Consider the following 123,192-nt stretch of genomic DNA (forward strand, 5'->3'; position numbering starts at 1 on the left):
ATTTGGCATGAGATAAGCTGATAAAATAAAGTGCAATCAGGAGTGTGTTAAAAGGGAGGGCTGCTACACAGCATGGAGCTTTATGCCATTATGTAGTCTTAGGCTAGATCTGACTTATTTTCTTACCTCTAGAAAAAGTTTCACAAATTGAATCTTATTTTTTTACTTCACTGTTTTTTAGGGTTTTTTTTAAACACTGTGGTACTTCTAGGGAATTCCTTGAATTATGTCACAGTTCTCTTACAGGGTAAAAAAAAAAACATTTCACATATAAGCACAAATCTTTTTGTGTTTATGTGAAAATCATGTGATGTAGATGTTTTTTATCATGTTGTACCCTGAAATCATACGTGAGATCAAGTGCACACAGTGTGTGAAACCACACGAAGAATACTTTTTATGAGCTAAGAGCCTTTGATACCAAGCATTGTACTTTTAGACCACAACAGAATTGTTCAAATGGTATATAATTAAACGTTTCATAAGGACTTTTGTCCCATTAGTAGAACCTTGCCCTATTATTCTTCTTTACATTGTGTGTTAGTGTGTATTTCTAGAACAAGGGCTTTTGAAGTGTGAGTGTGTGGCCACATGAAGCAAACAAATAAACAAGGTTCATTTTTATAGGGTGAGACTTCACACAATTTCCCAATGTGCTGTTGAAACCTCCTGCTGGCAAACATACTAGTCTTTTTTGACGACAATGAAGTTATGGGCTTGTTCTTTTCTAAAGTCGTTTCTTGCAATCTGATTTCGGAGCTTTGGTGAACACTAATCTTGTTCCTGGTGCGCTGTCTTCCTATCCAGTAAATCGGTCTACTCAATTCCAAAGCAGTGGTCCTGCAGAACTATCTCTTACCCTTGGTGTTTCTTTGCTTCCTTTTCTCTCTTCACACTGACTGTCACTGACACTAATGTGTGATAATGGTGTAGAATTAAATAGGGACTGCACACCGGCTGATTTTTCAATGCATACTGCTTCTACTGAAGGCTGCTGCAGATTTAAAAGAACCTGGGCCAAATACAGAGGCAAAGCTACATGCCAGGCAGGACAGGAACATGTCCCTGGAGGATGATGACTTAAATCCACATCGATCCACATGTGTCAAAATGCTGGAATAAATCTAATATTAATGAACACCTGAACAATATCTGAGAGAGGTCAATAAATGTTCATGTCACATTTAAGACTATAAAAAAAAAACAAAAGCAAAAACAAGAATCAGTGACCAGTAGCAAGTAGTTGAAAGGATGGCAAGAAGACCAGGAGTAATGTAAGATTTGCTCAGGTTAATTTTAGCCAGCAATGTGCAGCTGCTATTATTAATTTATTTTTTCTTTGGTAGAGATTTGCATTTTGCCACTGGTTTATTTAAGCTGTCTTGTTTTAGAGTTTATACAGCACGAGATGAAAGTTTTGCATGTTTACAAAAGTACTGTTTTACTAAGTAAAGCACAAAGCTGAGGGCTGTTACAAAGGTTTCCTCTAAAAACATGTCTTTTAATAAAAAAATAATAATACATTTTATAAATTTATAAATACATCGACCTAGCATAACTTTATGATGGGTGAAGTAAATAACAGATTCTCTTAATTATGGCACCTACTGGGTTAGTGGGTGGGATATATTAGGAGACAAGTGAACATTTTGTCCTCAAAGTTGATTTGCTAGAAGCAGGAAAAATGGGCAAGCGTAAGTATTGAGTGAGTTTGACGAGGGCCAAATTGTGATGTCTAGATGACGGTCAGAGCATCTCCAAAACTGCAGCTCTTTTGGGGTGTTACTGGTCTGTCATGGTCAGTATCTTTTAAAAATGGTCCAAGGAAGGAACGGTGGTGAGCTGGCAGCAGGGTCATTTACTGGCCAAGGCTCGTTGATGCAAGTGGGGGGTAAAGGCTGGTCCGTGTGGTCTGATCCAACAGACCAGCTGCTGTAGCTCAAATTGTTGAAGAAGTTAATGCTGTTAATGCTCAATGGGTCAGAACTGTTTTGTTATATATATATATATATATATATATATATATATATATATATATATATATACACACACATAAAAGTACTCAATGGGTCACTGTTTTGTTATATATATATATATATATATATATATATATATATATATATATATATATATATATATATATATATACACACGAAAAAGTACAATCTTTAGTATACTGCAAAGCAAAACACTTCCATCCTGGTCAGTAAGCTAAAAGTCCAAGCTTTACCTTTGACTGTGATACAGCACTGTGACTGGAGACTCCTTTGCACAATGAATGCACACATTTTATTTTAAGTCAGCCTTTGGAGTATATTCCTCTCTATTACCTTAGAAACCATAATGTATTCGTACAAGCTAATATGTAACCTTCTCAACACTCCGTCTGTGTAAACATCATGCATGAAAGGGTTTTGACTGACAAAAAGCCCAGAGGCTAAAATTGCTTGAGTGTTAGTTCTTTGTCTCATGCTGTCAGTCTTCAGGTTCTTCTGTTCTGGACTGAAAGGATACATTTGGCACAAAACCAGCTGCTGAAATAGAGCACATTTGGATGGGTTTAGGAGATGGGAGTGTCACTACATGGCAGTTGGCACTTTATGCCCTGTCACAGTGCCCAGTGGTAGCCCTGTTCCAGCTGATCGATTAGTTGGATAGGTGTATTAGAGCAGGGAAGCAACATAATTTGGAAAACAGTGGCAACATGGACAGGGCTGGCAATACCTGGTCTAGCCAGCCTCTTGCATTTATTTAAAAAGCCTTCAGCCATTGACAGCTTACAGTGAGAGCGCTAAAAAGGTATGGTGTGCAGTCACAGTGGGTCTGGTAATACTGTAACTTCTTCATAGAAATCTTCCATCAAGCTGATAGAACATGTGTTTTGACATAAGGTTTTATTTAGAAGACACTTCCTGACTGGCATAAATTCTAACATCACAATACCAATGATGTCAAAATGATTAAATGAATTTGAATATTTTATGACTTACCAACAATAATTGAGAAATGCCAATAAATGTTTGTGTCACTTTTCAGAATATAAATTAAAACATTCCAGGTTTTTGAGTTTCCTGAAAACATGCCTGTTAGGAGCTGTGAATATAAAATCCACTGGGTGTCAAAGTGTATGTGAAGTGCTGCTGTCCCCTTTTAGGGTGTGTGTGTGTGTGTGTGTGTGTGTTCCTGGGAAAGGCCCTTGAATCTAAACAAATGAAAGAAAGATAATGTTGGAAAGATTATGTTGGATGAAAAGCAAAAAAAAAAAGAAAAATAAATAAAAACCTGAATATAAAATGTCATAACTTTTTCAATATTTACAAGAGTTGTTTACATATGCAAGTGGTTTATACAGGTAGGTAAGAAGGTTCCCTTACTGTTGCATTTAGAGGAGTTAAGAGCATTTTCTACATTGCTTCTACTTTATTCCCTTTACAATGGAAAGTGACAAGTGGGAAGAGGGACAAGTGAAGAACTCTTAGATTTACCTGCTGTCTAAGAGGCTAGCTTTAAGAACTGCTTTTCAGAAAAGTCTTACTGTGGTTTCTTTAGCTTGCTGTATTTGAATACAAACTCGAAAAACCCACAAATACTTCATTAAACATTCACTAAAGCGCTGAATTGATGGTTTTATAACTGCCTAACCAGAGTGATAGCTCCGTTTGACCCATTACGACACGGAGACCTCGGGGTGATGAAATGACGTCAGTGCCTGAGTTCTGAGGTGATTGCGTGTGTGTGTGTGTGTGTGTGTGTGTTTGCGTGTGTGTGTGTGTGTGTGTGTGTGTGTGTGTGTGTGTGGGAGGGGGAAGAGACATGTTTGTATATCATGGTGGGATAGGAATGGTTAAAAAACATTTATTGGTAATTTAGCTTTAACATTTGTATTTTATTTGCGTTATGAATTATGCGAATGAAAAGTCCTCAAAAGGATAGTAATGTGTGTGTGTGTGTGTGTGTGTGTGTGTGTGTGTGTGTGTGTGTGTGTGTGTGTGTGTGTGTGAATGAACGGGAACGGGGAACTCGGACAGCACTGCGCCCGCACTGGGTTTTTTTTAGCTCTGGACCGCTGGAACACTGTGGGGATCTGCTCTCTGTCTCGTTTTTTTTTTTTTTTTTTACTTGGAAACGCTTTTTCTAAAACGATCATAATACACATTTAGATTCTCCAGACTGACATTCATTGTTCTAACACCGAACAAAGGCGTCTATCAGTACCAGGACATCCACTCCCCTGTGAGCCCATTTCCAAAGCTGTCTGGTAAGGCGAGCTCGGATAGCCGGTGGAACAGGCACCACTGCCATTACTGTGTTTTTGAGGGGTGTTTTTTGGACGCGTAACTGAGACCAGTCCGGGATCTAAATCCGTGCAGTCCAGGGGAGATGAGTTTCAGGACCACGGAGAGTTGGCGCTGCGTTAACAGCACTTGCGCAGAGAAAGTTGAGCCCTTCCCGCCGCCGCTCTCCTCCACCTTCGCCCTTATTCTCCTCGGCGCGGCGATCGTCGGCGTCGTGGCGCTCTCTCTCGCCACGCACCACTGCCACAAAGGCAAGATGAAGAGACGGAAGATCCAACGAGCCCAGGAGGAATACGAGAGGGATCAGCTCAGCCCTGTGCCGCCAGCGAGAAAAGCGGATCGCTGCGTGATCGTGCGTCCTGCCGCCGGACCCACCGAACCTCCGCATGTCCGTCAGCATAATGCCGCCGCTTTTTCCGCGCACACCGGAGCTGTGGAGGCCGGAGTCCTCGAGGCTGTAGCTGTATCACTATAACGTGTCAGATATCAAACTATATATGGGACTTGGGTATGTCCTGGATGCATTGTGAAACCCCCATGCCGCTCCGTATTACTCATAACATACGTGGGACATGTCCGCATTTTTGTTTCCCGTTTTCTTCTCCTCTATAGGAAAACAACTCATTTTCTCTGCTTTCAATATATTTAATATCCAAATATATAAAACTGCACTGTGTAGAGCATCATGCCAGCTGTGGACTGTAATGAAGCTCATCAACCTTGAGCTGCAGTTTACCGATTGCTGCTGTCCAAGGTGCTGATCATTTGATACTCCACACAGATTTGCCTCCTGCTCCATAACGTACCAGATGGAAAAATAAAGGTTTTTTTCTTTTTTTTTTTTATGTAATACGAATTGTAACAAACTCCTTTTGAATTCACTGAAGGGCTTAAAGGTCTATACTGTATGATGAAGCAGTTTTTTGTTTTGTTGCTTTTTTGCATAAAGAGAAAAAGCAGTTGATGGTTACACTAATGTAAATTGACTCATTTATGTGTTTACTTTTTAATTTGTCACGTGATTTTGTTAAACAGTTTACTCAGAGTCAGACAACAATTATACCAAACTTATATAATAAGAAATCATTTGTACTACATCATGTTTACTAATGTATAACCTGCCTTGATAGCACACTTAACAAGTTGAATAAAATGAACATTAAAGGAAATATAAAAGGAGATTAGTCTTGAAAGAAATATAAAGTTTTATTGGTGTTTTTGAATTTGATTTTTAAATATTTTATAGTGTATCAATGAAAGCTAGCTATTGTAGTTGCTAATTATTCATGCTAAATAGTTATTAAAATAAGTTATTAAACTATGCATGTGGCAAATTACTTATTATGAATTTATGCCACAGAAATCTCACAGTCTTTTTTCTTCTTCTTCTTCTTCTTCTTCTTCTTCTTCTTCTTCTTCTTTTTATCTTTGTCTTCTTTTTGTTTTAGCAAAAAAAAAAAAAAAAAAAAAGACAGTGAGGTGAAATTTGCCAGATACATATGCATACCTGAAAAGGTAAATCTCGAACCATTAAGCATTTACAGGTTGTACATCGGGGGGAACCCATAAGTTTCTATATAGAATCCTACAACCAGAAAATGTTATTTTAAAAAGTTTCCAAACGCTGCCTTTTTTTGGTAACAGTTCACTAATAATCCTTCACCCCGGATTGATCTTATATTTTTGTTTGTTTGTTTGTTTGTTTGTTTGTTTGTTTTTGTTTTTTTGTTATAATTAGGTTTAAGTTTTAGGATTAAAGTGCTTTTAAAATGGAAATCACTTTGTGCTTTAATTCTTGATTTAAACAGTGGGCAAAACTAAACATGGCACAGCACTTAATAATTGCTTTATCTCCAAAAGATGCTTTATATGTCTATTACAACTGTTTGAACTCTTTAACTAAATATACTATAATACAAATGTGCTGTGTGCATTTGTCATTGTAGCAGACTGTGCATGTAAATATTGTAGTTTATCAATGGATTCAATCATCTGTTGGAGTCCAAAATAAACATGTAATTGCATAATTTCATAATTTGTATAAATGATAATTAACATGTGACTCGTAAGGTTGAGGTTGAAGTCTGCTGGTTTTTTTTTTTTAATTTAAGGGCAGGTACCGGCAAAACAGACATCTGCAGCTTCCAAGAATCACTTGTTAATAAATGTAAAAACCATACCCCATGGGCCTTTGCCAAAATTACTTTTCATTTTTTAGGAAGTGGCAAGAGGCTATCAAGATAAAATCCCCTGCTACTCAGAATGTCAAGGTTTTTTAGAAGATATTTAGTATTATACCAGTGCATGAGCTGGAATTACCCAAACATTTTGTCAACCCTTGCAGTTGCATAACAAGTTAAAGCAGGGAATATATGGCTTCATGATCCAATATTGCCAGCAGAGTTTCTTTCTGTTATAACATGCCACATACCATTTATCTATGCTTCAGAATTGATTCTCTTTCCTTTAGGAAAAAAAAACTGTATTGGAATAAAGCTTTCACCTGCCTCTCACTTTTAATTATGAGAGCAGGTATCTTTCATGGCAAATGACATTCTTAATGTTTCTTTTAGTATTATACAACCCAAGGTGAGATTTGCAGAGTCTGTCAATCAATCAGTTTTGGGATTTAGACAGCATAATGCAGTGCTTGCCGCATCAGTAAAAAAAAAAGTTTAAACAGAAATAGCTCAACTTTTTTCAGGTTGTAGGTTGTTGAGCCACTCCAAACATGTCTGAGGCAGATCAGTGCCTGTAGGGAGGACGCTGGCCTGCCAGTCAGCTAAGCTTGAACATGTGACTTTCACTGGCACAGAGCTACAGCAAATCAGCAGCAGCCAACATGAGCAGCCCTGCAAAAGCTGCTGTATTTAAAGGCCTGAAACAGGTGTGGGACTACCTGACTGAGCACCAGGACATCTCTGCAAAGACCTGGACCCCAGCTCTAAGACAATATGGCTGACAGAAATGTTAGAATTAGTGGGGGGGCAGTCAGATTTGGCGCCACGTATGGAGGCAACCGTCTGTTTTCAGGAGCCAGAGGAGGTGGAGGGTCTAGTGCAGTTCTGTCCCGTTCACTTGGCCTTTCAAGGGGAGCAGGAGCTGCCGGTGGAGGTTATGGTTTGGGACTTGGACTTGGAGGTCTAGGTCTTGGTCTTGGTCTTGGTCTGGGTGCTGGTGCTGGTGCAGGTGCCGGTGCCGGTGCTGGTGGTGCCGGTTTCGGGCTAGGTGGAGGTGCACTTGCCTTAGGTGGTTTGGGTATGGGAGGTGCAGGTGCCAGAATTGCAGGATTTAGGGCTGGTGTGGCTCCTCTAAGAGCTCGCCTGGGTGGCCGGGTCTTCAAGATTGGAGGTTATGGCTTCAACCCATCCTTCTTAAGCTCCACTATCACAGTGGATTCAGGTGTCAGTCCAGTGCCCACAATTGACCCCACTCTCCCATCCATGGACACTGTGCAGGTCACACGCTTAAAAGAGAAAGAAGAGTTGCAAGTTCTTAATGACAAATTTGCATCCTTCATCGATAAGGTAATGTCACTCTCCTAAAATAGTGCAAATTCTTTGTTCTTAAGAATTAACTGCTTGTTTCTGCAATGGTACCACCCATTGCATATATTTTGTACTATAGAGAAACATAGTTGATTCAATTGAACCACAGTTCAAACCTTTTTTGGCAGTTTGCAACTTAATGTAAATGTATATCACTCGGATTTGTAAGTTTGACAGCAATCATCTTTTTCTTAGGATCCATTTAATCTCATTGTCCTTAAGACGTTTTAAATATCTTATTGCAAAAAAAACCAACAACTCAATATTACTGGATTAGAAAGTAAAACAAGTTGAGTCATGTTCATGAAATTCATGAAAAGAAATCTGTTCCATGCTCATATATCTGCCCCAAGGAGAAGTATTATGCTCATTGCAGCTGGCACGCAATTTGGGATCTTTACTTTGAAACATCTACAAAGGCCTAATCCTGAAGTTCTGTATGACTGTTGTGATTCAGGCGCGGTCACTGGAACAGCACAATGCAATATTGAAAGCCAAGATTACCATGTTCACCAATCCAGAGCAGGGTGGTCCTGTTAGCACCTCAATCTTGCTCACATCAGCTATTGGAAGCTACAAATCTCAGATTGATGGTCTTACTGCCAATAAAGAAGCTATCATCGCTGAGATTGAACACTACAAAGGCATCATCGCTGACGTCCAGGCCAGGTACGAAATGTGTCCTAGACATTTAATGAGGTCTTTATATGGTTATATATACAGTTGGTTATGGACATCAGGACAAAATTTAGAACAGTAAAACATTTCTGACTTTAAAATCTAAGATATGATGAGGAGGTGGGTCAGACCAAATCTTTGGAGATGGACTGGACCAACTTAAAAGAGGTAGGAAATTCTTTCTTGAAATTGATACATTTGTAGTGTGCGACACTGTATTATAAATATTTACCCTCTTGAACTTTTCCACATTTTGTATTTTTTCAATCTGAAAATTGAATATTTCAATTCAATGTCATAATTCTACACAAACTAGCCCATGATACTGACACAACCAAGAAGCCAATGGTCATGCTACCTTCACCATGGGATGTTTTAATGCTTTTTTATTAATGATATTTAAATTTCAGATTGGAATGCTGCAAAAATGTGAATGGTGAATATTTATATATTCACACTGCATATTTAACTTTTTTATGTACACTTTTTACAGGAGGTAGACAATCTATATCTCACTATTTTTGAGCTGCAAGCTGGCATTACTGGTCTGGAAGACCAGATTGCTCTGTCCAAGCAGGTGTACGATGCTGTGAGTACCCCCACCCCGCTAACACACACACACACACACACACACACACACACACACACACACACACACACAAACCAACAGTTCTATTTTTGTAATACACATTGTTTAATTCTCCTCTAACTTTGTGAGTATGTGTGGTATTTGTACTTTTCAGAAAGTTAAAGAGGTTAGAAACATTGTGACTGGCAGCATGAAGTCAGCCGTCTCCATCTCTGTGGATAACACAGCTCAGGCGCAAGACCTGACCTCTGCCCTTGCCGAGGTTAAATCGCACTATGAGGTTCTGGCTCAGCGCAGCAAACAGGATGCACTTCTCTCCGTGCAGGACAGTGTATGGGACCTCACTCTTCATGATCAAACTGCAGTAACAGTCAGGGTGTCTGCTCAAATTCAAGTCCAAAGTCTAAAACGTAGGCTTAGGATATATAATTGTATGTTTGTTTCCCCCTAGTGGACGTTCAATAATTCAACCTATAAATTAAAAGAAACATTTATTTTTTGTAAATAGTTTGAAATATATAATAGAAATAGAATAGAAAATACTATTGTTATAATTTTATATTACATTACATGCTGATAAAATAATTGTAACAATATAATTACAGATTACAATGTAATTTAAAGAAACTATTGGAATATTTTATTCTGAATCCCATTTATTTTTTCTTTAAAACTTGATGTAATTAATCATTTAGTTAAATCAACCTGCAGAATTGAATTAATTATGATTATAACAGTTTGTGATGAATTTCTACAATATAGTCGATATGATTCAAGCAGCCCATGAGCAAAGGTAACTCTCATTGTGATGCTCCTCCCACCATGCATCAGAGTATTTACATTTATGAGAAATTAGTTCCAGGTTGTGAGATTACCAAATGACAAAAGTTCAATGCTAATAGAAATATTTGACACAGACATTCTTATAATATCCCTTCTCTTTCTGTGATTGCAGCTCTCCATGATGGCCATTTCATCTCAGCCCAGTGTTCATTCACTCACTACGGCCAAAGAGGAACTGAGAGTGTACAAACTTCAGATTGACTCTGTGCAGAGAGAAATCGACAGACTCAAATCATTGGTGTGTACTTACTCATATTTTTCTTGGGGATATTTTAAGCAATTTTAGATCATTTTCAACCAAATAATAATTTTTTAATTTTTTTACACATTTTCCTAAGCAATGAGAAAATGTGTGCTTTGTATAAATAAAATGATGGATTTAAGGAGCTGGATTTTAAAGTTCTTTATTGTAAAACTTTGGAGTAAATCGATTCCGTAAACCCTTGTGTCATCACAGGAAATTGTGTAAAAAAGCAAGTTTTGGTAATCAACAACAGATCTGTGATACAGATACATTGCATGCTTTTATTGTAAAAGAATCTGAATATGAGATTTTGTTACCACAATTTTCTATTGTTTCGATGGAACAACAGATCATACTTAATTTTCCCTCGGTTTATAATCAAAAATAATGTTGAAGAGTGGCCATGAAACAAGTTAGAACATCAGAAGAGGAAGAGCACACAAGAAGAGTGAGAATAAAATAAGAGCCAGTAGTGGAGAGGTGTGAAGGTAATGAATAAATTAAGGATGATTCTAAGCCAGACATGCATTTTTTTTTTTTATTTGGTCAGAAGTAAACAGCTTGGGAAGTAGCACCTACTTTCACACATGTATAAGCTTTGGTAGAAATCTGTATTTTGTAATCAGTTGCCCACACTTTCATTTTACAGCAAAAAGTCTCAATACTCAATACCCAAGGGGGCAACAAAAGACCCAAGAGGATGTACTAACATACTGTACATACAGTATACACTGACCAGGCATAACTTCATGGTCACTGATCAGGCATAACATTATGAGCATCTGCCTAATATTGTGTTGGTCCCCTTTTGCTGCACAATTTTAATAAACTGATATGAGGCAGATGGCCTTTAGCATTAAGATTGATTATTGTTCTACAGTATAATAGCATATCTCAATGTGTTAGCCAATATTTGCAGGTTTTATTTATTATGGCATGTCAAACTTTTAATTTTTATGCTAACACCCTTACAAAGGTAATCACCATATCAACAATTACAATCAAGTTACCATGGTAATGGTAACTATTGAAAGATAACCTATTAGAATGACAATACAGTACAGTATAATGTAAATATGTTATTTTAATTAAATATTACTGACATTACTGTCAGAGGTTTTGTTACTAAAAAATTAAGAATAATAATAATACACTCCTTTTGGCCAGACAGAATGTAGAATTCCGTGCATATTTTTTAAGTTTATTTTTTAAGTTGAAACATTATTAGAAGTCTCTTTTTTGTAAGTAGCAATATATCTCGACTGTGTTTAAATGTAAATGTGCTTGTGAGTGCTGTGTGTATTTTTATGTGGTTGTTTTTTTTTTTTTTCTCTTCCAGAACATCCAGCTAGAATCTCAGATAGACGAAGCTGAATCTCACACCAGCACACACACCGAGACCTATCAGGAGCAAGTGCAAATTCTCAAGTCCCAGCTAGATGACCTCCGAAAGGTTCCCAACTTCATCTAAAGTTAAACACAGCACTATAATCTAGTTTAGTTTGTTTCTAGTTATTCTTAACCACTTTAATTATGTTTTATAGCAAATTACACATTACAGCCAAGAATACCAGGAGCTTCTGGCCAGCAAAATGTCTCTGGATGTTGAAATCACAGCGTACAAAAAACTTCTGGACAGTGAGGAGAACAGGTACAGGGATTATCCTACATAGTTTTAAACTTATGTTTTCATTTTGACACAAGACACTAATGTCTTAATGTCTAACCTACGTATGTCATAATTTTTTTTATTTATAGCACTAACATTGCTTCTGTATAATGACATTTCAGGTTTATCATTTTTCCTGACCTTTTAAAGACCTTTATTATTCCAATATTGTAACCTAGATAATATTTAAATAGGTCTGTCACATGCGTGCACTCTGCCCACATGGAAAATGGTTATACTGTCAAACAGCTGTAAACAACCAGAGATGTTTTATTCCAGCTGTTGAATTCTCATTTGATTAATAAAAAAAAAATTCTAAGAGCAACTCTGGCAACAATTCCTGCTGTAATTCAAATTAAAGGATTACATTAATGTGCTCATTATTGTTTCTACTGTGACATCAAATGATCTAAAATTCTTTCTTTTTGTATATCTCTCTCTCTCTTGTAATCTGTATTGATGGAAGGAGTCTCATAATGTCAGTATATCGCAATGCCAATACATTTTCTGTAGCAGGAATGTTTTTAGTACAAAGGATTTATGTGTTACATGACGAGAGAGAGAGAGAGATACTAAAAAAGAGAATTTTAGATCATGGATACTTTTTGCATATGAAGGAGAATACGATATCAATTATTGCTGTCATTGAAAAATAACTAGAATGTATGTATTTATTTATTGTAGTATTTACAGTATGTCAAATAACTAATTTTCAGGTCTGCTCCAGACTATAAATAGAATGATTTTTGTAATTTATGACATCACTAAATCACTAAATATTTAATAATAAACATTCCTTAATGTGCATATATCTGCTCGTTATTTATATTAGAACAGAGTATTGAAATTCAATGAATTGAAAAACTCATGCTAAAATCTAGTGTTTAAAAATATTCCAGTGCCAGTGAAAGCATTTACGGCATTTAGTAAATGCCCTTATCCAAAATGACTTACAGTTATATCATTTTTTATATAAATAAACAGTTGAGGGGTAAGGGCCTTGCTCAAAAACCCAGCTGTGGCAGCTTAGTGATGTTATAATTTTAACTCCTGACCTCACAAAGTCCAACATCTTAACCTCTGAGCTGCCACTTCCTCATTTTCCTTTAGCGACGTGTTTCTAATTATCAGTTCATGATTACGCAGTGAATGTCATTTTGACAAGTGTGTGTGTGTGTGTGTGTGTGTGTGTGTGTGTGTTGTGGCTTAGGCTGAAGTCTGGGGGCGGTATTACTGTGCACATGTCTAAGTCAGCAGTAGGAGGAGCAGCAGGAGGAGGAGCAGGAGGTGCGCTAAGTCTTGCTGCAGGAGGAGGTGGAGGAGGAGGACTGGGCGGAGGTGCTGGCCTTGGTTTTGGTCTTGGAAGTGGATATGGATATGGTCTAGGCCTGGGTGTAGGAAGTGGTGTTGGAGGTGGTCTCGGAGGAGGTCTCGGAGGAAGTTTCGGAGGAGGTTTTGGAGGAGGTCTTGGAGCAGGTCTTGGAATGGGTATGGGAGGAAGTGGGGCACTAAGTGCAGGTGGCAGCAGCTACATGTCCTCTAGCATGAACAGCAGCTCTCGTAAGTATTTATTCCCACCTACAAAATGAATTATTTTTGTGTGATATATTAAAGTCAACTTAAAGTATATGAAAATTATATTTCCTGATTATATATTTGCAATGTTTTAGTAATGTACTTACAACAAGTATAAGGGCTACTGAATTACCAAATATAATGTATATAAGGGTATATAAAGTATGTAAATTAAAATAAAATAAATTAAATAAATTAAGCAGATTTATAATGAATACTATTTAGAAGTCTTTGAGTTAATTACTTACTTATGTTTTTTTCCTTTATCTAGTCTCAACTAGTGTTTACTGAAGAAACAAAATCCTCCAGCCTCTTCAAAACACAGAACAGCAAAAAGAACTAAGTTGGCCTGAATATTGCTTCAGTCATTTACGCAAACCCTTTACAAATGCCTCAAGATTTCAACAACTCTATATGATATCGGCTTGTTTTATATTTTCATATTCAATAAAGCATTCCTACTTTTTAAATTCTAATTGTGGTAAGACCCAAATAAATAAAAGCAGTGTTCATTCAATGATTTGGTGTATTTCTCTTTTAAATAGATATAATATAAGCTTAAAGGTGGATATAAACTTGAATATGGTTTTTTGGCAGACTTTTAATAAAGATTACTTATAATTGAGACAGAATTTAAACCCAGGTCAGACTTATGGGTAAAAAAAAATTCCTGAAGCCTTAACCATTCATCAGTTTCAAGTTGAAGCTGTAGATTTTAAATAATGTTTTAAAAAATTCACAATAATGTGACATGCAGAGCAGTTGAAGGTCTAGGGGGTTATCAAGGCCCCAAATAAACTTACCATATAATTTAATCTTATATCATTTACATTTTTGCATGCAAATGATCAGGCATTTAGTCTCGTGTCAATACTAACATAACTTCAAAAGCAGAACTTACATTAACACATTTTCTTACGTGTGATAGATGAATGAGTGTGTATTTTCCACCTGCAGAAATTTCTCAGAAAAACTTAACGTAATGTAAATGTTATTAGGATTGTAACAACTCAGCACAATGGAAACATATTGCTCAACAATTCTAGAAGTATCTTTTTGTGTCTTAATTTGTGACCTTTTTATCATGTTCGTATTCATCATTCATTACGGCCACAGTAGATTTAACATTTGTGCGAATCATTTTCACATTCAAGTGTGACATGCAGGTGTTTGTGGTGCTGATTGAAAAGATATGTGTATACTATATATTGTATAGCTTACATATATTACCAGCTAGGTATAAATACACCATACACAAAATGGAAGAAAATATTTCACATGTGCAACATACAGTAAGTATATATATGACTCATTTTAAAGTAAGGCATCTTTCAATGTAAAATACTCTGTATGGACAAACATGGGACACTTCAAAATGTGGCCAACATTTTCCCAGAAGAGTGGCGGTAAATGGGGACTAAATGTGAAATAGGATGTTTATAAAGCACATACTAATTTCCTGGTCAGATGTACACAAACTTTTGCCCATATAGTACATATCTCCGGTTATGGAATGGCTTAAAAAGTATTGTAGAATAAATTAATTATTACTAGTCAATTAAAACAAAACAAAACCAAAAATGTTGTACTGGCATGTCAGTAAAATGTTTTTATTTTATTTTAAATAAATTTTAAGAGTACTCTAAATCTCTTTAAATATCTAAATGTCAAAGAGATTATAAGATCTTTCTTTGTTATTTCTTTTTATTTAATGTAAGAGAAACAGTTAAACAGTATTATAGCATGCTTTGTCAAGCTTATAAATGCAGCAAACAAACAAAAAACAAATACATTTAAGATGGTATTGATCTCCTAAACTCAGTTTCAATGCAGAACCTTACAACACTTAATACCTACAATGTCATTGAGGATTCAAAGTGAAACCCTTTATGCAAAGAAAACAACGTTGAGGCACCTGAATGAAGACTTTACAGCAGTCTAAGCAGGCTTTCTTACCAAATCCAGTACACTATATCATTTGTAATAAAGTAATTCCAGTAATATAAAATGTGTTCAATTCATTTAAAACTTACAAAGAAAAAACAGTATACAGTATAACAACAGATGTGTAGGTGCACAGAAGCTTTGTGGTGGTCTTCTAACCTGTGTCCGGCGTATGAGAGCACGCGGATGTGGTAAGATTCAGTTTGAAACAGGAAACAGCATTTTTCACCCGATGCTTTTATATCAGACCTTCAGCTGAGGCTGGAAGCGAGTGCAACAGAATGGATGCACACTGACACGCTGTTTAAGGTAACTTTTGTTTTTTTCCCATGAAATTCAAGTAACTTTGAAATACTAAAAGCTTTAAAAAGATATTGAACGTTTTGGTAAGAAGCAGTGAGATAACAAAATCTTTTTTCGGCATCTGCAAAAAGTTTCTCAGAATTATGCTGAAGTTTAAGACTGTTATAAAACTCATACAGCAATTAAAATACTATTTATAATACTAATAATCAGATTAAATAAATTATACCGCATTGTATCAGTTACAGGTATGTATTAACATTAGCAGCAATAGCAGTTACTTATATCATATGAAACCAAAAGTAATGATCTTTTGTGATTCCTATAATATAAAAAGCAGAACTTACAACTTATATATATTAATTCCATTTGTATGATCAGAGGATTAATGGACTTTACAGGAAACCCAAACTAAATCAGAGCAGAAGAGGAATTGGAATGAACATGGATATTGTGTCATACGTTCATGTCCAAATGTTGAATATTTCTCTGTTGATTACATTTCCCCAGCTGAAGATAAAGTTGAAAAAAAAATGCATTGTAAGTGTGTAACTGTTTTATATTAAAAATAGCTCAATACATCCTATTCTTTAAAAAGGTATGTCAAACCTACCACATACAGGATATCTCAGATCTCTTATTTATAGGTTCGAACGGTTTGAGTGCAATATCCTTTATTAAAGCACTACATTCACCAATCAGACTCCAAACTACTTTTCTAGAACTGCAACTCTGACAACCGTCATATGACAGGTTTATATTAACATCTTAATTCCTGTTTCTTATACTAGTGACATTTGAACACTTTCGTTCTAATTGCTGTTTAAAAAAGTTATTACATATAGCTGTTGCCATGGTGATACCAAAAGATGAGGTTAACCTTTACAGAAGGAGTCTCCAGTGTCAGCACTTTTTAACAGTCTGTGAGTTTCTTTATGGGAAAGAAGTAAACACATATGGTATTGTGCTTACTGGCTGCTTTGTAACATGACAAGTTGCGGTCTCTTTGTCTTTAACTTCTTGAGAAGAAAAAAAGGAGAGGCTAGTGAGTAAACAGTGGCTGAGATATGTGTATAGCTCTGATAACATAAATGATAACAAGAAATAACTTGATTAAGCAGATATTTTTGCATCACCCTGCTCTTGACTGTTGTCTTAAAACAGCATTTCCTGTCATGTTGTATTTCTTTCATTATTACATTAGGTATTCTGTTCTTATTTTATTTAATATGTTTAATAGTTTAAACATCAATGCTATACTTTTAGTGTTTATATGTACTGAGCAGACTTGAGCATTTTTGTGGCTGGTGCTGTAAAAAAAAAAGCTACACAAATGTAATACATTTCTTAGCCGTATCATGTGAAATAATCACTGAGTTATTTTTATTTTTTTTTACTTCGAAGTTATGATCGAGATAACAAGCCAGCAAGGCGTTGTCCTTGCCCTCCTGTCCGTCTCGGCCGTGGGCTTCATCTGTGCTCTGTGCATACGCTGTCGAAAGAAATCGAGTGAGTGCCATACCACACACACTTTTCACGTGTCCATTAACATGCATCATTATTCATATCGAAATATAAAAATATATATATATTTATATATATATATATATATATATATGTATATATGTATTTTTTTTGCAGTGATTGTACAGGAAAATAACCAACTCTATGTTCCACAAGTTTTGTAAGTTGTCAAAGATGACTTTTCAGACACTTTAAATATTATAGATTTCAATAAGTAGTTTATACATTTTAAATGGTTCAGTTATTTCTTGTTTTTGTGTAAATGATGGAGAGGTTTAATTCAGGTTGATTTATTGCTTTATTCTGGCTTCATCCAGTCAACGAGAGGGGAGCAGGTTTGCCGTGACGAGGTCAAAAACAGGTGAAAAGCAGTATAAAAAGAATTCTTGGCTCTGTATTGTCACTGTTTATTGGTTATTGGGGATATTTCTCAGTTTTATATTTAATGTCACTTTTGTGACCAGATTAAAGCCTGGTACTAATGCCAGTGTTACAGAGTTTGCTTTTTTAAAAGTGTGAAACATAAAACAAACAAACAAACAAATAAATATGTTGTATTTAGCGGAATTTTAGTATGACAAAGTAAAATTTATGTCCAATCAATGTCTCTGAGTTTTAAGGTGTCTTGATATTTAAGTAACTAACGTTTAGTTCACTGAAACGAAAATGTAAATAATTAGGAAGCATATAAATATAATGAATTGTCATATTTATATTAATGAAATTGCAGTATCTACTCAATTTATTCCTTATCTTTGGAAAAAACGTTTATGGAAGCAAGTTAAAGTGTAAAGTGGATTAAATGTGGATTTAATGTGCATCTTACCTGACCGTTTTTTTTTTCTGCTACAGTGATGAAAACTAACCAGATAAACCCAAATCAGTGTGCGAGTTCAGGGTAATGCACTGCAAACACTGTCACTATATTCACTGTATTTATACCATTATAATTCAATATTATTTAACAAATAAATCACTGAAGTGCAATGTTTTATTTTTACAGGGATTTTGCACATGCATCCAACAGCCGGCTTACGTGTAAGTGTTACAAGTTGAAATAAGTTTTAGTTCTGTTAGAAATGATTAACAGTAACACTGTGTGATTCTCCAGCAGCTATTCAGGAAGCAGGGGACAGTTACCAGAACATTCCAAAGTGTACGTAACCGTTAGCTTTCTGAATATTTACTCAAGTTCTAAGTAGTTTTCTAGTAAATTGTTCTTTTATTTATATCCCCTTTAACAGCAATCAGTGGCAGCATGGAACCCACTTATGTGTAAGTGTTGAACTTCATTTGTTATAGGAGGAAACTGGGGGCAGATTCATGTCAGTAGTTAAAGCAGTGGGTTGGTGCATGGAAGGTTGTGAAGGATGTGAAGCTATTATGTGTCTTGTTTTGGGCAAAGGTTAAAACACGAAATATGTACATGTAAACAGGTTGTCACTTATCGAAAATAGGGGGGCAGAATGACCCCAGAGCCTTGCATTGTTTGCAATGTTACATCATAAAAAATGTAACATGCAAAAAATATTGTAACAATTAAAAAAAAGTCTTAAATATCTAACATCACTAATTACTGAAGAAGAAATTAGAACATAAGAGGAAATACATTAAATATATTAAATTTGAAGATAATTCAGTCTGTTCATAGACTTTATTTTTCTCCAAATTTCCTGTTTGAAACTGCATTTATTTCTTGACAGAAATCCAATAAATGGTAATTCATACAATTACTGCTGCTGCTACTACTACTGCTAGTAATATTGTTTATATTAAATATGCATATAAATAATATTTATATTATTATTTATTTTTCTATATATTAAATGAGCACTTACATTCAAAATCTCTCTCTCTCTCTCTCTCTCTCTCTCTCTCTCTCTAGGGTACATATTTATATTAATAAATAAGCTAAAATTTTTATCCATTTGTATTTATTTAAAATTATTTAGTAACAGATAAGCTTTAGTGATACAGACATCAAATTAACGTCGCTATATGAATTACCAAATGTCTGTATTTGGGTTTCTGCCATATTGCAGAATGAAAGCTGGAGCTTTATTTAATTTACTTTTCTACATTATTTTTATATACATTTTGGGTGACTGTCAACGTGAAAAGACAGGAACAGTGTTAAATGCATTTGCATGTAAATTTGACTGAAAGGTGGCCTAATGACTGTGTTGGATACCTAATATATTTCTGCATGCTATGATGCATACTACTGTAGGCATATACTATATATGCTATACAGGTAACAAGTATTATATTTTTTGGCTTAATGAAGGCCACAACGTGTGTTTTAGTTACAGAATTTCATTTGAGTAACGTCAATTAGTTAGTTAGTGTTTTAAAGTGAATAGTGTCAAAAACCATTGAGGTTAAGGTAAATGTGTGATTTTTTTTTATGGGGCTTGCTGAATGCTAAACTGCTTGCTTAGCTGCTAAGTACAAGTGAAGTGTTAGCCTCATAGCTTAAGGTAAAACAAATAGGCAACTTGATTGATCTAATTTCATTTTGTAAAAAAGGAGTAATTTTATGTGTATTATATAGCTAAACTATCCTTTATTCCAACTAACACTATTTCTATCCTGATCGGCTTTTAGAAACCCAATAGCCACACCGCCTCACAAAAACTCCGCTTTGGATGACGGTAAGAAAGAAACACTAGATGAACAGTTCTTTTATTCTCTCTTTTACCACTCTTGTGCGCCGATTGTATTTAAATGAGAGAAGAAAGGAAGTGTTCAGGTTTGCCCCTGTACTGTCGACTGAAATGTCACAAGAAACCACGGGGTCTGAAAGCCAGATCAAAATCAGCATGCAGATTCTGCTGTAACTGCAAACTAAAGTAAAAATGTTAGGGTCATCTGAGAAGCAAGACAAAATGTCACAGGTGTCAGTAAATACGAGGACGATTAAGAAACGAGCAATTCTGTGATTTGGGTGGGGATTATCTCGACTAACGGTGGTGTATATATGTATTTTATATAGATGACGGTGACTATGCGAATATATTTCGAACACAAGATGTTGAACACGACTCAGGTGAGAACGATAAAGTTTGTACACATGGTTCTTCTTTTTCAAAGACTACACCCCACACATATATGTTTATGTGTATTTTTTGTGATTTTCAAAAATGTCAAAACGTTTTTTCTTTCTACATGGCAACAGACAGTTATGACTATGAAAACACAGATTTCCTGCAAAACAGCAAAAATGATGACGATGGTAATAAGCAGTACTGTTTAACCTTCACGTTTTCTAATAATCCTGAATAATCCTGATGAGACGTGAACACTTATATTGACCTTTTTCTTTCTGACAGATGAGCCAGATTATGTCAACGCAGACGCACCTAACACAAATTAATGCAAACTTCTGCACTGATGTTCAACATATTTCAATTATTATTGATTATACAGATATTATACATATACATCAACTTATAGAACACAACCAAAACATTGAAAACTAATGCAATGTTTCATAGTTTGTATGTTGGACTTATTTAAACTTTTTAGTGAAATTGTCAATGTGATAATGAGATGTGTCAGAGTGAAGAGTAAAGAATTAATATAAATAGTCATTTTTCATTTTATGTAATTAAAACTTGTAAAATGTCAGTTTTAAGTGTCACTACATTGAAAATAAAATCTTACTGAGCTGATCTGTAGTACTGTTGATTAAAAAAAATTGTTTAAACATTTCTCTTTGCAGTACCTTTTAATAATTATATATATTGCATATACATATAATTAATATATTCTACTTCTCTACTTTATGAGATTATAATACTTTGGAGAGAGTTTTTTTTTTTTTAAAAAAAAGGTCATTTTTATACAAAAAGATTTATGGGGCTTGATTTTACAATAAAAAAAAATTCTGATCACCAATGCAACTAAAATAAAGTTTTTTTTTAATATATATAAATGTTAAACCACTGCTTTGAACACTAGATACTGGTAGATGAGTTTATTAAACAATGTTACACACTTAGACCTATTTAATAAAATATGCATATACATGTTGACTCATCCTGCAAAATGTTATGTTAATTTCATTTGTAAATGTAAAGACTATGCAAAAAAAAAAAAAAAAATATATATATATATATATATATATATATATATATATATATATATATATATATATATATACTTAAGAGTAAATACAGAATGAAATTAGCATTACATGGCCTTCAGTTAAATGAGATCTCAGTCCAGATCATGCAGGAGCACAAGAACCTGAGAAATTGAAGGAGGTAGAAGACTGATTTATGTTTATGGATTGAACTCAAAAACGGAAAAATGTAGAGATTGAAATAAGAAACGTTTTTGTTTATAAGTTATATATTTTGTATATTTAGAAGAATATACAGTAGTATATTTAGAAAAGTAAGAAAACGTGTAAATAAACTGGAAAAGCTCAAACTGTGGGATGAAAATGAATTATGAGGTGAAATGAACTAAATCATTATTAAAGCGCTTGAACAAGCAAACTAAACACAAATTAGGTAGCTACACTGCTGTGATCTTCAATTGTCAATAAACTCAGCACATTTACTTATAGTATATATGTAAACTTGTTAACCAATTTTTGACTCACTTCTGCTTAATTATCACCATCTACTTGTTCTTGCTAAACTAATCCACACCTGAATTCAATCCTGTTTGCAATTTTCACAATTAGTCCATTTTGTTTTTTAAATGTAATGTGTGCAACAGTGAGCCCTGCTCAGCTTACTTGTTTCATTAAAAAGCATCTTACAGGCATATAGTACCTGTGGCAGATACAGTGGATCATTTGTTGGGTATGAATACACAGTCTTTTTTTTCTTTTTCTTTTAACAGAATGTATGATTTCTGTGAGGTAAAATAAAAAAAAGTTATCAATAAAAAAGAGCAGCGTTGAATGTTTTTGGCATGAATGACTCATGGTTTATGATAAATATTAATATAAAATTATCCATTTTAAACATGTTTAAGATGAACAAAGTTTAACTCATTTTGTTTAGGGCTGTATGTTCCGGTGCGTGTGTGAGAGACTGCGTAGACTCGTAGAATCAATGTAAAACCACAGTTGAAAAGTTATATTTTCAAAAGCAACAAGAAGTGAAAAAAAACCTTATGTTTTATTGAGGATTTCTCAAACTATTTACAGTGACAGGTTTAAATCTCTACAAGTTTGAAGCATTCGGCTTTAGCTGGCCTCGGGTAGTGCAGTCTTACTGCAGAGACGTCCCAACAGCCCAGCAAGCTGGAGGAGAGAATTTACTCCTTCTGCTATCCTCATGTGGGTGTAGCCAATCTCCTGAGAAAGACACCTCATGTTAGCAAGCATGCGGTATAGCTAAATAGGCATACAAACATCGGGATTGTATCCACTGCACTTTAAGTGGAAAATAATTCAATCATTTATTACAACAGAAATAAACACAGACAAATTTAGATATACAATACTGCTGCATGTATAATGTTCCATAAAAAGCTTTACATGTTTACGTGCTTGGTTGGGAACTGGTGATGTTTATGAGTCTAGTGTAGCATTTTAAAACCAAGTCAGCAAAGAGCATTTTAAAAGTTTCGAAATATCACATCATAAATTATATATCTGATATTGAAGATTTCTTGGTTTAAGGCTGTGCAGAAGAACCCGAAGAATTGATCTAAAGTCCTGAGAGATCAACAGTACATTTATGCACCAAAGCAACAAAAAAAAGAAAAAAGAAAGTACAATTACTACCTTGATAAACTCCAGCTTCAGGTACTCAGGCATCTGGAAGGTCTTACACACTCTAAAGATGTTCCCTATTATATCTTCAGGAGAGTAGCCAAGTGACCAAAGCTGTGATATTATCTAATGAATGAGAATATAGAACTGATCAATTAGCTGCATGATATTGTTTACGTCAAGCGCATGTTCCTACTTATTTGTGTGCAGAAACATGAGTCGTTAGTACCTTGTAAGCCTCGTCGATGTTTGCGTTTACGCAGTGCTCAAGCATGCTTTTAACCAGCAGGGGGTGTGGCTCATCACATACCTGATCAGAAGAAACCAAATCCACTCCGTTATTGAGCGCCTCATGCTCACTGCTCAAGTTGATTATTTACCCCAGTTATCAAGGGGGGAAAACAGAAAACCCACCTTGAACACATTTTCACTGTTGATAAAACCAAATCCAGAATGGGTGGACTGCAGGTTGTTGAGTGCCTGGATACACAAGCCGAATTGTAACAAGAGGCGTATATTTCTTGATTCTATCATTGTTAAATATTTACTAGATAGAAATAAAAAAATTTTTTTTAACTGTGTTGCTGAGGGATTTAATTTAGACAGCAAAGACGATAAAATACATCTATTACCTGTTAGCTATATTAGCTATGGAATGGTACAAAAGTAAAGAGACAAACATTACATAAACATGTCTTGTCTTATTTAAATAAACAAATCTGCTACATTTTGTTTTGAAGTAAACTACTTCTTCAACTAAGAAATGTTCACTAACCTGTCTCATGTCTCCTTGGGCTGTGAAAATAATGGCCTCCAGTCCATCATTGGTGGTGTGCAAATTCTCCTTCTCTACTACCTCCATTAGCCGCATCATAATCTGTTCATCCCGCAGTTTACTGTAGCGCAGCACGGCACAGCGTGACTGAATCGGTTCTAAAAGAACACACCACAGTTGTAAAGTCAAATCCATCAACAGCCATTACAGATATCTAACACTTTATATACCTGCTTTGGGAATTTTTAGGACCCTTTTTAGGGACTTGCATTGTCGATGCTCCAAATGCCTACAGACAGGTCACTCACCTATAATTTTATCTGATGCATTGCAGGCCAAAGCAAATCGGGTGGTCTTCGAATAGATCTCCATTGTTCTTCTCAGAGCTTGCTGTGCTCCATCAGTCATGCTTAATTCAGAAACAGCAAATTTAACAGAAATCTTCCACTAACTCAAATTTCAATAACTTAATAGCTAGAAAATTAATACACAATACATTTTTTCATTTAATTTTTTTAATTACCTGTCAGCTTCATCCAGAATGATGATTTTGTGACGTCCTTTGGGAAGAGTAACTTTTTGCTGGGCAAACATCTTGATCTTGTTTCGAACAACATCAATACCTCTGAAACAACAAAAACATGAGCATCTGGGGGTCCATGCAAAAGACAGCTTTATGTTTTTCTTTAGTCAAATCTGTAACCAATTTTGTTTTGGGAGCCACCTGCATAATATTGTGTACTCCAAAATATTGCTGAAAAACTCCTCCAAGTTGTGAGGTGGGGCCTTATTGATCAGACTGGTTTGTTCAGCGTGTTAAACAGATGCGTAATTGAATTAAGGTCTGGCACACCCAAAATTCAACACCTTGAACACATGACCCTGTAGTTGGTTAACCACTTGTCCTGACTGTTTTTGGTACGCAGTAACAACTGCATATCTGCAGATGCTACAACCCAGTCGTTCAGTCATTACAATTTTGCCACTTTCTAAGTCAGTTACATTCTTACGTTTGACTGTTATTCCTGCATCCTATCAGTGGTTTTAATATTATTGCTAATCAGTGTATAATGTAAAAACAAAATAAATAATTATAGTATACATGCAGTTTGACTCATTTGTTTCTGGAGGTTTCATACACCAGGTAAAGCAAGTAAAACTAATACTTATGAATTCAAGATAAAACATTTTTTTTTTTACCCAATTTATACCACAGCAAAAATGTATTTGCTAGGATTTTCATTTCATTGCACTGTGCACATCAACCAAGACTGAATATTGCACATGCAACCTTGATAAGACAAATATCGATAATAAAAGAATCAGCTGTATACTACACACTAACATATATGCTATAAAATTAAAAACCCAGACTCTCTAACAGGTTTTAGGCTGATCGCTCTCTCAGATCATGAACTACATGCTGCAGGAAATATTTTTAGGTCCCTATGGATATCAGTATCTGCATAATACTGTAAATTTACATTTACATGACTTCATAAAGGATTCTCAGAAAATACAGAGTTCATATCTTTATATCATAGATCAGAGTTTTAATAACATGAGCTCAGGGTCAGTTACCGATCATTTGAGGCATTCAACTCAAGCACCGCGTCCTTCATTGCAGGGCCCAGAAGAGCTCGAGCCAAACACAAAATGCTTGTTGTTTTTCCAGTGCCAGGAGGACCCTGAAAGCACAACAATCTGTCATTAGATATCCTACTATGATGTTATTGACTGTTAAGTGACAAAAAATATGAATGACTACTTACAGCAATAATGATATTGGGTACGTTTCCCTCTCTGGCAAACACCTGTTTAAAACATCCCAGAAATAAATAGTGCTGACTCAGTGATTAAACATAAATGGCTTTTATTAAGGTTTAATGTAACTGTCAATACATTTAATAAAATGAACCAATAAAACACGACAATTGCACGTTCAGCACTATTTAAACAAAGGTATTGGGACACCTGACTTTTCCAGCCATACTCTTCCTCAAACTATTACCAGAAAGTTGGAGGCACACAATTATAAAGGATGTTTGAATGTGGTAGCATTTCATTTACCCTTGAACTAGTACACCCAAACATGTTTCAGATTGGAAATGTCCCTGTGCACAAAACCAGCTTCATGAAGATATGGTTTACATGGGTTGAAGTGGAAGATCTTGAGGGCCTGCTATAGAGCTCTGACCTCAACCCTGTTGAACACCTTTGGGATGAATTGGAACAATGACTGCACCTCAGGCCTTCTTACTACATCAGTAACTGACTTTACTAACACCTTTGTGGCTGACAGCACAAATCTTCACAAGCACACCCCAAAATCTAATGAAATATCTTCCAGGAAGTGTGGGGAACGGGGACTATATGTGGAATGAGATGTTTGAAAGAATCTTATGGTCAGTTGCCCACAATGCATTAACCTTCAACTAACCCCTTCCTCTAGGAGAGTAAAAGTCTGGTGTAAAAACATAAAAACAAACAAACTTACTTTAGCCTTCTTTTAAGTAAGCAACAATGAATGAATGAAAGTGCCACGAACAAAGCTTTTTATTTTATTTTTGATTAAATGTTATATAAACAAGGGTTCGGGGACCAAAGTTGGCCTGTGGTGACACTTGATTTGTCCCACCATGCCATACATGAGAAGAGGGGGGAAAAGCCAATTATACAGATAATCAATTATAATTTAATACTTAAAATTACAAACAATTACAATTAGGGGACTCTAGCTGCATTAGAAATTAAACTCTATTGCACTATAATAGGGATGATTTCATTGTTTAAATTGTACTATTTATAACTTTCATTGAACTGAAAAACTTTGAAAGTAAAACTGATGTAGATACACAGGTTTGTAATCTGGATAATTTTCATGCTGCAATTTTCATTGCGAGTGACGAGGATCTACAGGATTAAAAATGAGTTTATGCTTCAGGCTGCTTTAAACAACCTCACCATGGATTAATTTCCTATACCTGCATGACTCCCAGAGTGTTGTTCCTAACCTAATAAACTCCTGATGGAGGATTTAACAGGGATGTTGTATGACTGCGCATGTAGGACATTTTGGAGACAAGGTGAGGGAGGCATGAATGAGATGGTTTGGACATGTTCAGAGGAGGGACATGGGGTATATCGGTAGGAGAACGCTGAGAATGGAGCCTTTAGGAAGGAGGAAAAGAGGAAGACCAAGGAGGAGGTTTATGGATGTGGTGAGGGAAGACATGCAGGTAGATGGTTTGAAAGAGGCAGATGTAGAGGACAGGTGGGTATGGAGACGGATGATCCGCGGTGGCGCCCCCTAATGGGAGAAGCTGAAAGAAGAAGTTGTACAGATGCAGATGGGGATATGGGGATGAACTATGAAGGACGGGGATAGTGTTGGCTACATTACACTTCCTGTCTCACCTCCAGTCTGCTGACAGTTTCTTCATTTCCAACGATTTCATTCAGCTTCAGTGGTCTGTATTTTTCAACCCTACAAGCAAAAAAACACCGGAAATACAAAAGGAATAAATATCCTGTTAACAGTACGCCATGCTGTTCACTGTAAAACTAATCTTTCTCTTTATGAGGGAGGTCTGACATTTGTATTCTCTAACCGTACACGACTGATCTAAACCAGGATTATAAAAACACAACTAAACCCGTATCTGCTACAAGCTAACAGAATACCGCTTTACTCCTCCTAGCATTAGGTGCACTTATTGATAATATGTTTGAACCGGAAGCTGACTTTACCAGGGGAGTTCATAAGTGCTCGTCGAAGACCTCGGAGCCTCTTCTTTTTTATTACTCTGTGCATCTGTTTGACTTTGTTCACCATCAGCTTCTTTCATCTCCACGTCCATGACGACTCTCGCAGCGTCAGATCTTCCCGCGCCACCGAACACAGGAAGTTACGTCGAGGTGACGTCACTTCCCGCAGCACGACAGAATAGGGACAATAGAACCGATCTGAGGACAGATTTTAGTGCTGTGTTTCTCGTGTAATGGGTTTAAGTTGTTTTATAAACCAGACACACACACACACACAAACTGGGGCTCAGGAACTAAATTTGGCCCCTTTGACTTGACCCTTCATGATAGAACACACAAAAAAAAGTCAAAACAGCATTTGGAAAAACTTGAAAAAATCAGGACCAACTTCCTGTCTCTTATTAGAGGTCACTGAGTATATTATGGGGAAATACTTTATTGTACAATACATGGGATTGTTTCTCCTTGTACTAGAGGTTTATCTAAACCTGAACTTTGAAAATAGAACTGCATTTGAAAAGTAGATTACAGAGTCATGCCTTTCAATGAATGAATTAATGAATGAATTATTTATAAATCCTGAATGAGAATAAACATGGCTACTTTAGTGTAAAATATTGTTAAGTATAATAAAAATGTTTATTTTCAGCCCCTGGCCCTCAATCAAGTTTGATTTTTGGCCCTTCAAGAAAAATGTGTGTTCGTCTGTTTTATTTGATTTATATATAAATGTAATTTAGAAAAGGTATTTATACTGAATGATCGATACAAGCTTAATTGTGGTTCTGTTTTGGTTTAAATGTACTGACATTACTGTATTGTATAATTTGCCAATGTAATATATCAATAAAATAAAAATCGATCTTAGCAAGAAAACATATCTTGAATGAAGAAAGAGCTATTCGTAAACCAATTTGTCGACATACTACCGTTAAGTTAAAAGTGTTGTTGTTGTTGTTGTTGTTGTTGGTGGTGGTGGTGGTGGTAGCAGTAGTAGTATATTGATAAATATGAATAAATAGTTTAACAAACATGAGATATGTATTATTATTTTTTTAAGACAATACTACATTATTATTATTATTATTATTATTATTATTATTATTATTATTATTATTATTAATAAGAAGTAGAAGAGGAAGAAGAAGAAGACTACCACTACTACTACTACTACTGGTATTACTGGTACTACTACTACTACTAATAATAATAATCATATAATTTGTTCATTTATTTATCTTCCATCAGTATTGTAGATGTGTATTTTTACTTATGGGTGCACAGCATATATTAAAATGATATAAAATGTTTGTAAAATGTTTAAGAAATTATTTAATAATCTCTATTGTATAAAGTATGACAGTGAATAATGTAATGGGAAGAGGAGAGACTGATAAGACTGACCCTGCAAAACAGGGTAAAAATTAGCTAAAAGGCAATTAAGGTCCAGATATCTTACCTTCACAAAGTTAAAAATAGAGACACAGTGTACATTATCAACAAAGCTGAATTAGTATGACTTCTGATAATCTCATTTTGCCCTCACTATCCACATCGAACAGCTGCGAAATTTCAGATCGTTGTAACAGGTGTCAATGTAGAGGTCACTTTCTTGCTATAAACTTGCATGAAAATACATGGCAGTAAAAGTTTAGCTATATTAAGATATCTTTCACTTGTTAAGATATTATTTTGTAATCCTATTATTAATAAAAAAAATTATTGTAATTATAATAATTATTATTATTATCCTAAAAAGTTGCTTATTAACCCTTCTAGATTGCACTTTAGGCAGGACTACACGCTGGATCGGACACCAGTTAATCTAAGAACATTATGGTGAAGAATTTAATGATGATGATGATGATGATGATGATGATACTAATACTATTACTACTATTACTACTATTACTACTATTACTACTACTAATAATAATATTAATAATAATGATAATAATAATAATTATTATCATTATTATTACACCAACCCTGAGCAAAATCACACAAACTTTTCCACCAAACGGATAACATATGAAAAATTATGTTCAGCACTCAGTCTACTCATTCTATAAAAGTACTAGTTAATTTAATAAATATATAAGAGATACTGGGAAAATGGCCTAAATACAAAATTAGTGCACAAAAGTATTTATTTAGTAGTTTAAAAATATATAACTGATTCAGTTCATCTTATTAGGATAAGACACTCTATAAACAACATGTTGAAATTCCCATAAATGTCCTCCATCCCATCTGTTAAACTTCACACACTAACCAGAGGTCAATGTATATATAAGCCTGGATTAAACCGCTCACAGCTCTAACACCTGAAACCATGAAGGTTGTTTCTGCTCTGCTTCTCTGCGCTCTCTGTTTCCTGGGCCTGGATGCCCAGTGCCCAGAACCAAACACCCTGAAAGATGCCGAGGGCAAGAAGATCTGCGCTCGCATGTTCGAAGATAGCAACTACTACTACGAACAAAGCTGTGGGGGAGAGTACATTGATGCCTACCCCAATGATGACGTCCCAATCATTCCGTGGCGCTGGAACAATCGCATTTCTTCTCTGGTGGTGAACAAGATGTGCTCCCTGACGGTGTGGTCTCGCGTCAAGAAGAATGGAAGCAAGAGAAAGTTTTCCTCTGGCATCGTCTACCGCCTCAAAGACGTGCAGCAGGGCCTGCTCGGAAGCTGGGAAAACGACATCTCTGCATACTACTGCGTGTGCTAGATGTTGCTGAAACAAGCAGAGAAGGAGAGACTGAAAATCTGGTGATCTGAATGAATCAGATAAATTAATTGCACAATCTATCAAATGTAAATGTGCAGACTTAAATGTTTTTAACATTGAATAAAACATCAAATTCATCTGCAATCTGAAAGGATGTCTGGATGCTTCACTAGTAGTCTTGATGACAGCTTCAAAAGGAACACTAACTAGAAATCTTACAAAAACCTTGAAAAAATTACATCTTTTTTTTTTTTTTATAATATGAGGTATAAAAAAATAGAGAGGTTTTTGTTGAAGGCCCGTGGCTCTCTAGGCTCGTCTAAGGGATCCAGCTGAGTTGTGTGAATCCCTGTAGCACTTCTGCGCTCCTTGCTGTGTGTAGACCAATAAATGAATGAAAACAGCAGCTAATGAGGCAGTTGACATTAAAGTCCGGAGGTGGAATCCAGACCCCTATGGTGAGATCCACAACTCTACTGCCACTGCTGATGGGCTAGGTGACAAGTGACAAAAAGATCTGACTTTTCCATCAGTTTTGAGTCAGCGTATGAACACAACTAAGAAAGAGCTCTCTGACTTTTTCGTTTAAATCCCAGCTCTACTATTACTTACATGATTAGGGCTCAATTATTTTCTTATATATTTACTTTTCTTTTCTTATATATTTTCTTACATATTTTCTTTACCATAAATGCTTTATACATATTAGAGCCTCGAGCTTAGGATACTGAGTCTTGGGTGACAGGTAAATATTTGGAGGTGGAGAGCAGAAAAACAGACTGTATCTCTGGTGACTCTGGCGAGCCGCAGGCTCTTAGTAACACCCACTTAAGTGGTTTCCAACAGACTACATATCTAGAAACAAGTATTCAATATAAAAATGAAAAACTCTATATTTTTCTATATACAAGGAAAAGTTCCTACACTAATAGGTTATAATATCTCCCAAAAATTAACAGCACTCCATTTTCTTTTTTCTCCATCCATGAAAGATAGACTCAATAGAAGGTCACACCACATGAAGTCTAGGACTCACCTATGCAGCCCGATATGGGGGGAGGAATAAGCACTAATTATGAGAGGAGGCAACCTTTCCCATCCCTCCTACCCATTTAACTCCTCAGAGTCTCCTCATTTGCTTCTGTAACATTGGTAATGTGAGCTTCATATAAGCGACAATAAAAATCAATTTCTGCAGTTACAATCTTGGACATTATCTGAGCTTCTCTGCGGTAAGTCTGACATTAAACCTTAAAAACTTGTCTTCATGCAGAAAATGAGAAATATATCAATAGCTATGTAAATGTGAAGCTTGGGGAATTTTTTCTTTATATTGTCTGGGGATAAACTGAAAGGATAACAATGAGGATACAATGAGAAATGCAAATAAAGTGCAGAATTGTAATATTGCATACTTATACTAATCAAATGTATGGTCATGCAGAATACTTAGGCTATATAATTCTATTCATAAAATAGGATATTAAGACACAAAACATATGATACAGTGATTGTATTTGTGCTTCTAGTTATATATCATTAAATTTATTCTACTTAATTCAACGTATTAGACTTTCTCCTGAAATCTAAGGCAGCAATACAGTGTTAACTTCAATTCAGCTTAAGCTATAATTCATAGAAAAGGTTACTAAAGGGAAATTGTAGTAGACATGGGACGCTAAGCAGCTTAGTGGCTGCCTCATGAGGATACCTGTACTTGTGTTGTCTTCTCCCACTGAGCCTCATGCTGTGTATGACCAGCTGAGACCCAGACAGCCTCAACAAAACAATTACTGCTGCTCCATCTTACCCTGGCCTCTAATGAGAGGAAGGGAAAAAAGAACAGTTAAAAAGCAACAAGTAAAAATGAAATCACTTAGCTATTATGATTTAAATGCATTTTGTTTTTTAATATGATTTTTTTTTTGTATGCTCAGGAAAAAAATCTGTAACAAATCACAAAATGCTTTTCTTGACTTTTTTGCCATAAACATATCCCTGTGATCTCTGACTGTAGGAGAAAGCTAAAGCCCCTGCTTAGGATAGATCTAGGTTAAGAAGTGTTCCAAGCACAATGTCCAACAACATGGCCAAGATCGCAGATGCTCGGAAGACAGTGGAACAGTTAAAACTGGAGGTTAACATCGACAGGATGATGGTAAGCGACCAATACTATAATAATATTGTCTACTCCTATATCTGAATAGCTCTGACTGCTCTAATATATCTTTTGTCCCCTTTTCTGTACCTCTGTGTTCATGTATACAAATTGCTTTCTCAGAAGACGATATATTTATAAAATGACAAGTATCACAGCTGAAAGTTTTCATTTTTAATAATAGTCTGTGCCACATTGCTGTGTTGTCAAAAGTTTAAGAAAAATATTTGCCACATTGAAGGTAGCCTCAGGCTCTGACAAGGCAGTGACTGTCTGTTCTCATTGGTCTCTTTGATTATCCTATTGGTTTTTCACAGAGTTGTGCACCTTTTTAAAAGATGTAATTCACTACATTTCAAAATGTTTACAGAATTACCTACCTTAAATTGTATTAAAAGCAGTTGCTGCTTAGTAAAAATGTTATGATAATGTGAACAAGAGTTGGAAAATGAATTGACTGATTATGTGTCATATTTCTTCTTTCTTATGTGTCAAAATATACTCTAGTGAATATGATAAATGTCTGGCCAGTGGGATTACAAAGACCAAATCAATCTGTTGTGTATTTGCTAATGTTGTGACTGTTAAACTCGTGAATTTCAAAGATGTGTTTTTAATATATTTCTTAATAAATTGCTTTGCCAATGTCATACCTCTATAGGACTATAGGAGCTATACTATAGGAGCACTACATAGTAATTTGAGGACATGGTGTGTGTGTGTGTGTGTGTGTGTGTGTGTGTGTGTGTGTGTGTATGAGTGTGCTGCAATGTTGTTTGGGTATAAATGTTGTTTAACGCTAAAACAGTAGTATTGTATACGATGAAAGTATAATCTTCTATTCTTTCACAAAAGTGTGTGATATTTTTGGTCCTCTAGCATTTTCTACCTAAATAATATCAGCTTAGTGATTCAGTGGTCCAGTTCTACAGAACAGTTTAATTTTTTCTACAAAATGTCACATATGTATATACTATGTATATATGTACACAGTTGTACCTGATAAGTGAGTTAATGAGTGTACATAAAAGGTAAGCATATCTAATAAAAGGACTACTGAGTGCAGTGATCTATTTGCTCACCTGCATTTGCATCTGCTTTTTTTCAGGTGTCTAAAGCAGCCGCTGAGCTGATGTCCTACTGTGAATCTCATGCCAAAGAAGACCCGCTGGTCTCTCCCATGCCCAACTCTGAAAACCCCTTTAGAGAGAAGAAGATATTTTGTGCAATTTTGTAGTTTGCCAGATCACTCACCTACACACATGTAGGCCAGCTACATTTTTAATGATTGATCCAAACATGTTTTATATAGTGACTTTCCAACTTTTTCACTAGAACTGTATTTTCCAAATAGCTGTTTATATTTAAAAACATTTATTGTATTTAATTTGTTTGGCATATCTCTCCTTACAGAAATATAACCTACATGTCACATAGGATCATGTTAGTTTTTGCATACAAGGAAATTGTGTGAATTTGTGAAATATAAAACCACATATGAAAAAAAAAACCTAAACAGCACCTTACCATTATATCTAATGTTCCAACTATTAATCCATCTTAATGCAGATTGTACATTAACATTATAATACTAAGACTCTAATACTATCTAGATTTCACATGCATACTGTATCACGTGATTCTTTAAATGTGGAAGTTGAGTGTGACGTTTCCTTGTGCCATAGTAATTTCTGTCATGCAGGACCCATAAATTATTCAGCACTCTTTTAAAATGAGAGGCAACACTACTGTTTTTATCTTACCTCAGCATTTTTCATCACTGAGGTCTGTAGAAGCACAAGAAAAAACAAACTGACACAAAAGCTGTAAAAATATGTTTTTCTCCCTAAAACACGTCAGTGCTTGTCACTGTTACGTGCTCAGTGTCTACTCAGGCATGGAATATGTTATCTTAGATCTGTGCTCTGAGCTGTTGATTCGATGCGGGCTAATGGATGAATCATCAGATTCATTTTACATTAAGATGACGCTAAGGCTTTCTTTTCTGTATGGCTCAATTAAAAATGCATTTTGAGGTTGAGAGCAAAGTTCCCTTTGTCTCTGCTCAGTCAGGCATGTCGTGTCTGTTAACTTTCGTGAAGATGGTTTAATCATTAACCTGAAATACAACAGACTCACCCATTCAATAAACAAACTTTGAAGAAATACATAGAAAAATATACTGTTTCATAAGCTCACCATACTTTTTTAAGCACAGTTTATATAGATGACTAATTTGTTATATTTCTGTTTAGCTTCAGGCGAAGACACACTGGATATTTTATGATAGTATTCACACTAATGGCAATAAAATAAGGAAGAATAAATCATGTGTTGTCAGTCAATTTCTTAAATGTTTTGTTAGGGCTTTCATATTGTAGCAGGAAATGCTTTATTAAAGATAATCTATTAATGCAGCTGTTTAGTCATGTAGCAGCTGGATGTTACTATAAGATGTCTAGCATTTGCTGTTAGACAATGTTGTGTGACTCTACATGTGCCTAATTAGAAGGATGCAGTCTGACTTATTTTAGCTAAATCTTGATGTTTTTCCCTTATAAAATAAAAAGTCACAAAAATGTCATTGAATATTTCATATAAACTATAGAGTAACAAAAATCATAAAACACAGTGTTTAAAAATTTCATATACATTTAAAAAGTAAAAAAAAAAGAAGAATACCATGAGTACCCAATGTATTTATGGAGATTCTTTTTTACCATCTAAATGTTTTACCTACCATATACAATCATTTAACAATTTATGAGTTTTGCCTAACTAAAAAATTACATTCTGTTAGATCTTTAGATTAGATCAGTGTACGATGTACAGTTGTAACAGTAAACCAGTTGTTACATGGTAAATATCTGTTTTGCAATGCAAAAACGAATGGCTGTACAGTGTTCATATTAAATGTCAGCTATCGAGGGTTTGTTTTTCACTTTCTGATATTTCGTGCATTTCTCCAAAACTTAGGTCTATTTAATCAGGAAATAAATACGTAAAAACAAACGACACCAGGATGATTCATGTCAAACATAGTTCAACAACTGAATTCACAATGAAACATAAGTTCATTTAAATGTAATTAACAGATATAGGAATCTAGGCCTGTTTATTTAGGAAACAAATTCAATGCAGTAATATTACATTATATGAAATCTGAATACAGGTACTTGACCCATTTAAAGTTTCCACAATGAATCACTGACTAAAAAACAAATAACATTATTGTAGAATATACAAAAATAATATTCCTCAACTTTAGCATTCCTATCTGATAGGGAGTCATTATGTTATAGGATTCTATATTTTAAAGAACCTTTAAAGCTGCCTCTTGAGATTCAGACAAAAATGCTTTAAGATCCTAAATTAGTCTTTTTAAAGAGTATATACAAATTCTTACAGTATATTTCATATTATATTGTCAACTGATATGCAGAATTATAAACTAATGATACAGATGAGGACAATCATCACAATTGTACACTGTGAATTTAGAGATGAATTGAATCAATTCCTATACTAAACAAAATGTATTTAATAACCACTTCATTAGGAACACATTTACCCCTGACACTGTATACAGTTTAATAGTGCAATGCATAAAATCATATAGATACAGACCAAGAACTTCCTTTACTGAAATCTGGCATTTTTTTACCCATCCAGTTATGTTAAGCCTGTTCCCACTATAGCCTCATATTTGAAGCCTCTGATATGATCTTCTATTGTTGTAGCCCATCCACCATTTCAGGGTACTGAGATGTTTTTCTTCTGACCACTTGTAAAAAGTGAGTTACCATATCCTTCCTATTAACTTAAACCATTCCCCTATAAACTCTTTTATCATCATGATGTTTTCACCTGCACCTCTGCTGCTCTCTGGATGTTTTGTGAATGTTCTTAAACCTTAAAAAGGCTTGTATGTGAAATTCCCAGGCAATGAAGATAACATTTTTGAAGTCTGATATGATAAATATGAAACTAAATAAAATGAAAATAAAAATGAAACTGAACCCAACCTGTATTTGCATGATTTGTATGCATTGCTCTGCTGCTACAAGCTAGACCAATTAGATTAAACAAATTTGAGTAAATCAATGTTCCTATTAAAGTGGCTAGTGTATTTGCACATGAATTATGCCATTTATTTTTTACATCTAATTAAAGATTTATTTTTCCATATTATCCTCGTGCATACTTGATCTCATAACCTGCAGAATGAGGGTAAAATATGGTGAAACTCGACAGTCATAATCGTATTCACACAATCGCACGTGGACAACGTGTGAAAAAAAAGGTTGTGTATGGAGAATCAAGAAAAAAAAAGTGTCGCAAGTGTACTGATTGGATGTTTTATTAATCTAGGAGGGAAGTGACCCATGGTCAGAGAGGCGGGGTGGATGAACAGGTAGACAAACAGGTAGACAGGTAAGTGTGTGTTTCCATATCAACACGCGCGCACACACCTGAGCGAGCTCCACTGGTTAATCCAGGTAGGTACAATATTAAAAATCGCACGTTTTGTTTATTTTTAAATGACTTGTAAATAAGTTTTAATTATCGTTCATATAGCTGAAATCTAACCATTATTTTATTACAAACTTGCCATTAATCAAAGGAAACGGATTAGTTATTGATTAATCACAAAACCGGGACTGTGAACGCGCGCGTCGTGAACGCGCAGCAGCAACCGGTCACGTCGGTTTTAGAACAGGAAAATAAAACTTGTTTAACGAATAGTAACAGAACAAGAAGCCTGCAGCAACTAAGCAACAAAAACCGAAAAAAATTATAAATAATTGGTTGGTGATGCTGGGGGTCTGCGGTTGAAGCAGTGCGCCAGTATACAAAAGTAAGACCAGACAGAACCAAACACTATCTATCTATCTATCTATCTATCTATCTATCTATCTATCTATCTATCTATCTGTCTGTCTGTCTGTCTGTCTGTCTGTCTGTCTGTCTGTCTGTCTGTCTGTCTATCTATCTATCTATCTATCTATCTATCTATCTATCTATCTATCTATCTATCTCAAAATACATGGATAACAGAGAACTGTCTGTCTGTCTGTCTGTCTGCCTGCATGTCTGTCTGTCTATCTATCTATCTATCTATCTATCTATCTATCTATCTATCTATCTATCTATCTATCTATCTATCTATCTATCTATCTATCTATCTATCTATCTCAAAATACATGGATAACAGAGAACATCTTATTTAACAAAGGATAATATCTAATCAATGAATTATAGAGGCATTCAGTCAAATATGTTTATTTCATTCATGGAAATCTGTATTTCTTTGTGCCAGGTGAGAGTTAGTGAGAAAAGTTTGTGCTTTCTGCTTTATGTTACTGAGAGGAGAACACAAAGAAAAATAGTGGGAGAACTACAGTTTAAAGCTGCTAGAAAGCTAATGAGGACAGGAACTAACTTATGTTGTGTTAATATAAGAATAAATGTTTAGCCTGATGTGGAATTTATTATAAAAATTGACACATTGTTCAACAAAGCTGAAGAGGAAGACATGCAATGTTAAAAGACATCACCATGCACCATGGCTGCATTACACCACAATGGGTGATCATTAACTGATTAATTTACCAATAACAAAATATTATGTTTGATTTCTTATGTATCATATGTTTACATATATTTAAATAAATCAATGATTATACATGAAATACAGAATATAAACAGTAGGATTGGGGAAAATCTCAAATACAAGTTCATCATTGTTATTTTATAACAGTTATATAATAAAGTATGATAAGTTGTCCCAGATAAAGCTCGAGTGTCCTGGCTCTTTAAATTTGCATAGATCCATTGTTAAACTATCATAGGGTGTTGTTGCTACAACAGTACACAGGACATGAAGCAGATGAATTGACTGGTGCGAGGTTGTTGATATGGTCACGGCTGTTTGTTCGGACTGGTCAAGAAAAAACGGCGAGTGTAAATAGGACCTGCTGATGTTCAATAAAAGAATGGGGTTCATTATAATAATAAAATATTATCATTATAAAGAAAAATGTGCACACACACACTTATAATTTATGTGTTTGTTATGTAATGATAAAATTTTAAATACTGTAAATAATGTAAATATTGTTGTATTTTAATACAATTATTTCAAATGGTAGTAAAGTGTAAAAGTGAACACACCCCTTTTATAAGCAAGATGTTTCTATAAGTGGTTCATCTGATTTTGTGACGTATTTGAATCTTTTGCATGTAATCAAATGACTTCTTACCAAATAAAAGCATGTAATTTAGAATATGGCAGTAGATAAATGGTGACCTGACATTTCTTATCACCTTAAAGACCTTTATCACTCTGCTGTATAAGTAAACAATTTAAATTCAACAAGATAATAATTTGTGCAAACAGATAAACAGCAATGTAAATTTTAAGACTGTTACAGAGGAAAGTGAAGTACAGGTTGTGTTTTTCCATTGTGTGTCAATAATAGGCCATGCCACAGAGGTCTTTGAGGTCTGTGTGGTTTAAATTTGTTCTTCCTTTGCAATCAGCTTTCAATCTTGAACAACTTCCTTCCCTCATGTTTTGTGTAGGTTGTGCTAAAGAAAGGACTTGAAGCAGATCATAAAAGATGGCCAACTTTAAAGGACATGCACTGCCTGGTACTTTCTTCTTTCTGTTTGGTTTCTGGTGGTCTATGAAGTATCCTCTGCGACACAGATGGAAGAAAAGACAACATGGCACGAGGCAAAGTCTGCCTGTGTTTTTTAACAGGATAGACCTCATTGAGGGGAGCCTAAAGATCTTTTTCGCTTTTGTTGGTGAGTGGTGAGCTCAGGAATATTTTGGATTCTGACATTTTTCGAAGAAATGTTTTGATATTTGTGTTTTTGTTCCAGGCATCATGGCTGAGCAGTTTGTACCTGACGGACCTCATGCTCATCTTCTCAATGATGAGGGATGGGTGAAACTGATGAACTGGCAACACAGCACCATGTACCTCTTCTTTGGCATCTCTGGCATTGCAGATGTTCTCAGCGTGTCCTCACTTTCTGTCCCAGTTGGCCTTGACCGACTTGCCCTTTCTCTTGCTCTCTTTATAGAAGGTACAACCAGTCAGACAAGTCTATCTCTCTCTCTCTCTCTCTCTCTCTCTCTCTCTCTCTTAACCTCTGTCTATATCTCTGTCTTATATTTGACAGACATAAACTGATGTTCCATTGATTTTGCCAACATTCTAACTAATCGCTAGGGTTTTAAATATGACATTTAAATATGAACATTAGAAAAAAAACGAATAACATGTTTCGGGTAGGAGGTATAGGGTGTAACAGCAGACAGGCCCAGTTAATTACAGGGTTTCCAAATCTGGCTAGCTTTAAAAATACACAATGGTTTCATATAGCAAATATTTAGCAAACAAAGGCATACGAGTGTACACAGTGTTTATGGTGGACACAGATATTTCTAGTGTAAGACATATTTCAAACCATAAGATAGGAAACAGAGGATTATGGATTGCATAATGTCTGAATATTTGAAATGCGTGTCCATGATGGTGACCTTGCTTCCCATTTAAAGGCTGAGAAAATGTTGTATTATTTGAGCTAGTTTGATTTATTTTGTGGGTTTTTTTCTGTTGAGCTTTAACTTTTGCTGAAATTTGGTCACCATGGTCAAACACACCTGCTGTTTCACATACAGAAAGCTTTTAGACTGAATGGTGGATGACTGTATGCTGTTATCTCTCTCGAACAATCAAGTGTGAACTGCACTCATCTTTATTTTGGTGCTGTCATCCTGCTACACCAAAACCTGTGACCACAAGCTGCCACTGCTGCAGTATCATTATACTTTTTAATTGTAAACTTTTATTGAGGTTGACTAGTATGCACCCCGCTAGTAGTACATGCTATCACAGGAAAAGAAATGGTGGTCTGGTGCAGCATGATGTAAAGCAGTGTTTCTTCATCCAAAAACTGAATCTTTTATAATTACAGCATGTATTATATATTTTTAATTGTCTTATGCCACGGCAATTTGTTTCAATTTCAACTTTTTCTTTGTATTTGATCTAATTTCATTAAGTTACTAAAACATCAAATTATACATCAAATGATATGTATTATTGTTTAGATAGTAAAGTGAGGTGCAAATATAGGTGAGGAGGTCTGGGGTCTGCAGTCATCTTTCCAATTAATCCCAACGGTGTTCTGTAGGGTTGAGGTCAGAGCTCTACAGCAGGAGATCTTCCACTTCAGCTCATGCAAACCAGACTTTAATGGAGTTTGCTTTGTGCACAGGGACATTGTCATTACCTTTATGCTACTGCATCCGACATCCTATACAATTGTCTGCCTTCAGCCTTGTAATAACAGTTTGGGAAAGAACCACGTATGGCTGGGAAAGTCAGGTGTTTTAATACTTTTGTCCATATAGTGTACATCAGAGTAAGCTATAATAGTTTTCCTGTGATTTCTTTTCCAGGATTCCTTTTCTACTTCCATGTACACAATCGGCCAGCTCTGGACCAGCACATTCACTCATTGTTGCTAGTGGCTGTATTTGGTGGAGCAGCCAGCACAATGCTTGAGGCCTTCTTGAGGGATAATAACTTGCTTGAGGTGTTCAGGAGCAGCCTTGCTATTCTGCAAGGCACTTGGTTCTATCAGGTATACTCGGTGCCAAAAGATAGTCATGTCATAAAGGAATAGATGAACTCTGATCAATGAGAATGCAATTTATTACCAATTATGGCTCTGAACTAACAGTTATATCCTATGCCAGATCGGAATTGTGTTGTATCCTCTAAATGGAAAAGAGTGGAACCAGGAAGACCATGGCAATATCATGTTTATTACTATGTGCTACTGCTGGCATTATGCAGTAGCATTGCTGATTGTGGGTGTTAACTACAGCTCAGTGTGGTGGTAAGTGCAAATCATTTTCAAATCATTATGTAAAGTATAAACATATGCAGATGCAAAGATCGTGGCTGATTATTCAAGATCAACCCTGTTCCTGGAGTTCCCAAAATCCCCTCAAGATTGTCAGTTTAACTAAGGGAGGCACATTAAAAGTCACAGCTGTAAATAACTAACCTGTATAAATAAATTACTTTTTCCCCACTTTTTTCAGGTTTACAAACAGGTATGGAGGGAAGCAGAGAACGGATTTAGAAATAAGCCTCAGGAAAACCAATCAATCTGATTCTATATCCCAAAAGGCTTTGCTCCAGGAATCAGATGAAGAATAGACTTTTGGTGAATGAGCATTTGAAGATTTTCACTGACATCTGTATACAGTAGAAATGTGAGCAGTTTTTATATTACTCTCCTACAGGAATTCTGACTAATCCCACTGAAATGAAAGAATGAATGATGAATGAATGCTTCAAAGCTTCAAAGCCAATCCTCATGGCCAATCTTTGTCACACAAGCTATGTATTTTATCACCTGTAACTTTAGATTGTAGCTTTTTTTTACTTGAAATTTTTATTCCTGAACTTTCCAGCAAACACGTTAGGTTAACTTTTGTTAAGATTAAACCCAACCAATTCAAGCCAAGTCTTGTTAATGATGGTCTGTGATGAAGGTCTTCACTCCGCACTTTGAAAACAATTGCATTATAATACACCAAAGAATCTTAGAAACTTTGCAAGCCTAACATTATAAACTACAGTCAACCCCAGATAATTTGCGGTTCGGAACTCGCAGCTCGCAAAATTTGCGTGTTCTCATTGGGAACCTAACTAACAGCAAGTTGCGGATTATCTTTAAATGTTCGGGAACGTTAGGAATAACAATGTTTTCACTAACAAATTTCATAATTTTTTTTAAAAGCACACTATTGTATAAAAGTGACAATGTGTAGATGAATTCACTACGGTACCATAGGGGCTGCGGCGGTGCGTCCAAAATTTGCAGATTTCCGGAACTCGCTTAGAACGTAAACATGTGCGAGTTCCAGGGAACCACTGTATAACTAATTATAAATAGATGAACTGCTTTATCCAGATTCATTCGAATAGCATAGATATGTTTATAATGAACAAGTTAAACAGCACATGAGACAGCTTTCCTTTAAGCTACATATAAATAATGATAGATTTCTAAAAACTGTTTTGACTGTAAAGTAAGAAAATGCAGTTGTAAGTTCCTAGAAACTATCCTCTGTATTTATAGCCTTGAAAAAAAAAACCTGTGTTTCACAGATCCTGTGAATAAAGCACTTCCATTATCTCCGTAGCAGTGAAGTGTTTGGTTTGGTCTGGAATAACTTGATTTTCATGCGAATTTCTCAACAAGGTTCTAAAATAGGTTCAACACGTGCAGCAAACAAGCCAGACCTGCTTCTGCAATGAGGATGTAAATGAAGTGTGAGCACACAGGTGTATTTTTATTACATCATTTCTTTCGGCTTCTCCCTTTCGTGTATTTACATTACATTGCTTGTTATGTATAAACAATAATCTATTTTATAAGGTATTGTCCTTCAGGGTAATGAAGAGTATATATTCAGAAACACTGTTATTTTTTAGTGGCAGACCATATATGGTTTTTGTTTCAGGGCTGTAATGTGGAAATTGTCCAGTTACTGTGTTTCAACCACAGAAGTCTTTGAATCTTCCTGTTGAACATAGCATATGGAAAAAGCATAAGGAATGTATTTAGCATATGTGTTGTATGTTTATAAAAAATGTCTACTTCACATTTCACCATGTGAAGGTTTTTGGAATTAAGTTTATTCATGATATGAAAATGTTCTTGGCAAACTGAATAATGTGTTTTAGCAGAAAAGGTAAACCAAATAAAAGATATTTATTTGAGATGACACCATCCAAATTTCAAAACAATATATATATATTTTTTTGTAAACAGAAAGCACATATTAACAACACTGTTACTCTCTTTTTACACACAACATATAAGAAGGAAGTCATTCAGAAGGTCTCTTTTCTATAGAAAGGCTCATGGTTCAAAGTTTTGATATTTTGATGTTTTTTACCCTTTAACCCATCATAAAGCCAAACCTGGGAACTCTATTATACTAAACAGCAGCTCCTTGTCATATGGAAGCCAACATTTGTAGACTTGCACAGAGCTCTGGGCAACACTGCCACACCCCACAGAATGGTTTTGGTACTTTAATTTAAGATGGGTCAGGGGTTGTTTTGGCTGAGGGGGCAGTGGACACGACCACAGTGGAGACTGTAGATTTAGGAGAACTGGATGCTGAGTGCTGCTGCAGTTGCTGTGCAGGGACAGTCTGGATACGAACCTATGGAGAAGAAAAGGGGAGCAAGAAAAAAATTAATGTTTAATTTTTTTAGAAAGGTTTAGATATGAAATGTAAGTGGACATGGTAGTAGTGTGGGTTAATTGCTGAGATGCTGACCTGTGTGGCCTGGCCCTGTTGCTGCAGCTGCTGCAGTTGTTGAGCTGTAACGAAGCTGACAGGCTTATTCCCAGCGATGAGCTTGGTGCCTGCTGGCATGCTGGTTAAGATAATATTTCTTCCAAGATTACCGATACTGCATTCACAAAACAGAGAGGCTCTCGTTAAGCTTTATAGCTAAAAACATACAAGCTTACAAGCATACAAATTATTTAAATAATATTCTTATCCTACACCAGGTAACAATGTAGATGCTCGTCTTATCTATTCTAATACTATTCTCAATTCTGATTGGACAGATTGGTGTTTTTTGACAATCTTCAGTAAACAAAACTAATAAAACAAAAAAGTCATCATTGACGAATAAAAGGAATAAAACACTTAATAGAAAGTAACTGCAAATTGGTTACAGGTTGGTTTTTACAATAACCTGTCACTGATAATTTTCTGAGAACTGTGCAGAAACCAAAATAGAAAAAAAACTCACTTAGTACTGATGTTTCCTTTCAGTAGTGGTGTAGTGACCACACTTTTGCTCTTCAGAGGCTGGCTAAGAACAGACAAAGGCACAGTGATCCTTGCAGGTAGCTTCCCCTGAGGAGGAAATGAGGCAGTTAGTAACAGGGACTAAAATAATGTCTATAGCTTACAGTTTGCAAACAGTGTGCAAACAGCATACCGTATTTTCCAGACCATAAGCCGCTACTTTTTTCCCACGCTTGGAAACAACAAAGCGGCTAATACATGGATTTTTCCTGGGTTTTTCCCAGTTTCACAAGCTTTCTGCCACCAAAAAACGGAGACCCATAACATTAGACCAATGTAATTGCGGAACGGGTTTAGGTGAACCAATGAAATTCTTTATATTAAACCGGATGCGCTCCCACTGAATTGGGCCGCACCACATCATAAATATGGATGAGGTTCCTTTGACGTTTGACCTGCCACTCGCTGAAAACAACCAGGCATGAAAAAACACTTCACCTGTGTTCTGAGCTGCACGGCATTGGGAGAAAAGCTTCATCAATGGTGATTTTTAAACGCACGACGATGCCAAAAGAAAAACTTGAGAGAAATTGTTGTAAAAGGAAGAAGGAAGACGGTGAACAATGACTTTCTTGGTAGGCTACTGTTTAGATACAAGCCGTGTAACAGGCACTGTCTTTCGTTAAAAAAGCCTGAGTAAAATTCATTAGTTTCAATGTAGACACCTGCGGCTTATAGACAGGTGTGGCTTATATATGTTCAAAATAAAAATCTTTGTCAAATTCAGTGGGTGCGGCTTATATTTGGGTGCGCTTAATAGTCCGGAAATTATGGTAACTAAATTATCACACACAATACTCTACATGAAGATTAAACTCAGGTTGGAAATGTAGCTCGGTTTAAAAATATATATTTTATATATAAAAATATAAATTTCCTTATATATGTATATTTATACATTTCCAGTGTCATAATGTATTTCCATATTCTCATTTGTAAACACACTTAATTCCCAGCAATGCCGAATCGCCACTGAGCCTTTGAGCACAGTTCCTAACCCTCTCAATCACAAAGTGCTTCGGATAAATCAAGTCAAATAATGTTAAATGTAAATGCCTACTGGCTGTGTGGCCACCACTGTAGCAGTAGCAGGAACTTGTCTCACTGTGGCTGCAGCAGTGCCCAGAGAGAGTGGAGAGCCCACAGCAGGAGTTCCCAGTGTCACCCCTTTAGTCCCCACCACTCCACTAGTTGCTATTGTAACTGTGGCTGCCCCTGTTGAAGCAGTGCCAGGTTTGGCGCTTGTACTGGTGGTAACTGGAACCGTCTGACCCTGTTTTTGTGGTATCACACCAAGGCTGGGTACAATGCGAATGGTGGTCCCGGCAGCTTTTGATTCCGAGGAGGTGACAGTGGAGAAGGTGCGGGCTTTGGGGTCTGCCATGGTGACAGCCAGGGCGGGCATGAGGCGAATAGCAGTGTCACATGTGGCCTTCACCAGGGTAGTGGTGCCTGGTGCTGACAAGGTAGAGGGAGATTTGACGGTAAGCGCCTCAGCGGTGGCTGGGGTAACAGGGTTTGACGAAACGGTGGGAGGGGCTTGCTGTGGGGTCACATGCAGGGTGGCAGAAATGCTTTTGGCAGCAGTGCTGCTGGCACTGGCCAGCATGTCGGGGGTAAGTTTGAGTGTAGCCATCATGTCCGGGGTGATGCGCAACACTGTCTGTCCTTTAGCGTCAGTGGTGATTGAAGAGGGTGGCAGTCGCAGCACATCTTTACCCTGAATTCTGAGGTTGGTGGCAGTCAGTGGGATGCCTGTTGGGTTCTGGGCTTTCATACCTAATTGACCAGTAATAGCAACCTGAAGTTTTGTGTAGAAACAAAAAGATTTTTAGTTATCTTTATACATACATGTGCACATGGTGAGGTACATGCATTTTACTTAAGAAACATCGAATAACAGCTCATGCATGTGCGGGTGTGCACCTGTTTGATGATATTCTGGCTGGTGACCCCTTGTAGCACTGCAGGAGACGAGGTGTTTGGAGCAGGGCTTCCTGGCGAACTGCTTTGAGCTTTACTGACAGCAACAGCTGAAGCCAAACCTGGTACAGAGATGCCAGTCTGACCTCTTGATGCTTGCACCTGGATAGAATTTCCTGTGGACTGGCTCCGTAAAGGCAAAGTCACCACAGCCTGCAAACATAGCCAAAGACTGTAATACAAGAGAAATATCATCATAGGTATCTTCCAAGTTAGATAAAGGTAATACTAACACAATGGATTTCTCACAAGATGCTTTTGATAGATTCAGAATTTTTCTGACTCTTTGTAGCATATATTTAAATTTTGGATAGTGTACTTTAATCTAATCAATAATAATAATAATTATAATAATAACAATAATAATAGAAATTATTGAAACCTCAAGGGTCCCAAAATATACAGAGAACACGCAGGTCACGTGGTGGCATTGTTGTGTATAGATCATCCATGCTTGTGTCCAATAGCCAGATAACTCTGGGTTGCAACAACCAACACAAATTAAATTATTATTGTGATTATTGTGTATGTGATTAAACAGCTATGCTATGGCACTTAAAGCCCCCAATTTATTAGTTCAACATTTTTGGGGGAATTTATACATCTTTTCATGATCAGAATGTATTGCTACACCTCTACACCTGTAGAACAGAGTAAAAGTGAGTGAAAATGTGAGTTAGATAAAAACTTATGCAAGTGTGATGTTAGCACAGATAATACCTGGGCAATGCCTTTACTGTGGGCCACACTGACAGGTAGTCTGATATGGTGGGGGGTCTGGTGATGAATCAATGTGGCTGCTTGGCCCGCAGAAGCAGCAGTAAGGCCGGGCTGAGCAGTAACTACGCGCACCTGTGGCAGAGACCCTGTTGAAGCCGAATGAGCTACCACTCGAGCTGCAGGCTGCACCGAGGCCTGCTGGGAGGCCTGAGGAGCAACCTGAGCAGCAGACAGCAAAGTGCCCAGCTGAGGCATGGAGGGAGGAGATACCAGCAGGACACTGCAGAAGGCATGTGCACATGATTAAACACATTATATTTTCATAATAATTTAGCTGTAGCAGATGGGAAGTGGTTTAATAAGAATCTACACTAGGAGGGAGGTGTGTTGGGGTGCTATAGAGTCAGCAATAACAGCCGATGTGGAACACATTTTACTATCTCTTTTGAAGTAGAAACATCACAAATATTAATAGGACAATAATGCTCAGTTGTGCCATGTTAGTCAGCCATTGTTAGACAGTATTTGCTGAAGTTTAAAATTTCTGTTTTAATAATTCTGTTTGACAAATTCTTCCTCAAAGTTTTGAGTAAACATTTTTATCTTAGTACAGTGAAACCTGCCAAACATTGATTGTTGTAATAGCCAATGAACAATGGATGCAGTAGATTTAAATTACATAAAAAAAACAGATTTAGTGAATTACTGTAAGCATTACCCACCTAGGACTGGTTTTGACAGGATCTGGTACACCTGCTTTGGTTGGTGTAGACACAGTAGGGGGCAGTGGAGATTTCGGTGTGCCTGGGGTGCTTGGTGTTGGTGTGCTAGGAGGTTGAGGTAAGCTGACAGCAGGTATCGAAACCCCTTCAGGAGCTGAGCACTGGCCCTCTGGAGCACTGCCCTTCACAGCTGCATCCTTGTTTCCAGACTTCTGTCACATGCAAATATTAAAATATCCAAATCTTCAGCTCACAGCTGTTTAACATTTCAAAGAGATGAGCAACATGAGAATAGGGATGGTGTCATTGTAGAGAAGTGATGACCTAAGTTAAGAAATCCATAACCCAAAAAGCCAGGCCACACAAGGTTTGCACTCTGGTTTCTCTAGTCACACTTCTCACAATCTACATACAGACAGACTGAAGTGTTTTATGTATCACTTCGTTTTCTGAAATTCTACATATAAAAACCCCCACAATGAACTAAGAATTCATAAAACCACATACACAATACCACATATGATGTACAAGATCATAAATCTACAAAGATGTTATGACTATGCAACATGTAGTTGCATAGATAAGTGCTTCTGTTCCACTGACAGGGATTTATTCACAGTATATGCATCGTTTCTTTTGATTATCAAACACATGGTTTCTCTATTCCCATTAGTGCATGCACAGAATGCAAGCATCATTATCATTATCAAAGAATCATTACTGTGATACTTAAAGCAGAAACAAAGTACTTAATGAACCTGTAACTGTGTTCATGTGCAGTAGGACTTACAGGCTTGGGGGTTGGTTTGGGTTTCTGCTGCAGAGCTTTTCTTGCCTTGGCTGCAGCTGCTTGAGCCTGGTGAATCCTCTCTGCACAGAAACCACAATTCATCAGCAGAAAAAACTAATAGAGAATGGCAGACATACTAGAAAGGAAATAGTGGCAACACAGTGCAAATAAATAAATGAATAAATAAACAAACAGTAATCATAGGTCAATCATCAGCCACTGTCCCAGATCACAAGAGGACATTTTCAAATAATATCAGTAATACAGTATAGCCATATGGACATGAAGTTATAAATCTTGGGCCTCATTATTTTAAGGCTCCCACTCTTGTTACAATAAAATGCAAAATAGCAAAGCTTTTGGTCACTATATGACGAATCATTTAAGGTTATATAAGAATTAAAAAACTAGTACACAGATTATAACATTCAATAACTCAAACATTATTATTCTGAGTACAAGTGATGTCAGTGCATCTACCAACAATTATTAGGTGAATTGTCAAAATATACATATTGCCTAACTTTATTAACTGGTAATAATTTATATAGATATAAGTTTACTTCGGTTTATCATCTTACCAAACTCCTCCTGACTCCGGTCTCGGTGCAGGTAGATCCACAGCTTGCGGCCGATATCGTATTTCACGCATGGGTCCTTTTCATAGTGCAGACGGTCGAGAGCACCACTAACAACTGTATTTACCTGTATGTAGCATAAAGTTGGATCATTTAGATCTAGAAACAAACCACCAAAAGAGGTATATAGAGGCGAGTGGAGAGGGGTTTAAACCTGTGCACTGGTGACATCAGGAGCCAGGAACTGGGAGTCTTTAAGCAGCTCACATATCTCAGCTCGGGTGCCTTCACCATTGGGCAGTCTGGCAGCTGCATCTCGCACTGTGAACACAGAATAGGCAGGGTCAACAATTAGTTTTATTTGTTATCTAGTTCATTGAACCTGGTTAGTATATTGGAGCTTTTACTACGCATTGTCTTGTGCATACATGTTTCTATGCACTAAATGTGATTTATTATGTTTTGCTTAAAAGTAAAGGTGTGCTGAAACTTCCTCACCCTCCTGACCCTATGCATGCAAAATCCCCTAATGGTCAAAAACTGTAATAGCAGTTAAACTGACTAAGCTGAACTTTTACTACAAATTTACTGATGTGACTAATTGAAATAAGTATTCAGTTATTAAGCCCAATTACCCAGTGAGAGGATGGTGACATAAGCTGGACGGTCAGAGCGCAGCAGGGAGTGCTCACGAGCTTTGTTGAGTGAAGTCTCCTTATCAAATACGCCTTTGACTGGCCCCACCACTGACTCAAAGCCGTGCATGCGGAAGGTAAAGGCTTTATGAGGCTGATCATAGCGTTGCTGCTCCTATGTGAGAGACAGTAGTCAAGTATCACATTCCAAACACTGTCAATCAACTGGTTTATTTACATAGTAACATGCTTCAAAATTTTGTAGCACCACACCTTAAATAAGTAGAGGATAATCACTCCTCAGTACAAACCTGCTCTTGAAAAACATGTCGTTCCTCCCCAGTGCTGGGCCTTACCACATAATCAGTCCACCTGACATAAGAACAGAGCAGCCATTATAAAAACACACCACAAAAAGAAAATGACAGGTGTCCTGTTTCTACAGAATAGTTCTACAAGAAAGAAAATTAATAAAAGAGCCGGTCACAGAAAGCTTACTCACACTCTGGGAGCTGGAGGAGTTAGTTCTGCTGTTTCTTCCCCTTCTTGCTGTTAAAAATGAAAATCACACACAGCAGATATACAGTACATTGAAATTCTAGAGCTTTTACAATGTGTGTACATATACAGAAGTTGTACATGATGTTTCACATTGTAGGATGGACCTAGAACATAACCAATGGTAACTGATGGAAAATAACACATAGCACATGTTCAGTGTTTCACTGCCATAAGTTCAGGTACTGGTCATACCAGTGGCGGGCAGTTAGGGCCAAATATTGCCTAAACACTATCAGAAGCCCTGACCTACATTTACAACCTAAATTCCAATATTTGTTCCATGAAACTGTATTAATTTATTCTCTTCATTTCGTAGCGTTTCTCTTGGCTGCACTGCTTCCAGAACGTGTATGTTAGAGTTTTTGTCAAATCAGATTTCAGCCTCTATTTGCTACCATGTCAATCTAATCTGCCCAGGGCCTTCAAAGTCTGTACTGCTGGCCCTTTTTTTTTTTTTTTACACCATAGTCTCCTTAATAAATAGCTGTTTCGTTAACATATCAGATTTCGTATTCGCCTCTCAGGGCCAGCTAGCTTTTATGTCCTCTGATTGGTTGGTCAGAGAGAAACAGTTACAGCCAAGTTCGACTGGCAAAACACGTGTGTAGCGCGCTGCAAACATGAATACATATTTTTAAGACAGACTTAAAAATAAATTTTGAAGAAAAGCTAGACATTGTGAGGAGAGGTCGGCTAATCCCAAAGCTAGCTAGTTTGAATTATCCAGGAAAGGGTTTGTTCACGGATTCCAGACCAGTGAATTCGAGCGGTACCACTGGCTTACAGCCTCTGAGGAGTGGTGTAGATCTCTGGTGAGTAGGTTGTATTTTATTAACATTTTTATGTTTTTGTCATGTTATTAGACAAATATTGGTTCTGAACTGCTCCAGATGATGTAGGTGGCACAGTTGTAGGTGGAGTTGTCTTAACTAGGTTTCTTGCTTTAGTAAAATGGTTTTCACCCATCATATGTGAAATGCTCTCTGTAATGCCAGACCTTGTGATATTGCGTTTTTGTATAGTATTAATGGTTTCAATAATTGCGACGTAATAGTGGTAGTATTAAGAGGTGGATTTAGTCGGGTAAGTCACCACTGAAGCCCCAGATACCAAATGCACGGCTCGCCACTGGTCGTACACATGAAGATACCTTGACTACAACATGGTCCTTTGACTCAAGCCAAAGCATGCAAATAGCATTGAGATCCTTTTCACTGTCCTGAGTGGGTCCTGAAAAAAGGAACAGGAAAAAAATTATTTTTGACAATCATGAGATATGATCTCCATCTTGTCATTATCTCCATTTTATGGGATAAAAAAATAAGTAAATTAAAATGGAGTAACAGCAGGGAAATTTACAATTGCATTTTAGCTATTCAGTATCTGACATTGTTGCAAAATGTAGAATGCAAAACAAAACAAACAAAAAAAAAAACCAGAAAAAATATCTTACCAATCCATTTCCACTGCTGTGTGAGCTCTCTGTATTCTACATATGGAGTAAAGCCACTAGGTAGAGCCGCAGAGCCAGCTACAAAACAAACCAGCACACAGAAATCAAGCTCTCAGTCATTTTATGAAAGTCAAGCTTTAAAACAGTTCTTTGTGTGAACTGAAACTTACTCTCCCCTGCTAGGAAATGTAAGGAAGGTACTACTAGCTCTGACCAACAGGGGGCCAAGGAGAACCAGGGGTAGAGTGCACTACCAGGAGAGGCCTGCCACTGCTGTACCTTCTCCTCAATCTGCAAGACATCAAAGTGGTTTTTCACAACATTTTTACCAGGCATACACTGTAAATGATGACAGATGGGTTCGTTAAACATGACATTTACAAACTTACAAACAGAGGTGGTTGATCCGACAAAAACAACATTTGATTCTCAATTAACTTGCTATTTCTACTTGTAAGCATGTTTTGTAATACATGCTTACAAGTAGAAATAGCAAGTTAACAGTGACTGCACCCCAGGCTGCCTCACACTTTTTTTTTTTTTTTTTTTTATCAGAACCTGACTTTACTAACGCCCTTGGGGCTGAATGAGCACACATCTCCACAAGCACACTCCAAAATCTAGTGGAAAATCTTCACTCTTTAGGGAAGATGTTTCACTAGATTTTGGAGTGTGCTTGTGGAGATGTGTGCTCATTCAGCCCCAAGGGCGTTAGTAAAGTCAGGTTCTGATAAAAAAAAAAAAAAGAGTGAGGCAGCCTGGGCTGCAGTCACTGTTCCAATTCATCCTAAAGATGTCCAGTATATTTGAGGTCAGAGCTTTATAGCAGGCCACTTATGATCTTCCACTGCAAAATACATCTTCACTGAGCTCACTTTGTACACAGGGTTACAATGACGAAGCAGGTTTGGGTACTCAGGTGAAAAGTTTATGTGACTGCATTCGAAGACATCTTACACAATTGTGATCCACATATGGCTGGGAAATGTCAGATGTCCCAATACTTTTGTCCATATAGTGTATGTAATTACATTTGTAATTAGATTTATTATAAAAAAAATAGCACAAACGACTTAATCGACCTTGATCTTGATATTTAATGTCAGCTTTGCCCTTTCTCAATAGACTAGCATTTATTTACTGCATGCTCAGACCACCGACCCAGAAATCAATGCTTGACATTTCTTCGCTGTATTGTTATTAGTTTAGTAAATGTGTGCAAAAAGAGTAAAGTAGCTGCTCAAAGCATGCTTGCTGAGTATACCAGTGAAGAGGATGCCAGATTCTCCTGCCTGAGGATGCCCTCTAGCAGATGAAAGAAGCTAATAGCGATTTCCTGTACTGCATCAGGGCTGTTTTGGGACTCCTCCACAGCTCTGCAGTGAACCCAAAACAACAAAACACATTAATCAGTCTGTAAACATAGGCTGCAAACTCTGGTAATTGTGTGCATGTGTGTGAGAGAGATGGAGGACATGCTTACTCTTCCTTAACGCTCTGCAGGAGAGCAGGTGTGCTGTCGGTAATGGTGGCAGACAATGAGGCCGCTGGTGTCTGACCCTCGCAGCCGTCGTCGGATTCGGTTTTAATGGGCCGCATCTTCTTCCTCCTTTTTTCCTCCCTGATCTTCTTCTTGGACAAGGCCAAGTCGATTAAGGCTAAGCAAAAAAGAAACACACATACAGCCATTAAAAACATCGTCTCAATCTACGCAACTAAGATGATAATTTTACACACGACTCTGCTCACCCATGTTGGATCCTTTTCTGCCGATATTTACTCGCGACATGATGTCACCAAGGTGCAAGTCTGATGTCATCAAGTCAGGATGGTCCTAAATAGTTTTTTTTAATATAGAAAATAATGTCATGTGTAGGTGCTGATACGGCTTGTATTACTTATTAAAGAATACATTTAGTTAGATTTGCTGGTTTTCTCCACACTGGCCTTGTTAGATAAAACTGCCCACCTCTGCTACACATCTAACTAACAGAACATTTTAGATATTTTATAGCCAAGGCACCGATATACTGATTAAAAGCTTTAGATAAACTAACTGGTTGTCGTTTCCTTTTCTCTCTGTGTCTTCTCAGCAAGGCTCTCAGGTCCTTCTCTCCCAGCTCTGGCTTATCTGCATTGGGCAAAAAAACAAACAAAAAAATATATATAAATCACAACCATCAATATGCCAAAATTAGATAAGATGAGATAGATGTGGATGTAGGAATAGGACACTGACCTATAGCTTTCATGTCCTGGGTGGACAGACTGGGCAAAACCCTGAGAGAGACTGTCGTAGTTGGAGAAGATGGGGATGGAGGCGTTGACAGCCAAGAAGCAGTATCTAAAAGAATGACAAACAAATTTCTTAAGTGTTCTATTTTTTCTAATTATTCTATTATGTATTTAAATTTATCCAACAAGTGTCCCAATTCGTCCAACAAGTGTCCCAATTCGTCCAACAATTCTTATATTCAGAGTGTTGATTCAACCTGTTCTGCTTCTTATAAGTGTTCCTATTCTTCTGATGATTAATCTGAGTGTTCAGATTCTTACAATGTGTTCTAATTCATGAAAAACATCTAAAGGGCAAATTACCACTCACCAACACCTAAACCCTCTTGGCAAGAGGGCCAGTTTTTATCAGACTCACCATCTTCATCAGAGGACACGCTGCTGTCCCCACACTCAGTCTTCACCTCCCGCAATATACGGCTGACTCTGCGCCTCACACGCTGCTCTCGTTCTTCTCTGTCTGAAGGAGGAGGGTAGCGCCGCTTCACTTCCATCTCTGGCCCACTGCGAACAGCCATATCCAACAACTCCTACCCAGAAATAAAACAAGGATATTACAAAATAGAAGGAGAAATATCAGTATATGAATCTCTTTTTCTAATTGCAGCTTATTTATTATACCTTTCTGGAGACAAGGATTTGCTTGAGAAGTTTGTGGTAGTACTGCTGAAGACAGTAGATTTGTCGCTTTTTCTGGGACTTTGTGCAGAGTTGCCTGTATTTGACCACTTCAGGGTTAAAGTAGCCATCTATTGAGAAAGTTTTAAGCAATGGTATAATTCAGTTCATATGAGACTAGATATATGCACATGGAAAGATAGTTAAGAATTTCAAATTCCAACAACTACTTCATGCAACAATCAGAATAAAAATCTACACATATTAAACCTGTAATGTTTTGCACTACAGTTGGTTGTTTTTGGCCCTTTCTCATCCAATGCAACTGGGAATATGTGAAAAGGATTAGTATTAGATGAGGATCCACTGTGATATGTCTTTATTAAATAACATTTAACCATTTTTTAAAATTAATTTTTCAATTACATTTAATGTTGTAGGACATCCTTAAAGCACGTCAGCTTTATTTACACTAAATTCTTGGACTCTTCTCTGGCATAAGAAAACTGTTACAAAGCACTGAAACTTCAGACTGCTTTCATAAATGTTAAATAAACCTCACAATACAGAACACTACAGCATCTCAGAACTAATGGGGTATTCATTTTGTCACATCACAATACTTTTTAAAAATATGTTTTATGTCCACTAAAGTCTCTGTGTGTACTGTTTTAATACGAGCAATAACCTTTTTGGGACAAGGAGATTACTATAATTTTCCTTGCTGGCAAAATGACTGTCAAAGTAATAATAATAAAAAAATAAATAAAAATGATCAGTACATTCTGACCAATTAGATTTAAGAACCAATGCTTGGTAATAATTTCTATTAACATAAGTTCAACTGTCTGACCTTGTACACTAAACTGCAATTTGTATTAGACTTTCCATACAATTAATTTATGGCTGTTTATTTCCTGACAGTTTTATTTTCTATGAAGAAGTATTAGCTATTGCTGTTGGACTGTGAAAGAGGAAGTCTTATCAAATAAGAGTTGAGCTGAACTTTAACCCCAATGACAGCCGCTGATCCCTATGTGTAATGGCATTTATTAGTGGGCTTGTAAAAGAGCAGTACCTCTAAAAAGCTTCTGGGCAAGGTGCAGAGGATTTCCAAAGCAGAAGTTCTGACCGTTGAAGAGGTCACTAATGACCTTGTCCTGCTCTGCACTGTTATTCTCTGGAAAGTGCGGTAGGAGCTGACGGAGATGTTGTCTCTGGGCATCAGTTAGAATCTCAGACCAGGTGCTTTCACTCATCACAGAGAAGAAAATCTCTGGCTGCTCAAATATGCAAGAACACACAAAGACACATGCTTTAAAGACAAAATGTTTTTTTTTCAATATATAAACATTTCAATAATAAAGTATTGATGGTGATATTGGCTTGAAGTGCTGAGTCATCTGTAGTGGCCTGGTTTTCCTATAAACTATTTTCTATACCATTGCAGTGGAACATATTTACAGGAAACCTCCACCCTGAATGTGTTTATATAGAAATATTTATGTATGTTCAGTGATTCTAATCTTAATATCATATTCTTGAGTCTTTTTTTTTTTTTGGCTTTTTAAAATATTGCCAGCACAGGCACATTGGTATTTAATGGGTGAAAAAAATCTGAGCATCTTCTAACAATCATGCTTTACAGTTACCTCTTTACAATTTTTCACAAAAAGTTGCTCAGGGTCATATGAGAAATTCAACATAGAAGACACAGTAAACCCTGGACTCAAAATCACAGAATACACTGCAGTTATATGTTACAGCAGGACTGCAATTAGAGATAACATAAATAACTAATACTTAAAAAAAGTATTATAGTAATGGGAAGATCGGATAATTTTAGTGACTATTTTTTATTTTAAATCTCCTTCATCAAAATAAATTAATCTTTTGTTGAGTCATTAATTTCATTTTGTTCCTTTGATCAGAAATTTATATCATAAAAACAAAAAAACAGAATAAGGAGCTCATCTCTTTTTTTCCTCTCTTTAGTTCTTTTGTCACATGACTCCCATAATTATTGTAACAATAATGTCAGGAGTCGGACCAAAAAACTATGACCTATTGCATTGTGTAGCGTTTCTGGGAGTCATGTGATAAAAGAATGAATGATTCGGACCAGAAGACTCATGAGATGAATTGCTCAATTCTGTTTCCTCTACATAACCTAGGAATAGTTTGTGCATACGAGTCCAGTAGAAAATGAACAAATCACTGAGACTTTTTCGTTCTTCTGAGTCACATTAAAAACTCGTTCAAAATGAACAAATCATTCATGAATGGCTCATCATTAAAGTATTTTGCAAGTTCAATCTCTGAAAGCTGGTCTATTTAAGCATAGTTTACAGATAAACTGATATAGATGGACACACTAAATGACTCAACTGCATCAGTTCCTTCAGGGTGAAAATTATATGAATGGTGAAATCCTGATGCCTCCAAAATTTACCAGATACTCTGCCAACATATACAAAATACTTAAGTTTTTCCTGGTATTGAATATAACATAAAATGTTAGTTATAAAGACCAATAAGCAATAATCTCAGGGTTGATTTTTCCCTTTAATGCCATTAATGTGTCGCATTGACAAGCATGACACTGATCATATAAATAAACACAGGACTTTGACAGAATTTGTATTAAAGCAAACGACTTCTGTGTCTTTTATATCAGTGCATCCCAAGTCCCAGAACATGATGATACTCACGTCTTCTAGAAAATCCTCTGGTATCCGGACTCTACAGTTTCCCAGCAAGCACTCCTCCATCACACAGCCACCATAATCCATCCCTGAATCTAATGGGTCTGTTAGCATATGATCTAAAGAATCCATCTTTCAGAAACCTTAGAAAGGTGTATAGAAATGGAGAGACAGAGTTTGACACAGTACGTTCCAATAATTTATAAAAATAGAGTTATATTGCTTATATAGAACAAACCTATGTATAATTGGTATAGAAAGCATACGATATACATTCAATACTGGATGTGTTTCTTCATGTTGCGTATTATTCTTATAAATATTCCTGCTGCACCCTACACCTTCAAACACATTTACAGCAGTTAAAAGCTCAACTTTACAATTAAGTTACATTTTACACTAATAAATTGCGGGTGATTCTGATGTGGGTAACAAAAACATAATCTGAACACACAGGAACTGGACAGATTAGATGGGTCATTTAGCTTACTGCTGGCTACTTCTTTTTTTTTTGTAATTACAAATTTAATCAGCGTCGCATAACGTATTTATTTTGTTTACGTTATATTCGATGTTCACAGGAAATTAAAATAACTTACCACACATAAATAAAAGGAAAATAGTATAGATTTTTAAACTAACAAGAATGACAGCTAGCTATGTTAGTTAGCTAGCTAGCTAGCCAATCCCCGAATTAGCATGATGAAAGACGGGTAGGAACAATAACATCGCTGCACCATCATGCGCTTCCGGTTCTCCTTCTAAATGGTGCCGACTTTTGTTTCCCACTCCATTTCTAGAAAATATTGTTACCTCAGAAAAATGTTTTGCAACATTGCAACACACTGATTAAAGTATATATATATATATATATATATATATATATATATATATATATATATATATATATATATATATATATATATATAAACAATAGCACAGACAAACAAATACAAAACTATTAATGAATTTATTCTTTAAAAAAATAAGGCACATCGTTTATACATAAAACATAAAAAAAAAAAATTTAAAACCAAATCCAAGTTTTAGATGATTTAAACCGTATAGTTTAAATCATCTTTCAGTTAAATCTACAGTAACTAAGCATTAATACAAGCTTGTTGTCTTATAGATAAAAAAAAAAGAGTTAAATACAGGATCATTATTTAAGCATATAAAATAGAGTCCCCTTGGTTCATTCGCCTTACAAACAATTAAATCATCTTGGACCGACTAATACAATATACTTTCTTTCGGCTTCTCCCGTTAGGGGTCGCCACAGCGGATCCTAAGCACGTTTGATTTGGCACATGTTTTACGCTGGATGCCCTTCCTAACGCAACCCTCCCCAATTTATCCGGGCTTGGGACCGGCACTGAGAGTGGCTGGGGTTGGTTCCCTATATAACTACCGAAAATGAATAACCAGTTTTTTAAATAACAGATTCATGCAGATTAATCTGTTAATAATAACAGATACATATATAAACATATAAATGTACTCATCTTCTTTTCACATGTTCTCCAATTATTAAGACATGTACAAGACAAGACATGTACTCAGAACCAATAGTTTATTTGAAATAATACACTAATAAAACATTTCTCATGTGATATAAATTGATTTAAGACTTGGTGCATCAGTAAAAAAAAAAAGTTTATTAATTTATATTTTTAATAAAAATAGTGAAACAGAAACATTAAACGCATGTTAATAAAATTACATTTAAAGTCTGATTTGAAGTTATTAACGTGTTAATTTTGAAAGCCCTAATATGTATATAACAAATTACATACAATGAAAAACAACTGACATACAAATACAAATAAAAACAGCTTAATAGCAAAGATAAAACTTTTTTGTGGATTTGGTGGAATTGGACTGAAATGTGTATCTGGAAGTAAGTGAGATTGGTCAGAATTCACAAAAGTACATTTTAAACCTTAATATTCTCTCTGATCCAGCTGCTATACTTGGCGACATGTGTGTAAATTCCAGGCTTCCCCTTTCGGCCACAGCCTTCACCCCAGCTAACAACCCCGACAAGGAAAAAGTGACCAGATTCGGGGTCTACAAAGGACATGGGTCCACCTGAGTCACCCTGAGAATGGAGAGAGGAATTATAATATTATAATATTAGCAGATTTAATGCACTTTTAAAAAGCAATAAAGGAAAAAGCAGTTGCATTGCTCTACCTGACAAGCATCCACTCCTCCAGTCAGAATTCCAGCACAGATCATCTGTGGCGTGACCATATCTTTAAGCAGCTGATTGCAGACTGTTTCGTTGATGATACGCACCTTGGCTTCTTGCAGCACTGTCGCTAAACCTGAACCAAGAGCAAACACAAAGGGAAAATATATTTTAGGCACAATTCTACTGAAACATTCCTGTGTGTTTCAGCTAATAATAGAATATATTTAAGTGTGTACAGGGAGCAAATACAGCTGTGAAAAAGTACAGCTGTGTTTTTGCAACTGTCACAAAATGGTCAAACTGTGCACAGATCCTAATACTATCTGAAGTTCTTATACTATAGAACATAGTAGTATATCCTACAGTATGTTTATTGTTTGCTTTTATAACTACATATCTATCCTAGTATCCTCTAAGACGTTTTTAGATCTCCTCATTCCTTCATTACCTCACACGTTCTTCCAGACTAACCTGTTTTACACTCCCCCTTTTCAAATCAGCTCTACAGATGAAATTATTTCCCAAGTGTTTTTAGCGTTTATTTTGTCTTATGAACAGGATTTTTTCCTTGTTGCAAAAATATTCAAGGAACAGGATTATCTCGTAGCAGGACAAATACTTTAACCTTATCAGGGTTTAAGTTGGTCCAGAAGAAGGACCCATTTTTTTTATGTTTTCAAAACAAACAGGTGGGTGGATTAGCAACCCTAAATTACCCACAACTGTGAATGCTTGTCAATGGTGTCTTGTGATGCATTGGTGTCCCATCCTGGGTGTAATCTAATAACACACCCTGTGATTCACCACAACCCTGACCAGCATAAAGTGGTTACTGAAGACAATAAACAAGGAAACTTGTGCTTCTTTATACATGATCATTTAATTTAAAGAATTCCTATACACAATCTCAGTTCTCAACCACTCACAATCACAATCATTGCAAATTATCATTAAAAAGCTCACTTTAACTATAAATTGGGACTTTGGCTAATATAAAAAAAAGAAATCTATTGAGTATCCTAGCAGGTGTTTCTATGAGAATTGGTGTTTAGTGTTTTATAGTTATTTTCATTAACCTCTTGTATTGCTTTTAAAACCCATTAAAAGGCCTGTTGTAAATACCTGTCTTCTGCATTTTCTACGAATGCAGATATATGGCAATGATCATGAGGGCAGCATAAAGGTTTAAGAGAAGGAGGTCATGCAGAAGTCATGAGTGTGTTGAGCAATTTGACTGATGGACAGCAATCGTTTGGCAATGGTGTTCCGTTTTGTGATCGCCACATAAAATCCAGACGAGCAGCTGAGTAAATGCACAACACCGCTTCAGCACATGCACACAATGTCATGTGTCAGGCATAAACCAGGCTCCTTTACTTCTACTCCTTTACCTGGCCTGGGCTGTTTTCCAATAACAGCATGTCCTGTCATGTTTTATTTTATACCATACAAAGCTGGATGTTACAGCAGAAAGTTTTCAAACACACACACACACAGTCCTTTGGAAAAGTGTGTTTAGAAATGTGACTTCACTCTTCCTACTACACTGCTAATATCAGTATTAAACTTCTTACATCATAAAATGTTCAGGAATGTTCTAGAATGTTCTAGTTAATCAGGAATTTAGTGTGTCATGGTCAAGGCTTGGGGTTGCAAAAATTGTATAATGTTATTTTGGAATAATCTGCCCTAAATCTTTCCAGGTTTAATAGTAATTAACAATTTGCTCAGTCCATTACATGCATACATTCTTTTAAAGTATTTATACTTACGTCCCTCCTCTCTGATTTTCCCCCATCCTGTAATCCACACAGACTGGCCTGCAGGCAACATGTATGTGGCTGCAGGAAGGCAGATAGGCCAGATGTGCTGGCCAAGGGTGACAGGACTGTCCAGCTCCATCAGAGCAATGTCATTATTGTGGCCCATGGGGTTGTACTCTGGATGACAGATGATCTGCTTCACATTTTTATGCTGTATCTTGGGTGAGTTGAAATCACCCTGGCTGTGCAGCCCCAGGTACACATCCCACTGGTCTGGCCCGGAATATCTGTATAGATTTGTTATAAATTAGCATATACTATATTGAATATCTAGTGAATAGATGCCTCACAGACATAATAAATAAATGTATAAAAAGCACGAAAAGTGTACTTCTAAATAAACCAATTAACATTGAATACAAATATTCTCTGATTACGTAATTCGCATGAAAGGTATGAGGTTGCAGTTTCTCTGGTATCACCTCATTAACCGTCCGTGTGGAAACATAGCTAATTTACGTAATTTAAAACACCATAATTACTTTAAAACGTTTACAAGAATATTTTGTCTTCATGCTCTATGTTGAGTTTGGTTTCACAAATAATAAACATACTACCGTAAAGCATTAATATTTCTCCATGCCAATGTGGATTAGAGTATTAAAAAATTGGAAAGTATTAATTTTAGGTACATTTAGACCAGATAAAAATGGACGATTAATTGCGAGTTAACTCTCGACAATCATGCAATTAATCACAATTGAATATATGTAATCAATTGACAGCCCTGATATTAATATGATGTGATGTCCAGTTACCAGCTTGACTCTAAAACAGGTAGTAGTAATGGCTACTTTTTTACTTAAGTACATGTCAGAGCCCAAACAACTTTACTTTAACTTGAGTAAAAAAGTATAGTCAGTACTTCAACTTTTACCCAAATATTTACCCAAATGTTTTCTATACTATTTTTACGGTACATTTATCTCATCCATACAGCTGAGCAGTTGAGCATTATGGCATAGCACTTACAGCTTGGCATTGCTAGGATTTGAACTTAACACCAAAAAAAAAAAACTAACAATGGCAAATTTCATTGTATCAACAAAACAAAATGCCTCACAGCATGCTGTTATTTAAAAATAAAAATGGGTTGATAAGAGCAAATCCACTCCATTTACTTCACACTATCCTGTTTTTGATTATTTTCATGCAACAGCATTTTCTTATTAATATTTCTTACTTATTTTATTTCAGCATTTATTATTATTTCCAAAATCAATTTTTAATTCTTATTTCTTTCATCTTTGTTCCTATTTTAGAGTGTCTCTAACACCCAAGGCATAATTTCAATAGGGCTTTGCTGAAGAAAAATAAGTAAAGAAAGGAAATGAATAAACTTAAAGCAGGATAGATTATATGTACCTGTCAGGCTCGTGAATACAGTGTGCAGCGGTTACTAGCCAGCGATCGCTGATCAGCGAGGCTCCACACACATGAGCCATGCCTACTAGGTGAAGGCTAACCTGCCAGGGCCAACTGCCTTCCTTGGCATCCTCACCACCCACAATCTGAGAGGACTGGTATGGCCTCGTTCCACATTCTGCAGAAAAATCAGCACAAACACATAACTATTCAGAGCACATGGTGAATATCAGAATCTGTAGATTCCCAATATTTATGATATTTGGTGTGTATATATATATATATATATATATATATATATATATATATATATATATATATATATATATATATATACACACACACACATTTTTATTTTATTACTACTTATATTTGGTATATATATATATATATATATATATATATATATATATATATATATATATATATATATATATACTAAAGACATTAACCACTGGTAAAGTGGTTTGAGGTGTTTTTATTTACAGTGTGTAAGTATATCAATACTATATCTGGCCACAAATGCAGGTGGCACTAAAGTTGTTATGAATCAATTATGTTGCTTATTAAAATGCTAAAACTAAACTTACCGCAGCCTTCTTCATCAGAACCATCCTCACAATCTTTGTGCCCATCGCATTGTGGGTTCTGTTTGCTGATGCACTTGTTGTCCTTACATTTAAATGTAAACTCAGAGCAGGTGAGGACAATAGCTGTACATACAGGACAACAGTTATAACCAGCTCCTTATTATCTACCCACAGACACCAAATCATGTGACATGTAAGTTGTAGACAGAATGTATTATCTTAAATAGTTTACAATTCCTGGATCTTCCGCAACTTCAGCTTACTCAAATTAAACCTATCAGCTCTACTCCAAATCTCTCTCTGAGCTCCTGAGCCCTATACTACTAAAGCAAACCAGGTACTTCACCAAACACCAACAAAAAGCTGAAAGATGAAAAATAAACACCCCAAAAAATGTGTTGGACTCACATTTGGAGCATTTGGATTCATCTGTACCATCCTCACAGTCATTATGTCCATCACACCTCTTTTGCTCAGGGATACAGTGGCCATTCCGACAGGCTATTTCCCCAGGTTTACAGTTTTCTGCAGACAGGGCAAACTATAAATTCTTAATAATCTGTATGTTTTTGTGTAAATTTTATGTTTCAGTTTGACTCTTACCACAGTTCTCCTCGTCTGTATTGTCACCACAGTCATTTACTTTGTCACATTGCCAGTATTTGGGCTTGCAGAAGCCATTCTTGCATTTGATGTAAGAATCACTACAGACTGCGTTAAGGGAGTAAAAGCAGATCTGAGGTGAAAAACATCTTTTTGCAGCAGATTTTTGCATCAGACATTGACAATGCTATACATAAAATTTCCATTATGACCAATGGTCTGATCCATGGTCAGTTCTGATTGTCATCAAGTCAGATGGTGTGCATTCAATCTGTAGAATGCACAGGTAGTCCCAGCCAGTTTAATCATCTTTCTAATATTAATGCACTGCCATATTGAAAATAGTAACCATAATAACATAGTCACAGTTACATACAGAGTCTGATATTTATTGTAAACATTTCCTAACTACCTAAATTGAATGATCTTATATGGGCAACATGGCAATTTTGTTAAATGAGCCAAGACTCGAGATGAATTCGATGAACAAAAGAAGATAACATTAAAAGAAGAAATGTAACAAAATGGCACAAGGAATTAACATCAACAGCTTCATTATCAGTAGACACATTTCACATAATTTACACATCATAATTCTCAATCTTTCTCTTTCTCTCACTCTTTTGTTCTCTAATTACTATTTATTAAAATTCACTTAAACATATAAGTGATTATAAAATAACTTATAAATATTATTTTTAGCCACTCAGTCACAGCAAAACTCAATGACAGCTTTTCAGTACTGACCATAGTATAAGACGTACAATTTATGGCTAGGTGTGTGATTTTAATGCCATAGATTATCCAATAATTAACATTATTTACTGCATTAGGTAAAAGCAAAATTTAATGAACTTCAACAATAATAATTAAAAGTAAAGTAATTTGTAAAAAGGTCACTTTTCTTATCACATGGTTTGTCTCTGAATGGAGATATACCCTAAAATAATGAATATATCTATCTATTAGAAGTGGTTCAAATTCTAATATAGTCTCAGTTAATTCAACATGTTATTACTGATGGATATTACACTTAATCCAATACAATTTATTTCAAGGTAAATATGTGTTTAAATGGTGTTTGCTGGTAGCACTGGAAAATATAATATACTTTTAAATTGATCCTCAAAGCTCCAGTGTTGAACTAAAGAAGCAAACTTCAGATAATAACATATCTCGACTGATTATGAACATTTAAATTATTATTATTAGGGTTAATATTGTTTCTTTCATTTAAAAGTTTAGAATCTTAACAAACCACAGTTCTTCTCATCACTCATGTCTTCACAGTCATCATAGCCATCACATCGCAGCTCCTGAGAAATGCAGGCATTGTTTTCACAGCGAATTTTTAGAACAACCTACATGTTAAAAGACGAGTATATTTATACCATTACGAATATTACAATTGTATGTTTCTTTTCAGGCATAGTAATGTCATTTAAGTTAAAAAAATGCACATTTAAAAGAACCAATGGACCTACGATCCGAGGGTGAGAAGGCCTCAAACTCTGCAGAGAAGCCCTTGTCTACATAAGACAGGTCAGACAAGAATTTTATGTCTGCCTTATTAGACTTGATGATGATGGGTACATTGTCAGTTTTTCTACCACACATCCTTGAACATAAAAGATTGAATATATTACTTAACAAAATTATGGGGAAATGCAAGAACACTTATGAATATAAAACCATTACAGTTTTAATATCTATATGAACTTTGGCATTAATACACAATAAGTACCATTAAGTACACTGGTGTTACTGGGTAGTTTTTATTTAGAAGGAAACAAGTAAGACAAATAATAAACACCTGCATTAATACTGTCATGTTCTCTGTGAGTAAAATGAAATTAATCTAAATTAGCATGTCTGTGGCTGTTACCTGGCAAAATTCAGAACTGAGACTGTAAATCAAATTACCACTTTTACACCTGAGTTCAGGAACTTTTAGGGCAATTTACTATTTACTATTACTATTTCCAACCATTGTTCCTATTGCAACAGCTTACACAGAGATTGTTAGTGATTAAAAAATGCATTTTATGTAATTTTGTGTATGTTGTGTTTTCTGTAAGGAGATGCTTATTGTCTATTAGACATGGTCCTAACATTTAAGTTTAAGTTTTAGCCATAGAAGGGCTTCAGGAAAAAAAATACTAGAGGCTAGTAAGGGCTGCCGGAATGTAGGTAACTTTTTTCACAGATGCATTAAAATGTGATTATGAACATGCAGATAATGTAAAATTATCACCAAACTAACTTTTAGGGTGGTACAGTGGGATATAAAGCCCCAGTCAAAAGTTTGGACTCATCCACTATTTCAGTGATTTTTAACACTGACATTAATACTGAACACATCTCAACTATGAAGAAAACATGTATGCAGTAATGTAGCAAACAAAATGTGTTAAATAACCCATAATGTTATATATTTTAAACATTAAAAGAAGAAATGTAACAAAATGGCACAAGGAATTAACATCAACAGCTTCATTATCAGTAGACACATTTCACATAATTTACACATCATAATTCTCAATCTTTCTCTTTCTCTCACTCTTTTGTTCTCTAATTACTATTTATTAAAATTCACTTAAACATATAAGTGATTATAAAATAACTTATAAATATTATTTTTAGCCACTCAGTCACAGCAAAACTCAATGACAGCTTTTCAGTACTGACCATAGTATAAGGCGTACAATTTATGGCTAGGTGTGTGATTTTAATGCCAAAGATTATCCAATTATTAACATTATTTACTGCATTAGGTAAAAGCAAAATTTCATGAACTTCAACAATAATAATTAAAATTAAAGTAATTTGTAAAAAGGTCACTTTTCTTATCACATGGTTTGTCTCTGAATAGAGATATACCCTAAAATAATGAATATATCTATCTATTAGAAGTGGTTCAAATTCTAATATAGTCTCAGTTAATTCAACATGTTATTACTGATGGATATTACACTTAATCCAATACAATTTATTTCAAGGTAAATATGTGTTTAAATGGTGTTTGCTGGTAGCACTGGAAAATATAATATACTTTTAAATTGATCCTCAAAGCTCCAGTGTTGAACTAAAGAAGCAAACTTCAGATAATAACATATCTCGACTGATTATGAACATTTAAATGATTATTAGGGTTAATATTGTTTCTTTCATTTAAAAGTTTAGAATCTGAACAAACCACAGTTCCTCTCGTCACTCATGTCTTCACAGTCATCATAGCCATCACATCGCAGCTCCTGAGAAATGCAGGCATTGTTTTCACAGCGGAATTTTTTAGAACAACCTACATGTTAAAAGACGAGTATATTTATACCATTACGAATATTACAATTGTATGTTTCTTTTCAGGCATAGTAATGTCATTTAAGTTAAAAAAATGCACATTTAAAAGAACCAATGGACCTACGATCCGAGGGTGAGAAGGCCTCAAACTCTGCAGAGAAGCCCTTGTCTACATAAGACAGGTCAGACAAGAATTTTATGTCTGCCTTATTAGACTTGATGATGATGGGTACATTGTCAGTTTTTCTACCACACATCCTTGAACATAAAAGATTGAATATATTACTTAACAAAATTATGGGGAAATGCAAGAACACTTATGAATATAAAACCATTACAGTTTTAATATCTATATGAACTTTGGCATTAATACACAATAAGTACCATTAAGTACACTGGTGTTACTGGGTAGTTTTTATTTAGAAGGAAACAAGTAAGACAAATAATAAACACCTGCATTAATACTGTCATGTTCTCTGTGAGTAAAATGAAATTAATCTAAATTAGCATGTCTGTGGCTGTTACCTGGCAAAATTCAGAACTGAGACTGTAAATCAAATTACCACTTTTACACCTGAGTTCAGGAACTTTTAGGGCAATTTACTATTTACTATTACTATTTCCAACCATTGTTCCTATTGCAACAGCTTACACAGAGATTGTTAGTGATTAAAAAATGCATTTTATGTAATTTTGTGTATGTTGTGTTTTCTGTAAGGAGATGCTTATTGTCTATTAGACATGGTCCTAACATTTAAGTTTAAGTTTTAGCCATAGAAGGGCTTCAGGAAAAAAAATACTAGAGGCTAGTAAGGGCTGCCGGAATGTAGGTAACTTTTTTCACAGATGCATTAAAATGTGATTATGAACATGCAGATAATGTAAAATTATCACCAAACTAACTTTTAGGGTGGTACAGTGGGATATAAAGCCCCAGTCAAAAGTTTGGACTCATCCACTATTTCAGTGATTTTTAACACTGACATTAATACTGAACACATCTCAACTATGAAGAAAACATGTATGCAGTAATGTAGCAAACAAAAATGTGTTAAATAACCCATAATGTTATATATTTTAAACATAAAAAAGTAGCAAAATATATCTTTGATGACTACTTGGCAAAATCATGGCATTCTCTCATCAGATTTACAAGGTCAACTTCAACAATCTTCAGAGTAGCCACCTTTTTCTGTAAAGACAGCTTTGCACACTCTTTCATTCTCTCAGCCTTTTGTCTTCATTCTCTTAGTCAGCCACCACTGAAAGAGATCTGGTACTGAATATATACTTTAAAAAATTTCAATTAAACATCTAACCTGTTGCCATTAATTTCCAGGTAGTCTTTAGTACAGTTTTCTGAACTCTGCTTTCGATCTTTCAGCGCAAATGTGTTCAAATTTACTCTGATGTGATTTTCCTTGGGAACCTGAGAAAGTGCATTCAGATAGATTAAGAGAAAAAAATTCATTTCTGTGATGCAGCACAATATGCAAAGGTAAGTTTTCTTACTTCAATATTCCAATAACACTTGCTCTGCGGAGGATAACTGGAAGGAAAACCTGGAGATGTGAACGTGCCTTTCATCCCTGTTAGTTTCCCACCACACCCTAAAAGATAAGATTAGACAGATTCTTGATAGTTAGAACTTCACAATATAATCAGAATGCTCTTCAGAGTATTCCTAGTATCAGCTTGTAACCGTACCTTGAATTTGTGCTGGTACCTGGGAGTAATTCGCGCTAAAGCCTGGGAAATTCTTCTCTTCATTTGTGATCAGAGTTACTAACATGACATTTGTGGAGGACAGGAAAGCCAGCTTATCATTTTGGGTGTACTGTCCACATTTCCTGCGTATACATGTAAGAAATTGTGGCAGTGATGATTCATAGAATAATAGTTATACACAATGCAGTTATAAGCAAGCAACCATATCCAAAATACATTCCTTGATTTCCAAGGAGAAACATCCTTTGCTAGGAACACAAAAATTATGTTTGTGATGATTTAACTTGTGCAAGTAAAAAAATAAAAGAATTCATCTGATACCTTAGAAACAAACAATTATAACTTAGGCCCCAGAAATGACCTAAATGTTATCTAAAGCACAGTCTGAACTCCAGACTATAAGTGCAAGCTCTGACTTCATCAATACGCTTCTCATAACTAAGGCAGAATTTGACCAGTTTGCTATTAATGAGGAAAGGAAAGAATTAAAATGTCATAGCTGTTAGCATTAGCACTAATGTCCCATTTTCCTGCTCTGTCATTTTCCTTTGTTTGACGATTAAAACCTGTTTTAGCAATGATCTTGACACATCAAACAGGTTTTCTCAATGATAAATTAAGGAGTGCTGCCATGTAAGGTTTCACTGAATCCTACTAATCCTGACTGATATCTTTCAGGCCCAGTCTATCACTGACACTAATTTCACTATTCCACTGAACACTGAGGGAATACTTACTCTGTCATGATTTGATTCTCATTGGGAATAAGAGAATCATACACCCTAATGAAGTCATTGTGGCACTCATTCTCCAAGTGTATGTCTGTAAACTCTAGCCGAATTCTGTGTTTAGGGTCAGCACGGAGCTGCCAATCAATGTAGGTGTTGGCAGGGTAGGAAGAATGAGGAAAGCCTGGAGACTGGATCTTGCCACTCTCACCCGCGCGAGCACGATAGGTTTGCTTCATGTGGCCTGATTTAATAACAAGCTTAGTCAATATTCGACATTAAAAGTGAAATTGTAAAAAATGTATATTTATATTTTTTTTATAATTTTATATATATATATATATATATATATATATATATATATATATATATATATATATATATATATATATATATATAATTAATAAAAAGAAGTAGTATATTACCTTTCATATTTGAAGTAATCAAGCGAGAATCTACAGCTGTGGCAAAGAATTTAAACAGTTTAAAAAAACAGCTTAAAAAAAATCCGCTTAATTTTCTTATGTCAATGTAGTGTCATAGAGTATAAAGCAACCAAAAAGAAATGGCTAAATCATAGAAAACAGCCAAATAAAATAACAAAATAATTTGTTAGTGATAACTTGACATTTAAAATAAAGTATAATGGCTTTTCAAATGTGTTGAAAAATGTGCAAAAAAGAACAAATGTGCATGTTTTATATATGTTAACAAAAATTTTGCTTTTGCTCTACACTCAGAACAGATGATAGATCAGACTTTCAGCTTTGATTTAATTTAGTTTAATATATCTGTTTCAATTCTTGCACTTTCCTAATAATTTGGAGGTCTGGCACCGATCTTTTTTAAATGGTTTCATATATCTAGTTGTAAATATCAGAAAATGAAAACTGAAATTTTTATCTATTGTCTCATATTCATCTTTTGATCTCAAACTTAAAAACGTTCAGTGTGTAACAAAAACAAAAGATTGATCGTTTCCATTCTGATACTTTTGGAAATGAGGGTATATGTAAAAGAAAAATGCAGTTCAGTGCCTGTAGCCTGTAGGGTAAGGTTTTCCAAGGAATAAACTTTCTTATGGCTTCTCCCATCAGGGGTTGCCACAGCGGACCATCCGCATGTTTGATTTGGCACATGTTTTTACACTGGATTCCCTTCCTAACACAACCCTCATGAAAGTTGGAATGAAAGTTTAGTTACCTGCAGACATCATATTGTTGATAATCAGATCCTCAGAGGGAAAGTGGTTTAGTCTCAGCCTTCGTGTTTGTCCAGGTTCAGTGGTAACCATTAAGGACTCAATGGATTCATCCACCGCAGATACCTGATCCTCTGGCACATTGAACTCAGACATGTAGTAAGCTATAACACCACCATTATTGGACTCACTGAAACAGATAGTAAAATTTTGTTATTATTCTGAGGTTAAATGTTTTGTAAGAAATGTAAAAAAAAATTGAGAGAATAAAAATAATTGAGACAGCAAAAGAACTTTTTTTGTTCCACAATGTATCTAGATACTTTTTTAATCCAGACTATTAGACCATTGACAGCTGTTTTCAAGTGTAATTGATACATATATTGGGATTGTTCATACATTCCTTTCTTCCAATCAGTAAAATACACTAAACATGAAACAAATGAATTTAAAAGCTCAATTAACAACAGTGGACAATATGATTCAGGTTGCCATAGAACTAATTACAATAATCAGATGAACTGAAATTTAAAATTATATAATTATCACAGGTTTTTGAACATTTAATAATTGCAAGCTGCAATTATACACTGTACAATTAAATCTGTTTTAAATTATGCCACATTTTATATAGTAGGCCAAAATTCTGTAGTTGAATAATTGTACTGAAAAACAAAATTGTTAATTTTCATACCTGAAGGCTTGAACACTGGAGCTGACGTAATATTTGGCCAGTAATGGCAAATTTTTGTACATATTTTTCATCTGAAAGACATGAATATAGCCTAGACATTATAAGTATAGGATGGTGATGCACAAGGTAAACATTCCAGTAGTTACACTGCTGTACCTCTAGGTTTAAAGGTGTATGCATCTTTCTTTGGGATTGACTGGAGGTGTCATTCAGGCTGAGAGATTTTGAGTTCACCATGACCAGAATGGAGCAGTTAAAACTATCTTACTTATTTGGACTAGTACTACTATTATTATTATTCTTTTTTGTTAATGGCTACAAGTTACTCTGAATAAGCGAAACATCTACCAAATACTATAAATATAAAAAGGCAGGTGCTTAAAATGAAAATAAATCAGGATTAAATCGAATACATTACTCACTTGACTAGAAAGTTGAGAGGCTAGCTCATTATATTGAGTACTTCTGCTGTCCTCATAGGAGTCGATGTATCTCCTATTGCCGATGGTCAAAGAACCACTGAACACCTTTTTGACCCTTACATCTTTCACTGAGACAGAGAAACCAACTTTAGAAATATACATCAAGACCAGTGACTCTGCAAATAGTTTAGAGTGAATACTCACAGTGAAAGTTCCACACAAGAAGCCCTACTGTCAGTGCAGTGATTACTGCTAGTACAGTCAGTACAATTACTATGATTAATCTAATGCATCTCCTCATTTTCTTCTTCTCCACCTTGTCTTCCTTCACCTCCTTCACCTTCTCATCATCTGGATCAGGGAGAAACAGCTCCGATGGGTCAGAGGGGTCATCCTACAAAGGTGATGTAAATAATTATCAAATAAACAAGATAAACTAAACAAAAAGATTCAAGTTAGTATGTAAGACTTTACTAAAGATCATATTTACAGATGGAAGATAACTGCTCAAACACATACACACACACACACACACACACACACACACACACACACACACACACACACAGATCAAAATGGGTCAAAACAAAAAACTGGGTCAACATAATTCGAATACCATTGATAATTAGGTTTTGATTCCACACCCTTCTTTATACTTGTCATGTCACTTACATATTTTCAACTCTTAATAAAATTGTAATGAGACTTATTTTACATTATTCATAGTTCTTGAGGTGTTCGTGAACTAATAAACTAATACCTCAATGTTATGGTTATATTATGAATACATGATACAATAATATTGTAACAAATTTAAAAATCACATATCTATGGTCATCCTTGGAACACACATGCTGAGGTAATTCTAAATAACAAGTGAATAATATAATCAACGACAATGCTCTCCAGAAGTGGACACAAATTGACTGTCATTGTTGCAGTATTACCAAGTAATATTATTCAATACAATTATTATCCTATGCATGAAGGTATGTACTACAGAAAACTTTATTTAAATTTTAGTTGCAAGAACTGTAGAAGTTGTATGCCGGAATATTCAGTAGTTAAATACTGAAACACAGAATTTAAATACATAGAGCAAAACTTATGTCAGTCATGACAGTGTGTTTATACTAGCATTACAATGAATTTAGTGCAATTGCATAAAGCATACCAGGTTTTTCGAGCTGTATTCAGTTCCATTTCCATCAGCCTCCATTCTGTACAAGACAATAGAATTTAGAAATTTCTCACAATGTCGTTAGTTCGAAGCCAAAACAATTATAAATATATATAAAAAAGCGAGTAAAACAAACAAAACTAGTGTACAACTGATTATTTCAGTCCTCTAATAAACCCGTAGAGTAGGTGAAGGTGTATCTGTGTTATAAACTTGTACAGCAGTGGCAAGGCGGGGCATAATTAGAACTGTCAAAACACACACACACACACACACACACACACACACACACACACACACACAAAATGTCACCCTGAATCTTTTATTTAATCAATTATTTTTAACACAATTTCCTATAACAGTAGCTCTAACAACAATACCACAGTATGCTATGTAAATGTTAACAGAGCTACTGTTCTGTACCTTACTGTACTGTATGTCCTCGCCCTCAGGGCTCACTCAAGTCGGTGTTACCTTCTGGTGCCTTGCATGTTAGTTTTGCTGTCATAACTAGTCTTACTGGAGTCCCTAGTTGCACTCTGCACACAATGTACAGTACTGTGATAAAGCCTTAGGCACATAAAAAGAAATAGTAAAAATGAAGATGACTAGATGAATAGTATGATGAAATGACGTGCATAAAATAAAAAACAATCAATATTTGGTGATGATTCATTAATTTAATTGTAGTCGCTGGTACAATTGGTACATTTATTTAAGAGAATTTGACAAAGTTTTACTGAGCATTGTCAGATTAGACAGGTATTTTACTGAGATATGTCAGATTAGACAGGTATTTCACATTCTGTAAAGCTGTATATAAAATGCTATAGTAATAAAATGTAAGTGAAATAAATTTTCACACACACAAACAGGTCTCTTTATTTAACAAATAGATGCATAGTTTAATGTCACAAAGTAGACAAACTATAAGATTTCAAACTAGAAATACAATTTTTACCTTGGTGATGCACAGAGCTTGAACCCCTAACCTTGTGGAGACCTGCTGATCAGTAAACCAACAACTTAACCACTGAGCTACCACTTCCCACTTGGGAAAGCACTCAATAGGCCTAATAACCAACATGACTTCCTTTCCAGACTTCAACACCATGTACTTCTGTCTGGACTGCGGCTAATTGGAACCAACTTCACCACAACCTGTGCTGTAAAGACTTCCTGACAATCCTTCTTGTGTAAAACTATTGAAACCTTACTGCAAAACTTACTTTATTACAAGTTATAAGTCACCAATTCCAATATGACAATTAAAATGTAGAGTATGTGATTTGAACAGTACTTGAGTATTTAACTCATATTAAACATAGGCCAAACGAGTCTTTAAAAAAATTGATGTAGAGTTTAATGTCAGAAAGTAGACAAATTATTAGTATTCGATGGACAAAGAAAAATGAAGTAACTAATGTTAGATAAAGTAAAACCACATTTTTAGAGCTGACTGATTCAATACACCACCCAGTTTTGGACAGGGGCAATATTTTTATTCAACCTTAACAAAGGCTGCTTCTTCAACAAAGGTGCAGAATGTAATTGCTATCAGCCATAGTAAATAAAAGTATAGTGGAGTAACAAGTACCTATAATGAATCAGAATTGTAGTTGAGACTAAAAATATTACATACATAATATAAGCAGATTTAGTACTGCTGCTCTGAGAGCAGCACATATACACTAATAGAAGCAGTAATATGAACATATTCAGTGCCACTGCTCTGAGCAGCACATATGCACTAATAATTGTAGCAAAACTAGCTACTAAAGTTTGACCGACGACATATCACAGAGATCTGAACCAGTTATTGTCGCTCATATCCGCGTCATAAACTGTGGACTAAGATTGGTAAAGTGCATGTTTTTTCCCAGTTACAAAAAAAGCAGGGAGATCGATGAAGGAGTCGAATCAAATGCATACGTTAGGCTATTTAAACAATGATTCTTTCCACCTTAAGTTTGTAATGTTCGGCAGTTATCTCTGTAAATAACAGATGTTTTGAATTTAAACAAAACTTTTACAATTGTACTTAATTTTTTAATATTTGAGCTGCGAATGCACTGCTAATATAGCTGTTTAAAGGATTCCCTCTACTCCCACCTCTCCTTCAATTAAATTGGTTGAATCTTCAAACCAATCATTTTCTTTCGTTATCCTTTCTGCCCTCAGAACTAATTTGAGTAAGTAAAAATCCCCATCTGCAGATGTGACAGGTATGTCACATTGGTGTTATGCCCTATTGTGTATTGGAAGGGGATAATAAAAGAGTAAGAACAGATTAAAATTTGTTGTTCAATTTTTATTTTTTTTGAATGTCAGTAGGAAGACATTATTATATATAGAAATATTCCTCCAAAGTTAATATTTTATGCATGTTTGTCTTTTAATGATACTAGTCTGTTTTCATGTAAAGTGAATGAGTCATTGCATCTATTATCGCCCCAGGCTTGCAGTTGCCCCAGGCTTGCACATCAGGGATAAATTCAAATATATTTATATATAAGTGTACTTTGTTTTATAATTCTTACATGCTATAGTAATACAATTGAATTGAATAAAATTTACACACACACACACACACACACACACACACACACACACACACACACACACACACACACACACCTCTGCTTGTCATTATTAATACCACTACCACCCTCTCCTGGAGAACATCTGAACAATCCTGGAAACACTCTTCTCGCGGAATTCCAGAGAAAACGTCACCAACTCCACTCTCACGATATTATTTCCCAGATATAAAATAAAACAAATGAGTTATTTAAACTAAGCAAGATAGTACATTTATGAAAACAGCCCCAATGCACATCTCTGCTATTGACTGCCAACTCACATCCTCATGCCTACCATCCAGAGACGAAAGAAAAAAATCAGTTTAGCTTCAGTTAACTTCAGAGTTCAGTATCAAATTTTTCTTTACATGGCAAAATCAGTGGATTTAATTTATTTAATATTTTTCAACTAAATTTGTTTGATAATTTTCAAACTCAATATTATTCCTACCACTAGAGGGTAGTGTAACTTTTTGGCCAGGTCGCCTTTCTACCTAGGATGTAGTTCTGCAAAAGTTACATGAGAGGATAGCACAGGTGCACAGGGACATTGTGAGACTGACAGGGAATAATCAGAGCCTACTGTAGATGTTAAAAGCATTGAGGAACAGCTGTGAAAGCTGAAGAATGAATGGAGTTATGTATCAAGGGATAAATTGCTGATTGTGAAATACAACTTGAACTTTCAAAAAAAAATAAACTTACAAACCTGGTAGGCTTAACCTGTCATGCCATTGCACATCATAAGCATTCAGTTACTGATCACCCATCTATTGCTATTATTACAATTTATTAGCCCACGTCTATCTCATCTACTTCCATCAATGCTAAAGGACCACCACCAGACTACAGCCTGACTAATACTATTTTGGTTTGTGGACCATACTTAGCAGACTGGACTCTGATGTGTGTGTGTGTGTGTGTGTGTGTGTGTGTGTGTGTGTGTGTGTGTGTGTGTGGTTTTGGTATAAATGTGTCAAGCACAGACGTAGTGATTCATTTTCACACAGCATGACATCAGCATTCTTAGGTATAATCTGGCATTTAGATCAGCCAAGTAAGTTCATCCTTTTGGGATTTTTTTTCTTTTAAAGAAGAGAGATTTCACAGATGTGTGTCATATTCAAAGCATAAAGGATTTAAAAAAATAATGCTATATAAGTTTCAAGTACTAATCATTTTGGGGTGATGCATTCTTTTCACTTACTTAAATAATAAGAAATACAAATACTGATAAATGCTAATTTGTACACTGCAACCAAATTTCAACCCAAAATTCTATAAATGTACAATTACCCATGAGTGCAATAAACAAGTAGAGTAGAAAAAATATATTAGAAATATCAGCACAGTCTCATGGCATTTTGTGATATAGTCACAGTCTTTAATCAGTTAATTCATGTTCATGGACACAAATGTCTCTATTTTTTTCGTGTCACTCAGCACGACTGTCTTTGTTTGGCTCTGTCTCCATAACAACAGAGGCAGAGGGTCATGGGTAATGCTAAGAGAAATGCTAAACGTAATCTTTTTTTCCCCCATTTGTTTCGGAGAATAAGGCAGTAAGTATATGGTTAGGGTTATACTGTAATAATGTGTGTGTCTCTAATTAATGCATTCTCCTTAATTAACTGGGAGAAAATATTTACTGTAAGGAACCACTGATGATGGTTTATCATAGCGAGTAGCTTACTGAATATAAAGCAATAAAAAACCAGGATAATGTCTCCTGATTAAATGTTGAGTAATAGTGCTAAAAGACTAAAAAATCAATAATAAATGAGAAAAAAAAAACGATACAGCATCTGTGGTAGCCAGTGACATTAAGAAAACTTTGATGGAGGCACCAAAAATACATTACATAGAAAGTCATCCTCAGTGACACGAAAAAAGAGAGAAATTCATGTCTATGAACACAAACCAATAGACTACATTTCATGACTATATCACAAAACGCTGTGAGACTGGGCTGGCATGGGAGAAAGTGCTTCAAAAGACTTTTCTGAAGTTTTTTAAATAGGTGTTGGCCCTACATAACATAACATAACATTACATTACATTACATTACTTTACATAGCTCCTAATTTCTTACAAAACATGTTAGAAGATATATCATGTTCGTCTGTTTCAGAAAGATAAAATTATTGTCCGGCATCAAGCAATGAAAACAACTGAGGATATTGCTAAAACTAGGAAAAATCTATTAAAATCATGAGCAGGCTGTACGTTTCACACCTACACATTTAGCGTTGTTCTATCTAAACCAATCCACCACTTTAACTATGGCTCATCAATGGCATCCTGACTGAGCAGTCTCGGGACAAACTTGGCAGCAATGCAGCACATGTTCAAATCACACATAAGGATTGCCTGGGCTGTTCTGTATGACACACTAACACTGACAGCAATGTTGTGGATTGTTCACTGACTATCATGATGCACAAGTTGCCAAATGGTTTAGACATTTTCGGGGGGTTGAGCTTGTTGAAGGTCTTCCTGATCTCTCATCATCTTTCAGTGATGTTCCCCTTCAGGAACTCGAGCTTTCTCAACAATGCTTTGGGAATGCCTCTGCGTGACCATGCACCGAACCAGGAGTGTAATCAGTCCAATGGAAAAAATAAAAAATCTTAATCAAAAGAAAATGGAAAAGCAAATTAAAAGCAAGCGGTCTTTCAGTCTATATGTAGCTTGTCTGGGAGCGGAGCATGCTTGGTCGGCTCTCGAGGGACTTCATACAAATGTACCTGTGTACGCTCTGCTCCTGCATCCAATTTGGTGCTACTTGGCCTCCTGAACATGCGACCCCTGCAGTGGTGGTTCAGGACCAAAGGGTTCTGCCGAAAGGGCAACCCATTCCACACAATCATGTGGTGAGCCTTATGGGCCTTAGACATGTGGTGGAATTACAGGGCCCCGTGTTGGGGGCTTCTTTTTGTTGCATAATGTAAATGACAGATGCCCCCCTATGGTTTGGGGGGCGTTCATGATTGGCTGCTCTGCCCAAGGTCTATGGAAAGGGCATCTCTTGTGGCACATCAACTGCCTGGAGATGCTGGCTGTGCTTCTAGCATTGAAGCATTTCCTTTTAGACCTAAGGGATCATCATGTGCTGATCCGTATGGATCTCACCTCCTTTACAACAGATCCTCCTGTGGGCCAATGGAACCTGCTCTCACTGAGGGCAGTATACATCCCAGGGCTCTTAAACCAAGGAGCAGATGCCCTTTCGAGGAAAAGGCCGAGGCCCAAGGAGTGGAGGCTCGACCCGGATGTGGTGGAGCAGATATGGAGGAAGTTTTACATAGCAAAAGTGGATCTTTTTGCGATTTAAGAGACTTCACATTGTCCCCTGTTGTTTTCCCTCAGCTCCTCTTGGACTGGATGCTATGGTGCAGGCGTGGTCCGCCTGTACACTCCAACCCCCCGCCTCCCCCCCGCACTGTTCCAGGGACTTCTGGAGAGAGTTTGCCAGGATAGAGTCCGTCACCTCTTAGTAGCCCCGTGCCGGTAAACTTTCTTAAACATCCTCTGTGGGAGATTCTTCTCAGGCGAGTTCTTCCGTTTCAGGCAGGGGGGCACTTTGCTTCACACCTGCCCCGAGCTGTGGAGGCTGTGGCTGTGGCCCCTGAGCCTCTGGTCTTTAAGCCGAGTTGGTCGAGACCATTCTCCAATCCTGAGCTCAATCCATGAGTAGCTTGTATGCCGCAAAGTGATGCCTGTTCACTTTATGGTGCGAAGGCCAGGAACAGTTCACCAAAGGGTTGTCTCCTTCCACCCTAAAGGTTTTTGTTTCCGCTATTGTAGCTTATCATGCTCCGCTTGCTGAGCAGTCACTAGGGAAGAACCCGCTAGTGACACGTTGTTCTGAGGTATCAGGTGCGACCCAGTGTGCCTTTGTGGGACCTGGCCGTAGTGCTAAAACCCCTGTCTCCTTCCTTCGGGCCCCTCCCCAAGGTGACCTTGAGATTTTTGACAGTCAAGTTTTTTAGTGGCCATCTCGTCTCTTTGGGGACCTTTCCAAAACCTTTCATGACCCCCTCCTGTCCTCTACCCTAGGCTGGGGTATGTCTCCAAGGTGTCCAAGGCATTCTTTCCACCTCCTTTTCAGAACTGCCTTGTGGAGAAAGTCGAACCAGCTGTTTGTCTGCTATAGTCCATATATGAAGGGTCTCCCTGCGGATAGGCAGACCCTCAGCAGGTAGATTATGGATGCTATCCAGTCCTCTGGTCTGCCCACCCCTTTCGGGGTCAGAGCTCATTTGACCAGAGTGTGGCAGCCTCTAACGCCTTGTCCTCTAGAGTGTCTGCCCGATGTCTGGAGACACTCCAGGACATTTGCAATGCTGCGTGCTGGTGTACCAGACTGACGTTTGTCAGGTCCTGTAGCCTTGACATTAGTGCCACTCCTGGCCCCTCTGTCCTTCGATCTAGCTGTGTCCATCCACACACTAGGTAGGGATTGGTCAGTCTGGCGGTATTGTACAGTGCCCTCCACAATTATTGGCACCCCTGTTTAAGATGTGGTCGTGGACTTCTAAAAATTCTCCTTTTTTTTTAAAACAAAATAGAACCCAAATGCAAAAAAAGAGAAAAATCCAACCTTTCATTTAAGTACATTACTTTGGTGGTAAAAAAATCACACATTTAGAAAAAAAAAAAAACTTGAAATCATGTGTGCCACAATTATTGGCACCCCTGATGTTAATACTTTGTACAACCTCCTTTTGCCAACAAGACAGCACTTAATCTCCTCCTATAACATTTCACAAGATTGGAGAACACAGAGAGAGGGATTTTTGACCATTCTTCTTTGCACAATCTTTCTAGATCATCCAGTGTCCTGGGTCCTCTCTTATGCACTCTTCTCTTTAGCTCGATTGGGTTGAGGTCTGGGGACTGAGATGGCCATGGGAGGACCTTGAGTTTGTGACTGCTGAACCACTTTTGTGTAGATTTTGCCACATGTTTTGGATCATTATCCTGCTGAAAGACCCAATGACGACCCATCTTCAGCTTTCTGGCAGAGGCCATCAGGTTTTTATTTAAAATATCCTGGTACTTCAAAGCGTTCATAATGCCATGCACCCTAACAAGGTTCCCAGGGCCTTTGGAAGAGAAACAGGCCCACAGCATCACAGATCCTCCACCATACTTCACGGTGGGCATGAGGTGCTTTTCGGCATACTCATCTTTTGTTTTACGCCAGACCCACTTAGAGTGTTTGTTGCCAAAAAGCTCAATCTTAGTCTCATCTGACCAAAGCACACGATCCCAGTTGAAGTCCCAGTACCGCTTAGCAAACTCCAGATGTTTACGTTTGTGAGTGTTAGTGAGAAAAGGCTTTTTCCTTGCATGCCTCCCAAACAGCTTGTTGGCATGTAGAGAGCGTCTGATGGTTGTTTTGGAGACTCTGTGACCCCAAGATGCCACTCTTTGATGCAATTCTGTGACGGTGAGCTTGGGAAATTTTTTTACTTCTCTTACCATCCTCCTCACTGTGCGTTGTGGCAAGATAAACTCTGGACCTCTTCCAGCCTTGTTTGTCACTGTTCCAGTTGTTTTAAACTTCTTAATGATTCCTCTGACTGTAGATACCGGCAAGTTAAGGCGAGTGGCTATTTTCTTGTAGCCATTGCCTGACTTATGAAGGTCGACACACATCTGCCTTACTTGAATGGTGTGTTCTCTTGTCTTTGCCATGTTGACAAATGGGTAAGAGAATTAGGCCTCTGTGTCACGTCATATTTATACCCCAGGAAACAGGAAATCATGAATTACTAATTAAAAGTCCCTAGATACCCTGACCAACCTTAGCAACTACAGAAAAATATAAAAAAAAAAAAAAAAAAATTTTTCAGAGGAATTGTTAGGGGTGCCAATAATTGTGGGACACATGATTTCAAGGTTTTTTTTTTTCTAAATGTATGATTTTTTTTACCACCAAAGTAATGTACTTAAATGAAAGGTTGGATTTTTCTCTTTTTTTGCATTTGGGTTCTATGTTGTTTTAAAAAAAAGGAGAATTTTTAGAAGTCCACGACCACATCTTAAACAGGGGTGCCAATAATTGTGGAGGGCACTGTATATAGTCCTTTCCAAAGCGTTGTTGATGCAGCTCGAGTTTCTGAAGGGGAACCAGACGCTGCGTGTCGGTGCCACACTCCCTGCATCTCTGTGAATGCTTCCTTCACTTTCAAAGCTAGCGCCGTCTCCACGGCATGTGCTTTTATACTTACTGGTCATGTCGCGCTTTTCTATTGGACTGATTAAACACTGGTTCAGACTGTGGTCACCCAAAGCGCGGTTGACGCAGTGTCTCATTCCCTCAAGCATCCAGGGTTACATACGTAACCTAGAGACGTTCTTCTGCTTTTGAAGCACGTGTGCAACTCAAAACACAACGACTGACTCATTGCAGCATCAATGTGAATTGCTGAGCCATGTCAAATGTCTCTGTGGCAGATTTGCCCCGTTTGACACAAAATTTCATGTTTGCTCTCTGTACTAACTTGCTGTCCATGATGAAATCGCACACTTGGTAATGCACATGGTCAAAAGTTGCACTAGTTGCACAGCTCCCAATGTACACAGTATGGTGCTTTTGCTGCCATCTGTTGTTGTACAAAACTAGTCTCAAATCATTTTATACCACCTTGTATTATCGAAATAGCATCTGCATCACAGACAGGTATTTCATGCAGCAAGGATGAATGCCATTGCTAAAGCAAGAAACCCTATTAACCTATTAACACAGGTCAACAAGTCTACTTTCACAGCAGTCACAGCTGCACTGCTCACATTCATCATCAACAGAAGAATTAGTATGACCTCAATAAAATGACCCTGGGTTTTCCATGCATTGTTGTGCATTTTTTCAATGTTTTACGGATTTCATGAACTGAAATGAACAACTCAAATTGTATGTTTTTGTGCCAATTTTATGGGAAAGAAGTTTAAGAACTTAAACTTAAGAACTTAATGTACTTTAAGCTACAAGTGTTGCTAATCTTCTAGGCCTGAAGGAAGATTCCTTTGACCCTAGTAACATGTGATTTGATGACTAAAATCTGATTAGATAGAATTTCTAACGTAAATGTACACATAGTTGTGCTTTTCCTTGAATCCATGAAAAGAAGAGAACAGACTATTTGGAATAATTTAATACATATTTATGGACAAAGGTATATTGGAACATAAGTCAGTGATTCTGATTTTAGTGATCCTGTGTTTAGGCCTTGCTGGCCCTGACAGCTAACCGTAACCATAACCCTTAACCCTATATATATATATATATATATATATATATATATATATATATATATATATATATATATATATATATATATATATATACTCATACGCATTCATTCACATTGTTAAATGTAAGGAATGCACATAATCCTAATGCTAAGAGTAACTGATTCAATTTAATGTTTTAAGAAGTCTTCCCATCCTGTTGCATTTACTTTGTAGAAAGTGCCAACTGACTATATACACAAATAATAATAATAATAATAAAAACATTACTGGGTAATGTCACACAAAATAAGAGTCTGCCTGGTCCTTCAATTGTTCTCGTATTATTCAATCTGTTCACCAACAAACATACCTAAAAAGCTAAAGATCATAGGCCATTACTGACCATCTCTAAAATTTTAAACTCTCAAATTTTTTTTACAATTTCTCCACCAGGAATACTCTATTTTTTAGGCCTCTAGCATTCATCGCTCACTTGACTTTGATCCTCTTGGGTGCAAACTGATGAAACACTCCTGTCGAGTAAATATTTTTGTTTGTCAAACATAGGTGAGTGAAATGCACCCCAAAGCATAGTCATTAATTATTCATACATAGTCTTGCACCAATTTATGGCATCTGAGTCATGCAGTTGTAGAACAAGAGTCCTCTATGGGAAGACAATGATGATGCACTGGAGACTGGAGCCTGGAGCCACTGTGCTCTGTAAAACTTATTAATGTTTAAAATATAGCAAAACATGTACCATCACTCAGTGCTGATTTGGATTTGGTCTCACCTTTGATTCAGATTTGTGTCTAGCTATGTTGTATTTCTGCAATTAGACAATGTGTTGAATGCGTTTTTGCTTGTTTAAAGATGTGAAGTGTTTGTTTAAATAATCTTGAAGCTATTTTTCCTGTAGTTTCCCTGTTCCCACAGAGTCTTATTACACAATAGTTTATGGCCCAGGAGACAGTATGTTTTTTCATAACAATGACAGGATAACAAGTATGATAGACAGTTCATGGATAAATAATTAATGAATGTAGTAATGAGGGCATGAGGGAAGTGCTGGGAATTGAGAGATTGTTGATGCACCTACTGTATACCTTTGAGCTTTGGAGTATTTATCAGATCTTAACCTTTTGTTTTAACTAGTGAATTAGTGAATTTAAAGGTTTACAGTTTTGTCAGAACAACACAGTTTTTTTTAAAACATGAATCCTTACCTTCACTTAATGGCTTGCCTGAACTACTGACTCAAGTGTCACTCCTACTGTTATTTGTTTAAAAAAAAAAAACGAGTGTATAGATATGGAGCTGGACAGTGGTAGTTTTGACACAACTTAAAATGTCCCTAGTTTTATCCCGAGCATGGTCACAAATTTTCTTTGCCAGTTTCCCCCTACAATCTCCTTCCTGCTTCTATCAGGCCATTAAATGAATTTGCTACTCTAAATTAAATGCATATTTATGACACTCTGCACAAGGCTTTTTGTGCTATCCAAAGTGTATTCCTCTCTTTTACTCAGGCCTATTCTTTGAATAGGCTTTGAGATCTACTGCAACCCTGGCCAGAATATAAACCAATGATGGATGAATAAAGAATAAACAAAGAGTCAAATATACTAATCTTTATTCCAATTCAGTATTAATTTTAAACATTATGGGAAGCAATTTGACCCCTAAATGGGTACATACATTTTAATTAGACTTGCTGCAAACACATTGTTGGCTTGTAAATGAAGCAGTTCTAAAAAAAGAAATGTAGGAAATATATTAAAGCATTGGAGGGATACCTTATAAAAATATATACAAGAATATAAACCTGTATTTTAAGTTTCAAATAAAAGTAAAATAGGTAATAAAGCCTAAATTAGCATGCACTAAAGGCCACACATGGTCAATAACCAATACTAGAGTTCTACGCAGAGAAGAATATGGCGCTGTATAGAATCCAGTGAAAGAGTGTTTCTCTATCAAAAAGTGCATAATAAGTGCATGATTACACAATTAATTAAGTAAAAAACCAGTAACCACTTTATATACTTAATCCTGTAGAATCCTCACACCATCTATTGTAAGTGTAAAAATCATTATAAAATTTTCAATAAAGCCAAAGTCATACCAAAATGTAATACTTAAAGATCTAGAGATCTAGAGTTCCCCTTCCGGAACTCGAGCTGCGTCATGACGCTTTGGGAACGCCCCGACGTTGTCCGCGCTCTGAACCACATGTGAAATCTGACCGATGGGCGAGTTGTGACGTCATCGGTGGGCGACGTCGCGTAAACCAGGAAGCTAAAAATGGCTGCGAGATGGTAGCGACGCTAGCTTCTGCTCGTTCAGGTAAGCGCTGTTTTGTTCTATTTTTTTGCCCGAGTAATGGCTGGCAAGCAGAAATTCCGTGAATGTGTTCATCCGTGTCCCCATTTTATTACGGGGAAGGATACGCACGATCGGTGTGTAGTTTGCCTGGGAGTGGAGCATGCTCAATCGGCTCTCGAGGGAGACGATTGCTCGCATTGCGGCCGGATGGCTATGCGCATGCTTCACTCCCAGAGAGCGCTCTTCGAGAAGAGGCAAAGCGGCGCCGGCACTCGTGGGGCTTGCAGGCCGATTAAGCGACAGGTTCGGGGTCGGACGAGTCCTCTCCAGCCTCTCCTGCTGAATCGAGCACCTGCTCTTTCGGGGAAGCAGGCCCGATGTCTGCTTCTTCTCCCGGCATGAGCAGCACGGTGTTACATGCCTCTCCCTCCGAGGAGGATGAGGTGATGGATGCTAACGAGCCTGTGGACTCCTCGCAGCCTGTGCTGTACGAGGAGCTCCTCAAGGTCGTGACACGAGCCGTGTCCAAGCTGGATCTAGCTTAGCCAGTAAAAAAAGGGAGAAGCAGCTCGTACTTGTACCCAGTAAGCTGGATGAGCGTTTCCTGCGTCTTGTGTTACTTCCTTCAGGGCCAAGGCCTTCCGTTCTTCCCCGACCTACACGTCGAGGTGTCCAGGTGTGGTTCCTCCCTCGATTCGAGAGTCAGGCTACTACAGCCCGTACTTTGTTGTTCTGAGGAAGGATGGCAGGCTGCGCCCCATTCTGGATCTTCGCTCCTTGAACCGCTCACTGATGAGGCTCAGGTTCAGGATGCTTATCCTCAAAGAGGTCGTGACTCAGATAAGGTCCAAGGACTGATTCGTCACGATAGATCTGAAGGACGCTTAGTTCCACATTTCCATCCTTCCTGTTAACAGGAGGTTCCTGAGGTTTGCTTTCGGGGGCGAAGCTTACCAATATCGGGTCCTCCCGTTTGGCCTAGCACTCTCAAAGTACCTTCAAAGTACCTTCGCGAAATGCATGAACTGACCCCGCTGCAGCTCCAGAGCATCCGCATTTTAAATTATATAGACGACTGGTTGATATTGGCTCATTCAGAGAGCCACGCAGTTCGATATCGAGATGATGTTCTCGCCTGCATGAAGGAACTGGGGTTCAGACTGAATGCCGGGAAAAGTGCGCTTTCTCTAGTACAGAGAACCACTTTTTTGGGCGTGGTGTGGGACTCGGCCAGGTTGCAGGCACGGTTGTCTCCCGCCCGGATCGAAGTCATCCTCACCGCAGTCAGGAGAGTGAGAGAGGGCCAGCCACTTCCAGAGGCTGCTGGGTCTCATGGTGGCAGCGTTGAGTATAATTCCACTCGGCCTCCTCCACATGTGGCCTTCTCCAGTGGTGGCTCCGGGGCAGGGGGTTCTCCCCCACAGGGAATCCATATCGTACTATCAAGGTCTCGCAGCGTGCCCTCAAGCCTGGGATGTATGGAAGGCCCCGTTTTAGGGACTCCTTGTCGTCGAGTAACACAAACGACGGACGCTTCCCTCATGGCGTGGGGAGCGGTCATGAGTGGCCACTCCGCCCAAGGTCTGTGGAGCGGCCCACGTCTCTCGTGGCACATAAATTGCCTAGAGATGATGGCGGTGTTTCTGGGGTTAAAACACTTCCTCCCAGACCTGAGGGATCATCATGTGTTGGTCCACACGGACAATACTGCGGTGGTCTCTTACATCAACCGCCAAGGGGGCCTCCGGTCTTGCCCTTTGTACAAACTCCTATCATTGAGAGCAGGTGGGCAGTGGATGCTGTCGTGTCGGCTTACGAGTCCTCTGGCTTTCCGCACCGCTCAAGGTCAGGGCTCACTCCACCCGGAGTGTGGCGGCGCTACGACCTGGCTGGACTCCAGGACATCTGTGCGGGTTGGTCCACCCTGCTGCCCTTTTCCGGTTTTATGACCTTGACCTTAAAACCATTCTGAACTCATTTGTCCTATGTACAGGTGCCGAGGTCAGTGTGGCGTTGTGGTCAGTGTTACGACGCAGCTCGGGTTCCCGAAGGGGATACGTCTCTAGGTTACGAATGTAACCCTAGTTCCCAGAGGGAACGAGACGCTGCATCTCCGTGCCACACTCTCTGCATCCTCGCGGCGCTTACCTTTTCTCTTGCAGAAGCTAGCGTCGCTACCATCTCGCAGCCATTTGTAGCTTCCTGGTTTCCACCCGCCGATGATGTCACGACTCGCCTATTGGTCAGATTTTACATGTGGTTCAGAGCGTGGACAACGCGGGGGCATTCTCAAAGCGTTACGGCGCAGCGTCTCGTTTCCTCTGGGAATTAGGGTTACATTCGTAAACTAGAGACGATCTTATGTGCTCTAACTAATCATTTAGTGTCGATGAAAAATTTCCGATTTCATTACTTAATTTTATTATTTGAGAAAAAAATGTTTATGCATGAATTCAATATCAGTATTAAACAAAATATGCCAATCCAGAAAGACGTGTCTGTGCTGCACTGTTCTCCATTTATTATGAATGGAAAAGTAAAATATCTTTGTAAATGATCAGTACCGAAGATGCTTTTGACACATGTACCACACACACACGCAGGCACACACACATGCACACACCCAGACACAGACAGACAGACAGACAGACACACACACACAGACACACACACACACACACACACACACACACACACACACACACACACACACACACACTTGCTAACTGTCCTGTGGATTCTACGTAGGATGCAACAAAAATCCATAAATGCCAGACTGTGGTTTGTTAGGTAAAAAAGCACATGAAACTTGAGCACATGGAAACTTGACAGTTTGTGGAAATTTTTTTTTACTTAAAACCCAGGTTAGTATCTTATACACAATTCTAACACATTTTAAAGCTTTACATCTTACAGACACACGGATATAGAAAGAGACCAAAATTAATATAGGTGGTTTCATGACTTGGGCTTTTTATTCCTTGTAATGAACCTTTTTTTTTTATTTAATTTAATTTAATTTTATAATTTTTCAACATTATTTTCAACAATTTACAAATCATTCCACATTAAAAAAGTGTTACACTAATTCAGATAACAATAACTTAACCAATATATATATATATATATATATATATATATATATATATATATATATATATATATATATATATATATATATAAACAATCTCTAACTCATCTTCTTCTCTCACTCATCTCTCATCTTTTTTTAACAAGTTGTTTCTTTGTTGATACTGGCAACATTTTGGTCTTGAATAAGTAACATTGTTGAAAATAATAGCATGTATTTTTTGTGTATTTTCCATAAAATTAGAAAATACAAAATTAGGTGATTTTTTTGCATTCTTAAAATGTATTATTACTCATCAAATTACATTTACATTACATTTAATTTAGATAACAGATTTATACTTTGCAGTCTTTAACACAAGATCACTAAAAAATAAACTAAAAAAGTTCCCAATAGCCTATATGAGCAACTGACTATCATGCACATTCGTGTTTCCACTAACTGTTGTCACAAAGCTGGAAGTGTACAATTGAATTACATGTCTTTGTCTTCTGTAGCATTTGATTTGATATCTTTAATTCAGCTACAAGGCCCACACATATTTTAGCAAAATAGTTCTCATTAAGACATGGTTTTGCCAAAGATAATGTGAAGAAACTTAATTGGCCTGAGCACTGACCTTACCCTAACTGAACATCTATCAGATTAATTGGAAAGGTTACTTTTGTGTTGCTTAAACCACATTCAGTAAAAAGCCTTAACAGTGTGGAGCATGTTATAGCAAATAAGTATGAACTTCAGGTGTAGACATAATTTTGCAAATATAAATGATATTTTATATGGGTAAATGTGTTCTTTTATCATGATCGAATAAACAGAAGGTTTATGTTTTTCATAAACTGCATTAGATGACAAATGCAAAGTAGCATAACATTTCAAGATTATTATACATTAACACAGTAATACAAAAAAAGGAAAACATAACCTTAAGTACTTTAATAATTATAATATTTATTACTGATTATTAAATTGCTTTTAAATGAGTGACAGCTGAAAATAATTTAGAAAAGTAAAAAAAAAAAAAATAGAATTAGAAATTTTTAGAATTTTATATTTTGTTGGTTTAATTAATGTTGATGTCCAGATAATGTATAATTACCTAAAACATACACATACTGCACATAGGTTGTTGTAAAGGGCAACCTGTTTGAGATGTATTTTATATTTAATGTGGATACAGTAATCCCTCGCCTACCCGGGGGTTACGTTCCAGATAGGCTTTATAAACCGTCCCGACACTCTTAAAAACCTTTCCTCTGCTCTAAACACTTTCAATACTTTTAAACCTACGTAATTTTAACATAAAAATTACTCAACAGTGAAGAAACAACTTGAATGATTACTAATGATGATAAAAGTGATGACGATGAAATGAATGTACTGCATACCCAAGAAGAGCATTACAGCTCTTCTGAAAGCTTAATTTTTTAGGCTAGAAAATGCTTATTTTACCGCAAAAATTATTTAAATAACTCTTAACAATACTACCTATATGTGGCGAGGGATTACTGTACATATTAATAATATCAGTAAAACACAAATGAAATCACACATATGTCTATCTTTTTGGTATATTTAATACAAAATCTTAAAAAATATATTTTGTTTGTTTAAAGCATATGGCGACAATCAACATCACAGACTCCAAGCTGTCGTTCACCTATGAACAGGTCTACAGAGTGGACTTTGATGCTACCACTTTGTCTAAAATTGTGGCAGCAGTTCTAATGTCTCTGTTTTTTGTTTACATAAACTGCATCATGCTTTTTGCTTTATGGAGCAAGTCAATATTTCATGAAACCCCCCGGTACATTCTCTTTGCCCATATGCTTCTCAATGATTCAATTCTTCTTCTGATCACAACTATAATGTATGCCATGTCTCTTGCCATTGCCAATGTAGCCCGAGTTATTTGCTCACTGTTAGTGTTGATCTCCTCTTGCACGTTCCAGAATGCACCTTTGACACTGGCTCTGATGTCTCTAGAGCGCTATGTGGCTATTTGCTACCCTCTGAGGCACTGCACTATTGCTACACAGAAAAGCACAGGGATTGCTTTAGGAATTATTTGGTTCATCAGCTCAGTGAATATTGTATCAGACATCATGTATGACTTAGTCACTGATCCAAGCCAGTTACTTAGGATCACATTTTGCACGAGAGAGAAACTTTTTGTGGCCAAATGGCAGGCCGATAAGACTCAAGGATTTGATATTCTCTTTTTTGTGTCAGTCAGTGTGGTCATCCTTTTCACTTATGTCGCCATTATGATAACAGCCAAGTCTCTTTCCTCTAATAAAGAATCTGCTACAAAAGCCCACAAGACTGTGCTGCTGCATCTCATTCAGTTAGGCCTGTGCCTCACCTCTTTTCTGTATGCCACCATAGAACGAACACTTTATATGATGACTGGAAACAGTAGCTCACTTTTCATACACTTACGCTATCTAAACTTTCTCATTGTCTTGATTCTCCCACGGTGCCTGAGCCCGCTCATCTATGGTCTCAGAGATGACGCAGTGCGGCCCTTATTCAAATATTATTTTTGTTATCGAAGTCACAAAGTAATGCCTGTAGTCAATGTTGTTTGATCAAAGGAGCAAAAGTGTGATTTATAAGCACAGAAATCAATGCATCAAAGTAAAATTGTAACTAACGTTTTCCCAAGTTCATCCAACCATCTTAGTAGTTATAATGTTATAAAATGAAAGAAGGGTCACTATAATATAGATTTCTCTAAACATATGTTAATAATTGTTTTTTTATTCAAACATTTAATACATTTTATAGGTTATTGGTACAGGTTATACTGTATACATTGCCATTGTCAAAATAAAAAAACAACAGCATTAAAACTGTTGTACATGAAATTCAAGAAATTGTATGGTTTATTTCCTTGTGTGTATTTCTGTGCATTACTATTCACACAAAGATCAAACTCATACAGTATGTGCAGAAAAGCAGGCAAATTAATGTACAAATTCAATAGAGTTTTTTTCACAAAGAAGCTTTACATAAATGTTGGAGTATATAGATTTTGTTTTAAAAGTTAATCTTTGCTTAATAATATTTTTTATATTATATAATATTTACTAACTTTAAGTGAAGTGTTATACATTACAGAAGATGGTTTTGCTTTTTATTACATAAAATAGTTTAGCTCACATATGTGGGCGTTTCCCAAACATTAAAAGCACAGAATTGTCTAAAATGTCTTTTTAAGCTGTATAATTAAGATTTCCTTTAACTGGTGCTATAGTGTCCAAATCTGAATCACAAAATAACTTCTATAATTACATGATATGCCAAGGTTGGTCTAGAAGAACCTGAGTAACCTACACATGAACTTAACCTCAACAAACACATTTTGAATGGATTGGAATGCTGACTGTATGCCAGATCTACTTGCCTGACATCAGTATCTCATCCACTAACAGCTGCATGAGGAAAAGTTAACAGTAGCATGCCAAAAGCTATTTGAAACCTTTCCAAACAGTGGAGGTCACGTTAACTGCAAAAGTGGAAACAGGTTGTTCAACAAGCAGGTATACTATATGCATGATTTGGTGGGTGTCCACATACTGTACTTACAGTATGACATTTTAGTGTAGAAATCATTCAGACATTTAAACTTGTTAGACGTTTTCTAATTTTAATGATTATGACAAAATCATAAATGCTAATGAAACACATTTTACATATCTTCCTAATGATATGTTGACATTTATAAGCAAAATTCATTACAGTAAAGAAGCTTTACATAAATGTTGGAGTATATAGATTTTGTTTTAAAAGTTAATCTTTGCCTATTATTATACATGATATGCCAAGTATAATATAATAATTGCATGTTGCATGTTGCATTATTTTTTGTCTATCAAATTCTAAAACAAATCACATATGTTCAGTGATGTCTCCAGTTTATGGTAATGTATGTGGGATCATTCCAAAAAGCCGCAATTACAACAGACCTGCTGTCTACATTCAGTTATGTGACATCATCTTTCCCTGTGGCATACATGGTGCTATTATAAAGATTGGTTCACTCTGGTCTTCATAATCATGTCTCAGCTCATATATGGAGTTCTGCTACAATGATACAGATATAAATGATCATTCGATAATATATAGAGTTTTTCTTCCTGTTGATGTTTGTAATTATCATTGTATAGTTATATTTTGTAAATCATAATGTCATTTACTAACAATAGCAGCATAGAAATTTTATTTATACAGCAAATAGTTCAGGTTGTGTTAACTGAGGGACAAATAGTGAAAGTTACTTTTGCAATATTCATGTCTATGTTTTTTATCTATTTGAATGCTATCATGGTCTACGCTCTCTTGAGCAAGCCTGTTTTTAAAGAGTCTCCACGCTACATACTGTTTATTAACATGCTTGTCAATGACTCGATTCAGCTTCTCATCACCTCCATGTTGTACATTTTTGGTCTCTCTGTGCTCAAATTAGTCACAGTGGCTTGTGCTTTTATTGTGTTAATTTCAGTTGCAACATTTTGTAATGCACCATTAACCCTGGCTTTGATGTCTCTAGAACGTTATGTGGCCATATGCTTTCCTCTAAGACATGCTGAAATAGCCACTCAGAAAAGAACTTACATTGCCATTGGAGTCATTTGGTTTATTGGTTCAACAAACTATATAATTGACTTTCTTTATGCAGCAGTGATGGACAGTAAATTTGTAACCTCACAAATATTGTGCAAAAGAGAAAGGCTTTTCATACAGCAATGGCAAGCAGAAGCTTTACAAGGCTTTAGCATTTTTTATTTTTTGTTAGGTTCAGTGGTCATACTTTTTACTTATATCAGCATTTTGATTACAGCCAGGTCAATTTCCTCCAATAAAGACTCAGCTTCAAAAGCTCACAAGACCGTGCTGCTGCACCTCATTCAGCTAATCCTGTGCCTTTCCTCTTTTTTCTACAGCTTTGTTGAGCGAGCTGTAGCAACAGTTAGCGACAACAAACTTAGCATAGAATTGCTTTATCTAAATTATTTGTTTGTGCTGATCTTGCCACGCTGCCTAAGCCCACTCATCTATGGATTAAGAGATGATGCTGTACGGCCATTATTCATCTATTATTTCTGCTTTGCCACAGGGAAACGCAGGTCTACAGTCAATGTACACTGAATGACAGATATTAGATTGCATGCATTAAACCTAATAATTGTCATATTATGGTGATGTGAAAATAGTATGAATGCATATGTATCAAGGTTATGCATACCTTGTTACCCCACACTGCTTAGGAATTGATTGCTACTCTGAGGATTGAGTCTGTGTACCCACTAAGATGCTAAAAAACATGCCTATTCAGGTGCTTGCCAGCATCCATTTGTCATATTTCCATGCTGTAGAAAACTTTATAAGTTTGGCAATAATTAACATTAAATGAAAAGGTTTTAGCATGTCTCTACAAGCCGCATCAGAGATTAATTGACAAGAATAAACCTTTTAACCAATTTCAATTTATGCCTTAAGTAATTAATGTTTATGCAGTTGCTTGTTTCAGTATTAGACCATTAAATGTATTTACTTACCATCAAATGCAATTCCAGCTTATAACTGTATTAAATTGTGAAGTGTATTAGTTCACTAGAGTATAAGATTTATGTTGTCTAATAAGAGATGATTTACAGTGGATAGAGAGGCTACGATATGGGGGTGGTGGGTTTCACTAAGTATGCCAGAAATATTGGCCACAAATCAACACTTTGGGATAATTGTGTTAATTTTATTATTTTTATTATTTAAATATTATATACACATAGGTATGCTAACCGTTAACACTGTAGTAAGAAAAAAATCGAAATCTTTAAATTATAGAAAAATCTGACATGGATGTGAGCACTCTCATCACTTCAGAAAACAGCATGTTTGACATTAAGGACACAAAAAAAGACAACATGATGGATGGAAAGGGGCAAGGAATCAGAAATCCAAAATCAAAAACATAAAAAAGGTGATGGAGAGGTAAAAAGGATGAGTTTTCTTTACAAACTGGTTCACTACAAAGTGTGATTAGCCTACTCTTGAATAAAAAGACAATAAAGGTAAAAAATTAAGACTAGATAGCATAAAAAATAGTTTCAAACTGTAGCACTGCAGCTCATTCAGTTTAGCTTGTTGTAATGTTAAGTCACTTATAAGTCGAAATATGTTTTTTTTTTTTTTTTACCAAATATATGAAGGAAATTTTAAATATGTTTTAATTTAATGTGGGAGAGCTTACACTTAATGGCGAGACAATTAATTATATGGTTATGTGAGGCTTGTTCTGCTGTTTGTATCAACAAACTATTAATTAGCCTATAGCATATTAGCAATTCATCTTATTTCCTTCAGTGGCGGGTGGTCAGGGCCAGCAAAGCTTCTCTGCTAAACACTATCAGAAGCAGTGACCTACATTTACAACTGTAGCACCCTGTTCCCCTTGTTTTTTTATTGGAATTGGCCCTGGGTTCTCTTAGTTAGGATCTCTCCTTTTTCTTAACCAACAAGCCCTCTGATCTATCCTGGTAGCTCTGGGTGCTATCTGGTTCTCCTTATTGATCCATGGAGGTTCGATTCGTTTGAATGGTCACTGAGATTTGCAGGCTCGCGTTTTCCGCACCGGAAACTTTAACATCTCCAATAGCCCTGAATTTCTCTCCAGCTCCGTCTTTTTAAAATGGATTAAATGACCAAACAGTAAAGTCTAAATGAGCTATTGCCTACCCCAAACCCCCAATGTCCTTACAATTTTGTAACAGTCCTTTTCCAGACATACAAGAAAAGTATTGTTTAATTAATCAACTCGTTCCCCAAACATTCATTTCACCGTGACCAACTGCAATGCAATAATGAAATGCAATAAAATAAAAATAAAGTCAAATAAAATAGCTTTTGTTGTGTATGTTTCTTTATTTTTCCTTTTTTTTTAATCCACTTGTTTTTACCCCGGGCTACACAACATAAATTCTAATATTTGTTCCATGAAATTTAATTAATTTATTCCCAACAGTTTATTCTCTTCATTTTATAGAGTTTCACTTGGCTGCACTGCTCCCAGTACATATATGTGGATATAAAATCGCCCCCAAGGTAGCTGTCACGCTGACTTCGCTATTCCGTGCCGGCTTTAATTGCCAACAGCTGTGATTGAATGTCATGCTGGTGATACCGTGGATCCTCGACCGCCAGCCTTTCCTACTGGTTCTGTCTCTTGACTCTGTCTCCGAGGATTACTCGTTTATGTCGGAGATTACTTTAGTTTCTGGATATTGCTTTCCGTTTGATATTTTCTTCCTGTGTGAATTACTCGTCCCGAGTGGGTTACTTTAGTTTGTAGTTCTTCGTGACTGTGTGTGTATTTTGAGTTAAATAAAGACATGATTGAGCTACTGCAAAAGGGACGTTGTACCGCCGCCTGGCCACTAAAGAGACGTTGTACCGCCGCCTGGCCACGAAAGGACGTTGTACCGCCGCCTGGCCACGAAAGGACGTTGTACCGCCGCCTGGCCGCAAAAGGGATGTCGTACCGCCACCTGGCCACAAAAAGGACGTCGTACCACCACCTGGCCACGAAAGGGACGTCGTACCACTGCCTGGCCATGAAGAGGTCGTCGTACCGCCACCTGGCCGTGAAGAGGTCGTCGTACCGCCGCCAGGCCGTGAAGAGGTTCGCCTTCAGGTTCCCCGCAGTGCGACGGCTCGCCTCCAGGTTCCCCAGGCGTCGCCTCCAAGCCTTGACGGCTTGGAGGCGTCGCCTGCTGTCCAGCCTCCGGTCTTCATCAAGGACATCACTCAGTTCCAGTTCCCTGCAGAGGGCGTCGCCCTGTTCCAGATCTCCGTGATGGGTGTTGCTCTATTCCAGATCTCCGTGGTGGGTGTTGCTCTGTTCCAGATCTCTATGATGGCCGTCGCTCCGTTCCTGAGCTCCACAGAGGACGCCCCTTCACCTTGGTCTCTTCCTGGTTTTCCCCTGTCCCACAGCGATGCTAACCGGGCCTCCTTCGATCCTGGACGGTTAAAGAGGCCTTCCTAGGAGTGCCCTGGCCCACCTGGCGTTGGTGGGTTTTTGGGCGTCGGATGTCCCTGGAGGGCGGGGGGGACGGGTGGGGGTTAATGTCAGGGATCCACCTGCCGGTTTGATTTCCGACAGCTGTGACTCATTAAGGATACTACTATATAAACTCACGTTCTCGAGTCACAGGCTGTCGGTTCTTGAATGTCATGCTGGTGATACCGTGGATCCTTGACCAGCCTTCCCCACTGGTTCTGATTACTTTCGTTTCTGGATATTGCTTTACGTTGGATATTTCCTTCCTGTGTGGATTTCTCGGATTACTTTAGTTTGTAGTTCTTCGTGACTGTGTGTGTATTTTGAGTTAAATAAAGACGTTTGAGTTACTTCCGCTTTCGCATCATCAGCCTGACACAGACACACTTAAAAATCCATTTTCAAGAAAAGCTAGACATCGTGAGGAAAGGTTGGTAAATACCAAAGCTAGCTAGCTTGTCTCAACCCAGGAAAGGGTTTGTTCGCCACTTCCAGACCAGTGAATACGAGCGGTACCACTGGTTTACAGCCTCTGATGAGCGGTGCAAATTATGAATAAGCATCTCTAGTGAGTAGGTTGTATTTTATTTACATTTTTATGTTTTTGCCATCTTATTAGACAAGTATTGATTCTGAACTGCTCCAGATGATGTAGGTGGCACAGTTGCGGTTGTAGTGTAGAGGTTTGGAGCTTGCTTTAGTAAAATATTATTCAACCTCCATATGTGAAATGCCCCTCTCTCTGTAATGCCATGCGTTATATTGTTTTTGAATATTCCGTTTTTGTATAATATTGATGGTTTCTATAATTGTAACATGATAGTGGTGGAATTAAGAGGTGGATTATGTCGGGTAAGTCCCCACTGAAGGCCCAGGTACCAAATGCATGGCCCACCACTGATTTCCTTAATTATATACATTTATTTATTTTCTTAAAAAAGGCATTAAAAAAACCCAGACACTTCAAATTAGGGTGTCCAAAGTTCTCATAAAACCCCCTTAAACCTGTGCCTGCTGCCCTGAGTGAATATAAAACTCTCACAAACACAGACATCCATTAAAATGGCAGATTAATGTAGAAAACTCAAATTACATTTAAACTTTTTTAAACTTTACATGACATAGCATTCAGTAACATGTAAATAAAAAAACAACTAAAAATGTTGTGGAAAAAAAATAAATCAACTAAAAAAAGTAAAAAAAAAACACATTCAAAATTAGAGTATTAAACTGGTTGTACAAGTGTACACATGCTTTTATAATAGTCCATGCTCAGTGGTAATTATCATATATCTTTCATCTTTGAAATGTTTCTGAATAACCCCATATAAAGATTAGGTGCATTTGTTTATAGGATTTTGATGCTTTTCAATGTGGGCTCTGATTTTTGGACCCCTGAGAATATTGTAATGTGAGGATAATCCTAGAGAGAGGCATGCATCATAACAGATGTGGTGTCTCCTCTAAGAAAATCTTTCCCTGTGGCCCACATGGTGCTATTATAAAGGCTTTTTCTTGTTGGTCCTCATATTCAGGTCTCAGCCTAAATATAAAAGTGGTGTTCTGTTACAAAGGACGTAGTAAATTTGTTCATGCATGTACATTGTAATTGTTTGTTTGTTCTTTTTGTAAATCTAATTTGTAATGAAATTGTGTTAATTTATCATACAACTTTGTAATTTTTTATCTATTGCAATTGATATCAGTACATTTTATTTTATGGTTATGCAGTATTTTGGTTTTCATCATGCCACTTACTAACAACAGCAGCATAGAGATTTTGTTTATACAGCAAATAGTTCAGGTTGTGTTGACTGAAGGACAAACAATGAAAGTTACTTTTGTAATATTCATCTCTATATTATTTATCTATTTGAATGCTATCATGGTCTACGCTCTCTTGAGCAAGCCTGTTTTTAAAGAGTCTCCACGCTACATACTGTTTATAAACATGCTTGTCAATGACTCGTTTCAGCTTCTCTTTACCGCCATGTTGTACATTTTCAGGTTGTCTGTACTCAGGTTTGTCACAGCAGCTTGTACTTTTATAGTTTTTATTTCAGTTACAACGTTCCGTAATGCACCATTAACCCTGGCTGTTATGTCACTAGAACGTTATGTGGCCATATGCTTTCCTCTAAGACATGCTGAAATAGCCACTCAAAAAAGAACTTACATTGCCATTGGAGTCATTTGGTTTATTGGTTCTGTAAACTTTGTAATTGACTTGCTTTATGTAGCAGTGATGGACAGTAACTTTTTAACTTCACAAATATTGTGCACAAGAGAAAGGCTCTTTATAAAGCAATGGCAAGCAGAGGCGTTACAGGGCTTTAGCATATTTTACTTTGTGTCAGTGTCTATAATCATCATTTTTACTTATATCAATATTGTAATAACAGCCAGGTCCATTACTTCCAATAAAGACTCAGCTTCAAAAGCTCACAAGACCGTGCTGCTGCACCTCATTCAGCTAATCCTGTGCCTTTCCTCTTTTTTCTACAGCTTTGTTGAGCGAGCTGTAGCAACAGTTAGCGACAATAAACTTAGCATAGAATTGCTTTATCTAAATTATTTGTTTGTGCTGATCTTGCCACGCTGCCTAAGCCCACTCATCTATGGATTAAGAGATGCTGCTGTACGGCCATTATTCATCTATTATTTCTGCTTTGCCACAGGGAAACGCAGGTCTACAGTCAATGTACACTGAATGACAGATATTAGATTGCATGCATTAAACCTAATAATTGTCATATTATGGTGATGTGAAAATAGTATGAATGCATATGTATCAAGGTTATGCATACCTTGTTACCCCACAGTGCTTAGGAATTGATTGCTACTCTGAGGATTGAGTCTGTGTACCCACTAAGATGCTGAAAAACATGCCTATTCAGGTGCTTGCCAGCATCTATTTGTCATATTTCCATGCTGTAGAAAACTTTATAAGTTTGGCAATAATTAACATTAAATAAAAAGGTTTTAGCATGTCTCTACAAGCCGCATCAGAGATTAATTGACAAGAATAAACCTTTTAACCAATTTCAATTTATGCCTTAAGTAATTAATGTTTATGCAGTTGCTTGTTTCAGTATTAGACTATTAAATGTATTTACTTACCATCAAATGCAATTCCAGCTTATAACTGTATTAAATTGTGAAGTGTATTAGTTCACTAGAGTATAAGATTTATGTTGTCTAATAAGAGATGATGTACAGTGGATAGAGAGGCTACGATATGGGGGTGGTGGGTTTCACTAAGTATGCCAGAAATATTGGCCACAAATCAACACTTTGGGATAATTGTGTTAATTTTATTATTTTTATTATTTAAATATTATATACACATAGGTATGCTAACCGTTAACACTGTAGTAAGAAAAAAATCGAAATCTTTAAATTATAGAAAAATCTGACATGGATGTGAGCACTCTCTCATCACTTCAGAAAACAGCATGTTTGACATTAAGGACACAAAAAAAGACAACATGATGGATGGAAAGGGGCAAGGAATCAGAAATCCAAAATCAAAACATAAAAAAGGTGATGGAGAGGTAAAAAGGATGAGTTTTCTTTACAAACTGGTTCACTACAAAGTGTGATTAGCCTACTCTTGAATAAAAAGACAATAAAGGTAAAAAATTAAGACTAGATAGCATAAAAAATAGTTTCAAACTGTAGCACTGCAGCTCATTCAGTTTAGCTTGTTGTAATGTTAAGTCACTTATAAGTCGAAATATGTCTGATTTTTTTTTTTACCAAATATATGAAGGAAATTTTAAATATGTTTTAATTTAATGTGGGAGAGCTTACACTTAATGGCGAGACAATTAATTATATGGTTATGTGAGGCTTGTTCTGCTGTTTGTATCAACAAACTATTAATTAGCCTATAGCATATTAGCAATTCATCTTATTTCCTTCAGTGGCGGGTGGTCAGGGCCAGCAAAGCTTCTCTGCTAAACACTATCAGAAGCAGTGACCTACATTTACAACTGTAGCACCCTGTTCCCCTTGTTTTTTTTTGGAATTGGCCCTAGGTTCTCTTAGTTAGGATCTCTCCTTTTTCTTAACCAACAAGCCCTCTGATCTATCCTGGTAGCTCTGGGTGCTATCTGGTTCTCCTTATTGATCCATGGAGGTTTGATTCGTTTGAATGGTCACTGAGATTTGCAGGCTCGCGTTTTCCGCACCGGAAACTTTAACATCTTCAATAGCCCTGAATTTCTCTCCAGCTCCGTCTTTTTAAAACGGATTAAATGACCAAACAGTAAAGTCTAAATGAGCTATTGCCTACCCCAAACCCCCAAAGTCCTTACAATTTTGTAACAGTCCTTTTCCAGATATACAAGAAAAGTATTGTTTAATTAATCAACTCGTTCCCCAAACATTTATTTCACCGTGACCATCTTTTTCCCCATCCTTTCATCCTCTTCCTTCTTGGCCCCTCCCCTGCACCATTACTCTAATCCTGTCTCTTCACATTTCCTTTAAACAACCAAACTTTGTACACATAAAATACAACTGCAATGCAATGCATGTGGATATAAAATCGCCCCCAAGGTAGCTGTCACGCTGACTTCGCTATTCCGTGCCGGCTTTAATTGCCAACAGCTGTGACTCGTTAATGACACGACTACATAAACCCACGTTCTCGAGTCACAGGTTGTTGAATGTCATGCTGGTGATACCGTGGATCCTCGACCGCCAGCCTTTCCTACTGGTTCTGTCTCTGGACTCTGTCTTCGAGGATTACTCGTTTATGTCGGAGATTACTTTAGTTTCTGGATATTGCTTTCCGTTTGATATTTTCTTCCTGTGTGAATTACTCGTCCTGAGTGGGTTACTTTAGTTTGTAGATCTTCGTGACTGTGTGTGTATTTTGAGTTAAATAAAGACATGATTGAGCTACTGCAAAAGGGACGTTGTACCGCCGCCTGGCCACTAAAGAGACGTTGTACCGCCGCCTGGCCACGAAAGGGACGTTGTACCGCCGCCTGGCCGCAAAAGGGACGTTGTACCGCCGCCTGGCCACGAAAGGGACGTTGTACCGCCGCCTGGCCGCAAAAGGGACGTTGTACCGCCGCCTGGCCGCAAAAGGGATGTCGTACCGCCACCTGGCCGCAAAAGGGACGTCGTACCACCACCTGCCACGAAAGGGACGTCGTACCACTGCCTGGCCATGAAGAGGTCGTCGTACCGCCACCTGGCCGTGAAGAGGTCGTCGTACCGCCGCCAGGCCGCGAAGAGGTTCGCCTTCAGGTTCCCCGCAGTGCGACGGCTCGCCTCCAGGTTCCCCAGAAGGCGACGTCTCGCCTCCAAGCCCCTCTGACGGCGACGTCTCGCCTCCAAGCCTCTCCGAGGGTGACGACATAGACCAAGACCTCTCATAAGGTGACGTCATGCGTCCGGGTCCCTCTCCAGGTGACGTCATGCCTCCGAGCCTCTCTGACGGCGATGTCACGCCTCTGAGTCCCTCTCCAGGCGACATCTCTCCTTCAGGTCCCTCAGAGGTCGACAAAGCACTCCTTAAGGCCCCGCCGAAGGTGTCACTGTGTTCCTGAACTCCATCGAGGGTGTCGCACAGCCTCTGATCTCCACCGTGGGCATTGTACGGCCTCTGAACGCTGCTGTGGGCACTGCATGGCCTCTGGACTTTGCCGTGGGCATCGCATTGCCTCTGGACCCTGCCGTGGGCGTCACTCGGCTTCTGATCTCCGCAGAGGACGTCGCTCCGCCCCTGATCTCCTCCGAGGGCGTCTCTTTGCCTCCAATCTCAGCCCAGGGGGTTGTCCAGCCTCCAGTCTTCATCAAGGACATCACTCAGTTCCAGTTCCCCACAGAGGGCGTCGCCCTGTTCCAGATCTCCGTGATGGGTGTTGCTCTATTCCAGATCTCTATGATGGCCGTCGCTCCGTTCCTGAGCTCCACAGAGGACGCCCCTTCACCTTGGTCTCTTCCTAGTTTTCCCCTGTCCCACAGCGATGCTAACCGGGCCTCCTTCAATCCTGGACGGTTAAAGAGGCCTTCCTAGGAGTGCCCTGGCCCACCTGGTGTTGGTGGGTTTTGGGGCGTCGGATGTTCCTGGAGGGCGGGGGGGATGGGTGGGGGGGTTAATGTCAGGAATCCACCTGCCGGTTTGATTTCCGACAGCTGTGACTCATTAAGGATACTACTATATAAACTCACGTTCTCGAGTCACAGGCTGTCGGTTCTTGAATGTCATGCTGGTGATACCATGGATCCTCGACCAGCCTTCCCCACTGGTTCTGATTACTTTCGTTTCTGGATATTGCTTTATGTTGGATATTTCCTTCCTGTGTGGATTACTTGGATTACTTTAGTTTGTAGTTCTTCGTGACTGTGTGTGTATTTTGAGTTAAATAAAGACGTTTGAGTTACTTCCGCTTTTGCATCATCAGCCTGACACAGACACACTTAAAAATCAATTTTCAAGAAAAGCTAGACATCGTGAGGAAAGGTTGGTAAATACCAAAGCTAGCTAGCTTGTCTCAACCCAGGAAAGGGTTTGTTCGCCACTTCCAGACCAGTGAATACGAGCGGTACCACTGGCTTACAGCCTCTGATGAGCGGTGCAAATTATGAATAAGCATCTCTAGTGAGTAGGTTGTATTTTATTTACATTTTTATGTTTTTGCCATCTTATTAGACAAGTATTGATTCTGAACTGCTCCAGATGATGTAGGTGGCACAGTTGTGGTTGTAGTGTAGAGGTTTGGAGCTTGCTTTAGTAAAATATTATTCAACCTCCATATGTGAAATGCCCCTCTCTCTGTAATGCCATGCGTTGAGTTGTTTTTGAATATTGCGTTTTTGTATAATATTGATGTTTTCTATAATTGTAACATGATAGTGGTGGAATTAAGAGGTGGATTAAGTCGGGTAAGTCCCCACTGAAGGCCAAGGTACCAAATGCATGGCCCGCCACTGATTTCCTTAATTATATACATTTATTTTCTTAAAAAAGGCATTAAAAAAACCCAGACACTTCAAATTAGGGTGTCCAAAGTTCTCATAAAACCCCCTTAAACCTGTGCCTGCTGCCCTGAGTGAATATAAAACTCTCACAAACACAGACATCCATTAAAATGGCAGATTAATGTAGAAAAACCCAAATTACATTTAAACTTTTTCAAACTTTACATGACATAGCATTCAGTAACATGTAAATAAAAAAACAACTAAAAATGTTGTGGAAAAAAAATAAATCAACTAAAAAAAGTAAAAAAAAAAACATTTAAAATTAGGGTATTAAACTGGTTGTACAAGTGTACACATGCTTTTATAATAGTCCATGCTCAGTGGTAATTATCATATATCTTTCATCTTTGAAATGTTTCTGAATAACCCCATATAAAGATTAAGTGCATTTGTTTATAGGATTTTGATGATTTTCAATGTGGGCTCTGATTTTTGGACCCCTGAGAATATTGTAATGTGAGGATAATCCTAGAGAGAGGCATGCATCATAACAGATGTGGTGTCTCCTCTCAGAAAATCTTTCCCTGTGGCCCACATGGTGCTATTATAAAGGTTTTTTCATGTTGGTCCTCATATTCAGGTCTCAGCCTAAATATAAAAGTGGTGTTCTGTTACAAAGGACGTAGTAAATTTGTTCATGCATGTACATTGTAATTGTTTGTTTGTTCTTTTTGTAAATCTAATTTGTAATGAAATTGTGTTAATTTATCATACAACTTTGTAATTTTTTATCTATTGCAATTGATATCAGTACATTTTATTTTATGGTTATGCAGTATTTTGGTTTTCATCATGCCACTTACTAACAACAGCAGCATAGAGATTTTGTTTATACAGCAAATAGTTCAGGTTGTGTTGACTGAAGGACAAACAATGAAAGTTACTTTTGTAATATTCATCTCTATATTATTTATCTATTTGAATGCTATCATGGTCTACGCTCTCTTGAGCAAGCCTGTTTTTAAAGAGTCTCCACGCTACATACTGTTTATAAACATGCTTGTCAATGACTCGTTTCAGCTTCTCTTTACCGCCATGTTGTACATTTTCAGGTTGTCTGTACTCAGGTTTGTCACAGCAGCTTGTGCTTTTATAGTTTTTATTTCAGTTACAACGTTCCGTAATGCACCATTAACCCTGGCTGTTATGTCACTAGAACGTTATGTGGCCATATGCTTTCCTCTAAGACATGCTGAAATAGCCACTCAAAAAAGAACTTACATTGCCATTGGAGTCATTTGGTTTATTGGTTCTGTAAACTTTGTAATTGACTTGCTTTATGTAGCAGTGATGGACAGTAACTTTTTAACTTCACAAATATTGTGCACAAGAGAAAGGCTCTTTATAAAGCAATGGCAAGCAGAGGCGTTACAGGGCTTTAGCATATTTTACTTTGTTTCAGTGTCTATGATCATCATTTTTACTTATATCAATATTGTAATAACAGCCAGGTCCATTTCTTCCAATAAAGACTCAGCTTCAAAAGCTCACAAGACCGTGCTGCTGCACCTCATTCAGCTGGTCCTGTGTCTTTCCTCTTTCTTATACAGTTTTATAGAACGAGCTGTAGCAACAGTTAGCGACAACAAACTTATCATAGAATTGCTTTATCTAAATTTTTTGTTTGTGCTGATCTTGCCACGCTGCCTAAGCCCACTCATCTATGGATTAAGAGATGATGCTGTACGGTCTTTGTTCATCTATTATCTCCGGTTTGCCACAGGGAAACGCAGGTCTACTGTCAATGTACACTGAATACCGGATATCATATTGCAGGCATTCCACTTTGTTCAATTTGAAATTTTGGATGAATGGTTTTTCATACCTTGTTACCCCACACTCTTCTGCAGGTGATGGGATGGTTATGGGGATGGTTATGTTTAACTGTCTAAAATACAAATCTACCCACATTTGAACTTAAACGTATCGCTAAACTAAATTCATGAGAATATATACCCACTTGAATATATTCACTTCACCCAGTCTAGAGCAAGGATTTAACCATTCATTAAGTTATTCAACTAGTTATAGCTTAGTTTATTATTATTATTTTTTGTGTGAACTGCATAGCAATAACAAATGTATGGACTAATACAATTTATATAAAAACATCCCAGAGAAGTGCAAACAGGACAGATTTCCTTTTTTGACTCAGAGGTGTTTTATCATCTCTCCCTTATGCCCATATACTCTAGTGTAGATCATAAACATTTGGTAACACTGGTCTTCATATTTCAGGCTGGGCTCACATATAAATGCTGAGGTTTGTGCAGGACATACAGTATCATAATATATCTGCAAATGCTTGTACTTTGTCAGTTGTTTATAATGTAAGTCTATAGTGTACTGTTTGCACTGTTAAATATCTGATTATAAGAAAGTGGTGTTCAGTAGTTGTGTCTTATCCTTTTATTGCACCTATAAATATATTGTCGTAATTATATTTCTATTACTTTTTGCCAGTTACTAATGACAGTAGTTTTGAGATATTTTTGGTATAAATATATGAGGTTGTGCTGACTCAGAAAACAATAATGAAAATAATATTCACAACATTTATCTCAATCTATATTCTAATTAAATGTCATCATGGTCTACACTCTTTGGAGTAAGCCTATATTAAGAGACACTATATTTTATTTAGGCACATGCTTCTTAATGACTCGATTTAGCTTGTTTTCTACTCCACGTTGTTCATCTTCAGTTTTTCCCTACTCAGATTAGTCATGGCTGCTTGTGCCTTTATAGTTTTTGTGTCAGTTACAATGTTCAGTAATGCATCTTTAAACCTGGCTATGATGTCACTAGAGTGTTACCACGTAGTCATATGCTATACTCTAAGACACAGTGAAATAGCCACTCAGAAAAAAATGTCTCCAGGTTGTGTATGTATGAAACAAGAACGAGACGCTGCGTCAACTACAATTTGGAAACGCTTCCAGTGTTGCAGATGCCCTGGTGGTACCCTTCAGAAGACAAAGCCTTAGAAGCTGCCACACTCTCAGTCGAATGAGCTCTGATACCGAAAGGAGCTGGTAGACCAGAGGACTCATCGGAGGATGAAATAGCATCCACAATCCATCTGCTGAGCGTCTGCTAGTTCGCAGGTAGACTTCTCCTCGGAGGGCCATAGCAGATGAACAGCTGCTCCAACTTCCAACACAGTTTTTTTCCTTATTGTGGACGTATATATCCAGTGTTTGCACTGGACACAGCCGGTTTAGCTTCTCCTGGTATAGGGCTTGAAATAGAGGTGGAAAGAATGCCTGGAGCATAACAGGTCATGGGATGACCAAGGGTACCTTGGGAACATACCCTGTATTAGGACCTCCCAAGGCTTCTGCCAAGAGCATCGCACAGGATCCCTAGAAGGGATCAGCCAGTGACACTGAGGTATAAGCTTTGCCCACCAGCGCAAAGGTATTACAAAGGGGCTTGGTGGGCAGTGCCAGGGTCTTTAGGGACAATGCAGCACCCAAAGAGACATAGCCAGCCAGCATCTCTTCAACCCGAGGCATCGTCTCATAACCGGATGCTTTCTGTCTGACTATGTTGGAATACACAGTGAGACTTTGGAACTGAATAGGTGAGCTAAATAAGGGTTAACCCAGGACCTGGACACCTTGGTGTGCAGGTACTGGAAAAAGGGTAGACCCCATTGTGGAGGTAGTGATGTGGGTTGCAGGAAGCGCCAGTGCTAAGTTTTCTTAGTCACTTTCATAATTATTATTTTTGGACAAACACACACGGAGCGCTTCATGAACAAACAGAAGCTAGAGCCGGTTTCACTCCATGTGCTTTTAAAGCTTTCTGGTCGTGACGTCACCCCGCTGATGACGCCGCACTTTCCTTTGGACTCATTACACACATGATTCGGAGCATGGACAACGCGGAAGCGTTCCCAAAGCGTTGTTGAAGCAATGTCTTGTTTCCTTGAGGAACCATGGTTACATACATAACCTGGAGACGATCTTGATGTAATGCAGCTGCAAAAAGAAACAAAATACAAATATCCTGACAAGGAAATAAGATAAAAACCTGAAACTTGGACAAGGAAAACAACAACCATGATGATAAACATAAGACAAATTGTGAGTTGCAAGTTGAGACAAAACAAATTGTACCTCTTTAGGAGGGCTTCCTGAAGAGCAAAAAAATTATCATCATTATCATGAGTTGGTTTCATATTCTGAATATGAAATAATAATAATAATAATGAAGTAATAAGGGGAACTGGCAAATGCAATGCAGATATTAAAATGTTTTAAGCGCTAGGAAATCCAAAAAAAAAACAACCACCAGATAACCTTGCAAGAAAAGAAAACTCATAACATGAAATGTGGACAAGGATAACATCCATGAATGAAAACATACAAACTGTGGGGGGGCAAGATGAGACTGAAATGCATGTTATGTGCAAGGGCCAATGGGTAAAAAGGCTCATAGCCATAATTCTGGCAGTCTTTGTCAGAAGATTTGTTTGTTGGTGTTGCGTTGTTCGACTCAATAATCAGACTTGGTTGATGCTTTTTATTCTAGACTCTTTAATCAACAACTACTATATTAAGTTAAGTACTCATCACCAGCCCTTATTTAAATTCCGTTATTGTTGCTATATGTTGGTTCACGGCGGTCGTTGTTATCGCTCATGCGTATCCCGGTACGTGTTTTCCCACTCTCTCAACGGCTGCGCTTTTCTTCCCAAAACGCATCGCGGATTCCCCCCCAATCCTGCCGTTGTTCATTCTATGCTTTTGCTGCTCATCCCACATTCTCCCGTGTGCTGTTCAGCGCCGCACTTCTAATTTTCGCCTCCCGTTCATCGCATAACATTTAAAAACAAAAGGCATATGTGCACTAACTAACAGCAGAGATTCATCAGTATACAATACAACACCTGTAGCATCTGTAAGGCTTGACTTTTCCGCCACTTTCGGGAGTTCTTCTGCGGCTGCACCGAGATAACCGACGTTAAGTGGCAAATTTTCCCCCTTGTGATCGAGATATTACCATATCGACATAACCGATAAAAAGATGCTAAGACAAAGCGAGAATTTGGCAGTCCACTTCAAAAACGTCGACTTAATAGGGTTGTCGAGGTAACCGAGGTTGAGATAAGTGGGTTCCACTGTATTAAAGAACAGAAATACCACGAAATTACAAATGTATCTTAAAATGTAAACAGGCTTGCTGGATGGGTATTGTAATTGAAGAACTCTGTGACTCTTCTAAGGAATCTTGCTTGACCAGTGTCTCTTGAGGTCTCTTGAGGTGATAATTTTTTCTGCAGGTTCTGGCATATGGTTCACATTTCTCACAATCCTAGAGCCATCCTTTGCATTGAACGTTTTCTAAGGAATTGTCTCAAGTGTGCTTCAGCAGACTGTCAACTTAAAGTTGTGTTCCTTGGCCTGACTTGTCATCTCTGCATACTGTTTATTTTTCTCTTTGTAGCTCTTATGATGACTTTTAATGTCTTTTGTTTCTCTTTACTCTGTGACGATGCTGGGCAACTTTGTGCAAACATCTCGGCCAAAAATCAGATAAGCTGGTGTCTCACCTGATGCTCTGCGTGGTGTAGATCTATAGGCAAGAATAATCTTTGAGAGAACCTCTCTCTAATACCTTCCTTCACTTTTTGCTGCTTTGAAGGTTTTCTGTAGATAGCAATGAAATCTTTCTATTTTACCGTTATTTTTGGGATAGTAAGGTGTAGCCTTAATGTACTTAAGTCCACTAGTTTTCAGAAATGCATCAAAAACTTGTCCTATAATCTGCCTGCTGTTAACAGTCAAGACTTCTAAGAGATACCCAAATCTGCCAAAAATTTTCATGATTTTCTTTGTAATAGTTTTAGAAGGTTTAGTCTCAGAAGAACTACTGCTTCAGGGTATGATGTGTAGTAGTCTACAACAGTGAGTGCATGGACATTCTAAATTCATATCAGGGCAGGGAGGCAGAGTGCTTTTTTACACTAAAAGGTGTAACAAAATTGTTCTCTAGGGCTTGCATGGCATCTATTATAAACATCAGCTCACATCAATATTATTCTTTAGAGCTGGGTTACAGTCAGGTGTTCTGCATCAGACTGCACATTAGTTCAAACATATAAAACATTGTCTCTTATTGTCAGCTATTTTTTTTAAACATTGTTAAAACCTGAATCCTGTATTGTTAGTCATATCTGTAAATATCGCATGGTTCTATTTGGTATCATATTATGTCACTTTCTAATGAAAGCACAGCTGAAGTCTCGCTTGTATATTCGCAAATACTGCAGGTTGTGCTGACTGAGGGACTAATATCAAAAGTTGTTTTTGTAATATTTATGTCTATGTTCTTTACTTATTTAAATGCCATCATGTTCTACACTCTTTGCAGCAAGTCTGTGTTTAAAGAGACCCCACGCTTCATTCTGTTTAACCACATGCTTCTTAATGACTCAATTCAGCTTGTTGTTACGTCTTTATTGTATATTTTAAATCTGGCCTATCTCAAGTTAGTCATGGCTGCTTGTGCATCTATTGTTTTTGTTTCAAATACAACTTTCTATAACTCTCCTTTAAACCTGGCTCTGATGTCTCTAGAGCGTTATGTGGCTGTACGCTATCCTCTAAGACATGCTGAAATAGCAACTCAAAAAGAACTTATATTGCCATTGGAATTGTTTGGTTTTTAGGTTTGGTGCAATTTATAATTGATCTATTTTATGTAGCAGTGACAAATCCTAAAATTTTAACTTCACAAATATTTTGCACTAGAGATAAGTTTTTCATAAAGCAATGGCAAGTAGATGTTTATCAGGGCTTTAACATATTCTACTTTGTGTCAGTGTCTATGATTATACTTTTTACTTATATCAGCATTTTGATCACAGCCAGGTCAGTTTCCTCCAATAAAGACTCTGCTGTAAAAGCCCACAAGACCGTAATGCTACACCTTGTTCAGCTGGGCCTGTGTCTTACCTCCTTTCTCTATAGCCTTATAGAGCGAACTGTAGCAATGGCTGGCAACAGCAGCCTTTTCAGGGACATTCGATATCTAAACTATTTATTTTTGTTGATCTTGCCTCGCTGTCTAAGCCCACTCATCTATGGACTGAGAGACGATGTTGTACGCCCTTTATTCATCTACTACTTTCGCTGTGCCACAGGTAAACACAAGTCCACTCTCAATGTACATTGAATTATGTACTCTTTTCAGATGTTTATGGATATCTTAACTTTCAATGTTGTAAAACTAATAAAAGTTTAAAAAATAAGTTAGAATTCTTGTTGCTATTGGTAAATCACAGCTGACATCACTTATAATTTTTTTCAGTTAATGACAGATACTGATTCTTAAAGAAATGTAAAAAAAAAATGTTTTACTTTTTTTTTACTCAGAAGGAATTATCACCAGTATATCTGGTCTAAACTAAAAACTATGTAATGTTTTATCTATTAACTATCATGTCAATAGTGTATACCATCATGTATACAGTATATTTTTGTTTTACACAGGGCCTAAAAACATTATGACTACAGTATATACTGCTGGCCAGTTTAATAAAAAAAATACATTTAACATATGAGATGGACTACTAAAGAAAAAAAAGTTGTTATATAATGCTAATAAATATTGTTTGGATAGGGGTAATGTCTTTAATAATGTTTATTCTTTCCATCATGAAAACAAAGGTTTGTGTTTATATAATGTAAACTTATTTGAGCAGCATATGGGCTTACTGGGTATACATTTAACATAGGGCTTTTGACAATTTAAAAAATAATTTATTAGGTAATATTGACAATTCTTTTAAGTAATCTTTTGGGACATTTTGCATTACAAACTAAAATCTGCAACTACAGTACAATGTAGTTACTCAAATGTGTAACGACAAAGGGAACCATATTAAATGTTATTATGAACTTTCTCTGTACTTTTACAGATTTTTTTGCTTTATTACTGTTTTTTTTTTTTACATCATTTGTTAATGGGAAATGGTAAAAAGATTTGGGGTCTTGAATGAAGTCAATTAAGTTGTGTAAACACTAGACCAGTTTGGTAAAATTCCCAGTAGGTCATCAGTTTTTGAAATACTAAAGTCAGGGTATCTTCTGCTAACATGACAGTTTTGAAGTCAGAAATCTTTTTCCTTTCTATTCTGATGTTTAACCAAAAATTAATTAAAGCCCTTGATGTGTCTGCATGTTTTAGCCTTTATGCTGCTCCGAAATTGAATGAATGCATAAATACAGAAATGTTACTTTAATTAGATTTTTCTAATACCAAGAATAATTCATTCATCTACAGGCTAGATCTTGTTCAGCAGTTTTTTTGTTTGCTTAATAAATTGGCTTTCCTTATTCAAGATAATTTTCATTCTGCTCAATGTATCATACCGTATAAAATAATATGATCAGTGTGTGTGTTGGTGAAATTGGTTTGTGAATGCTAGTCAGCACTTTTCAAATTGTTTTTTTTTTTTCTGCATGTTCATGACAGATTAGCACTTGTTCTGCACCTTAGGACTGAGCTACTTCAGAAAATTGTTTAGTCACAATACAGTTTTTCTCAGTTGCTTTGGAGCATTTCTCGAATCATTCTTAATATTTGTAAACCAGTCTGTGCATGTCTCACAATTTGTACAAACAGCACCACGCAATGTGTTGCTTGAAAAAGCCTGTACTTTTTGGAAAATAATTAGTTCTTCTCTCAAAAGTATTTGTGTAAATGAAAATAGCATTTTTTCTCAAATCATCCTAAATTTTTGCAAACCAGTAAGTGTATTATCAAAACAATGTGTACAAACAGCACAAAACATTGGATTTCTTGCAAAAGCCTGTACTTTTCAAAAAAATCATTAGTTCATCTCTCAAAAGTAAGTTTGAGAGATTTTTTTTCCATGAACATGTCATTCCCATTAGTCATTGTTCACAAACAAAATCATCAAAATGTTTAGTCATGTTGTCAGTATGATGGTGAACAGTTTCATGATTTCTTGATATAAAAAGCTTGGTTTAAAGTGGAGGTGGGATTGCATCAAAGATTGGCTCGGAGCCCTTCCCTGTTTGCAGTGGTGATGGACAGGTTGATGGACGAGGTCAGACAGCAGTCTCCATAGACTATGATGTTTGCGGATGATGTGATTTGTGGTGAGAGTAGAGAGCAGGTTGAGAAGAGTCTGGAGCACTGGAGGTACGCACTGGAGAGAAGGGGAATTAAAGTCAGTAGGAGTAAGACAGAGTACATGTGTATAAAAGAGCGGTAGGGCAGTGGAGTGGTGCTAGTGCAGGGAGAAGAAGTGGTGAAGGTGGATGAGTTTAGGTACCTGGGGTAAACAATGCAAAATTATTGAGTGTGTTAGAGAAGTGAAGAAAAGAGTGCAGGCAGGATGGAGTGGGTGGAGAAGAGTGTCAGGAGTGATTTGTGATAGAAGGGTATCTGCAAGAGTGAAAGGGAAAGTTTATAGGACTGTGGTGAGACCTGCTATGTTGTATGGTTTAGAGACAGTGGCACTAACTAAAAGACAGGAGGTGGAGCTGGAGGTAGCAGAGCTGAAGATGTTAGGATTTTTATTAGAAGTAATAAAGATGGACAGGTCTAGAAACAAGATTATTGGTGGGACTGTGCATGTAGGACGTTTGGAGACAAGGTAAGGGTGGCACGATTGAGATGGTTTGGACATGTTCAGAGGAGGGACATGGGGTATATAGGTAGGAGAATCACTGGTTGATCTGATGCTGTACTCCCCTTCTTTAGTGACATTCATCAAGATTCATCTGCACAATTCATTAATTCAATATACATTTACAAAAAAAAAAGTTTAATATAAATTTAGGCTTTACAGATTATGACAATTTAGGCTTTAGGAATTTAGGCTTCACAGATTATGACAACCGGATTAACCATTTTGCATTCAATGACTTTTCTGGCTTAGGTCTTCTTTGACTGATCACTATCAGTTTGTTGAGGTAAAGTTTGGTGTTTCGCAAGGATCTGCCTTAGGCCCACTGCTTTTTTTTTCTTTATATATGCTGCCTCTGGGTAAGATTATACATAAACATGGTATTTGTTTCCATTGCTATGCTGATGATACACAGCTGTATATTTCAGCAAAGCCAAATGAGAGAGATCATCTTAAAAGTGTTCAGGAGTGTGTAAATGACATTAGAAAGTGGTTGCTTGATAATTTCCTTCTGCTCAACTTTTACTAGGACTACATGCAGCTAGAAGTAAACTTTCTGATTACGTAGCATCTCTGGATGGTGTTTCTATCTCGGTGTGAACAGCAGTCAAAGATCTTGGTGTAATTATTGACCCTAGTCTTTCCTTTAAAGCTCATGTGAATATTATTACCAGGATTGCCTTCTTTCACCTTAGAAATCTTGCTAAAATTAGAAATATTATGTTGTTACAGGATGAAGAAAAATTAGTTCATGCTTTTGTTACACCTAGATTAGACTACTGTAATGCTTTACTGTCTGGGTGTTCAAGTAAGTAAATAAATAAATAAATAAATAAATAAATAAATAAATAAATAAATAAATAATAAGCTTCAGTTAATTCATGATGCAGCAGCAAAGGTCCTTACTAGATCTTGAAAATATGACCACATCACCCCTGTTATAATTAGTCTACACTGGCTTCCAATTTAATCTCACATTGATTATAAAATAATACTACTCATGTATAAATTAGTTAACGGTCTCACGCCGCATTATCTGAGTGAACTTCTGTACTAATATGATCCTCCATGCCTACTTAGATCAAAAGGTGCAGGCTATTTGTTGGTACCTCAAATAATATTGACTACAGCCAGGGGCAATTCTTTCTCTTATAAAGCCCCACAGTTATGGAACAGCCTTCCAAACAGTGTTCGGAACTCAGACAGAATCTTAGTGTTCAAGTCATGGCTGAAAACATATTTATTTAGTCTTTTATCAGTAGATTTTTCTTAGGTAAAGGAGCAGATCTGGAGGGGATCATGGATATAGAGTGTTCACTAAACTGGGATATTTGTATGCTGTCGTCCCCTCTCTCTCACACGTTCACTCAGGTTTGTTGACGGTGGTGTGGTGGGTCGTCTCTTATCCCAGAGATCCCTCATGTCTGTGTTGCCTTCTGGTTCTCCCTTTTAGTTGTGCTGCCAACGCGAGTCTTGCTGGAGTCCCCAACTGTGTCCTTAACTTTCAAACAACAATAAGGACACATAATAATCCATAACTTTCTCTTTTTGTCACCTCTCTCTCTCTCTCTCTCTCTCTCTCTCTCTCTCTCTCAGTTGATTTTTAAAATGCTCCTGAGGTTTCAGTGACCTCTGTTCCTGCCCCTCTTCCCTCCGTGAACCTTCCCACTTTGTCCATGCCTGCCTCTGGATAATGTCCTCTTTGATTGTAGGCCACTCTGTGCAGCTGAGAACGGTTTCTCATCAACACATTGGGTGATTCCATGATATTCTGGAGTAAGAATGGGAGCTTTGAGGATGGATTTGGACTGTAGTTAATGTTTAAAATTAAAAACAGTCTGCTACACTGACTCAGGACTACAGTTTGCTTCTGATCACCCTCACTGTTCCCTGCAACATTGTTTATCTGTAATAAATGTACATTCAGTGCTACCCAGATGAGGATGGGTTCCCTCTTGAGTCTAGTTCCTCTCAAGGTTTCTTCCATATGCCATCTCGTGGAGTTTTTCCTTGCCACAGTAGCCACCAGCATGCTCATTAGGGAAAAACTTACACTTATAAAGAACATCTTATTTATTTTTATCACCACATTATCTGTGTAAAGTTGCTTTGAGACAATGTTCATTCAATTCATAAAAATGAATTGAATTGAAATTGAACTCATGCCTACACATTTTGGGGGATAAGACAAGTCAGAGATTATGGTTTTGTTAGATTTTTATAATGCCTAATCAAAACTTCATACTTGGAGAGGTTTTCCATGCAATCTACGATGCCCGTGGTGTCTTTTCTAATCAGGAAAGAATCACACAGCACACAAAATGGCACATATGTTCTTCTTCAGTTTAATGCAGATAACAGACAAGAATATATACACACTGGTAAAAACCAGAGCTAAAACTGTTTCTGATTGGGTTAGAAGACATGACAAACGAGAGATATGTGAGCCCACAACTCTTCTCTGAGACACCTCTGCTGGACGCCCCTGTAGTGTCAGTGGCCTGTTCGGCGATGCCATGATTACGGTCGTGGAAAAAATCCAGGAGGTCAAGAAACAGTCTGTGGTGTTTCAAAGGTTTCTCCCTCACCTCCCTCCCTGCGCAGGCGCAGGCGCAGCCCCAACCCCAGCCCTGTGGGTGAGCATCATGAAATTCAGAGACGGAGTGTTGCCACATGTAATCCCTCAGAGACTATGGACACTGGGTGGCACTACAGGCAGAGGCCCAAGGAGAATGGAGCTAAGAATCATCTTTAATAGATGGGCTTCAGCCAAAAGATCCTGACAGCCAGGAGTTTTTTTGGGGGGGGTCTCCACTGGGGGGGCACCCTCAGGGGATTGGCTTGTTAACCCTTTCACGAAGAGTGCTTCAGGGCACAGTTATCTCAAGCATGTAATATTTGCAAATATGTCCACACTGCCGTGTGGAGAAAGTCAGACCAACTGCTTGTCTGCTACGGTCAAATAAAGAAAGGGTTTTCCTGCCAATAAGCAGACCCTCAGTAGGTGGATTGTGGATGCTATCCACTTCCTTTATCAGTCCTCTGGTCTCCCCGCTCCTTTCAGGGTCAGAGCTCACTCAACCCTGGGTGTGGCCGCCTCTAAGGCCTTGTCCTCTAGGGTATCTTTCCAAGACATTAGCAGTGCTGCGCAAACTTTGTCAGGTCCCACAGCCTTGACCTTAGTGTCACTCCTGGCCCTTCAGTCCTTTGACCTAGCTGTGCCAATCCACACTAAGCAGGGATCAGTATTTGACACTTGTTAACAAAGCGCTGTGAAAGGGAACATCTTTAGGTTACGTATGTGCAAACACTTTCTTCACTTTTTAAGCTAGTCTCTATGGCATGTGCTTTTATAGCTTCCTGGTGGTGACATTACCCGCCGGTGAAATTATTCTTTTCTTTTGGACCAATTACACACGTTATTCAGAGCGTGGAAACTCCTTTCCAGGACTTCTCCTTGAACAGCAAAAAAAGATTTTTTGCATTACTTGGTTTCATATTCTGTCAAATACTGATAGCAATAGCTATATAGATAATGATTTTTTTTTTAAGTACTTGCAAATACAAAGAAACAAAACATAAAAAAACCTTAAAAGAAAATAGGACTCATAACATTTAATGTGTACAAGGAGCTCACTCATGATGTGCAAGTGCCAATGGGTAATATAATTCATAGCCTGGGAGTCTTGGTAAAAAGTTTAGTTTGTTTGTTAAAACATCTTTCTACATCCAAGATAACCAAGTATTAATTCTGTGATTCTTTCAGTTATTGTTTCATGGTAAAAATAATTTATTTGGACTGATGCTAAAAAAGAAAAAAGAAAAAAAAAAGGATTGATTTAACTGTATGCTAGCCAACATTTTAAACAGCTATTTTTCATGAAGTTTCTTATTAGGATGGCACTCGTTCTGAATGTAAATGAAAATCTGAAACACCTTAGGTATGAGCTACCACAGAAAGTCATCTAGTTACAGTACCTCCAGGGCAACTCTAGTTTCATTTCTAGTTTCTCTTGAATTTTGTTCAATTTTTGTTGAGGGGATCTTCACATCAGGGCAGGGAGTACTTTTTACACAAGGTGTAATAACATCGTTCTCTAGGGCTTGCATGGCATCTATTATAAACATCAGCTCACATCAATATTATTCTTTAGAGCTGGGCTACAATCAGGAGTTCTGCATCAGACTGCACATTAGTTTAAACATTTCAAATATTGACCCTTATTGTCAGCTTCTTTTTTCTTTTTTTTTACATTGTTAAAACCTAAATCCTGTATTAGTCATATCTGTAAATATTGTATGGTTCTATTTGGTATCATATTATGTCACTTTCTTATAATAGCACAAATGAGGTTTCACTTGTATATTCGCAAATACTGCAGGTTGTGCTGACTGGAGGACTAATATCTAAAGTTATATTTGTAATATTAATGTCTATGTTCTTTACTTATTTGAATGCTATCATGTTCTACACTCTTTGCAGCAAGTCTGTGTTTAAAGAGACCCCACGATATATTCTGTTTAACCACATGCTTATTAATGACTCTATTCAGCTCATTGTTACTGCTTTGTTGTATATTTTAATTCTAGCCTATGTCAAGTTAGTCATGGCTGCTTGTGTTTTTATTGTTTTTGTTTTAAGTACAACTTTCCGTAACACCCCTTTAAACCTGGCTCTGATGTCTCTAGAGCGTTATGTGTCTGTACACTATCCTCTAAGACATGCTGAAATAGCAACTCAGAAAAGAATGTATATGGGCATTGGAATTATTTGGTTTTTGGGTTTGGTGCACTTTATAATTGACCTGCTTTATGTAGCAGTGACAAATCCTAAAATTTTAACTTCACAAATATTTTGCACAAGAGATAAGTTTTTCGTAAAGCAATGGCAAATAGATGTTTATCAGGCCTTTAACATATTCTACTTTGTGTCAGTGTCTTTGATCATCCTTTTCACTTATATCAGCATTTTGATCACAGCCAGGTCAGTTTCCTCCAATAAAGACTCTGCTGTAAAAGCCCACAAGACCATAATGCTACACCTCGTTCAGCTGGGCCTGTGTCTTACCTCCTTTCTCTATAGCTTTATAGAGCAAGCTGTAGCAATGGCTGGCAACAGCAGCCTTTTCAGAGACATTCGTTATCTAAACTATTTATTTTTGTTGATCTTGCCTCGCTGTCTAAGCCCACTCATCTATGGACTGAGAGACGATGTTGTACGCCCTTTATTCATCTACTACTTTCGCTGTGCCACCGGCAAACGCAAGTCTGCAGGCAATGTACACTAAATTGGTTGTTGTTAGGGGTTAAACACATCTGACAACAAATCTCTGTTTTTGATTAAAGCTGAAACAAAGCATAAACAAACACAAGTTCACTGTCAATATACATTAAATTATGTACTTTTTTCAGATGTTAATGGATATCTTAACCTCTTTAATGTTGTGAAACTAAAATAATTCCTAAGGAAATTCAATGAAATATATTAAAAATGATTATACAAATTTACCTCCTAAATCAGAATTTGTGTTGCTTTTGGTTAAACACATCTGACATAACTTTCAATGTTTTGAGTTAATTTAAAACAATTATTAAAAAAAAAGAAAACAAAAAACAGTCCTATTTTTGCACTCATGGAATTACCACCAGAATATCTGGTCTGAACTAAAAACCATGGTATCTATCTGTTAACTATAATGTCATGTATTTGTTTTAGAATGCACTTTTGACTACAGTATATACTTCTGGCTAGTAAACTAAAAAGCATGTCATTAAACATATGAGAGAGACTACTAAAAAAATAATTTATAAAATGCTAATAGATATTGTTTGTTTATGTACTGTATAATGTTGAGTCTTTTTGTCAATTTAGACTTATATGGACAGCATACGAGCCTACTGGGTATACATTCACAATAGTCTTACCATACTGAAAACAAAGGTTTTTGTTTATTTAATTTAGACTTATATGCACAGCATATGGGACTACTGGGTACACATTCACAATAGAGCATTTGGCAATGTAGCGTATTCTTTATTAGGTAATAAAGGCAGATTTATTTGGGGATATTTTGCATTCATCTAAATGTTTATACAGGTATACAAAATACAGTACATTAATTTTCATCACATATTTAATCTGCATCTACAATGTACAAAAATGTACAAACAAAGGGGAGCCATAATAAAAATGTTATTCTGAACTTTCTCTTTGTACTTTTACTGATAGCCTTATTGGTTTGTTTGTATTTAACATTTGTTGTTGGCAAATAGGAAAAATCCCACTTGATCAGCAGTTTTTTAAATATTCGAACCAAGGTATCTTGTTCCAACAGCCATGATGTAAGGAATTAATTTATCCTTTGCCACCTGGGCAGGATTCACGTCTGTCGTCTAGACAGGATTTACGTCTGTCTTTTAGACAGGATTCACTCAAATACAGCCTTTCCTCTCGATCTCTGCTCTCCTACATATACAGGGAAGTCTCAATGAAACACACAAGTCAGCTTTCCGAGAGAAGTTCCAAAGCTTTATTGTGTCATACATGAATCTATACAGTGGAACCCACTTACCTCGACCTCAGTTATCTTGACAACCCTATTAAGTCGACGTTTTTGAAGTGGAACCGCCAAATTGTCTAAGCATTTTTTAATTGGTTATGTTTTTATGTTGCCGAACCCTAATATCTTGAGCACAAGGGGGGGCAAATTTGGCATTTAACGTCAATTATCTCGATCGGCGCTGTGCAGCCACAGAAGAACTTGTGAAATTAGCGGAAAAATCAAACCTTACAGATGTTACAGGTCTCTGTATTCTACTCTGTATGTAGAATCTCTGCTGTTAGTTAGTGCACATATGCCTTTTGTTGTTAAATGTTATGCGAGGAACGGGAGGCGAAAGCCACGCTTGGTAGGAGCGCATGGGATGAGCAGCAAGAGCATAGAATTAACAACAGCAGGATCGGGGGAATCCGCGATGCGATTTGGGAAGAAAAGTGCAGCCGTTGAGAGAGTACCGGTGGGAAAGCACGTACCGGGATACCCATGAGCGATAACAATGACCGCCGTAACCCGACATATACCAACAATAACGGAGGGTGAGAGTGTGGAAGTTTAAATAGGAGCTGGTGATGAGTGATAAATGAGCATCATATTTGCGCCAAAGGGGGTGTGGCAGGTGGATTCCTGACAGATAAACATGTACTGTATGTATTTTTATAACATGCCTTCATCAAACAAATCGCGGCAACTCTGTTGTGTAAAAAAAACTTCCAAAAACACGTGCATGCACATTCTCATTTATTAACGCACATCACGTACATAAAGAAATTTCAAGCATGTTAATATATTGCCGCCATATTGATTTTCGTTTATCTCGATAATCGGTTATCTCGATGCTTTTTGGCAACCCCCTAGGACATCTACATAACCGGGTTCCACTGTACTATATGATAGGAGAGGAAGGGCTGACAGATGTACATGCAGAACAGAAGAAACGGTTGAACATGACAACTCCATATTTGATCATATTATACATGATAAGAAGAAGAAGCCATGAAAAACAGGAACCACCCAAGGGAGTACGTGCAGAATAATGCATATCAGAAGGCTACAATATGAGGTGTGAGACAGAAGAAGACAAAGATAGAAATGTGTCGAAATGTTCTAGTCACACAAGTATTATTCTCGTGACTAATGTCTAACTAATGCTTAAAGATATTTAACAATTCCCACACATGACATAGTTAAATTCAAACTCACCAGACCTTAACCCCATAGAGAATCTATGGTATATTGTCAAGAGGAAAATGTGAAACAAGAGACCGAAAAATGCAAATGAGCTGAAGGCCACTGTCAAAGAAACCTGTGTTTCCATACCACCTCAGCAGTGCCACAGACTGATCACCTCCATGCCACGCCAAATTGAGGCAGAAATTAAAGCAAAAGGAACCGCTACCAAGTGTTGAGTACATATATAGTAAATAAACATACTTTCCAGAGGGCCAACAATTCACTAAAAATCTTTTTCTGATGAAGCATTCAAATTTTTTGAGATGTGAATTGCTGGGTTTTTGTTAAATGTGAGCCAAAATCATAAAAATTAAAAGAAATAAACACTTAAAATATATCAGTCTGTAATGAATCATCACTAGGTTATATATGTAACCCTAGTTCCCAGAGGCAATGAAATCTGCATCGAAAATGCTTTGGGAACTCCTTGCGTTGTCCACGCTCTGAATCACGTGTGAAATCCGGGCCAATAGGCAAGTCGTGACATCTTTGGTGGGCAACGTCGCGCAAACTTGGAAGCTACAAAATGGGAGCGACATTAGCTTCTGAAAAAGGAGAAGATAAGCACTGCAGGGATGCAGGGAGTATGGCCCGTTGAAGCAGCTCTCATTCCCTCAGGGAACTAGGGTTACATACGTAACCGAGTGACATTGCCTTTCAGGAACTCGAGCTGCGTCGACGCTTTGGGAACGAGTGTCCAATCAGGTCATACTGACCAGTCTCTGAATAGTGTGTCTGAGCACCATCTGCATGCAGGACAGAAGAGCCAGGAGTGGCTCTGATGTTAAGGTCGTAGAACCTGACAAAGGTCAGCGGGGTGGATCAGCCCGCAGCGGTACAAATGTCCTGGAACGACACTCCAGCATACCAAGCCGTAGAGGCCCACGGACTCGTCCTGTAGAGGTATGTGTCTAGTGCTCACACTACATATTTTCAGTTGTTTCACACTTTTTTGTTATGTATATAATTCCACGTGTTAATTCATAGTTTTCATGCCTTCAGTGTGACTCTACAATTTTCATAGTCATGAAAATAAAGAGAAATCTTTGAATGAGAAGGTGTGTCCAAACTTTTGGTCTGTACTGTACATACATACACACTTGCAATCAGAAATATTCAACCCCCTCACCTCAATAGACAATACAGTGATGTTGAAAGATAATGAAAATAAATGAAAAAAAATCGTGAAATAATAAACAATATTTATTGATACATATTTGAGTTATTTGACAACAGAAGTTGACTTAACTTTGAAGTTCAAATGAAAATTGTAAGTCTTGTAACACATGAGCATGTGCAAGATTATTCAAACCCCAACTTTAGTACCTTGTGGAGCGCCCTTTAGTTTTTATAACTTCTAACAAGCGTTTTCGATAAGTGCTGACAAGCTTCTTACACCTCTCGATTGGAATCTTTGCCCATTCTTCACGTGCAAAAGCCTCTAACTCAGTGATGTTTGATGGGTTCCGTGCTGCAACTGCTTTCTTTAAATCCCACCAAGGATTTTCAATTGGATTTAAATCTGGTGACTGAGAAGGCCACTCCAGGACACTCCAGCATCTTTTCCCCAACCAAGCTTTGGTTGATTTGGAGGTGTGCTTTGGATCATTGTCTTGCTGGAAGATCCAATGATCACCAAGGTTTAATTTGTCAACAGAAGGCATCATGATCTTGGTATGACCTGGTATTTCTGGGAATCCATGATGCCAGATACACAATCAAGATTCACAAACAGCCCCACATCATTATTGACCCATCTCCGTGCTTGACCGTGGGGATAGTATTCCTCTGGTCATAAGCCTGACCTTTTGCATACCAGACATATCGCTGGTCCATATGTCCAAAAAGTTCCAGTTTGGTTTCATCAGTCCATAGAACTGTCTCCCAGAACTCTGTAGTTTTATCCAAATTCCTCCTGGCATATTCTAGTCGACTCCTGATGTTCCTTGAGGTTAAGAGTGGAGTGCGTCTTGGGGTCCAGCCATGAAGTCCTTGATTATTCAGTGCATGTCTTAAAGTTGCCACTGAAGCACTTGTACCAGCCTTCATTATGTCATCCTGTAGCTGTCTTGCAGTCACACGGGGGTTTTTCTTAGCTGTTGCTAAGGGCACTTGATGAAATTGTGTGCTTTCTTCCATGGCCAGGCAGGTTTGCAGCTGTTCCATAAGGTATAAACTTCCTTATAATGCTCCCAATGGTGTCTCTTGGAATGTT

At 37.1% G+C, this 123,192-nt stretch overlaps 15 protein-coding genes across 19 annotated transcripts; 12 read left to right on the forward strand and 3 right to left on the reverse strand.

Annotated features, from left to right (window-relative positions):
* The first annotated feature begins 4,025 nt into the window (after positions 1-4,025).
* Positions 4,026-5,710, forward strand: si:dkey-183i3.9 (uncharacterized protein C11orf87 homolog). The gene has a single exon (XM_046868172.1). It carries the CDS (start codon positions 4,381-4,383, stop codon positions 4,768-4,770), a length of 390 nt encoding a protein of 129 aa, XP_046724128.1. The 5' UTR covers positions 4,026-4,380; the 3' UTR covers positions 4,771-5,710.
* A 1,477-nt stretch (positions 5,711-7,187) lies between these two features.
* On the forward strand, positions 7,188-13,958 carry si:dkey-183i3.5 (uncharacterized protein LOC566445 homolog). The gene is made up of 10 exons (XM_046867243.1): positions 7,188-7,822; positions 8,301-8,512; positions 8,629-8,689; positions 9,015-9,110; positions 9,265-9,441; positions 10,066-10,191; positions 11,537-11,650; positions 11,742-11,848; positions 13,077-13,426; positions 13,713-13,958. The coding sequence occupies exons 1-10, from the start codon at positions 7,250-7,252 to the stop codon at positions 13,730-13,732; spliced, it is 1,836 nt and encodes a 611-aa protein (XP_046723199.1). The 5' UTR covers positions 7,188-7,249; the 3' UTR covers positions 13,733-13,958.
* A 1,658-nt stretch (positions 13,959-15,616) lies between these two features.
* On the forward strand, positions 15,617-20,886 carry si:dkey-183i3.6 (LAT2 domain-containing protein). 2 transcript variants are annotated; one of them, XM_046867240.1, is made up of 12 exons: positions 15,617-15,694; positions 17,093-17,197; positions 17,330-17,372; positions 17,530-17,573; positions 18,065-18,110; positions 18,216-18,250; positions 18,324-18,368; positions 18,457-18,487; positions 19,820-19,866; positions 20,208-20,261; positions 20,391-20,447; positions 20,545-20,886. In XM_046867240.1, the coding sequence occupies exons 2-12, from the start codon at positions 17,095-17,097 to the stop codon at positions 20,586-20,588; spliced, it is 549 nt and encodes a 182-aa protein (XP_046723196.1). In that variant the 5' UTR covers positions 15,617-15,694; positions 17,093-17,094; the 3' UTR covers positions 20,589-20,886. The 2 variants fall into 2 exon arrangements, with proteins under 2 accessions (XP_046723196.1, XP_046723198.1); XM_046867242.1 differs by having other exon boundaries at positions 18,327-18,368.
* A 1,445-nt stretch (positions 20,887-22,331) lies between these two features.
* On the reverse strand, positions 22,332-27,641 carry rfc2 (replication factor C (activator 1) 2). Its single transcript, XM_046867089.1, has 11 exons — positions 27,475-27,641; positions 27,142-27,211; positions 25,497-25,538; positions 25,306-25,412; positions 24,248-24,349; positions 24,033-24,133; positions 23,725-23,882; positions 23,364-23,429; positions 23,179-23,259; positions 22,962-23,075; positions 22,332-22,529 (listed from the first exon to the last, which is right to left on the reverse strand). The coding sequence occupies exons 1-11, from the start codon at positions 27,582-27,584 to the stop codon at positions 22,419-22,421; spliced, it is 1,062 nt and encodes a 353-aa protein (XP_046723045.1). The 5' UTR covers positions 27,585-27,641; the 3' UTR covers positions 22,332-22,418.
* Positions 27,642-29,797: 2,156 nt separating this feature from the next.
* LOC124398165 (syncollin-like) lies at positions 29,798-30,360 on the forward strand. Its single transcript, XM_046868234.1, has one exon. The coding sequence runs from the start codon at positions 29,828-29,830 to the stop codon at positions 30,221-30,223; it is 396 nt and encodes a 131-aa protein (XP_046724190.1). The 5' UTR covers positions 29,798-29,827; the 3' UTR covers positions 30,224-30,360.
* Positions 30,361-31,196: 836 nt separating this feature from the next.
* Positions 31,197-34,648, forward strand: gng8 (guanine nucleotide binding protein (G protein), gamma 8). The gene is made up of 3 exons (XM_046868095.1): positions 31,197-31,455; positions 32,241-32,381; positions 33,490-34,648. Exons 2-3 carry the CDS (start codon positions 32,298-32,300, stop codon positions 33,616-33,618), a joined length of 213 nt encoding a protein of 70 aa, XP_046724051.1. The 5' UTR covers positions 31,197-31,455; positions 32,241-32,297; the 3' UTR covers positions 33,619-34,648.
* A 2,149-nt stretch (positions 34,649-36,797) lies between these two features.
* Positions 36,798-43,211, forward strand: tmem45b (transmembrane protein 45B). Of its 2 annotated transcripts, none has more exons than XM_046867944.1 (6): positions 36,798-36,880; positions 38,967-39,194; positions 39,273-39,479; positions 40,861-41,045; positions 41,161-41,303; positions 41,512-43,211. In XM_046867944.1, the coding sequence occupies exons 2-6, from the start codon at positions 39,005-39,007 to the stop codon at positions 41,627-41,629; spliced, it is 843 nt and encodes a 280-aa protein (XP_046723900.1). In that variant the 5' UTR covers positions 36,798-36,880; positions 38,967-39,004; the 3' UTR covers positions 41,630-43,211. The 2 variants fall into 2 exon arrangements, with proteins under 2 accessions (XP_046723900.1, XP_046723899.1); XM_046867943.1 differs by lacking the exon at positions 36,798-36,880 and adding an exon at positions 37,090-37,239.
* On the reverse strand, positions 43,175-58,123 carry nfrkb (nuclear factor related to kappaB binding protein). Its single transcript, XM_046867942.1, has 26 exons — positions 57,976-58,123; positions 57,383-57,519; positions 55,750-55,951; positions 54,675-54,802; positions 54,412-54,583; positions 53,998-54,102; positions 53,816-53,889; positions 53,508-53,592; positions 53,242-53,416; positions 53,023-53,134; positions 51,929-52,049; positions 51,759-51,836; positions 51,456-51,535; positions 50,247-50,293; positions 50,056-50,116; positions 49,745-49,919; positions 49,324-49,430; positions 49,113-49,236; positions 48,532-48,611; positions 47,742-47,953; positions 47,020-47,299; positions 46,243-46,452; positions 45,377-46,117; positions 44,258-44,364; positions 43,771-43,906; positions 43,175-43,653 (listed from the first exon to the last, which is right to left on the reverse strand). Exons 2-26 carry the CDS (start codon positions 57,506-57,508, stop codon positions 43,525-43,527), a joined length of 3,867 nt encoding a protein of 1,288 aa, XP_046723898.1. The 5' UTR covers positions 57,509-57,519; positions 57,976-58,123; the 3' UTR covers positions 43,175-43,524.
* An 847-nt stretch (positions 58,124-58,970) lies between these two features.
* st14b (ST14 transmembrane serine protease matriptase b) lies at positions 58,971-73,735 on the reverse strand. 3 transcript variants are annotated; one of them, XM_046868610.1, is made up of 20 exons: positions 73,636-73,735; positions 73,202-73,247; positions 72,232-72,421; positions 72,028-72,155; positions 71,606-71,676; positions 70,914-71,101; positions 70,136-70,171; positions 69,720-69,954; positions 68,962-69,104; positions 68,767-68,864; positions 68,574-68,683; positions 67,379-67,512; positions 67,151-67,255; positions 63,955-64,062; positions 63,760-63,876; positions 63,352-63,474; positions 62,762-62,939; positions 61,346-61,623; positions 59,573-59,706; positions 58,971-59,477 (listed from the first exon to the last, which is right to left on the reverse strand). In XM_046868610.1, the coding sequence occupies exons 2-20, from the start codon at positions 73,244-73,246 to the stop codon at positions 59,313-59,315; spliced, it is 2,586 nt and encodes an 861-aa protein (XP_046724566.1). In that variant the 5' UTR covers position 73,247; positions 73,636-73,735; the 3' UTR covers positions 58,971-59,312. The 3 variants fall into 3 exon arrangements, with proteins under 3 accessions (XP_046724566.1, XP_046724567.1, XP_046724568.1); XM_046868611.1 differs by having other exon boundaries at positions 73,631-73,703; XM_046868612.1 differs by lacking the exon at positions 73,636-73,735 and adding an exon at positions 73,357-73,408.
* A 16,334-nt stretch (positions 73,736-90,069) lies between these two features.
* On the forward strand, positions 90,070-91,041 carry LOC124398243 (odorant receptor 131-2-like). The gene has a single exon (XM_046868331.1). It carries the CDS (start codon positions 90,070-90,072, stop codon positions 91,039-91,041), a length of 972 nt encoding a protein of 323 aa, XP_046724287.1.
* A 1,705-nt stretch (positions 91,042-92,746) lies between these two features.
* Positions 92,747-93,604, forward strand: LOC124398244 (odorant receptor 131-2-like). Its single transcript, XM_046868332.1, has one exon. The coding sequence runs from the start codon at positions 92,747-92,749 to the stop codon at positions 93,602-93,604; it is 858 nt and encodes a 285-aa protein (XP_046724288.1).
* Positions 93,605-98,343: 4,739 nt separating this feature from the next.
* Positions 98,344-99,225, forward strand: LOC124398245 (odorant receptor 131-2-like). Its single transcript, XM_046868334.1, has one exon. The coding sequence runs from the start codon at positions 98,344-98,346 to the stop codon at positions 99,223-99,225; it is 882 nt and encodes a 293-aa protein (XP_046724290.1).
* Positions 99,226-104,390: 5,165 nt separating this feature from the next.
* LOC124398246 (odorant receptor 131-2-like) lies at positions 104,391-105,272 on the forward strand. Its single transcript, XM_046868335.1, has one exon. It carries the CDS (start codon positions 104,391-104,393, stop codon positions 105,270-105,272), a length of 882 nt encoding a protein of 293 aa, XP_046724291.1.
* A 4,579-nt stretch (positions 105,273-109,851) lies between these two features.
* On the forward strand, positions 109,852-110,702 carry LOC124398415 (odorant receptor 131-2-like). Its single transcript, XM_046868605.1, is given in 2 exon segments — positions 109,852-110,152; positions 110,155-110,702. Coding segments are annotated over 2 exon segments (849 nt in total).
* A 4,909-nt stretch (positions 110,703-115,611) lies between these two features.
* LOC124398250 (odorant receptor 131-2-like) lies at positions 115,612-118,475 on the forward strand. Its single transcript, XM_046868338.1, has 4 exons — positions 115,612-115,679; positions 115,792-115,890; positions 116,252-116,432; positions 117,570-118,475. Exons 1-4 carry the CDS (start codon positions 115,612-115,614, stop codon positions 118,473-118,475), a joined length of 1,254 nt encoding a protein of 417 aa, XP_046724294.1.
* Positions 118,476-123,192: the final 4,717 nt, after the last annotated feature.

The sequence above is a fragment of the Silurus meridionalis genome, chromosome 15 (genome assembly GCF_014805685.1).
Source record: "Silurus meridionalis isolate SWU-2019-XX chromosome 15, ASM1480568v1, whole genome shotgun sequence".
Taxonomy (NCBI): domain Eukaryota; kingdom Metazoa; phylum Chordata; class Actinopteri; order Siluriformes; family Siluridae; genus Silurus; species Silurus meridionalis.

Bases quoted from the DNA above. Each gene is read 5' to 3' on its own strand.
- si:dkey-183i3.9 (XM_046868172.1), top strand. From the start codon at position 4,381: ATGAGTTTCAGGACCACGGAGAGTTGGCGCTGCGTTAACAGCACTTGC.
- si:dkey-183i3.5 (XM_046867243.1), top strand. From the start codon at position 7,250: ATGGCTGACAGAAATGTTAGAATTAGTGGGGGGGCAGTCAGATTTGGC. The intron at 9,111-9,264 runs GTGAGTACCCCC...TGTACTTTTCAG, and splicing joins CCAAGCAGGTGTACGATGCT to AAAGTTAAAGAGGTTAGAAA. The intron at 11,849-13,076 runs GTACAGGGATTA...GTTGTGGCTTAG, and splicing joins CTGGACAGTGAGGAGAACAG to GCTGAAGTCTGGGGGCGGTA.
- si:dkey-183i3.6 (XM_046867240.1), top strand. From the start codon at position 17,095: ATGATCGAGATAACAAGCCAGCAAGGCGTTGTCCTTGCCCTCCTGTCC. The intron at 17,373-17,529 runs GTAAGTTGTCAA...GGCTTCATCCAG, and splicing joins CTCTATGTTCCACAAGTTTT to TCAACGAGAGGGGAGCAGGT. The intron at 18,251-18,323 runs GTAAGTGTTACA...GTGATTCTCCAG, and splicing joins ATCCAACAGCCGGCTTACGT to CAGCTATTCAGGAAGCAGGG.
- rfc2 (XM_046867089.1), bottom strand. From the start codon at position 27,584: ATGGACGTGGAGATGAAAGAAGCTGATGGTGAACAAAGTCAAACAGAT. The intron at 24,350-25,305 runs GTAACTGACCCT...TTGTTGTTTCAG, and splicing joins TTGAATGCCTCAAATGATCG to AGGTATTGATGTTGTTCGAA. The intron at 23,430-23,724 runs GTTAGTGAACAT...TTGTGTATCCAG, and splicing joins CCCAAGGAGACATGAGACAG to GCACTCAACAACCTGCAGTC.
- LOC124398165 (XM_046868234.1), top strand. From the start codon at position 29,828: ATGAAGGTTGTTTCTGCTCTGCTTCTCTGCGCTCTCTGTTTCCTGGGC.
- gng8 (XM_046868095.1), top strand. From the start codon at position 32,298: ATGTCCAACAACATGGCCAAGATCGCAGATGCTCGGAAGACAGTGGAA. The intron at 32,382-33,489 runs GTAAGCGACCAA...GCTTTTTTTCAG, and splicing joins TTAACATCGACAGGATGATG to GTGTCTAAAGCAGCCGCTGA.
- tmem45b (XM_046867944.1), top strand. From the start codon at position 39,005: ATGGCCAACTTTAAAGGACATGCACTGCCTGGTACTTTCTTCTTTCTG. The intron at 39,480-40,860 runs GTACAACCAGTC...TTTCTTTTCCAG, and splicing joins TCTTGCTCTCTTTATAGAAG to GATTCCTTTTCTACTTCCAT. The intron at 41,304-41,511 runs GTAAGTGCAAAT...CACTTTTTTCAG, and splicing joins AACTACAGCTCAGTGTGGTG to GTTTACAAACAGGTATGGAG.
- nfrkb (XM_046867942.1), bottom strand. From the start codon at position 57,508: ATGGATTCTTTAGATCATATGCTAACAGACCCATTAGATTCAGGGATG. The intron at 48,612-49,112 runs GTAAGATGATAA...GTTTCTGTGCAG, and splicing joins CCGGAGTCAGGAGGAGTTTG to AGAGGATTCACCAGGCTCAA. The intron at 44,365-45,376 runs GTAGGCATTTAC...TTTCCTCCTCAG, and splicing joins CAGTGGTGGCCACACAGCCA to GGGAAGCTACCTGCAAGGAT.
- st14b (XM_046868610.1), bottom strand. From the start codon at position 73,246: ATGGAGGCTGATGGAAATGGAACTGAATACAGCTCGAAAAACCTG. The intron at 67,513-68,573 runs GTTAGATGTTTA...TTTATGTTCAAG, and splicing joins CTGGAAATTAATGGCAACAG to GATGTGTGGTAGAAAAACTG. The intron at 64,063-67,150 runs GTTTGTTCAGAT...CCCTTAACGCAG, and splicing joins GAGTGACGAGAGGAACTGTG to TCTGTAGTGATTCTTACATC.
- LOC124398243 (XM_046868331.1), top strand. From the start codon at position 90,070: ATGGCGACAATCAACATCACAGACTCCAAGCTGTCGTTCACCTATGAA.
- LOC124398244 (XM_046868332.1), top strand. From the start codon at position 92,747: ATGTCTATGTTTTTTATCTATTTGAATGCTATCATGGTCTACGCTCTC.
- LOC124398245 (XM_046868334.1), top strand. From the start codon at position 98,344: ATGAAAGTTACTTTTGTAATATTCATCTCTATATTATTTATCTATTTG.
- LOC124398246 (XM_046868335.1), top strand. From the start codon at position 104,391: ATGAAAGTTACTTTTGTAATATTCATCTCTATATTATTTATCTATTTG.
- LOC124398250 (XM_046868338.1), top strand. From the start codon at position 115,612: ATGACAAACGAGAGATATGTGAGCCCACAACTCTTCTCTGAGACACCT. The intron at 115,680-115,791 runs GTCAGTGGCCTG...CTCCCTGCGCAG, and splicing joins CTGCTGGACGCCCCTGTAGT to GCGCAGGCGCAGCCCCAACC. The intron at 116,433-117,569 runs GTATTTGACACT...CAAATACTGCAG, and splicing joins TCCACACTAAGCAGGGATCA to GTTGTGCTGACTGGAGGACT.